The sequence below is a fragment of the Lytechinus pictus genome, chromosome 17, assembly GCF_037042905.1.
Source record: "Lytechinus pictus isolate F3 Inbred chromosome 17, Lp3.0, whole genome shotgun sequence".
Classification (NCBI taxonomy): Eukaryota; Metazoa; Echinodermata; class Echinoidea; order Temnopleuroida; family Toxopneustidae; genus Lytechinus; species Lytechinus pictus.
Window position 1 is genome coordinate 10,319,160 of NC_087261.1, and position 119,515 is coordinate 10,438,674.

The 119,515-nt window shown below is 37.3% G+C and overlaps 2 protein-coding genes, 1 long non-coding RNA gene and 21 other non-coding genes across 26 annotated transcripts; 2 read left to right on the forward strand and 22 right to left on the reverse strand.

Moving 5' to 3' along the window:
- The first annotated feature begins 1,037 nt into the window (after positions 1–1,037).
- On the forward strand, positions 1,038–17,712 carry LOC129280719 (uncharacterized). Of its 3 annotated transcripts, XM_064111972.1 has the most exons (4): positions 1,038–1,217; positions 9,204–10,448; positions 12,161–13,957; positions 15,584–17,712. In XM_064111972.1, the coding sequence occupies exon 3, from the start codon at positions 12,168–12,170 to the stop codon at positions 13,764–13,766; it is 1,599 nt and encodes a 532-aa protein (XP_063968042.1). In that variant the 5' UTR covers positions 1,038–1,217; positions 9,204–10,448; positions 12,161–12,167; the 3' UTR covers positions 13,767–13,957; positions 15,584–17,712. The 3 variants fall into 3 exon arrangements, with proteins under 3 accessions (XP_063968042.1, XP_063968043.1, XP_063968041.1); XM_064111973.1 differs by lacking the exon at positions 9,204–10,448 and having other exon boundaries at positions 1,081–1,217; XM_064111971.1 differs by lacking the exons at positions 1,038–1,217; positions 9,204–10,448 and having other exon boundaries at positions 13,347–13,957; positions 15,584–17,576.
- Positions 17,713–23,062: 5,350 nt separating this feature from the next.
- LOC129280835 (hephaestin-like protein) lies at positions 23,063–51,285 on the reverse strand. The gene is made up of 16 exons (XM_054916836.2): positions 51,045–51,285; positions 49,832–50,044; positions 44,316–44,453; positions 43,343–43,509; positions 42,644–42,767; positions 34,695–34,866; positions 33,345–33,631; positions 32,686–32,897; positions 32,157–32,298; positions 31,475–31,687; positions 28,986–29,202; positions 28,154–28,620; positions 27,480–27,647; positions 26,892–27,074; positions 25,047–25,166; positions 23,063–23,849 (listed from the first exon to the last, which is right to left on the reverse strand). The coding sequence occupies exons 1-16, from the start codon at positions 51,190–51,192 to the stop codon at positions 23,749–23,751; spliced, it is 3,072 nt and encodes a 1,023-aa protein (XP_054772811.2). The 5' UTR covers positions 51,193–51,285; the 3' UTR covers positions 23,063–23,748.
- A 5,317-nt stretch (positions 51,286–56,602) lies between these two features.
- On the forward strand, positions 56,603–60,845 carry LOC129262827 (uncharacterized). Its single transcript, XR_010296266.1, has 5 exons — positions 56,603–56,745; positions 57,314–57,496; positions 58,156–58,273; positions 58,691–58,805; positions 60,498–60,845. It is a non-coding gene; the product is annotated as an uncharacterized LOC129262827 (long non-coding RNA).
- An 18,864-nt stretch (positions 60,846–79,709) lies between these two features.
- Positions 79,710–79,798, reverse strand: TRNAY-GUA (transfer RNA tyrosine (anticodon GUA)). The gene is given in 2 exon segments: positions 79,710–79,745; positions 79,762–79,798. It is a non-coding gene; the product is annotated as a tRNA-Tyr (tRNA).
- Positions 79,799–83,138: 3,340 nt separating this feature from the next.
- TRNAY-GUA (transfer RNA tyrosine (anticodon GUA)) lies at positions 83,139–83,227 on the reverse strand. Its single transcript is given in 2 exon segments — positions 83,139–83,174; positions 83,191–83,227. It is a non-coding gene; the product is annotated as a tRNA-Tyr (tRNA).
- A 328-nt stretch (positions 83,228–83,555) lies between these two features.
- TRNAY-GUA (transfer RNA tyrosine (anticodon GUA)) lies at positions 83,556–83,644 on the reverse strand. The gene is given in 2 exon segments: positions 83,556–83,591; positions 83,608–83,644. It is a non-coding gene; the product is annotated as a tRNA-Tyr (tRNA).
- Positions 83,645–83,723: 79 nt separating this feature from the next.
- Positions 83,724–83,818, reverse strand: TRNAY-GUA (transfer RNA tyrosine (anticodon GUA)). The gene is made up of 2 exons: positions 83,782–83,818; positions 83,724–83,759 (listed from the first exon to the last, which is right to left on the reverse strand). It is a non-coding gene; the product is annotated as a tRNA-Tyr (tRNA).
- An 82-nt stretch (positions 83,819–83,900) lies between these two features.
- TRNAY-GUA (transfer RNA tyrosine (anticodon GUA)) lies at positions 83,901–83,989 on the reverse strand. The gene is given in 2 exon segments: positions 83,901–83,936; positions 83,953–83,989. It is a non-coding gene; the product is annotated as a tRNA-Tyr (tRNA).
- Positions 83,990–84,087: 98 nt separating this feature from the next.
- On the reverse strand, positions 84,088–84,176 carry TRNAY-GUA (transfer RNA tyrosine (anticodon GUA)). Its single transcript is given in 2 exon segments — positions 84,088–84,123; positions 84,140–84,176. It is a non-coding gene; the product is annotated as a tRNA-Tyr (tRNA).
- An 84-nt stretch (positions 84,177–84,260) lies between these two features.
- Positions 84,261–84,349, reverse strand: TRNAY-GUA (transfer RNA tyrosine (anticodon GUA)). Its single transcript is given in 2 exon segments — positions 84,261–84,296; positions 84,313–84,349. It is a non-coding gene; the product is annotated as a tRNA-Tyr (tRNA).
- An 86-nt stretch (positions 84,350–84,435) lies between these two features.
- Positions 84,436–84,524, reverse strand: TRNAY-GUA (transfer RNA tyrosine (anticodon GUA)). The gene is given in 2 exon segments: positions 84,436–84,471; positions 84,488–84,524. It is a non-coding gene; the product is annotated as a tRNA-Tyr (tRNA).
- Positions 84,525–98,553: 14,029 nt separating this feature from the next.
- Positions 98,554–98,642, reverse strand: TRNAY-GUA (transfer RNA tyrosine (anticodon GUA)). The gene is given in 2 exon segments: positions 98,554–98,589; positions 98,606–98,642. It is a non-coding gene; the product is annotated as a tRNA-Tyr (tRNA).
- An 87-nt stretch (positions 98,643–98,729) lies between these two features.
- TRNAY-GUA (transfer RNA tyrosine (anticodon GUA)) lies at positions 98,730–98,818 on the reverse strand. The gene is given in 2 exon segments: positions 98,730–98,765; positions 98,782–98,818. It is a non-coding gene; the product is annotated as a tRNA-Tyr (tRNA).
- Positions 98,819–98,889: 71 nt separating this feature from the next.
- On the reverse strand, positions 98,890–98,978 carry TRNAY-GUA (transfer RNA tyrosine (anticodon GUA)). Its single transcript is given in 2 exon segments — positions 98,890–98,925; positions 98,942–98,978. It is a non-coding gene; the product is annotated as a tRNA-Tyr (tRNA).
- An 83-nt stretch (positions 98,979–99,061) lies between these two features.
- On the reverse strand, positions 99,062–99,150 carry TRNAY-GUA (transfer RNA tyrosine (anticodon GUA)). The gene is given in 2 exon segments: positions 99,062–99,097; positions 99,114–99,150. It is a non-coding gene; the product is annotated as a tRNA-Tyr (tRNA).
- An 86-nt stretch (positions 99,151–99,236) lies between these two features.
- On the reverse strand, positions 99,237–99,325 carry TRNAY-GUA (transfer RNA tyrosine (anticodon GUA)). The gene is given in 2 exon segments: positions 99,237–99,272; positions 99,289–99,325. It is a non-coding gene; the product is annotated as a tRNA-Tyr (tRNA).
- An 89-nt stretch (positions 99,326–99,414) lies between these two features.
- On the reverse strand, positions 99,415–99,503 carry TRNAY-GUA (transfer RNA tyrosine (anticodon GUA)). The gene is given in 2 exon segments: positions 99,415–99,450; positions 99,467–99,503. It is a non-coding gene; the product is annotated as a tRNA-Tyr (tRNA).
- Positions 99,504–99,591: 88 nt separating this feature from the next.
- Positions 99,592–99,680, reverse strand: TRNAY-GUA (transfer RNA tyrosine (anticodon GUA)). Its single transcript is given in 2 exon segments — positions 99,592–99,627; positions 99,644–99,680. It is a non-coding gene; the product is annotated as a tRNA-Tyr (tRNA).
- An 89-nt stretch (positions 99,681–99,769) lies between these two features.
- On the reverse strand, positions 99,770–99,858 carry TRNAY-GUA (transfer RNA tyrosine (anticodon GUA)). Its single transcript is given in 2 exon segments — positions 99,770–99,805; positions 99,822–99,858. It is a non-coding gene; the product is annotated as a tRNA-Tyr (tRNA).
- A 71-nt stretch (positions 99,859–99,929) lies between these two features.
- TRNAY-GUA (transfer RNA tyrosine (anticodon GUA)) lies at positions 99,930–100,018 on the reverse strand. Its single transcript is given in 2 exon segments — positions 99,930–99,965; positions 99,982–100,018. It is a non-coding gene; the product is annotated as a tRNA-Tyr (tRNA).
- Positions 100,019–100,104: 86 nt separating this feature from the next.
- On the reverse strand, positions 100,105–100,193 carry TRNAY-GUA (transfer RNA tyrosine (anticodon GUA)). Its single transcript is given in 2 exon segments — positions 100,105–100,140; positions 100,157–100,193. It is a non-coding gene; the product is annotated as a tRNA-Tyr (tRNA).
- A 90-nt stretch (positions 100,194–100,283) lies between these two features.
- Positions 100,284–100,372, reverse strand: TRNAY-GUA (transfer RNA tyrosine (anticodon GUA)). The gene is given in 2 exon segments: positions 100,284–100,319; positions 100,336–100,372. It is a non-coding gene; the product is annotated as a tRNA-Tyr (tRNA).
- A 71-nt stretch (positions 100,373–100,443) lies between these two features.
- On the reverse strand, positions 100,444–100,532 carry TRNAY-GUA (transfer RNA tyrosine (anticodon GUA)). Its single transcript is given in 2 exon segments — positions 100,444–100,479; positions 100,496–100,532. It is a non-coding gene; the product is annotated as a tRNA-Tyr (tRNA).
- An 86-nt stretch (positions 100,533–100,618) lies between these two features.
- Positions 100,619–100,707, reverse strand: TRNAY-GUA (transfer RNA tyrosine (anticodon GUA)). Its single transcript is given in 2 exon segments — positions 100,619–100,654; positions 100,671–100,707. It is a non-coding gene; the product is annotated as a tRNA-Tyr (tRNA).
- Between the last annotated feature and the right edge of the window lie 18,808 nt (positions 100,708–119,515).

Genomic DNA, 119,515 nt, shown 5'->3' on the forward strand with positions numbered 1-119,515 from the left:
AAATAATCGACCGCCCCCCCCCCCCCCTTTGACGAGGCAGCTGTCGGTGGCCTGATGTCTTCATTGACTTCTTTTTGCTTGTAAAAATAATATTAAAGAAATAGGGGCTACTCTAAGTGTCCCCTATGAAAATTCATTTGGATCTGCAAGTGCATGAGGCTGTGCCCCCTCCAACGTCATAGCTACCCCATATCTTTAGGTTCTAGCTCTCATATTTTTCAGCTCCCTGATTTTTTGGAAGAAAAAAAAACGAGGCGAAAGAAAAGAGTGAAATAAATGAAATACGATTAATCAAAATTTGAGTTGTTTGAAAGAATTATAAAATTATCAGAGAAACTAAATTAAATTCTACAACCATGAAGAATAACAGTAATCTTGATAAATTCTGTTTTTTTTTTCAAAATCAGAACCAATCAACCTTTTTCTGATTATTCTGTCACTTTCCATATTTTGGAGAAAAAAATAAAAGTGTTTATCGACGCCCTGTACTGCATGATGAAACTGTATCCCCACTCGGCTCGGCCCTCGTAACCCCCCCCCCCCCTCTCTCTCTCTCCCTCCCCCCCCCCCCACCACAATGCCCCTTGCTCATTTCTCTTATCTCACCTTGACCTTAATTAATTAATCTTAACTATTTGGCGGTACAGTCAAACGTGACTGGTCGCCATCATAGTTTCATCCCCAACAAACAAGGAACAAACAATAACAATTCTGTTTTTTCGACCCAACATCATTCCTTTCAATACGCGTAAGGCTATACGTGGGCACGCACAAACAACGTGGGTTAACAAAAACTGACCCGCGTTTGGACTGAAATTGTGATTAAAATAAAAATGTTATAAATATGAAAAAAATATGTGTATAATGAAGGATATTTGATAAACGGAAAAACATCAATCGCTAATTCATAAAAATGCTGGAAAAGATTGGACAGAGGTTTTTAACAACGGTAATCAAGGGGAATTAGTGTATGGGTGAATGGCGTTCGAGCTTTAGCCGAGCGTTAGCCGGTGAGGGCGCGGGCCAAATCTGCCTGAATCTGGCAATATGGCGTCGTCCATTAAGCTGACGTTAGCCAGCGGCGACTGCACGTACGTGGGGCCGGGCTGGGGTCAATTTCAGTTACTTCGTCTTCGACTCGTTCGAGAGCGACCTGGACAGTCTGGACTGGCCTAATTTAGTTATTTACGGAGCTCGGTGGAAGTCCAGTATTTGAGGTGATTAGTAGTAATTTAGTATGTTTACAGCTCTGTATCATATTTATGTTTTACATTAAATATTGTATTGAATAAATCGCTTCCGCACGAACGCACTGCTTGGTGTGTGCGGCTGCTTTTCCTGTTCGGTCGGCTGTTGGTGTTGGTGTCGCGCACGAGCTAACCCAGGGAGCTCGCGGCCCGCGAATGGGCCCGGAGCCCAGGAGTAGCCAGGGACCAGGCGGCTTCTTGAGAGTAAAAATCATTGTAGTATAGTCACGTATTGTATTACCGGACACTATTGTGATTCCGGACGCGCGTATAAATGCGTTCGAAAACAATTTCGTACCGTAAGACTTCCGCAATTCATTTTCACAGATCAATACATAGAACAAGATTGCAAAAACAAGGCGAAAAAAATCAAATTTCTACCTTATTTATCTCTAAAATGACAGAAAATGCTTAAAATATCATATCACATAGTTTTGCATTAACAATTGAATGAATTGATATATTTTCTAACGGAAATATGGGCCTGATTTGCCGAATTTCAATCTCGTCGGCTCCTTCGATCGAATGATGAGGTGAGGTGTATTGTGGGTGATCGTCGACGGCTAGTTCTCAAGGTACCGTGCGCGAGGTTTACCGTGAGTAGAGCCGTCGACGATCGGCTGCGCATCGATAGAACTTGATGAGCGTCACGATACGAACGAGCACTGGAAAGTGCCACGAAACATGCAGCTAACCAAAAAATAAAAAATAAGTTAAGTTATCAAACACGAATTTATTACCAACATCTGCTCAGATTCGATATAAAAAAAGCAAACAAAAAGTTAGAATTTATTCATGATATGATATAAGAAGAAAGAAATCACAGAAATTTATTCTTACATCATTATAATCAAGGATATCTTTACCCGTCCGGCGCGCGTCCGGAATCATGATGTAATTTGTCGCGCACGAAAATAATTGTTTTTCGTGGGGGTATGCGGCAAGTGCGATGCAAAGAAAATGGTTGGTAAATATAAAATAATTTTATCATATTAATAATTTTCATAATATTTGGAATAGCAAGTGCGAATTTTTCTTGATTGTATTTCCTCTAGTTGTCATTTTTAAAGCACTGAAATAAAGGTGTCCGGCAATAGGATACACTACCATACGTTAGTAAATTATTTTTACTCTCAAGAAGCCGCCTGGCTACCCAGGGGCAGGGGTGGTATTCTGAGATCCATTTTATCTCTGTTAAAATCAGTCAGTAGAGGCGCACGGCCAATATTGGAGACTGTCTCCAATGTGGGAGATTATCTCCAATATCAGAGACTTTTGTAAAGAATTTAGGTATCCAATTTCAGAGACAGTCTCCAGACTCCAGTTTTGGGGTCCAATTTCCTTTGTTTACATTTGCTGCAAAAGGATTAACTTGGCGGCAAATAAAAATGTGATAAGCAGATTCCTCATGAAAAATTACCCCTTTTCACCGTCTACTTTAAAAATTCACCGTCTACTTTTGTTTTGATAAGGATTTTTGTTGTCAATCACACACAAAACAAATGGGCTTCTGACCTCAGTGAGACAAAATTTTGGGTGGAAAAAATCATGCTTTTGTTGGTGTTTCTTTTGTCCTTTTGCAAAGCAAGTCTCCAATGTGGGAGATTGTCTCCCCTATTGGAGAGAGTCTCCCATATTGGCCGTGCGCCTCTACTGTCAGTGAGAAACTGAGATAAAATACCCTTAGTTATGGCTTATCCTTAAAAATAAAATCTCTCCGAATTGGTATTCTGGGAACAATTACCTGGTAGTGGTATATCTTCATTTTATCTCTGACTCTGTAAGACACACCTATTTTTTTAATCAATATCCAATTACTTTTAGAACCGCGCTTTTAATATAATCTGATAATAGCGCTTTTAATTAAATAATAGCTCTCTCATATCACTCAACCAATGGAAATCCATTCCGCTAGGAGTAGGAGATGTGGCGAAGGAGTGAGATTGCGTCGATGTATAGACAGCTGGCAGCCGTCTGTTTCGAGGAGTTATTTAACATTTTTTTGTTTTTTAAATTTCTCCTCATACACAGACGGCTCGCTATCGTGCAGCCACCATTAGGGGACTTACAATGCAAAATCCCCCCGTCGGGGCTCTTCAATTTTTGTCTTTAATGAATCAAACTTTTGAAAATTAACCCAACCGAAATGCAAATTAATATTCCCTCTTGGCATTAATTGCCAAAAAACGGGGAAAATCAAGTTAAAAGGAACAAAAACAGTGACTTACCTCGGCTGTCGCGCAACTTCACTGCCCTGTTTTATCCAAACTTAATACGCATACACATATGGCCATTGAGTCCCCTGTACAGATCGCGCTAGAACTTCGGTCTCTGTATTTGGTGAGTGAAGCCAACGGAGTTCAGCTGAACAACCAACATAACAGAGACCGAAGCTTTTGGTCTAGTCGATGTATTGAATTCAAATACGCTTGCACTATAGCTTGCGCGTCTTTACAGAGATTTCTTTTTAACAAAAATGACAATACTCATCTTTTTTCGAAGTCTATATCGCATCTTTTCAAGCATCATTTCAAAGACAATATTATTACTATAGTATTAGTCAAAAAAAGTCTAATGAAATTCTTCCTGATTGTACAGGAATAACGTTGATCCCAATAAATATATAATTTTTCTTCATTTTCATGTCAACAGTTGGAGTTAATTCACCTACAAATATTGACGAAATCAACGTCGCGGAAATAAAATAGCCCCTACCCTCTTTTAAGTTATTTTATTTTGTCTTCAAAGTAACTTGGGCGCAAGCACGTCACCCGCGTTGCAATGCTGGCCAGATACGCGATGGGTATGTCTACGCAGCCACTGCTCTGTTGCGTGTCATCATAGATATACGCAAGATAAAATTTTGAATTTTATCTGAGAAATAAAATGTCATCTCAGAATACCAATTTCATTTTAAGAGATAAAATAAAATATTTTAAAGATAAAATGACCTCAGAATACCGCCCCAGGACTCGTCCGTGTTCTTAGGCAGAGGATACTCTACAAAATGGGGTAAAATGGGGTCGCAAAGCACCCAAAATAAAATGGAAAAAATGAATTATGCATTTACCGCGATTATATGGATGAATGTACGGTATATCCTGACATAGACAGCTGTCTGTTTCGAGGAGTTTAAAAAAAAATTTAATAATTTTTTTTTAAATTTCTCGTACACAGACGGCTCGCTATCGTGCAACTACCATTAGAGGGTTAACAATGCAAAATCCCCCCGATGGGGCTCGTCGATTTTTGTCTTTATTTCATAAAAATATACAAAAAGAACTGTATCAAAATAGAGATTATTATTTCGTTTTGGCCTGAAATGCACCAAAACAGGGAAAATAAACTAAAGCCAAGGGGAAAAAACAGTGATTTCGGCTTTTGCACAACTTCACTTCCGAACTTAATACATAAACATATGGCCATTGTGTCCCCTAAGATCGAGCTAGAACTTTGGTCTCTGTATTTGGTGAGTGGAGCCAACAGAGTTCAGCGGAACAATCAACATAACAGAGACCGAAGCTTTTGGTCTAATCGTGACACAGAAGCTTAACATCGAGGCACAAACTGGACCTCCAAGAAAAGGAAAAGTTCAACTTCTGTCTCGTTCGTTCACCTTCTTTCAAAATTGAAAACGAAATGGCCGATCAATACTGAGAACGAACGCGATATAGAGGCCTAGACAGGAGTAACCGTCGTTTCTAGAGATTTATTCTAACAATTTCTGACATTTTACTATTATCCCCAGATCTTAATATTTTTTTAGGGAAAGATCTAGGGGGGGATGTGGCCCAAAAATCGGAAACCAATTCTTGTATATTTCCTTCCTCCGTTCTTCAGAGATCGGCGGCAAGCCGCAGAGTTCAGGTCCTTTCTAGATGGTGTTGTTGACATGTGGATTTTTAAGATGTATGGTAGTGGATCTTATTACCGAACACTTTTCATGAATTCAATCATATCAAACATATTATTCTCATAAAATTCATCAAACTTTCACCATAAATACACAATTACCTACAAAATATAAATATATGTAAAAGTTTTGCCAAAATCGTTTATCTTTTTTACGATATTAATAATAATAATAATATTCCGCATTTATATAGCGCTTAATACATCGGAACGACGTCTCTAAGCGCTTTACAGACATATTATTACCCCGGTCATCGGATCCTTGCATGCCCGCATTAGCTTCTAATCGGACCCCTCTTCGCATGTGAAATATTTTGGTCACTTGAAAAAGGTATCGTATTACCGAAAGTGTGTTTTCTATGGGAAAAATTGAGAAAACAGCAAAATCACCGATGAGCTATTTTGACCATATTTTATTATTTTTAGAATATTAAGACTTTGGAAATGTGTTTTTGACCATTTTTCATCATCTTTTTATTAAAGTTCCCTTTGGAAGGATGTTGCAAAGTTTTGAGCGTATGAAATTATTTTCTGACGCGTACGATACGCGCGTTCGGTAATACAAGGCCGGTCGGTAATACAATCACTCACTATACCTTAAGCAGTGACATGTCAAAGAGGAAGCAGAGGAGGAGGGCAGGGAGTGTGAGGGGAAGAGGATGAGGGGGTCATTTCCAGTGAAATCATTTAGGATGAATGCAGGCAAATCAAGGTTCTTAACATGCTGTAGAAGGTCCAGACGCTGCATCAAGAAGACTGGACATGAGGCAAGAAAGTGGGTAGTGGTTTCTTCCTCTAGAGAGCAGAGCTTGCAGGTTGGGTCTGGGCTCTTCCCAATTGTAACTAGGCGTCATTGTGTGGACGTAAGCAGTTGAGCACGTAAAATCACAGCTGACCAAAGATGGGTCAATAGTGAAGGGTAGAGTAACAATATCTTGGGAAGCATTGAGAGGTTACTCCATAGGCTGAGGGATCAGAATTTCTCAATGTACACTCTGGCTTCTTCCATTTGGGCATCAGTTGTAACTTTGCCAGTATGGCAACTACCATGGTAACAGGGCTCAGCAGCCAATCAGAATCAAGGTTACCGTGGTAGTTGCCATAATGGCAAAGTTACAACAGTTGAAGATGCTATGAAATGAGAGGCTTGTACATGTATGTAAGACAGGGATGCCACTCGGAATATCCCTCCTTTCTATCCCCCACTCTCTCCCTCGATTGCTTTGTATGTCGATTGACCGAATGAGAGATGTATACATGCGCGCGCTGATCAACAGATGACCGCGTGAATACCATAAATTACCTCTCCAAACCATCACGCGTCAACCGGTCACCGTCTGCCATCCCCATCTGGGGCAGCGGTATAGACTGCTCAGCAACTCGCTAACTTGCTTCGCTGGCCATGTGACTTGCGACCGTATTAGGTATGTTGCAAGCGCAAGGTGTACGACGGGGCTCAGCTTAATTTTTCTAACTCGATATTGTGAGCTATCATCAAACTTTTCCATTGAATTTGACATATATTTGTGGGAAAATACTTTTGACCATCATAGGGAGTGGTCACTGTCCTTGGACACTGCCCTTGCCCGCAAAAAAAAATTTCAGGGTTTTTGGAGGACACCTAGTGGCATCCCTGGTATGAACTACCCAGTTTTGGGTCTCTGCAAATGGGGATGGTTGGGAACTGGAATTTAATATGAAATGGGGTTCTCTGAGAACCGATGCCTGATTGGAGGGGCTAAGGAATTCGGGATATCTGGTTGGTCAATGAAAAAAGGATAAAAATGAACTGCTGGCAAGGCTTTAAACGTGTACATGTATGAAAGGGGTCGACCGCAGATACCCATCCTGCGATTATGCATGTAGGTGAGTGCTGTTCATGCCTGGCATCAATTATAGTCAAACTTATATAGGCTTATGATGCCATCATGCCATTGAAAATTATAAAAAAGAGAGCTGCCAACCATTAGGAAAAAGGCACAATTTTATGCTTTTCACACCAAATTAAGTCACTACACTTTTGACCTTAATTACTACGCTTTTCAGCGCCAATAGCTATTTTAATACATAGACAATACATTGCGCAGCGACGAATTCATCCGAAGGCGACAAATACTGCCATTGCATGCATTATTGTGTCGCTTTGTTTACACTGCTGCGCACGTGATGATTGCCTCGGTGGTCAGGCAGCGTACCGTGCGTGCATATTGCATTGCCTATACATGTAGATGGAAGTTCTTGCATGAATCCATATCATGCAAGGGCGTCAAACGGGAAATGTTAGTTCCAACGAAGAAATCATCGTATTTGAGGAAATTCTTATTACGTATATCGTGGATTAGAATTTGTGTCACTTCTTTGAATTGTTTAAATGGATTAATGTGATATAACGGTACTGCAAAAGGATCAAATATTACGATTTAGCAGACCTCGTCTGCTTATCCAGTTCAGCGAAGACTCCAAACTTGCTTCACCGCTGAGACAGGTGGCATTTGAACATGGTCTCCGTTGGTTCACCGGTGGGAATGTTGTGTATTGCTACTTAAAAATCCTGCGTCAGATTTGATTTGATGGAACTGATTTTCCATATCGTATCGTGTTCAAAGATGAAACAGACTTTCAGGCATCCACATGATTAATGTCGGTGATGTTGAAGAATTAAATTAAAAATTTTTTGAGGTAAGATTAAAAATTAATAAGAATACCATTATTCTTTAAATATGTCGGAGCCCAAGGACTAGATTATGTACATGTAGATCTACACATTTAGTAAAAGTAGGCCTAAAACTTCTTTTAAAATTAAATATCTGTTCAATTACATACATTCTTTGTGCACCATTTATATTTACATGTATTTGCAAATATGCCCAATTGTGCATCTGTTCTATACCACTTCAAAGAAATTTACTGCACGGCGCGTGTGATATTACGCGTTTTTTCTCAAAGAAATTTATGCTACCGCACGGCGCATATGAAATTACTCTTTTTATCTCGAAATTATGACTTGAGAGCTTCTGGATTACTACTTTTCACTATATCGTATGAAAATTCTCTGTCAATATATCGCTAAAATTATCTTAACGATATCGACAAAAGAACAGACATTTCCGTTTATTACATAGAAAATCAATACGCATTGCATTGATTAGCAATGTCACAATACTAGCGCTGGTCATCTGTACTCAACAAAGCTTTGAAATCTGTGTTCATTGAATCTATAATATAAAACGAGTACATAACATATTGTAAAAAAACATAAAGCATGAATACTGTACATCCTCACCTTTCACATTATTAGCATTATTTCAGGGTTGGATGAAATTTTATTGATGATTTGGGGGCTTTTTGGACATCGTTCTGAGCAGTCAACGACTTTCACCTATCCACCATTTTTTATTTTGTGCTGTTACATCTTCGAACATAGAGGGCAGCAACACATGGCTGTGTTGTTTCTACGTACGTTATTTGGTACTTGTTCTGGTCACTAAATTGAGCCTGCACTGTATGATTGTTTTCGATACCATCGAGTGATGGAGTCGAGGGCAGTCACGATGTTTGGATTGTCATGATTGTAGCGAAGTGAGATCGTGTTTTGTGACCAGTTGGTATTCGTATTTTGTTGAGATTGTGGAGTGAATTTGGTTGCTGTTCTGTGCATTCTGAGGAAAAATATGTTTTCCATGATTTTTCGGTTGAAAAGCCACTTTCTATTTCAAAAGGCTGTTTCCGCGAATCCTGTCCATTTTCTGCGATCACTGTCGCTACATACATGTAATAGCGGGTATTATGGACAACGAGAGAAAGGTTATTGATATAATCGCTAAGTGGCAAAAACAAGCGATTATTGACAGGACTAGCGATAAAGAGGTTATGATAACAGCACTACTTTTCACTTTCAAAGGTTGGCAGCTTTGGAAGAATAGTCAGCATTTAAACTTTGAAGTGAAATGAGTGCATACATGAAGAATGACAAACGCGGCATTGACAAGGTCTCATACTTTGCTTCGTACTTGTATACATATTTTTATTTTCTTTCTCTATTAGGAAAATGAGTACTTCATTTGGAGACCCTCCATGTAGCCACTTGGAGCAGCTCAAACTTCTCTGTAGATTGTGTGGCGAAAGGATCAGAAAAAGAAAAAAGCGTGGGGAATTTTCAGTTGAGAAATATAAGGATACTTTAGCCAAGCTTGGAATCGATGTTGCTCATGATGACCCGAATGTACATCCACCGTCATTTTGCCATTTGTGCTGTAATGAAACAAATGCCACCAGAGTCGTTGGCGGGAAGGGTAAAGAAAGGAGGGCTAAGTGGAAAGTTGTTTGGAACAAGCACACCGATGACGGCACGTGTCTGTCGTGCATAAAGGCAGAAAACTCGAAGAAGCCAGGACGTCCCAAGCTGATCAAATATGGTGGGAGACCACGTTTGGGCCCAGCCGTTGCAGAAGAAAGGCAGAAGAACCAGACGAGAATGCCTCTGCCACCCCTAACGGCCATGACCCTTCGATCAAGACGGAAAACTCGGGCAACAGAAGAAATTCAGAATTGCCCTACATTGACTACAGCAACCCCAACTGCACCGATCTCGATTGCACCAGGCGTTGACCCTTCAAAAGCTGGGTATCCCAAATTTAGGAAATTGGCATCAAAGGGTGCACATGAAAGCAAAACTCCAATTACTGGGACCACGTCCGCAAACACAGAAGTTGGGCTGGAACCTCAAGAGCTACGTCGCTTTGTCCTACCCTCATCCTTAGAAAAAACCATACAAATCAATGCTTTCCACAATCATGATGCAGAGATCAAATGCAAGAAGTGCCAGAAAATGATCCCACTTGTTAACATTGATGAGCATGAATTTGAATGTGTCACACCATCACTCGCCCTACATGACCATAACTACATGTTTCATGGGGAGAAAGAAAGAAGAGGAAGGAGAAAAAGAAAAGGTAATTCTGGAGATCAGATGCCTGAAGCTCATGAAGAGGAACCTTTGACAGATATGGTCCTGATAGAGAGGTCTGTATTAGAGGAGTTGTGGAGACGAGCCAAAAGAAATATGCAAGATTGACAATGTATTCTGCTTGATGTACTTGGTTTGTCCAGTGGAAAAAGAATCATGATATTATGGAAAGGCAACTCTGTGCATTTACATACATAAAGTCCAGATCTCATCTTCTGGGTGATTGAATATTTGTGGATTCAGGAACGTTGATAAAAGACAGTGGAAACTGAAGTAGCCGTGTGCCTTTGAAGACAACCGGGAAATACCTCCCATTATGCTGGGTAATTACAATGTAGCTTTCAATTATTAAAAACTCTTATCTTAAATACCTTAATATTAAAAGGGATGTTTCAAGGATTTAAGTAGAAATACCTCCCCATTTTCATAGGCAATGCTCCTATTTGACATAAAACAATAGAGAATCAGAGCTGCTGTAAATGCTTGCATCCAGCAAGGTCGTGAACACATTTACCCCATGACCCACATTTTGTAATGTACAATTTACAGATATATATACAAATGTACATGTAGGTGTGATAATGCTTCAATCCATTTTCAGAGATTTCCAAAATCTTAAACCTCAGTATTCGTGAATGGTTTTTGTACAGGTTTTAGACTTCATTCACATTACATTCTGTAGCTATTCTTGTCTACATGTATGTGTACAGACTAAACCTTTATTTTTTTTCAGTATTGTCAATATTTTACTATAAAAGATGAGGCTACTTGTACATACTTTATTAAAATTTTTACGGCCATGCTAGTGCTGATCAAGACTGTGTTCATTGCATTCTTTGTTTTGTTTGAATCACATACATGTAGTTTTTGAATTATAATTCTCTGGAGAAATGGTTTTGGACAGGGAAGGGATGGAAAATAACCTCTCTTTTGGCATTGGTATGAAGCTTTTAAGAATAACATCAACATTCTCGGAAAAGTGTACTGGCTTTGGGATCTAGTTTTCACCCATTGACATTTTTGTGATTAAAAAAAATGATATCCAGTACCCCTTTTCAGTACCTTTTTTTTAAAGGGAAAGGCAGGATAGGATGAGCAATTTTTTGCTTTTTGCATGTTAGGACTGATATGACTAATAATCTTGTAGCAATAAGTACATGTACCTTGCCTTTACAGTTTGGGAAACATTTTTTACCTACATGTATATGAAACTTTCTACATGTACTCCCACACTGAAAGGCACTATCACCTTTAAAACAAATGATGTCAAATGGCTCATCTTGCCCCACATATGGGGTAAGTTGACCCACCTTCTGAGGTAAGTTGAGCCACAAAAACTATGTTTAAAACTATGGGGCAAGAACCAGCGTGACAATTATTCTTTTCACTTGCTAATTCTCTAGAAAACACTAAACATCCTCTAAAAAGTAAAACTACTGTCTTGTGAATTTGGTCCCATCTGCTTGCATATCAATGACCCTTTGCATTACCATATGAATTACCATGGCTCAACTTGTCCCATGTTTGCTGGCTCACCCTTCCCCAGTCCGAACTTCATCAGATATTTTCACATCCACACATTTATTATGCACCCATCATGTGAAAGAATATGACAAGAATGAGGATCCATACCTGGACTAACAATATTGTCACCTAACATGTCCTTGTTATATTTAAAGATGAATTAAAGATGCATGTGGGTTAAATACACTAGTTAGTCTATGTCACACTTTCTTACTTTATTTTGTCTGAAATTTGTATTTTTCCCTCTGAAAAACTACTTTCTGTTTCAATGTTGAAAACAATGTAGTAATGGTAGGTGTAATGCAATGGGTCATCAATATATGACGCCACCACGATGTCTGACTCGTTCATTATTGGCCTGGGGGTGGTGGCTCATCTTAACCTTTAATATGTTCAACGTACCCCGCCTTCCCCTACAGAAAAAAAAATCACGGCATGGACTTTTGATAAGGTCCCTTACTTTGCTTTGTACTCGTGTACATGTTTTTCTTTTTTCTTTTCTTTCTCTTAGATCTAAAATGAGTTCTTCAGTTGGAGACCCGAGCCACTTGGAGCTGCTCAAACTTCTCTGTAGATTATGTGGCGAAAGGATCAGAAAAAAGCATGGGGAATATTCAGTTGGGAAATACAAGGATACTTTAGCCAAGATTGGAATCGATGTTGCTCAGGATGACCCGAATGTACATCCACCATCATTTTGTGTTTTGTGCTGTATTGAAACAAATGCCGCTAGAGTCACTTGCGGCAAGGGGAAAGAAAGGAGGGATAAGTGGAAGGCTGTTTGGAACAAGCACACCGAAGATGGCACATGTCTGTCGTGTACAAAGGCAGAAAACTCTAAGAAGGGAGGACGTCCCAAGCTGATCAAAAGAAGTGGGAGACCACGTTTGGACCCAGCCATTGCAGAAGAAAGGCAGAAGAACCAGACGAGAATGCCTCCTCCACCCCCAACGGTCATGACCCTCCGATCAGGGCGGAAAACTCGGGCAACAGAAGAAATTCAAAATTGCCCTACATCGACTGCAGCAATCGCAACTGCACCAATCTCTGTTGCACCAGGTGTAAATCCTCCAAAAGCTGGATATCCCAAATTTCGGAAATTAGCACCAAAGGGTGCACATGAAGGCGAAACTCCAATTACTGGGACTCCGTCGGCACTGTTAAATACCACAGTGTCACAGAGGATTCAGGGCATGCAGGCCACACCTTTTCCACAATCTCAGAATTGCGTGTATGTTCAGTCATTAAGTGGAATGCAGACACCAGTGGCATTGAATATTAACCCACAGAATCAGGCAAATATACATTCACTTGCCCCTTCTTTGTATTTGATTCCTGGTACCAGTGGCATTCAGGGTCTTCCCTCTACTCCACTCCAGACACTAAATGGAATACCAATCATCCAGTCACTCCAGCAACCATTACTTAATCCTGTGGTGCAAACTGCAGGAGTCATTCCAAATTTACTTACCTTTGTTCAGCCTTCAGGGATTCTCTGCTCTTTGCCAGCTGCCCAGCCTATTCCTAATCAGCCACTGCAGAGCAACCCTTTAGCAGACAAACGAGAAGGATCCTCAGCAGTCCCTATAACATCTTCCAATGCTAAGCTTTCAGATACGTCGCGGAATATAACTGAGGAAAGTGACGAAAACTCTGATATCAGTCTGTCTTCTTTTCCTGAGGTTTTAGAGACATCTGCCAAAAATTTGGTTGAATCAGTTGAAGATGTTTTACCAAGCTCAAACACAGAGTTTGATCGGGAACCTCAAGAGCTACGTCGCTTTGTCCTACCCTCATCCTTAGAAAAAACCATACAAATCAATGCTTTCCACAATCATGATGCAGAGATCAAATGCAAGAAGTGCCAGAAAATGATCCCGCTTGTTAACATTGATGAGCATGAATTTGAATGTGTAACACCATCACTCGCCCTACATGACCATAACTACATGTTTCATGGGGAAAAAGAAAGAAGAGGAAGGAGAAAAAGAAAAGATGATTCTGGAGATCAGATGCCTGAAGCTCAAGAAGAGGAGCCTTTGACAGATATGGTCCTGATAGAGAGGTCTGTATTAGAGGAGTTGGAGAGACGAGCCAAAAGAAATATGCAAGATTGACAATGTATTCTGCTTGGTGTACTTGGTTTGTCCAGTGGAAAAAGAATCATGATATTATGGAAAGGCAACTCTGTGCGTTTAAGTCCAGACCTCATCTTCTGGGTGGTTTAGTGGATTCAGGAACATTGATAAAAGACAGAAGTAGCCATGTGCCTTTGAAGACAACCAGGAGATACCTTCCATTATGCTGGGTAATTACAATGTAGCTTTCAATTATTAAAAACTCTTACTTATCTTAAATACCTTAATATTAAAAGTGATGAGATCAGACAGCTGAGTGGCACTTAAATACTGATGCATGTATGATTAATGCAATGCGCATAAGCAGTAAGCTCAGTTGCTATTGCAAGTTAGCGTATGCACGAGTCGCTGACAGCATGGTAGTCGAATCACAAGGATGCAATGTCGAGGCTTACATGTATGACTACATTGCGATTCATCTCCCCTCACTCAGTCTCAGACCAGTCGTAGACCAATTGGGTCGTACATGTAAGGTGTACGGTGGCCTTTACAGAGATGGGTGTGATAACGCTCTGATCTAATTTCAGAGATTTCCAGACTCTTAACCTCAGCATTCATTATAAGCAGCTTGTAAACACATTATAGACTACATAGTATAGCTATTCATGTCTACATGTACATGTACATGTATGTTTACAGAGTAAGATTAATGTCACTTCTTTTTTGTACATGTACACAGACACACATATTGAATTTAAACTCAGCCTGTACCATATGTGGCAAATTTGCCATCAGTCGTTTCTTCCAAGGATAAACCTTTATTTTTTTAGGAGGATGGGAATCCCATAGAAAACCAGTTATTATTTTTCATTTCGAATATGTTGTCCATAGTTTATTATAAAATATGAGGCTACTTGTACATTATTTCTTTATTAAATTAATACAGTCGATGCTAGTCCCTAAAACGATCAAGACTTTGTGTTCATTGCGTCCTTTGTTTTGTTTGAATCTCGTAGTCCTTGAATTATAATTCTCTGGGAAGTGGTTTTGGACGGGGCAGGGTTAGAAAATTACCTCTTTTTTGGTATTGGTGTGAAAATTTATAACATCAACATTCTTGGAAAAGTGTACTGGCTTTGGAATGTATTTTTCATCCCTTGATTTTTTTTATAATTAAAAAATGATATCCAGTCCCCTTTCTCAGTACTTTTTTTTATTTTCTTTTAAAAATGGCCCCTTGAATATTTACAAATTTGTGATTGGGTACAGGAAAAATCACACAAATATATCCTTTAGTTTTCATTTCATTCAATACCTCAAAAGTGGTTTCATAGTAGAAAAATAAACATACATGTACACAGATTTTTTTTTTTGAAGGGGTACCTAATCAGAATAATCAGACAACTATAAATTCATGAATACACGTAGATCCACTAATTTATTAATATGTTTCTATTTCATGCCATCAACGCATTTATTGTTTGAGCATATACAATTTCTATAATTTCGTACTGAATAGATACAGTTACAGACACTTGAAGGATACTTTATTTTCAAAAACCTAAGAGTGGATTCTAGTTTCAGAGCTGCCATTTAGTATGATCTTATCCTATTTAGTAGGATTTATATTGGGAAAGTGACACTGAATAGGTTCTTCCCCTATAAATAAAAGTCTTAAAACTTGTAAGAATGAGGATTTTTGGTGTGTTTTAAAATAAAAATTATGAGTTTAGGCTTGAAAATAGGAAAAAGAAATGACTGTTTCTGAATCACTTGAGGTATTTCATAATAAGTTTCTTATATCTGTAGATGATGTAAAACTTATTGATAAGTGGTGTCTTTTCTTTTCTTCCTAGGTCCAAGATGAGCACTTCAGGTGGAGGCTCCTGCCATGCAGACTTTCTCAAAGTTCTTTGTAGGTTATGCGGTAAAAGGATCAGAAGTAACCGTGGATGGGCTTATATGAAATACAAGAAAATCCTTGCCAAACTGGGACTTGACCCTGCTTGTGAAGACCCTGATATACACCCAGAATTTGTTTGCCATGGATGTCATTTAAGACTTTTTTATAAGAAAGGGAAGGCAGCCAAAACTTATGGGGAAATAACATGGAAAAGGCACACCGATGATGGTGCATGCCAAACTTGCAAGAAGGGGGAAAATGCTCAGAGGTCTGGACGTCGGAAGAAAAAGATACGCACTGGAAGACCACGTTTGGACCCAAAAGTTGCAAAAGAAAGGAGAAAGAATCGGAAAAGAATGTCACTTCCATCTCCCAAAGTCATGAACACCCGATCTCGACGGAAAGCCCAGAAAATAGCCGGAAAGGCTGGGCGTCCCAAATTAAGGAAATTAGCCCCAAAGGGTGCACAAGAAGTTCCAATTGTTCTTGTCCCTGCTGCAGGTAGCCTTCCTGGCATCCAGGAAACACATTTCACATTAGCTCATAACACCACTCGGACAACAGGTGGAATAGAGACACCAATGGCTTTCCCCCTGCAGACTCTCCAGAACTCTTCTTTCTTAACCTTACAAGGAGCGCAGCCATTGAGTATCAATCCACTGATTCGGACAATTGGACCATCACTTGTCCCTGCTTCATATTTGATTCCTGATGCCAGTGGCCTTCAAGGTCTTTCCTGCACCGTCTTAACTCAAAACCCATTTCAGACAGGAAGTGGAGTCCAGCAGATGCAGAACCCCATGGGACTTCCTCTGCTCCAGACACCCAATGTAATACCAATTATCCAGTCAATCCAGCCATCTCTGTTTAACCCTTTGGTGCAGGCCACAGGATTTGTTCCCAACATGTTTCCTTTAGTTCAGCCTGCAGGGCCTCTTGGCACTGTACCAGCAGTTCAACCTTCTCTTAACCAGCCCGTGTTTCCAACCGCTGCAACAGAGACAAGTGAAGGAATTTTCTCAACCACAAGTACCACTGCTGTGCCTTGTTCCATTGCCCAGCCTTTAGATACATCTACAAATGATTCGGACAATGAATTAAGAGATGATATTGCTGCAAGCCCAAACCCAAGTCCCTCTACTCCCTGTTCCATTGTTGAGCCTTTAGAGACAACTGCAAATGTTTTGGATGATGAATTAACTAAAGATGTCTTGGCAATCCCAAGTCCCTCACCATCTTCCTTAGCTGGTCCCTCAGAAACTTTGCCAAACACAGAAGTTGATCAGGAATCTCAGGAATTACCTCGTTTTGTCCTACCCTCAACTTTAGACAAAGCTATATGTATTGATGCATTCCAGAAACACGATGCCGGGATCAAGTGCAAGGTTTGTCTTAAAATGATACCGCTTGTTCATGTTGATCAGCATAAGTTTAAGTGTGTCCCGCCCTTTCTCGCTCTTAACGATCATAACTATATGTTCAGTGAAGAGAAAGATGAAAAAAAGAGAAAAGCGAGAGAACTGAGAAAAGGACTTCTCTCTAAAGATAAGACGCCTGAGGTTGAAGAAGCGGAACCTGTCTATGATGTGGTCCTGATAGAGAGGTCTCTATTAGAGAATTTGGAGGGTGTTATCAATCGAAAATGACCATTGCAGCATGTACTTTATATGTTCAGTGGAACAACACTATGTGTAAAAGACAGGCATTCTGAGTCTAATTTAGACCTTCCGTAGAAAGGTGTGTGGATACTGTTTAAATAAACTGTCGCAGAAAATCGACTCAAGTAACTTTGAATAAGCAGGAAGATCAGAGGCATTATGGAATAGCAGCCCTACTCATCTTTATCATGATTGTATTGAAGGTCCCTTCCTCCAGTCTACTGGGTAATTATTGTTATCAGTGTACTTAGTATTTGTCTCCAAATAAAGAAAAAACAAAGGTTCTTAGCTTAATTGTTTCATCTTATGTATATATGCAAATGATTTACGATTATCTTATACATGATGAAGTAATCACCAAGCCTGGATAAGTTTGTCATGCCCTTAGACAAATTAGAGAAACATTTTTTTGTTCCTTCTTGAACATGTGGAATTACTAATTGCTTAAAAATTTTATGGTGCAGTCAGGTTTGTCCTTATTGTAAATTCATTGGAAAAAAAATGGAAATATATGATTCAAATACTAAAAAGACGACAAATATTGTGTGATTGACATCATTGACTCTCATTTGCATGACATTGTGTTGTGCATATGTTTTGTGAAAAATAAATGAAACTTTAACCCTAAACAGGCGGGGGGGGGGGTTTAATCAACCCCCCCTCAACATTTTCTGCGATCATTCCGCCGCGCGTAATTTTTTGACCGCGCCACTCGCAGAGTTTATACTTTTAAGTCTAGCGCATCTTTTGAGACCAAATTTACGACACCCGGGTACGCGGTTCCGAAATTACGCAACATTTTGTAAGTGCATGTCAGACCAAAAATTGTTCCAAAACGTGATTTTGTGTACATAGTAAATGCAAATTGAGTTTTCTCATCTTATTCATAAAGATATGATTATTTTTACTTTTAACAGCTGAAATCAATTGATTTTAGCATAAGTATGCTTCAAAAAGGTTGTGCAATAAATCTGGTGAAAAAAACTAAAGAAAACCAAAAGGTTGAAAAACAAAGAAATACATAAAACAATAAAATACATAAGAAATTGATTTCCAAACCGAAGTTTTTTTCAATTGCGATTGTTAAGAATGCTACAAAGAATATTTGTACAAAAAATTAGCATTCTAGGAGCTTTATTTAGTGAATTAGAGCAAAAAGTATGATTTATGCATAAATTAGCATAATTAATTCATATAAAATAAAATCTCATTATTTTGGAAAATTTTACCATACAGCATTGTAGATTACATCGCACACTACCAGCGTGCAAATTTTTGTGGCGATCGGCGGCTGAGATCTCAGGGGGGGGTTGAATCAACCCCCTCCCCGCCACAGAACAGCCAAAAAAGCCCGGCCTAGTTAGTGATATCTCCTTGGTTAGGGTTAAAAGATAATGTATTTCCTGGTTATGCTGTACATATGTGTAAACAGTGATGAAGTGACACTGCGGTAATAATGAGGATGTTAATGATTTTGATGATGGTGGTTGGTAATGGTAATGATGATGATGATAATGGTAATAACGATGATGATGATAATGGTAATAATGATGGTGATGATAATGGTAATAACGACGATGGTGATGATAATGGTAATAACGATGATGATAACAATGATGGTGGTGATAATGGTAATAACCATGATGGCGGTGATAATGGTAATAACCATGATGATAATGGTAATAACGACGATGGTGATGATAATGGTAATAACGATTATGATAATAACAATGATGGTGGTGATAATGGTAATAACGATGATGGTAATAATGATGATGGTGGTGATAATGGTAATAACGATGATGGCGGTGATAATGGTAATAACGATGGCGGTGATAATGGTAATAACGATGATGGCGGAGATAATGGTAGTAACCATGTCGGTGATAATGGTAATAACGATGATGGTGGTGATAATGGTAATAACAATGATGGTGGTGATAATGGTAATAACAATGATGGTGGTGATAATGGTAATAACGATGATGGTGGTGATAATGGTAATAACAATGATGGTGGTGATAATGGTAATAACGATGATGGTGGTGATAATGGTAATAACGATGATGGTGGTGATAATGGTAATAACGATGGCGGAGATAATGGTAGTAACCATGTCGGTGATAATGGTAATAACGATGATGGTGGTGATAATGGTAATAACAATGATGGTGGTGATAATGGTAATAACAATGATGGTGGTGATAATGGTAATAACAATGATGGTGGTGATAATGGTAATAACGATGATGGTGGTGATAATGGTAATAACAATGATGGTGGTGATAATGGTAATAACGATGATGGTGGTGATAATGGTAATTACGATGATGGTGGTGATAATGGTAATAACAATGATGGTGGTGATAATGGTAATAAGGATGATGCAGGGGTGTGAGTAGTCACAAATAAAAAGATCTGAAAAAAGCTGAAGAGTGCTGAATAAGTCTGAAATAGAAAGAGCTCCCATACATTATGTACAGAGGAAAGCCAAAATAAGTTGAAAATAAAAACAAAAAAATCTGAGTGAACTCTCACACCCCTGCGATGATGGCGGTGATAATGGTAATAACGATGAATGATGGTGGTGATAATGGTAATAACGATGATGGTGGTGATGATTGTAATGATGATGGTAATTACGATAATGATTGTAATAATGATAATGATGATGCACAGCATTTGTATAGCGCCATACATGTATATCTGTCAAAGGCGCCAAGAAGGGCGCGCACACAACTGACCCGCAGGTCTCTCCCGATAACTGGTTGGGGAATGCAGGTGGACCACTACACCGGGGTTTCCCCTTACTCTTATTCGAATAGTGCAGTGGGTTCTTAACGTGCAAAGGTGGTGATTCTCCTCTACACGGGGCCTCCATTTAACGTCCTACCTGAGGGACGGAGTGTTTTCCACTGTAACATAGCCTGCATCTATGAAACGGGGGAGAGATGTTTACACACAACGCACTGGCTTCAGTCATCTGCCCGGGGTGGACTCGAACCCACGATTTTTGGTGCGACGGGCAGACGCTTTACCGACTGAGCCAACTTCGCTCTGATTGCGATGACGATGGTTATGGCCATGATGATGAAGGTGATAGTTTCGATTAGGATGATGGTGTTAAGGATGATTGCAATTACATTTTTATCACAATTTATATCACTGAATCACTTAAATAATACATTTTATTTTTTGGTAAAAAGTTTATTTTCATCAAACTTTACATGCATTAAGTTACATTCATACACATAACACCAAATTTGAAATGGGTTGGAAGATCACCGTCTGCTGCGTATTACTGCCATTGTTGATCTTGCCCAGTAATACACAAATGGAAGGTAACGATTGAACAAGATGATGTACAACTCTGCCTACAATGTTGGTTCTTTTCTTGAGCTTTCAATTATTTAGCTCGATGCTTGAGCAATCTTTGCAGATGTGAATGGCCGTGATTATTCTCTTTATTTCAAATTTATGGTACATATGCAGCACACTAGACTACATTTTCAAGTACAATGCACAATGCAATGAAATAGTACATTGAAATTCATTTAACTGAATGCAAAAGAGCATTACAATTACAATATTAACAATAAAAAAGACTGGCTTAAAAAAATAAAATCACTCTTATTTCGAACAATATACAATTATTTTGTTACAATCAAGGATCAGTTGCATTTATATCAAAATGTCAGTTTACAGGCTAGCATAGAAACTGATATGGCACTGTTTTGGCAGAAACATTTCTCAAATTAGGCGTACATGTACAGCTCAGAAATACTTTGATATTCCAACGGTCATTTAAAAATTTGGCAGTTAGAAAATTGTTGCAATTAAAAAAAAAGACAGAAATACTCTTATGACGTCCCAATCATTTATTAATTTGGCTTGCAAGTTATATAAAGAATAAAGTTGAATAAATGACATTGAGAGGGGAAACCAGAATTGATTGGGAAGAGAATGTAAAGACCTGGAATGGAATGAGTACTGCAAGCGGGCATCAAAATGGTAAGAGTTAAGTTGAGAGATGCGGCAATCAAATTGAACTCCACACTGAAAGACAATTTAACAGACAATATCAAATTATTGCAGTTGTTTGGTTCACAGAGGGCAAAGGTTCTACTAATTAGTTACTGTTATATTCATGTGTATAGTATCTTTGCAAACCTGTATATATTCTTTAACATTACATGTCATTACATTTATTTATTTATTATATTACATCAGCATTACATTGCATGATTTCTTTATTCATAGATATCAGTCACAAAATATAAATTTTATCCAAAGATATTTAATCTTGAAATTATACTGGCACATTTCTCACGATTGCTCATAATTTCTAAAGCAGTAGGCAGTAGAGTTTTTCAAAATGAATTCTGGGCCCCGTCTTACAGAGAGTTATGATTGATCAGGGGCCTGTTTCATAAAAAATGGCAACTACCATGGCAACAGGGCTCAGCAGCCAATCAAAATCGAGGTTACCATGGTAGTTGCCATAATGGCAAAGTTACAACAGTTGCAAGTCTTTTATGAGACGGGGCCCCTGATCATCCTAAACTACATGGAAATCAAACAATGTAATTTTTTTCTCCAGGAAATTTCCATGATGTCCTTTGTAAACAAAGAAGCACACTGAATTTTCAAGGAAACAATGACTGTATGATTATACATCACATCTAGAGTATATTTTAAGCAGACATGCATTTTAGATGTTGGCGTTGCTGGCTTTCCATGGTTGAGGTTTATCGGATCAATTGTAACTCTTTGCAAGACGGGGGCCCTGATATTAGGTCATGATTTTTCAGATGGAACGGATTAGATAGCATGTTGCTAGCTCATGGTCAATTGCATGAAGGATTCAAACAATTACGGTCACAAAAAGAGGCCTGATTAATTGCACCCTGCTAGTAACATGCACGAACAAACTGACAAATATGGGCAAGTTTTGATACGATGTGACAGTTAAAAAGTGATGTCATACATTAAAACAGATTGTTTTCTAAAACAGTGAGAAAGGCAGCAATATAATGTCTGTCACCAAACCAGTAAGTTCCTCACCAATATATATATATATATATATATGTATAGCGAATTCATATAAAACTCGAGTAGATTTGCCATTATGAGTACAAAAATACAAAATTAGATATTTGATGAAAAAAAAACAATGTTCAACAATCAAAACATTTTGGTAACACATAAAGTAAAACAATACACTGTATAACAGAATGCCTAGTACACTTTACAACTTGGTCACCAAAGTGTATCTGTAAAATAAAAGCAAGCATAATAATAATAGGCATTTATATAGCGCCATCTATCTAGAAATATTCTATTCCGAGGCGCGACATTATCATTATTGCATTAAATGCAATTACAATTTTTATGTCATAAAAAATACAATCAAGCACCACGTATATTGGCAAAATATTAAATTTCATTTATAGATACATATATACATGTATTTCAAAATAAATTGTATAAAAGACAATCATATAAAAGATTTCGAATTAATGCAAAATCTAGCATGATATGTAAAAATATTTCAATTACCAGATCAGGATATACAGTATGATACACGAACTAGCTAGCATCTGAAAGGGGGGGTGTGGTAAAATACTTTTACACATATTACAAATCAAGTCTAAAACTTACATATCCTGCATGATTTCTAGATTGTCTTCTAGAAATATCCTATACTTGCCACAATCCCACCTTTAAGTAGTACACTAAAGCAACAAATGCTTTCATTCTATTTTTCTTTAATTGCATCTGTTCTGCTGTTTGGTTGAGAAGGGGCGGGGGCACATATAATTAACTTTATTGAGTTGTATAGTTACATAATCAAGTAATTAATTTCTGCATTGTCTAATTACAAGGAAATACACTATACTTGCCTCAATCACATCTTTATTTATTACACATTATTCAACTGAGCAGCAAATTAATGCTTCTACTTTTAAATGCAAGCTGTTCTTCTGGTTGTTGATGAAATACGAGCTAGCCTCTTCCATTAGCCCAATTCAGACATTCAATTGATTACCTCGGTATAGCAAAATTTAGTAATAATCACTTGAATTTTATCATAGGGAAGTATGAAAGTTATTTGCTAGTAAAAAACAATGATATTTTCAAATTCTTTTGCGTGAGCTCTGAGCACGAGAGGATGTCCCCCTTAAACAGTCAAGATGAGCGTATTGCATGGTCATATCATTGCTTTTTCTGGTAAATCAAAAAGTTACAATATTCTGATAATATATGTTCTAACAATAGTTATTGCTACAGTTCAACTGTTAGCAGTTTATTTACTTTCACAGGAAAAATAACTACATTATTCTCTTCCTACAAGATAAATTGTTTACAATTTTGAAAAAAAAATTATGAACCCTGACATTGTAGATATTTTCCCTTGTGAGAAGAATTTCAATATTGTAACAAATGTCTCATCAGATTTTTAGCATCGTTGAAAGTACAAGCTGATGATGAGAAGCATACCCATGATGGCCGAACTGGAGCTGATGATACGTGTAGAACCAGTTGCTTCAGTTGTCGGTACTAGTTTCCGTAAAAGACAAAAATAAAATACAAATGTAAGTGTCTATTCTTTAACCTCATATTCTTGTTTTATTCTATCGTGTTAATCATGAAGTACAGTCATGTAATCACATCTGTCTACATCAATCAGTTTTTATCTCAAACCAACTTTATCAAATGAAGATATACAAATATATTGAAATCAAGTATGAATGAAAATTAGTGCAACACCGTGGACACAACTAGATAAAATAGGTGTATTATTTTTTATTGTGATTGGTCAATGTGTGTCACATGACATTTAACTACTTCGGAGTGCAATAAAATGTGATATTGCACACTCCAGCACTATTGTGACAGAGTATATATATACAAGTATGTAGAGCAACAAAAAAATGTACTTTAAAACTAGCTCTTACAGACCCGTGCTTATACGTCACTATGTAATATAACAAATATTTAATTTGCTCCATCGTGTGTAAAAGTAAATGCAGTGAAAGCTTAGCTTCTTCAGACCACGTTCACAAGGCATTCATCTAAATGCTCGTGGACAGCAAGACGCTTAAAGAAATCTCGAGTGCACTGCATTTCCTCTCACAGACCCAGCTCCGTGTTAATTGTACAGAGCATCCAAGAAAAGGGGAATTCAAGATTTTCCTTGAAGAGTAAAATGACTTTATGATATCATGTTTAGAATTTTCCTCTTTATTTTGATGCCTAATAGAATATCAAAGTTTAATGTAGAGATGAGCAAGAATTGTTTAATATCTTGATGCCAAAATCAGGTTGAGCAGAAGAATTGGTCAAGATTTGTTTTCGGACATGGATTTCTTGCTTCGAAAACAGATGGCGGGTAGCACTTTTTTTGTGTTTGTCATGTTTCTTTCACTGAATCTATGAATTAGTGTGGATGCAGATTCAAACATGAATTTCTGCGCAAATCGTTTCTGCCATGTCTCAGATTTTATTAGTTTTAATCTACCATGCGTAACCAATCCAATAAAGTATTTTACCTCAATTCAAAGTGAAGATTTCATCTGTCAGTGAATTATAATTCAAAACCAAAATATATTTGATAATTTTGATAAATATCCCTGAAAGTTGGATTCCGTTTTTGTGGGATGCACTGTACCTTACTTCTCTTTTCAATCTACCAACCTCTACCCTATCCTTCATTCCTATCTTCCGCCCCCACCTAAAGCTATATATAAAGCTTACCTGGAGCTTCATTGACGTAATAGAAAGCTTCCATGCCAGCAGTCATGTGATCATTCACATGACAGTGAATAAGCCAGATGCCTGGGTCATCAAGGGTCATCACTAGATTGATGAAAATTCCTGTGACCAGTTCAAAAAATGAGAGTAAGAATCTGAGCTATGTGACTCAATACGACTGTCAGATTCATGAATAATAACAAAGCATGAGTATTCTTTCCATGGCATTTGCTCCTTCAAAATTGCCCCTATGGGAATTCCCACACATTATTCAAACAACAACCCTAATCCTTACATCATTCTGAACCATTCACAACCCAAACCCTAACCTTACATCAGAGCTGCCAACCTGTACCAACCGCACAGAAACGTTGTTAGCGCTAACAATGCACTAACAGAGGCCCTGTTACAACCGGTCATTGAAGCAGCGATGCTACTTAGACACTGAAATAAATGTTTTGATTCACAATCCGTAAGATGTGACTGGGCTTACTGTTAGCGCTCTGTTAAGCTAACAACGTTTCTGTGCGGCCGGCACTGAACAAGAGTATTTCAGTATTTTAACAGCTGAAAATCAGTACTAATTGGCTGCAGCTTTGTTACATCTTCAGAGAATTAGTGGAGTCATGAGCATTTGTTGCAGGAGCAAATGTCACATTACCCTTTGTGTCAGGCTAAACTATTTGTGAAACATCCCCATGTTTTAACTCAACAAGTGGAATGCCTCTGGCCGTCTCACCTGCATCACGCGATTCAATATAGCAGCAGTGCTGATTTTGAAAACTACTATAACTCGCACAAGATGTTCCGTGATACTTGGCTACTCTTATTTCCACGTTTTATGAACTAGACCAATACACTTATAGAGATATGATGGCAATTCAACAAATACCCCCAACGTGGCCAAAGTTCTTTGACCTTACATGACCTTTGACCTTGATCATTTGACCTGAAACTCGCACAGGATGTTCAGTGATACTTGATTACTATTATGTCCAAGTTTAATGAACTAGACCAACACACTTTCAAATTTATGGCTGTAATTCAACAAATACCTCAATTTGGCCAAAGTTCATTGACCCTAAATGACCTTTGACCTTGATCATGTGACCTGAAACTTGCACAGGATGTTCAGTAATACTTGATTACTATTATGTCCAAGTTTCATGAATCAGATCCATAAACTTTCAAAGTTATGATGGTAATTCAACAGATACCCCCAATTCGGCCAAAGTTCATTGACCCTAAATGACCTTTGACCTTGGTCATGTGACGTGAAACTCATGCAGGATGTTCAGTGATACTTGATTAACCTTATGTATAAGTTTCATGAACTAGGTCCATATATTTTCTAAGTTATGATGACATTTCAAAAACTTAACCTTAGGTTAAGATTTTGATGTTGATTCCCCCAACATGGTCTAAGTTCATTGACCCTAAATGACCTTTGACCTTGGTCATGTGACATGAAACTCAGGCAGGATGTTCAGTAATACTTGATTAACCTTATGGCCAAGTTTCATGAACTAGGTCCATATACTTTCTAAGTTATGCTGTCATTTCAAAAACTTAACCTCAGGTTAAGATTTGGTGTTGACGCCGCCGCCGCCGTCGGAAAAGCGGCGCCTATAGTCTCACTCTGCTATGCAGGTGAGACAAAAATGCAGTTAGATGCCACACAATAACAATAGCTTAGTATCTTCAAACAATAAAAATTCTCGATTGTGATATACCTGGTACGACTCTGCATTGTAAATAAACAATTTTAAATGAAAAGACACTAGCTATGAAATTCCTGCAGAAAAATAATGGCCCGATTTTGGAGACTCGAACCGACTTTCATCTCACCTGGAAATAGTTCAGAGACGTCCAATCTGTTGGTATGTTCAGTCTGGTAGGTGAAGGTATGACCATGGAAGTGAACAGAATGAAGATCAACCTCATCACCAAGACCAAGTAGATTCCACCCAACACGCTCTCCAACGCTCATCTCCAGGTAGTTCAGGTTGTTGTACAGGAAGCCATTCATTCCTGAGAGGCAATAGATCGAAAAACAGGACATTGGAATGGGGTTGTTTGCAAAGAGGAGGAAACTGATGATAATAATAACAACAACAATATGTTAAATACTTTCTTCTATAGTACCTGTCACTTTTCATTATCAGAAGTCTTCAAGACATGTCCAGCATAATTACCCTGGCTTTAGCAGAACAGCTGTACACACTGTTGAATTCAAGGAATAAATCCCAACCAGGTCTCCCATGTACAAGGACCTCACCTGGGTCGAGAGCAGCAAAGTGGATAAATTTCATGGTGATAAAAATAAATGCCTGGCTATAAGACTTGAACCCACGATCCTCTAAATGTCAGATTCTCTACACTAACACAAACACTGCACGTGATTAGATGGTACAAGATTACACCTATAATCCTTACCATGCATGAGGTTACTCTCTTGAAAGTCTGGATCATCGACATCCACAGCTGAAGGGGTCAAACAGTAATGATCAATGTTCTCTTGTAAATACCAACTCTTATTCTCATCCGTCACTGAGAAGAAGAGGTTGAACTCCTTGTCGACATCAGTCCGCTTTCCTTCAGAATCTTTGGTTTTGAGATACAAAATGAAATAAACTTTTAAGAACTTGAGATAATTGTAAAATTAAACTTGAGTAAGCAATGTTACGTTTAGTGTATATTTACATGATCTACAGTTGAGATATCAAGGAAATCAGGTAAAGCTTTAAGTTAATCAACAACACCTTTGACATCACCATCATCATCATCATTGCATAGCTGTTATAATCATCATTACCACCACAATCACATCAAAACAACTACTAACTACCATTCCAGCTCCAATTTCTATTACATTTGCTGTCAAGTTTGGGGTGTGACAAAAATCTATTGATTTCTTGATTTCAAATTTTACAATAAATTGACAAATTTACAATTAAAATAAATCGATCTATAAATATGTACCTCCAGTTCAAAGGGACAGACTAGCAGGACACAGCAAATTCATTCATTTTGGGACTGAAAAATAACTCATGTTTGATAGAAAATTGAAGAGTCTGAGGCAAAAGCAGATGAAAATATCCTTATCTTACCCAAACTTCCCGTCTTGCAAATGACAAGTGGACCAACTAGACCAGCATTGGTGTCCTTTCCTCTATGAATACTTGAATAATAGATGGATGCCGTACATGCTCCGTCGCTCTCCGTAGGTGCTCGCGACTCAGGGACGGTCCAAGTATACGTCTTTGTTTCTCCTGGCAGAACGGGTAGATCACTTGTGGACCTGTCTCCGTATGTAGCGCCCTCATTGTCTTTATCTGATAGTAGGTTCTGAGGGTGAATACTGTAAGGCCTGGTGGCGAGGTTCCTGAAAACGACTTGGAGGGTGTCCCCAACTTCAACCCGTAGCACCGGACCAAGAATACCAAGCGATTTGTCCTCATTGGAGGTGCGCTTCACTTGCTTGATAAATCGGTCGTCTTCGTACTCTCGGTAGATTGCTTTACGGTACTTACTGCCGATGCTTGTGTTTCCACGATTGACAAAGACATATCCAGGACTGAAATTAAAATTAGATCATATACATGTAAGACTAAAAATGTATCGCCTCAGATCATTGCTTGCATGAAATGGAAAGGAAGATTACAGCAACAACACTCATAAAATATCCTCAATCAAAGTAACTCATGCTATTCTAATCGCACTAAATTTCTTTACATCAATATTGTAGTATAGAAGTTATCCTGAACCTCAAATAGGGTCTACATGACTGTATATGGTTATATCATTAGAAAATATGTGAATTTTGATTTTTTTTTCCAAAGTCAGACCTTAATTAGACCAGTGCAGTAGCGTGTAGACAAATAGGAGGAGGGGTAGGGCAGAAACCCCCTACCCCCATTCATTATCACCAGTATACCCCACCTTTCCTCATCCGTCAAGGCCTGACTCCTCACAGGGTCGTACATGTCGGGTGTGTAGTCCCACTCCATTTCTATTGCTGCGATGAAGTACTCCCTGACCACGCCACTATCCGACACTGCACCATCTGACCTGGACCCACTCCCTTCGAGCACGGTGTAGAGTGCTGTCATCCCATGGGAAAAGTGGGTGTTGGTCTCACATTCAATCAACCATTTCCCTGAGTTATCAAGAGTATTAAATGGACATGGTGAGAAAACTGCCTTGTTTTTCGTTTTCCGAAAAATTCCATTTACTTCTTCACCTCAAGAAAATTATTAAAGAGGAAGTTCACCATGGTTGTATTCAATAAAAGCAGAAAAAAGAGAAAATATTGATGATTTGATGAAAATCCATCAAAGAATAAGAGAGTCGTGTATCAAACGAAAATCAATTTGTGATGTCATATGTGAGCAGCTCCCCCATATATGATGTACATGACTGTACTAGTAATTTAAATTTCGATAAAATCAAATTAAAAAAAAATGGAATATGATGAATAACTTTTCTTATAGAAGGGATTATGAAATGATGTGTCTGATGATATGTCCTCTGAAAAAATTAACTACTTTCAAATTTCTAAGGGAATATGACAGAAATAAAAGATATATTATACGCATTACACAAAAAGTAAATTCCTCTTCGAATCAAAACGGTACTTTTTAAGTAAATGTTTTGAGCAAATTTCTCAGTCATATAAACATGCACTTTTTATCATTGGAGTTTCAGGTAAAAATAACATTGATCCCTGGAGTCTTGTATGAGTGAATATAAATTGAAGGTTATTATTTTTGTTATTATATTTTAACTCACAACAGTATCTTTCAAAAATTTGTTGTGCTACATTAATTTTCTTTTGAATGTACAATGTTATATGTTTATCATTCATTGCCAGATCGACTCAGCTGCAATGAATGTACCTATCATGAATGTTTAATTTCAGAGGTAATATTTCATTTTCAATCCTAACTTTTTATAGCTGCAAGTATTCTTAATTCATTAGAAAAAATAATATTGTGATTAATAATGGTTGTAAATTGCTGAACCAACACAAAATTCAATTAAATTAAATACAATGATTGAGTGAGCACAAATAACCAATAATATATACTAAATCTCACTTTTCATATGATACAGAAAATGTCTTTTGTAAGCTTTGAAAAGTGATTATTAGGCTTTAGTTCGGTGCTCACTCATGGGTGGCTTAACACATCAATTATCTCTTACACATAAATCACTCAATTTTGCTCAAAAGCTTTTTCTTCGCACCATTGAATCTCCAAGAGAGTATTCACTTTTTGTGATAAACAGTGTACAGATTTTTAGAACCAGATTATGCTTATAATGTATATTCTAATTCCAATTTCTGTTAAAGGGGAATCCAACCCAAATAAAAACTTGTTTTTATAAGAAAAAGAAAAATCAGACAAATTGATGGGTGAAAGTTTGAACAATATTGGACAAACAACAAGAAAGTTATGAATTTTTAAAAGTTGTAAATATTGGTAATCACTATACTCATGGAGAATTCAAATTGGCAGCATATGGGATGTCATAGTGATGTAAGGCAAGGACTACTCTTCCATGTACTTCAATACATATTATGGCTAAAATGTCATTTTTCCCAAAAGTTTTATTTCAAATTATATTTTTCTTTCATGAGGACATACAAAAATATACTACCTGCATTATATTTAGATTACTGCCCCAGGGGGATGGGTACTTAGGAGAAAACCACAAATCCCTGATAATAAAGTACATGGCCTATGGGAAAGTTGTCCTTGCCCCTTGTCATAATTTACTTCCCCAGTTGCCAATTTGAAATCTACATAGTATTAGTGATCTCAATTTTAAAACAGCTATAACTTTCTTATTGCTTGTCCGATTTCTTTCAAACTTTCACCATTCTGTTTAATTTATTTTTCTCCTTCCCAACACAACATTTCATGGCCAAGGCTGGATTCCCCTTTAAAACTGAAAACATTTTTTGGTCCAGCATAGGCAGATTTACCCGTACTAAACAGTGTCATAAACAGCATTTTAGTGTAAGAAAATTCACTAGGTAATAGTATGGAAACTACTCCGTATCAGCTTTATCAGTGTCATGTAAGATGCCTTCTCATTGTCAATTTCAGTTTAATTACTTTCAATTTATTGATAGTATTTTGACTTTGTTACTTGATTGTCTTTAAATATACAACCTGTTTTCTTGTAAATACTCAGTTCCTGAAGATGAGCTAAATTAAAGATTGAAAAGTTGAACTCCAACAACATGGCTCTACTCAGAGTTTTATTTCTGTCAGGTTACCACAGTTGCAGGTCCTTTATGAAACAGACTCCAGGAAATTAGTTGACCCGACCTTCAAAAACTTTTGGGTCTATTCCAGCTGGATCCATGTGATTTGTTTCATAAAATTGTTGACCTCATTATTGTACTTTACCAAGACCCTCACCTGGGTTATCAGGAACAGTCATGATTGTCTGAGTCACGCCTGGGAAGAGGGGCACGGCATCAACCCTACGACCTTCTAGCACAAAGGTCAACTGGTGGAAGTAGGCAGTGTGTTGGTCAGTGTCCTTGCCAAGGTCCATCACGTGCCAGCTGACCGTCTCCCCTATGGTCATTTCCACTTCCGGAAGGTTGGCAAAGGAATAGCCATTGATGCCTGTATGGATATACATGTACAACAAATATGTCTGTGACAAATCTGTAGCTTATAGAATATAATTTGCCCATTGTTAAGTTTTCATTCTTATAACAATCAATTGTTTCAACTTAATGATACCTAGCAGGAATGAATTATTCGCTAGTGTGCTGTAAGTGATTGCCAAACTAAAACCAGGGCAATATGTCAGTGACCATTTATCATTCTTAGAACATACAATTATTTCAACTTAGGGTACCTGGTATGAATTAATTCATTAAATTACATTAATGATTGTGTGCTGTTAATGGCTGCCAAGCTAAATCCAACTAAGGAAGAATGTCAAAAAGCCCTTTGGAAGAACAGGAGTCCTGGAAATGTTACATGACTTGCTTACAAGAACATAATCAGCTTTTTTTTATTTTTCAGGGAGTATCCATGACAATTGGCAAGACTTACAATACAATCTCGATAGAAGACTATAACTCACTGGTCATGAGATTGGAGGCGACAAAGTCCTCATCTTCCCGATCTGCTCCTGGGGCGAAGGCAGCAATGTTCTCATCAAGATACCAGCTCTGATTCTCATCAAAGATGAGGAAGAGGAGGAATAATTCTCGGTCAACTCCAACCTATGCAAAAAGATCAACAAAATAAGACTAGGAAGTTAAGGTCTATTACGGGGTAAAGAGGTCTACCCTACTTTGTCCTTACAGAGGAAATGAAGTGAAACTTTGTTGCTTCTCATTCAATCGGGGGGGGGGGTGAGTTGTAAAGAGCATCACCATTCAGCTACCAAAATGTTAACTCTCTTCAAATATTGTAACATTTTTCAACAGGCACAACTTAATTTATTCCTTTAAGGATAGAGTATTTCCAACAAACTCCAAGATATGACGGTTAACTTTCATTCTTGACAATTTTAAGATCACAAATCTACAATACCTACGTCAAAGAGTCGGTTACTGAAACCTAGCTTGAACAGAGCTAAAAACAAAATGTAGTATAGGCCTACTAACCCTGCTGCCATCATCATTTAATGTTCCTTCCTTACAGATCAACATAGGCCCAACAAGACCAGAATACAGGTCCATGGTTTCATCTGTTCCTGAAGTATAGACCATCGTCAGACAGTCCTCGTCCAGTTCTGTAGGCCCGATCGACGGAGGAATGGTCCAGGTGTATGTGTAGGTGGCACTTGGGGCTACTGACCCGTCATTCTGTTCAGATGCTGGAAAATAAGAAGAGAAAGGAATCATATAAAAGCAGTGTTTATCCTGAAGATGAAAGCTAGATTCAATAGGCCTATACAGTTTTGGCTCACACATTTGGCATAATTGAGATAATTTTTGAAGGAGTAGGGTCTTACTGAGGGATTATGAGTGAAAGAAACAAGTGAGAAAAAAAAAATCAACACTTTTCAATAATATAGAGTACTTCAGTCATAGCTTTGGCATGTACAAAAGTCAAATAAGAAAATAAACAAGATATCTTAGAAAATTTGATTAAAATACAGAAAAGGATTTAACTGAAAAATCTGATTTTGTTTTTGGTGATACCTATTTTAATTTTTTTTTTGGGGGGGTATAAACCCCATTCACAAGGCTGTTGTTTTTGCCTTAAAATAGTACTACAGGGATCCTAGGGGCTTAAAAGGCCAATTAGGTTCTAGACCTACCATCTGTGTTATCATTGTAGATGGACCCTTCATTGGCTTTATCATACAGCACCCCCCTAGGGTGGATACTATAGGGTACACGCCCCGTATTCTTGAATGTCACCCTGATGGTATCTCCCACCTCGCCCCTGATGACCGGTCCTAGGACACCCATGTGACGATCCTCAGGGCTTCTATCAATCAGGGCATCGGGTGTGAAGGTATCGTCCGAGTACTGGACGTATCTGGCCTTGTGGTAGGTTCCAGGGATGCGGTTGTTTGTGTCGGTGAAAAAGGGGAACGACATGCTAGAATGGGGAGAAATAAGAAGGATAAAGATAAAATCTTGTAAGTTTGACGAGATACATGTGTTCATACCAGCTTCATGGAATTTGCACAAAGAAATGTAATGTCTGACTCGGTTTTCCTTATCATGGCTTGTACTAAGGTTGCGGCTAGGTCAGCAGAACCTTGTGCCATCATTCTAAACTCTGGTCTCAGTTAGGGCATGGTCTGTGCTATTATTATGGGAGCCAAACATTTTACCCTTCATTTTATACACAGGACGTTTATTATGTTACTAGGCCCCTCTTACCATACTTTCAGGTGCAGATATTTCCTGTAGTGGCCATCCCAAGATCGACAGTTTAAATATTTGCTTACAAGTGGCAACTAAGTGGCATTTGATAGCCAAATGTGGTAAAAATGGAACATTTACCATTTAAAGATCTGTGTCACATTTGGATAGCCAGTTATAAACCACATATTTTCATGTGGTTTATTTCATGTGACCAGTGTGATTATTAAACTGAAGTTCATTAAGGGTACTGCATCTGTTCAGGAGGATGAAACCAATAATTATCAGTACTACATTTACAACCTTCAAACTGCATCCAAAGAGAGCATTCAGGGTCTTTGTAATGATGGTTATTGGAGCTCTTCTTTGAATATAGAACTCAGATCTCTTCAGACATTGATTGCAGTCATCCATAATTCTCTTGAACTCCAATGAAACATTCCCACAATAACTTTCAAGAACACCTTTCAAGATTTTTTTTCTTTTGTAACTTGTCTTCCCATCTCGGGATCAGTCAGATCTCGTATATTAAGTCTGTTGATTGCACTTGGTCCACAATAGCAGGCACTCACCCTCTTGAACTTCTATAGAACATTCTCAAAATCTTTTTAATACCTTCAAATATTACTGAGTTTATAGTCTCGTCTTACCTCTAGGGATCAGTCAGATTTCCTCCAATTCTGTTGATTGCAGTTGGGCCATAATGCCACACACTTCCTCCAGATCACGTATGGAATGTTCTTTAAAATCTTTTTTGAATACCTTGAAACTCTCTGATCGAATGGTCGTCTTACCTTTCGGGATCAGTTAGGTCTCGTCCGTCAAGTCCGTTGATTGCAGTTGGTCCATAATGCCATTCATCCTCTAGAACTCCAATGAAGTATTCCCGTACAGATCCTGTCAAGGGTTCCTCTGTTACTCCTGGCCCGCATTCAGGGTCAACAGTGTAGAGCACTTGGGCACCAGCTGCATGAATTGACAGTATTCAGGGATCATTATTCAAAAGTTGCATGCATGAAGTTTCATTTTCAACTTGATATGACCAAATAAAGGGTTGTTGATTTACATCATAAGGTTCATCTAGGAGCAATATAGTCACCCCTGCGCTAGCAACCATCTTTATAGAAAGACCACACTGGTTTCAGACATGCCAAGTCTCACGCCTTAGGTGAGACTCCTGCATTAGGGACTCGTGCTAATCCTAGAGAAGCTTCTTTCCTCGCAAGAAATTACCACATTAACAATATAAGGAGCAGAATAGGTCAGTATGAAAAGATATCAGCACTGAAATTTCATAAAAATATGTCTATTAGCTCATGGGATACAACTTATTCATAGGAGCTATTGTTCTATTGACTAAAGTGGATGCAGTCAGTAGGCAGCTCCCCAAAAAAGTGGCTTCTTTCATCCAAAAGATATTCATGACTAGAGAGGTTTTGCATATTTAATGAGCTTGATGCATACTAAAACACCTCTTTTAATTCGGTCATTGCTGCTCTAAATATACATCAAATTTCATGATTTTGGTATCATTGTAAAGAAGAAGAATCATTCTTTCAGGTTATGTATTTAGATTTATTTAAAGATTTTGTATTGCAGGTGAAACTTTTGATATAAAATATGCAACAAAATGATAATTTTCACGGTTTTTCACCTGATAAAAGTTATTTTTACACATTTTTGTTTGAGCCCGAACGATTTTTAGATCATGATAAAGCTGAATATCTATGCTTTATCATGGTCTAGGTTTCAAAACAAGAATTGGTTTATTGGGTCAAGATCACACTTTTCATTGGCCAAGTACATTAAGCAGCTTGAAAACAAGAATACCGCACTCTGATTGGTCAAAGAGACCACACACTCTATGGTTCCAGTGCTGGGTTCACGGCAAGGTCACACTCCCCATGTGGTAATCTCATCAAATTACCCGCGGTTTTTGTTTTGAAGCCTTATCCAGTCAGAACACTAGATTTCATGCTATTCCAAAATTTCAGAAATCTCGTACCTTAAGGGAAAAGTGTGATCTTCACCCGATTAAAAGGTGCCGCATATTAAGAGTGACATTGTGAGAAAGTACAGAAATTCAGCTTTGTGGGGATATAGATATCTTTGTGGCTCAAAATAAATAAATTACACAATTTGCAAAAGAATCAGAGGAAGAAAATTCAGTTTTGATACTCATTATCAGGCCTGATATTCACTTATTTCTCAAAACATTTTATGCAAAATAAATGACCAATATGAAAGATTAACATTTACTCTATTTGATGGTGCACTGATATCTAATTTGACTTGAGGCGAAAGGGTAGGTAAATTCTCAGAGAAAGAAAATCTCATGAATCATGAGATTTTGCAAGGAGGAGGATTCAGTCACGAGATGATTTGGATGAATCTGGCCTATTTGCTCATTAGCATAGGGACCAGGGGCGGTATTCTGAAAACGTTCTTATCTTATTTTGTTCTTATCTACGTCACGATCTCAAAATGGTATTCTGAAAACGTTCTTATCTTTTGTTCTTATCTTTTTCTTATCTTGCTAAACATCCTATGCTGAGCGCATAAATGTATTACTCGCGCATGTAATACAAAAGCGCGCTAAAAAGATAAGAACAAAATGAAGATAAGTGGTATTCTGAAAACGTTCTTATCTTTTCTCTTTCTTATCTTTCACGATATTTTTGATAATATTTAAGATAGCTAGAGGGTTATCATATCTCACGATGTCCGCGTTCTTTCTTGCTTAAAATCGATGGCCACTATTAGTAACAAGTTCCCACAAGTCTTCCTCCCACCCTTTATTTTCCCGTCTCTTTTTCTATCCCTTTTTTCTTTCTTTCTTTATTTATTTATTTTCTCTTTTTCTTCCTTTCTATCTGTCTGTCTTTCTTCCTTTCTATGTGTTTGTCTTTCTTTCTTTCTTTAAGTTTATTCTTCATTTATATCTTTTGTTTTATTCTTTTGAATCTTTTAATTTCTTTACTTTTCTTTTGCTTTGTTTCATTTATTCTTCACCTTTCTTCCTTTTTTATTTTCCCTTTTCATTTTATCCCTTTCTTTCTTTTCTTGAATAAGTCTTTATTACTGCTTTTATTCTTTCTCCTTTCTCTCTTCCTTTCCTTTTCTTTTCTTTTCATTTTTCTTTCTTCCGTCACTCCCCCATTTTTGTAATCTTTTTATTTCTTCCTTTTTTTTCTTTCATTCTTTCGGTTTTATATGTGCTTTTCCTTTTTTCCCCTTTTTCTTTCTTTCTTCCTTCCCTTAATATTAATTTTTTCCCCTTATTTTTTTTCTTTTCTTTTTTTTTCTTTTTATTTTTGGGTTCTTTTTTTTTCTTTTTTCGTTCATTCGTTTGTTCTTTCTTTCATTTTTTTTTTTTTTCTGCTTCCTGACACTCTTGTGTCTTATTTACTTTCTTTTGTGTGTTTTATTCTTTATTTCGCTCATTCTTTTTTCGTTCATTCTTTATTTACTCTCTTTCTTTACTTTCCTCTCTGTGTCTTTCTTCTATCAATTTAAAAAAATCTTTTTCTTTATTCTTTCCATTAATGTTTTTCTGTTTTCTTTTTTTATTCATTCTTCACTTTTCCTGACTTTTTATTTTCCCTTTTCGTTCCTTTTCTTTCTTTGAATTTTCCTTTCTTTCTTTTTATCTTTCTCTAATCTTTATTTTTGCTTTAATTTTCTTTTCATTTTTTCTCTCGCATCTTTATTTCTTTGTTTCATTTTCCTTTTCCTCTCTTTTTATTCTTTTTTATTTTGTACTTTTACTTTTTTCCTTTAAGTTTCTTTCTTTTCTTTCTTCATTTTTTCTTCCTCACTGTATCATTGATAATCGTTCTATTTTTTTTCCTTATTTTATTATTTTTTTCTTTTTTTATTTTCAAGTTCTTTTTGCTTGCTTACTTTCGTTTACTCTTTATTTCTTTCATTATTTTTTGCTTTGTTCCTTTCATCTTTTTTTAATTCCTGCTTCATTCTGACACCTTTCTGTCTACTTACTTTATTTATTCATATTTTATTCTTTATTCGTACCTGCTTTATTCACTTTTTATCTTTACTTTCTTTCTTTCTTTATTTTGTGCACGCGTCTCGAAATAATAATCAGTCATTGCGTATATAAAATTCCTATTTCGCGCAATGCGCCAGAAACAGTGTACGCCAGCGCCCATGACATAAGGAACGCTTCTATTGGTTAAACTGCCAATATAAAGCGCATTTTGATTGGTAATATCCTAAAAATGGGCGTGTTGAAGATAAGAAGGAGGCAGTCCTTACAAAGATAAGAACGCGTTAAGAAGATTTTCAGAATACCGATTTGCAATGATTTTAGCGTCTTCTTATCTCAATGAGATAAGATAAAAGATAAGAACAAAGATAAGAACGTTTTCAGAATACCACCCCTGCTGTCTGACTGGATGTTCAAATCAATTTTGTGATTGATAAAATGTCTACATTGTGGAAACAAACTACAATGCATATTACAACATGGATTTGGCAAGTTTATAATATGAAAAAAAAGTTTTTCCAAGATTTGTAAGATTACGAAATTCCCTCCATCCCTTCTTCTCAGACTACCGTAATTAAAAGATGGTAGGCAAACAAAAAAATATTGTGCCACCGACATCCTTTTGGAAAGGAGTGTATAAATAGTATAGGAATGTAGCTGTGCTTCTAAGCTAAAAAATTACAATTTTTATGAATAAAGGATTATTTTTCCATTATTTGATAAAATTTGCAAGCAGCAGTTGAAAAAGAACTGAACTCTGTAAAAATCCAAAGTCCATAATTGACTCAGAACCAGTGTTATACAAAATTAAGAATTATTTGTTTATCATCTGTTGAAAAGGAATCAAATTTTGTAATGATCCAAAGTCCATCATCATTGAACGAGAACCAATGTCAGTCAAAAGTGCTTCCTTTATGGAGATAACTAATGAACTGTTTTGTGTATATTTGGCGAATTGTATAAAAACAAGAATCAAAGTTTGTAAAAGGTCAAAGTCAATTATTGTCCCCAAATCAGTGTCATCTGAAGATGCTGACATTTATGGGTATATCAACTATAAAGGAATTATTTTGTCTATTATCTGAAAAAAAAAATCAGTTGAAAAGAATTTTATAGAATATCAAAGTCCATATTTAACACTGACCTAGAACTAGTGACTTCTTTATGATGATATTTTTTAGGGGTAACAATACCTATCCAAAGTTGTCAATAGTACTCACTTGCACAGGGCAATTTTCACACTATTTCAACATATTTTCGGCCATAGAACCACATCTATATAAAATATATATACATGTACACCTGGTAATATATGTCTAACCCCCTATAATTATAATATGTGGAGCCTCCCTACAATGATCCGTCTCGGTTTTCTTATTCAAAAGTTGTAATCCTCTCAAATTATCATGGCTTGAGGAGTTGGGGATGATCAATGAATACGAGATTGCCAAATAGTTGATATCGGTATTAAATTACACAATGGACATATGCATCTAAAATGAAGTAAACTATTTGGCGTATGTCCACGGTTTACTGGTGTAATCTGTATAGTGATATTAATTACATGGCAAGATACAAATAGGTCTGATAAAACAATCAAAGCAAAATGATACTATGATGGTGTAGATAACATATTTATAAAATCTAAACTTTGCAATGTGTTATCAGGAAAAGGAGAGCATGGTTTTATAGTCTGATGGTCTCTGATGATGGACAGTCAAAATGCCTGGAAGCTCAGGATTCCTCATCTGTGACCTACCACCCCAAAACCACCAATAAGTCGCCAGGTAAGGTTCTTTTTAAATCGCCAAAATAGCAATTTAGTCTCCAAAACCGAAAATTAAACAAATAGCTTATCTGAAAGAGCAATTCTTCTTCTTCATACTGTAAAAATTTTAAGTTGTGAAGTTGAAAAAAATTAAAGATACAAGAGTTTCTTGGACACTACTTTTTCGGACTGCTTGGAAGTTTTACTGAGATTACACAGTATGCACATCTCATGCTCGAGTAGACCCCAAACTTCAAACCTTGTTTTCTCCTTATTTTTTCAAGCTCTTGCTGCATTTCCTCTGCATTCAATCAAGTACTTGTAATGGTGATTGTTGGTCAATTTTAACGTATTATCATTTTAAAGCTTAGGAAATGAATTTTCAATCTCAATATTGATTTTGGTCGACTTATTGTTGGTTTTGGGGTGGCAGGTTAATTTTCTCATCTACTCATCGCTGCCAAGACTGTCTTCTTAGATCTACTCCTCCATCCAAGAAATCACATCTTATCTAGTTTACAGTCCTTTTTCACTTTAATCTCACAAAAATACTTCCCTCTCTCATCTATTTTTCAGGAATCTCAATTTGAAATCAATTTCTTCCATTTTCATCTCTCAACAACTTCCCTTTCATTCCACCAGCCAAACAGCCCTCTTCAGGACTAATCATATGGTGAACAGGGACTCAGTTTTATCATTATGAGGGGAGCAATAAAAAGCTCTCCTAAAACTTTTAAAGGGAGCATTAGGGGAGCAATACAACGTTCTTCTTTGACATACAAGGGGAGCTCTCTTGTCCGACTTAAAAATAAAGTTACAACCCACAACCAAACGAGACAAACAATCAGATATACATGTAGATCTGATCTATGCGATATTTATCTTATTGAACTTGTCAATGTCATTCTTGCAAGTGTGTTTAATTGCTTACAATATAATTGTGCGTTATTTACGAAACCTTGACAGCGTATGAAGTTTTCAAAGACGACTGGAACAGTTTGATCATTGACTGACACTCTTGTTAAGCAATTGCTGAGGCGAGTGATAAATTGCTCTACCAAAAATGGATTAAGGAGAGCGGTAGCGAGTGATCACTCTCACTCCCCTTAAAACTGAGTCCCTGTGGTGAACATATAAGCCTCTACCACATAATAATTAATAGTCTGTTTTTTTTCCTCCTACAAATGACGATGAGATTACAAGCCTTCCTGCGCACTGGCACATGAGATTGCAATATTCAAGCATCAATATTAAAGCATCATACTAAAATCAATCAAACCTAGATTATCATAAAAGATGTCTTTTGTTTCTACTTAGATCAAAGGTTAATCACTATCTAACCTCCACTTCCTGTGAAGGAGATGAGCATGTCCTGGCTCACAACTTGACACGGTACAAGGATAATTGATTCCTATTCTTTACAAAACCACTGCTGCTGGCTCAGTATGGTTGAAATAAAGAATTTAAAGGTGACATGATTTTGGGGTTTATTCGCAAAATCATTTGCAAGGATCAACCGACTTATAGTGCCTATAAACTTGTAAAGATGGAAATTCCATCTGCAGCTGTTTTTGTCAAGTGCGTATAGTGTATGAAACATGTATCATCAATGCATTTTTCAATATAAAATTGCTATACAAGGGCTTGGGAAATACAATGGATTGTTGTCTGGCATCTTTTAATTAACATATAATAAAAAAAATAAACAAATGAAACAATAAATTGATCAATAATCAATGCATAAACATGAAGTGGACAAATAGAAGTATAATCAAGTGATTTGTTTGTATAAAAATCAATCTAAATTACATATGAATCACAACTTTTCAATAAGGGGAGTGCAATCGAATATCGTAATTCACTTTAAGATTGAATAACTCTTCAAGTCAGTTCAAATTTCTGGTGAGAGTTTTTCACTTGATTCCAGGAGAGCTGCATATAATGCCAATTACTTCTCTCTTTAAAGTAAAACAATATGTGTGTCATGTTTGAATGAACATTCACACGACCAAGCACACGTACCACACTAATAGTATTTTCTTAGCACAGGAAGTGAATACCATCTCCAGAAGCCATTATCAGATCATGAGACCGTGTGATCTTGCATGCACACACAAAATTATGAGTGCCATCATGCTACTTCTCTTCATTTCATATTGAGTTTTACTTAACTGATCTCTAAATAAAATTTCATGATTTTTGTTTGTTTAACTTATGAGGAATATTCTCACTAGTGAATCCAGGGAGTCCATCGTCACACCCCCCCCCCTCCCTTACCCCAGGAAAATGTGAACATTTTTATTGAAAGACAACAGAAAAGTGAGTACTTTTTATTTTAGGAGGGACCCCCCCCCCCCTGGTGCCAAGGGGAGGGGAAATTTTGAATGATGATCTTTTTTTTGCTTGTAAGAAAAAATGTTTGAAAAAAAAAAAAGAGTATTACCCCAGGGCCCAGTCTTACAAAGAGTTACAGGGGCCGCAGAAGGGGGAGGGCTTCAGCCCCCCCTTTTTTTTCAAAACCGTGTACAAAAACGTAAAAATGACCATATGATTGTGATTTTTTGCATGGTCAGCCCTCCCCCCACTTTGAAAACCGTTCCGCAGCCCCTGAGTTACAAGTGAATCAATCAACCACAACTATGGAAAGCCAGCAATGTCAACATCTAAAATACATGTTTGTTAGAAATATTTTCTAGATATGATAAATATCCATATATTCACTGTTTTTTTGAAAATTCAGTATGCTTCTCTTTTTGTTCAAAGGACATTGTGTATGTTTCCTTAAGAAGAAATTATGACATTGATGGATTTCCATATACTTGAGGTTAATTGGATCGATTGTAACTCTTTGAAAGGCGGGGCCCAGGTGTGCCCCCTAGTGGTCAATCTGGACCTGCTGACTAAGGGGGGGTGAGGGCAAATGACCTTAGCTCCCTTTTCCACTGAAATAAGAATGACATTATACATACCAGTCTGATGGTTGACAACGTGCGATTTAGCTAGCCATGTACCAGGGTTAATGGCCACCATGTCAGCAGATGACACAACAGCTGGTGTCAAGCTAAGTGTGTCCACACGGTGATTGCGCAGCTCCTAAGAAAAAATAATTTTTCAAAAGAAAAGCATTAGTAAGTGGGCGAACACCGCATGAATTAAATCAATTAAATCTAAGAAAAAAATGTTTGAAGGCAACATATGTAAGCTCTTTATTTTGATTCAGCCACATCTAACTGCTCAGGGTATGAACAAATGATTAAGGCCCTGTTGAATAAAAAGTTATTATTACAGTATCTTTTCCATTCTATGGTACTAACATGGTAACAATGCTCAATAGCCAATCAGAATCAAGAATTCCATAGAAGTTACCATAAATAATAACTATAATTTGACGACATTATCAAAGCAGGATGAGCAACATTGTTTGGCAAGTAAAATATGAACATATGTGTACAGGCAATCAATTCTAATCTCTTCTGCAGCCCCCCCCCCCCCCCTCTCTCTCTCTCTTTCTCTCTGTCCACCTGTCTGTCTCTCTCAATCAGACACAATTCCAGAAATCAAATGCACCTTCATTTTCAACCAATCGGAAGCAAGTATTAAGCTTTGTTTGATCTTTGAGCTGCATTAAAACTTAACGCTTTCTGCCATATGCCCAAGAACTCTCTTACCAGGACATTGCCATGAAAGTTGACTGTGTGGACGTCGATCTCTGTTCCGATACCCATGATGTGCCACGCCACCTTGTCTCCGTGGCAGATATTCAGGCCAGGCATAGCTCCATACAGATAGCCATTCACACTGTCCATCCTGTTACTTGCCAAGAAGTCTTCATCCTCTGTTTACGGATTGGGAACACAGAGGAGGGGTAATAGTTCAAAGAGAGTTGGGGGATTTTGATACCAGAGAAGGGGTAAGGGATTTTAATCACAGGAGGGGTAATAATACTCCAAATGGAGTCTAGGGAATTTGATCACACATGAAAGGTAATAGATCAATATAAGTTGGGGATTTTTATCACAGAGGAGGGGTAATAATACTCCAAATGGAGTCTTGGGAATTTGATCACACATGTATGAAAGATAATAAATCAATATAAGTAGGGGATTTTTATCACAAAGGAGGGGTAATATAATTATAGAGCAAAGGGGGGCTGGGGATTTTGATCTCAGAGGAGGGGCAATATTTCAAATAGAGTTTGGAGGTTTTGATTACAAGGGAGGGGTGATAGACCAGAGGGGGTGGTGGAGTTGAGGTACTGGTAGAAGTGTACAGGAGGGTACTTTCAAACATTTTCTCATTTAATAATATAAACCAGTTAGCAGAAACCCTTGCAACACTATCATTAAACAAGTATTGTAAAATAGTATAGTTCAGGGGGAAAATACACAAGGGCTTGAGCCATGGATAACTAAAACAGAATTTCGAAATTCCCATCAGGTTCAATGAAAACTGGAAAACAATGCAGCAAATTTGGCTAGTGAGTTCAAAATTTAGCCCCAGAAAGTCTTATTATTTTTCACCCTGGTTTAGTTATAAACAGATCACATAGGCTGAGAATGCTGCTGATTAAGAGTTTAACTAAACATTATTTTCTTTTGCTTGGATAAAGGTTTATATTTCATCCATAACAAATCTACAAACCTGGATCTAGTGATGGTGATGTTATAAACCTCTGAATGTTTTCATCAAAGTAATAGCTCATATTTTCATCGGTCACGGTAAACATGAGGATGAAGTCTTCTTCCACATCCGTTCTTCTATTATTTTCATCCAAAATTCCTGCAAAATAATAAAAAAGGAAATGGCGTCCATCATGGATGCCACTAAGAATATGTTCAAAAGTCTAAACATCCTCTACAATGACGCATTTCCTAGATAACAAATATGTTTCTATGGCCGAAAATATGTTAAATACATGAAACAGGCAGGTACATGTACATGAAATAGATAAAGTACCAGCTGGAACATGAAATAGTAAAAATTCATCATTAAACAATCCTTTCTTTTTCCTGAAAAGATGACTCGGTTGGCAGAACCTTTATCTACCTATCAGGTTAGAAGGTCAAGTTAATAGTAACAATAATAAATGCTATTAAACACATGTACATTTATATCAGGGGTTGTGGAACAGTTGTGAAAGTGGGAGAGGGGGGGGGGGGGGCTAATCATGCAAAAAATCACAATCAGATGATCATTTTTATGTTTTCGTAAAAACAGAGGGTGGGGGGCTCTGCCAACATTCAGCCCCCCCCCCCCCCCCTACGTTATGCAGCCCCTGTATATAGCACTTAAACACAATGCTTTAATTGCTATATAACCTCATGTAGCATGGCTTCCCTATCAGGTGCTCAAGCATTCAGGGAATTCCTTCCTAAACTATATTTCCTTTGCAGATGAGATACATCTGCTAAGCTAAAATTGGTTGAATAAAAAGTTTCTTTTCACTTGATTCTGTACATCACACATTATGAGCTTTAAGTACTACAAGGCCTCAAAAGTTTGAGAAATTCATGAAATATTGGGAAAAGTGAACAAACTCTCTAAACTACATTAAAATCAAATTGTTGACAATAATCAGCATTTATAAGCCAAACTTACGTAACACCACGACAGAAAATATATAAATACTATTTTGAAGTAAAATCAATTACTAGCCTATAGGAATAGAAAGTGCAGATCATTAAAGGGGTGGTCCAGCCTGGAGATATTTATATCTCAATACATAGAGTAAAATTTACAGAGCAAAATGCTGAAAATTTCATCAAAATCGGATCACAAATAACGAAGCTATTGAATTTTAAAAATTTGCATTATTCCAGTGAAACAGTTCTAGGCATGTCTTCATGAATATTCATTAGGTGGGTTGATGATATCACATCCCCTCTTGTTCTTTTGTACTTTATTATATGAATTAGGTTTATTCAAAAGTTTTCTACCAAAAACTAAAACAATTGGATTGACAGTTCTGATTAAGTGCATTAGTTATTTATTGCCCCAACTTATTTCATCATAATGGAGACACATCATTACACATGTATAAAAAATGAAACAATTATGATTTCATATTATAACATACGAAAAATGAAAGTGGGGATATGAACTCATCATCAGCCCCACCTAATGAATATTCATGACGATGTGCATATAACTGTTTTCACAAAATATTGATAAACTTTAGAATTAAATAACTTGGTTATTTATTTGTATTATTCAATACCAAATACAGTATAGATACTCATTTGGGATAAAATATTTTGTCAGAGACATGAGTGATTGCTTAGGTCCTAAACCCTTTTTTTTTTAATTGACAAAGGTCACAAAACTGAATGGAAACATGGGAATTTCAAGAAGTCTTTCTTTTTTTCCCCTGGACTGTTTCTCACTATTTTTATTGCCTGTGTTTAAAACAAAATCAAATAATACTTCCCCTATAAAAAAATTATATGCCAAACGGAAATCATTACGGTAATATAAAAAATGATGTTTGATCAAGTTGGTCATAAACTAAAGCAGGTGCATAAATTGAGATCAATTTACTCTAACAACAAATGGAGAATTGTTTTAAAAGTATGTACAGACAGTGAAAATACATTATCAGCCAGATCAACCAAAGGAAAGGGGGCAGGAGGCGATCCCCTTTTTCTCAAGTGGTAAAACAACTAGAAAGAGGGTAATTTAAAAAAATAAAAAGAAGGAAAGTATAAATAGGAGGGATCTATGCCATATAACTCTTTAATATCCTAATAATATGGTTGAGAAAAAATATATGTTTTCTTTTCTCTCCACCCCATCCCATCCATTGGTCAAACACCAATTACATATAGATGAACTGTTCTATTTTGAAGAAACGAGTGGAGCGCCTCTGGCAGTCTCACCTGCATCACGCAATTCAATATAGCAGCAGTGCTGACTTTGAAATCTACTATAAAATGATTGTTCACAAAAAACACCATTTATAATGATACAATGCTATGTTCATTGACAATAAACAACATTTGACCTTGATCATGTGACCTAAGATTTGTTAGTGATACTCCTATATCCACATTTTATAAACTTTATCTATAACTTTGATAGTTATGACAGCAATCTAATAATTACCTCCAAAATGGCCAAAGCTCATTGACCTTAAATGACCTTTGACTTTGGTCATGTGAGCTGAAACTCAGGCAGGATGTTCAGTAATACTTGATTAACCCGATGTCTAAGTTTCATGAACTAGGTCCATAAATTTTATGATGTTATGATGTCATTTCAAAAACTTAACCTTCGGTTAAACTTAAGATGTGGTGTTGACAACGCCGCCGTCGGAAAAGCGGCGCAGTCTCACTCAGCTATGCAGGTGAGACAAAAATTAATCACATTAAATTGATATTAGTCTAAGTGGGTTTAGCCTATTTCTGTAATTCTGTTTCTGTTTATAGTATCTCCTGTAGGAACTCGGCAGGACAGCTTTATGCTGGTAAACGCCAAGCTGGTATATAACCAATTTCCTAGGAAACATTTATGTCTAGTTTAATCAGTCATAGTGGCTGACGTTATACATGCAGACGACAGTTATTACTTTAAGGCCTATTTTTATCAAAGTGAAGACAATGGCAGAGTGGGGACTTGAACTCACAACCTTGCAGTTATAAGTCCAATGCTCTAACCACTAGACCACACGACCTGTGTGGTCTAGACTCTCTGAAAAGTAACCTTGCAGACAAATTGAATATTTAAAATTTGTGCACCAGTATCAACATTTCAAACAGAGTTTAGTATAGTATTAAGGCCCTAATTGCTTTATAATAAGTCAATCAACATGCCCTTTGAAATTATTTGCTAATGAATGTCTCTGCTAAAATACATGAGTAAATTATCTTAGGGTGTGTTCAATGCAAATTTTCAAGTTCAAACAGCAATATGAATCATGATTGAAAACGAAATGACAAAATGCGGATAAAGCGAGAAACAAACAGTGTGTATTCAATGTCCCCATCCCCGGTCCTAAAATTAAATGTCTTTCAGATCGCGATTCAGAGGAAACTTCAAACGCCAAAAAATGTGTGTTTGGAAACGCGATCAGCTCAGATTTTACAACCTTCAGCATTGCGAATGCAACAAAATGTGACACTGAACACGATTGACTTTTAAAATCCGTTAAGTTTGATCTACATGTAGCAGTGGAAGCCACAAGCATGTGCCAGAATTGACCTTTCTTGTGACGGGTAAAACTGTGCAGTAAGCTATGCTAGCAAGAACGGTATAATCAGCTTTATAATATCATTTTTTGACACTGAATGGTGCACCCCTGACCGTTTTTGTGCTGTCTTTTATAATTGCGTTTACAATCATGATTCATGTTGCTGTTTAAATTTGAAAATCAACATTTAGGTCTACATGAAAGACACCCTATTTACCATGGACCTAATCTTTTAGCATGAACAATGTTTCAATGGGACAATCTCAAAAACAACATCTCAAACACAACATTAAAAGCATAGCAGGATCTTATCTTTAAGAATAGATTTGTAAGATTACCACGTAATATGATGCATGGATGCAACAAATAGAACTGTGATATGAGTCATGGTCAGAAGTTCAATTTTAGTTTAATTTTTTTTTTCTCATCTTCCTTCATTTCTTTGTTTATTATTTTGAATAAATATAATCATTTTCTCCCCCTCCCCCAAAAAATAAAACAGTACAATGTATGTGTAAGAAACAAATTCAAGGTTTCAAATTCTAACTTGCAACCATACATGAAAATTTGTAAGTTAATACTAAGTTTTTTTTTTTAATTTGTGCAAAACTGAATAGCTGGGTAAAACCCTGCAATGATCAGAATTGACTAACATTGAATAAAGAAACGAGACAAACCAACAATCAGTAATTCAAAGAATGGAAGTAGGTCAATAATTACAACAAGTGGAGCGCCTCTGGCAGTCTCACCTGCATTACACGATTCGATATAACAGCAGTGCTGACTTTGAAAACAGCTATCAAATTATTATTCACAAAAGAAAACACTCAATATGATAACAAAATACTATGTCCATTGACCCAACATGATCTTTGACCATGATCATGTGACCTAAGACATGTGCAAAACAATCATTCATACTTGATTACCCATATGTCTATGTTTCATGAACTACATGTGTAGATCCAAAAACTTTTTAAGTTATGATGACAATTCCACAGATACCCCCAACATTATCACAGTTCGTTGACCCTAAATGACCTTTAACCTTGGTCATGTGACCTGAAACTCGCACAGGTTGTTCAGGGATACTTATTTGCGCTCATGTCCACATTTTATGAATCAGATCCATAAACTTTCAAAGTTATGATAGTAATTCAACAAATACTCCCAACTTGGCCAAAGTTCATTGACCTTAAATGACCTTTGACCTTGGTCATGTGACCTGAAATACGCACATGAACTAAATCCATAAAATGTCAAAGATATGATGACAATTACACAAATACCCCCAACATGGTCAAAGTTTGTTGACCCTAAATGACCTTTGACCTTGGTCATGTGACCTGAAACTCAGGCAGGATCTTCAGTGATACACTATCACTCTTTAATATGTCCAAGTTTTATGAACTAGGTCCATATACTTTAGAAGTTATGACAACATTTAAAAAATTTAACCTTGGTTAAGATTTCAATGTTGACGACGCCGCCGCCGTCGCCATCGGAAAAGCGGCGCCTATAGTCTCGCTCTGCTATGCAGGCGAGACAAAAATGGATAGTATATGCCATAATGTTGGTTTAACCTTGGTAAAATGATAGTAAATATTGACCAACAATTTTTTGAGTGCATACAGCTTAACTCAATATTACTTCTTGCGAATTAAGCATTTCCTATAACCCATTGGCTTCAGGAACCATGCAGGGCCTCAATGCATTAAATAGTTGTTCTGATAGCAACTCTTGACGGAATGTCAACAAACACGACAAAAGTGAAACTTCTACTTCCTGATTGGCTAATTCAATGAAAGTTCACATTCCAGCAAGAGTTCCTATCATAGCAACTTTTATGAAATGGGGCTGTCCAAAGCTTAGATGGGAATCACAGGATTCAGTAATCAGGTTAAGTTAGTATGTTTCCACGGTTGTTTCGAAATTTGTCATCAACCATAGCTAAAATACAACATTTGATTACCTTTCCGACAAATAAGCATGAAGCCTATAGCGCCAGAATTCGTCCCAAATGGGGTATCAATGTGTGAATGGTAGATCCATGGAACGCAGTTTGGGCCTCCTTCTGCCGGTCCTGCCCTCTCATTCGCCTCCCAAGTGTAAGTGTGGCTACCCCCCGGGGCAATACGTTCATCAGCCTTGTCCTTTCCCCTTGTGTTGTCTTCATAAACAGCTCCTGTGGTGGTAGAAAGACATCGATGGTTAATGACTGTTCTTGGTACTGAACAGGTTTAACTTTTTTCCAGGGTTTTGATTGGCTAGGAAGCACTGGTGATCTGTGACAGGCACCCTGGTTGGTAATACTATGGAAAACTTTCTGGGAACTTCAGTACTGTTATACATGTATGCAGGTGCAGCTTTGGGTGTTTTTCAAGGGGGTACATTTTGTCTCAACTAGAATTTTGACGTGTCCAAAGGACACAGATGCCCCGCTTAACGCGATCAGAAATTCATTCAATATGATTGAACTTAATATCGTATCGAAAAAGAAAAGACCCTGGCTGGATGGAGGACATGGACAGAAGCCAGAGCTGTGGCCTCTGATAGGCAAAGGTGGAGACGTTCGGTGGAGGCCCTATATGCCACTAGGCATCTGGCAGATAGGTAAGGTGAGGTAAGGTAATCGTGCAGAAACCAATATGCATATATATAATGAACGAAATTTAGACCCTTGACCTAAAGACTCACCCTTTTCGTAATAATCTCTGACAGAAGATAGGACAGTCAGGTCATTTGATGTGACCCGACTGTATTTTGGTGTCATTTACTCAGACACCAAACATTTTTAATATCTGGTGAATATTTTAAAAAGTTATCATGCGGAAACCAACTTGCATGTGACCTTTGACTTGCGGACTCCGAATTCGAACTTGGCCTGTATTTTGGTGTCATCTACCTACATACCCAATTTTTTTTTAAATATGAATATTTGAATAGTTCATAATTCATCATGCGGAAACCAACTGGCATATCTAATGAGCTGTGACCTCCCCCCCCAAAAAAAAAAAAGTTATCATTCTGAAATAAAGCATTTGGCGAAATGCATCTCTTCTTTAGGGCAAATTTTATGGGGGTGCACCCACATCTTCCATCTTCCCCCTCCTGGAACTGAGCCTGATATCTGCTATTAAATATTAAATATATCAACCAGCACTACTGCACCATAACATCCTCACCTTCCGAGTCTTTCAGATAGAAGACACCATGAGGATGAACACTGAACTCCCTGGTAGCCATGTTCTTGGCATGAATCTTGATGGTATCGCCGACCTCTCCGTAGATCAGTGGTCCAAGGAATCCAAGCCATTCCGGACGATCCGCCATCGTCGTGTACGTGTCGTCGGTGTATTCGCGGAACACGGCTTTCTTGTACACGCTTCCGATTCTTTCCGGGGTTTGTATGACGTACTCGGCCTCTGGGCTAGCAAACAAGGTAAAACCATTTAATAATTATGATTATTTGGTATTTCTCCTAATATATATGTACAGAAAAAGAGCTAGCTGGTCCAACTCCTCGCATTGCAGTCGGTTATCATTTTCATTGCTCTCCCTTTCTCCATTGATCTAGTAGCAAAGCTATAGGAAGCAGGATTGCATGCACCAATACAGAATTTACAGGACCGTGCAGAAAAAGACACGGTCCCCCCCCCCAAAAAAAAAAAAAAATATATATATATATATATACATACATGTTTATATAATAACAAAAAACTCAAAAGAGAAAGAGAGGGGGTGCTAAGCTCAGCATTTTAGAGTGTAATCTGATAAACAATCAACAATAGAAGTCAATGGCAGAGTTGGTGGGGGCTTGATAATATTTACTTTATTACATTGTACACAACATAAAGATGGGATGATTGCATGCAATCTCAAAATTAACTTTGTACATTAATCATTCCCTCGCCCCTGTCTCCCCTTCTCCTGTCTCATGGAGTTTTATTGTTTTTTTTTTGGGGGGGGGGGGCGGGGGAGGGACGTCAAAAGTAAAGCTTCATTAGTAATTTTTGTTTCTCTCATTTTTCCCACTTTTGTGAACCAACTAAATCAGTTGGTTCACAAAAGTGGGAAAAATGAGAGTAAATGTTTGAGTGAACATTTAAAACTCCCCTTAAAATACACATTGTCTCTCTGGCAACATTTGGGTTGTTGCACTTTGGAGTTAAGCTTTCATTTTGACTGAGAATGTTGGCAAAACTCCAGGAGGCTATCTGAATGAATGCTGTAAAATCGCTGCTTAAAAATTAATCAGGTTGTTATTAGCTTGTCACTCTAACAATTTTATAGACCCCGTTATCATTACCGCCCTAACACTAGTTTACTGGAAAAAACTAAGGTAACGTGGTATGAGAACGGTTGAAGCGGTCTTGGAAGCGATCTTCCAAACCACTTCAGAAAAGCTGTTTTTAAGATTGCTTTGCCTTGTTCAACTGGTTTTAGCGTACGTGAGGACACAACCGTTCTTCGGAAAGTGATCTTCGAACATTTTGAGTGTGCTCGTATAGAATGTCTATGCTGCAGTTTTGAATTTTGCGCAAAACATGTCACCCCCATTGAGAGCATTCCCATAGCAACAAGGCCACTTAATGTAAAGTGGTTTACAAAACCACTTTCGGCTGATCAATTGGGAACGCTAGTGTATGGGTTGAATTTTGCCATGTTTAATCTAATTGCTTATTTTACACTTTGCATTCCATACTTTTCTTAACTTCCCATTTTTATGCCATTGTCACACATCTGTTTCTCTCGATCATTCCTAAGTTTCTACATCAGACATTCCATTGCCATTCCAACTCCATGCAGCTCCACATGTTTCTATTGTCCTTTTCTCATTTATATTGAGAACAGTCTTCTTCATTCATATCATCCTATCTCATCCTCATTGGTTCACCTTTCACCCTTGGTTCTTCCACTTTTCTGGGTACTTCCAATCTCTCTTTCTCAATCGGTTGAATTGATCATGTGACACCATTTTTTAATATATTTGAAAATATTAATTGTAAAGGCAATGCCTAGTGAGTTCTGGATTTCAAGCCAATAAATCAGAGCATCACTGGACTTCATTTTGTCAACATCTGTATTTTGAGTTTAGTCCAGCTACATTATATTTTAGGTTCTTCTTATTTTGGTTCTTCTGGCTGTTTGATATGATTTGATTTTGCTTCTTTACATTGTTTTTGTGAGGTGTATCTTTGAACATTCAGCCACTCTACACTTGCAAAACGATCTTCCAAACTGGCTTCCTGAACCTATCTCAATTAAACTAGTTTTAGAAAGCACAATAAGAATGATGTCTATTATTTACAGTTTTAAACAAGTTGTTTAAAGTCTTTAACAATTATCAATCAATAGAGTGATGGGGCTTAAGTGTGTGTTTTTTTTACAAGTACAGAGAAGCGAAGGGAATGAAAGGGGAAAGTCCCTTTAGTATACCTGTCAGGAAATGACTTCACAACCTCAGCATGAAAAGATCAAGGTTACCAAGGTCGTCAAATAAGATACTATTTGAACAGGTTACACTTGCAAGGTCTTGATAATAAAATGTTTCCATGTTTTTGTAACTTTCAATAAAGGAGCACTTCTAACAAAATCTGTTTGGTGGTGATTTTTTTACCTGATTGGTATAAAGAAAGCATGAATGCTTTATATTAGCCGGGTAAAAATAATAGCAAGGCCCGCTGGGAGAACAGTTTTCGGAACTGAAGTGGCTACCCAGGGTATTAATACCATTATTATTTTTATTATCATGCTTGTAAGCAAGCAGCCAGAGGACCTAGGGCTTAAGGTCCTCTCCGAGGGACCTGGTAATGAGGATTAATGCCTTACCAAAGGGCACTAGCGCACCAAGTGGAAATTGATCCTGGGTCACCGGAATCTGAAACCCCCGCTCTACCGACTGAGCTATCGCGTCTCTTCTCAGATTCTAGCCTATTCTTTACTACCCCCCCCCCCCCATTAATATGTATGAGCACTGGAGATTAGAGCAACTGGAAACAATGGGAAAATGAGGGAAGAAACCCTTTCCTATCTATTAAAAGGTTGCTCATGAACCTCCCTAGAATATTTGATGAAATTACAAGAGAGTGATTATGAATTATAAAGATGCATATATAAATGAATGATTGGAATTTAAAGGTAACCCAGGTAAAAAAACCAGTTGAAACCAGTTGAAATTTTAACTGGTTTCAACTGGAGTCAACTGGTACCAGTTGAAACCAATTGGCACAACTGGTAAACTCCCACCATGCCAGTATATTCCAGTTGAAACCCATTGTCTCAACTGGACATGCTGAAAACATACAAGTTTATTCCAGTTGAAACCAATTAACTATACTGGTATAAATTAGTACACCAGTTAATACCAGTTAAAACCAATAGGCCTTTCTTGTTTATCTACCAATAGATTCCAGTTTAAAACCCATTAGCCAAACTGGACCATTTGATGCCAGTTGGAACCCATATAAACCCAATGGGTGTATATACCAGTTAATGCCACCTTAAACCCATAAACCATACTGGTATATCATTAAACCAATTGATACCAGTTAGAACCAACATGCATTACTGGTATACCTACCAGTTGATTCCAGTTAAAACCCATAAACCAAACTGGATCAGAGTGTTCCAGTTGGAACCCATAGACCTCCCATAACCCCACTTGAAACCCATTAACCATACTGGAATATCAAACCAATGGATACCAGTTAGAACCAATATAGGCATTACTGGCATATCTACCAGCTGATTCCAGTTAAAAGCCATAAACCATACTGGAGCAGATTATACCAGTTGGAACCCATAGACCTCCCATAACCCACTTGAAACCCATTAACCATACTGGAATTTCAAACCAATTGATACCAGTTAAACCAGCATACATTACTGGTATACTACCAGTTGATTCCAGGTAAAACCCATAAACCAAACTGGAACATATTTTACCAGTTGGAACCCATAGACCTCCCATAACCCACTTGAAACCCATTTACCATACTGGAATATCAAACCAATTGATACCAGTTAGAACCAATAGGCATTACCAGTATATATCTACCAGCTGATTTCAGTTAAAACCCATAAACCAAACTGGAACAGATTATACCAGTTGGAACCCATAGGCCACCCATAACCCACTTGAAACCCATTAACCATACTGGAATATCAAACCAAATGATACCAGTTAGAACCAATAGGACTTACCAGTTGATTCTAGTAAGAACCCGTATATACATATATAATATATACATATATATATATGTATATTAGAGGCATAGTGGTAATGCATTGTACTTATTTCCAACAGAGTTTATATATATATATATATATATATATTATATAAGAACTATGTTTTCATACCTTTGTTGTTTTATTTGTCGCTTCTCTTAAACTGACTTTTGAAATATTTTTGTAATTGTTGATATCTGCAGTAATCATTCAAATTTCTTATCCGACAAGTCACTGGCTCAATATAGCTGTAACCCACTTTACATTAATATTTATATTTTTTTGTACAGATCATATTACTTCAAAGTCCTCTTATCTTTGTTTTTAATTCCTTTTGAGATAATTCTTTATGATTATCATTCATGAATGTGTTTCCTATAACTATTATTATTGTTACCATCAACAAAGCGTTACTTTTCTTAAAAAAAAGCAAGTATTATTTCATACAATCCACTCTTTAATCTACATGTATTGTTATTCATTCAACATTGGTTAACTATATATTTATGTGAAAATGTTCATTATGTTAAAGGTATATACATTTAGCCTACTCCCAACCTTTGCCCGTTCCTGCTTTTGACATTACCCCCCCCCCTCCCTGTATACTTTTCTTTTTGTATCCCCTTTCCAATATTATACATTATAGTATACTTTGTTATTTTTTTGTTGCTTATTTGTTTACTGAAATTTTGCTCTGTACAAATTCATGTAATTCAGCCTTTTACCACAATAAATGCCATGCATTTATCCATCCTATACACAGCTCGATTGAGGATAAGAGGAAAAAAATATCTACATAATAACTAACTTAATTATTCTTTATGTTAATTTTAATATTTCCACCTTGAAAAGTTTCATTAAAGTATGTGGTTCGATATTACCATATAACTTAAATCGAAACATGTTATTCTCAGTGAAATTTTCTAGTTTACATAAAGAGGACTATTTTACACTATTTTTACAAATCACATAAAAATTAATGTATTTTTATTTTTTTTAACTCACTGATATTTTAAAAATATTTTTGAAGGTGAATAGAATAGCTATTTTTTTCTATTTATAACGCGCATATTTATTGCTAGTTTACAACCTTGCCATGTTAAGCAAGGCTATCTTTATCTTTCAAATAAAAAGAAAATAAATAAAATAGAAATAAAGAACAAATATTAAGCTAATTCATTCTTAAACTTTCAAAGAAAAAAAAAAGCTCCAAAAGCAGAGGCAAAAATCGTCATTTCTTGACTGGTTGCCAACCAAAACCAAAGAAGAAATTTGTATGTTAAGAAGTTCGTATTTCTATTTTAAAACTTCTTTCTTGCTTTAGACCCCCCCCCCCCCCCCCCCTTCGTTATTCCTGACTCAGCAGATCTTCCTTCAATCACCGGGCGCGGGCGGGCTTGCGCATGCGCACTGAGTGCCACTGATCGCTATCGTCCGTATAATTATGCAAATTAACCAGCGCCGCCAAACGCAAACCGCCAATCTAATTTGAATTTGAAAGAGCCATCTTCGCCGCGCCGTTAATTTGCACCGCACTTTTATCGAGTGCTAGTGCGATAAAGAAGGCCGTTTTAATAATAATTCAACCACTGAAATCACACGGACCAGATTTGGACAATGACTTGAAAGCTAAGACATTCGCAGTAGGCTCTACAGGTAAGTTAACAATTTTCTATGATTTTCTTTTCGTAGTTTGTTAAATGGCGCGGCTCGCAGCTAGCTGCGGGGCTAGCTGTAATGTAACGTTAGAGTTCGTCAGGACATCCTGTTACTGCCCCTCAGCGCTGCCTGCCGGCCGCGACTAGCCGGGCGTGGATGTGTGGCTGCCATGCCGGTGCAAGTCTGCGCACATACATTATATTGACCTTACGATTTGTGTTAAGATTTAACATGAATTTCTTTTTATTTCACAAAATCTTTCAGTTGATATTGTTCCATATATTGTTATAAGTAAATGAGAGAGATATGTGATCGAATGTGAAACTGATTTTCTTGGTCTTGGAAAAAATCTGAGACTCAGCCAGTTATGATTTTCAATTTCAGATTTAACATTATGATAGTGGCCAGCGCCTCGTGTCTGCGCACCAATCACTTTACACACGATTTGAGGATTTTGATGAGATTTTGAAATGCCGAAAATCGAAATTCATTATTTTTTCCACCATTTTAAGAGTCTGATTTTTTCATGAATAGCTGTTTATCACTTTTTGACTGTGTATTTCAGGAGAGAGGGAGACCCAAAACCACCTGGAGTCATACTGAGCCTCGAGGAGGAGATGAAGTCAGTGAACATGACCTGGGGTACCGGTAGTTTCCAGAAGAAGGCCCAGCTCAGAACCGCCAGGACTCAGGAGTGGAGATCCGAATACTTCGTTGCTGCCCTCCATATGAGGAGGCTGTAAGTTAGGTAATTCAGATGTCAAGTTTTCTTTTGGGGTCTTTGTGTATCTTCTATTATGAGAATTATGGAAAAGAGATGGTGATTTAATGGTTTTAAAGATGTAAAATATGAAATTCTAGCACTTTTTTTAGGCCTAATAATATGAGTTCGGACACCCTACTTATAATTTTTTTTTGAGGAGCGCGATATTTTTGTACATGACCCAAGCCTAGTTTCACCACAGATTAATTAATAGCTACACAGCTGTTGCATTTACAATTTTAATAACAATCTACAACAATTGAGCATTTTATAAAATTGAGTGTGTCTAGGAAAGCAAATTCGGAGGCATAAGGAGAGCCATTTATTGAGCTCCATGGAATTATAAACATGAAGGACTGATCTCTGCGACATCAATTTCAGAAGTATTCCCAAGACCAAGTGAACTTACACATTTTTAAAATAAATATGATGATGTGCTGTTTATCATTATAGTTGAATCATTGATTCACAATCCCATGTATTTTTCTTAATGTGCAAATGGAATTTTACAACACTCTGTAGTAACCCTTGCCCGCCTTAGGTGTAGACATGTATTGCTATTCACTGTAATATAGACGTATTTTTATTCACTGTTCACTGTACTGATTATTTTTCTCTCCATTGTTTTAAAAAAAATTATTCAGATACATCGCATCTACCAGCAAAGAACGTGTGCCAGTACAGGGAAGGAATGTACCTGTCGCACGTGAACTCTTCAGAGGCAGTGAGGACAACAAGATCTGCAAGCAAGTGATCCTTTTTGTAAGAAAATTTCCAATTTGTACATTTCACAATTCATTTTTTTTAAAGCCTTTGTACACATTTAGAGTATCAAGGCTTACAAAATGTAAAAATTAAATGTTTGCCCAAAAATCATTATGGGAAAGGTGGATTTCCGAGGAAAAATCAAATCTATCTTTGTTTACACAGTTGTACGAGCAACCTTATAGGAGGCTTGTCTAGGCTCCGTGATGAAAATACAATGTAAAAATTGATTCACAATCCCATGTATTTTTCTTAAAGTGCAAATGGAATTTTACAACACTCTGTAGTAACCCTTGCCCGCCTTAGGTGTAGACATGTATTGCTATTCACTGTAATATATACGTATTTGTTATTCGCTGTTGTTCACTGTACTGATTATTTTTCTCTCCATTGTTTTTGAAAAAAATTCTTCAGATACATCGCATCTACCAGCAAAGAATGTGTGCCAGTACAGGGAAGGAATGTACCTGTCGCACGTGAACTCTTCAGAGGCAGTGAGGACAAGATCTGCAAGCAAGTGATCCTTTTTGTAAGAAAATTTCCAATTTGTACATTTTACAATTAATTTTTTTTAAAGCCTTTGTACACATTTAGAGTATCAAGGCTTACAAAATGTAAAAATTTAATGTTTGCCCAAAAGTCATTATGGGAAAGGTGGATTTCCGAGGGAAATCTATCTTTGTTTACACAGTTGTACGAGCAACCTTATAGGAGGCTTGTCTAGGCTCCGTGATGAAAATACAATGTAAAAATGATAAAATTATCTTCATGGAGTCCTCTAGGCTAGCCAGTGACATGGGCCCATGCCCATCAATTTTAATTCATGCTTTTGCATAACCAAATGGCGTGAATTTGGAACTGGAAGTATAATTTCAGATTGACCTCCGAAATGAAACGTGCACAATTAGTCTGAACTAAAATAACATTTCCTGAATTTTTTCTTAAATCTGGAGGCTGAATTATTTTTTTATCTTTGAAATTAAATTGGTTCTCGTTGTTTTTTACCTCTGACTTACCAGTATGTGTGGGGGTACCGTAGAAGTAGAATTAAAGGGATGGTCCAGGCTGGAAACATATCTCAATAAATAGAGTAAAATTCACAGAGCAAAATGCTGAAAACTTGATCAAAATTTGATAACTAATTAAGGTTTTGAATTTTAAAGATTTGCATTATTCCGGTGAAATAGTTCTAGGCATGTCTTTATGAATATTCATTAGGTTTGCTGATGATGTCATATCCCAATTGCCCTTTTGTATTTTATTATATGAGATTAGGTTTATTAAGATATTTTTAACCAAGAACTATTGACAATTGGATTGACAACTGATTAGGTGCATTAGTTATTGACGCAACTTATTTCATTACAATGGAGACGCATCATTTACACATGTATGAAAAAATCAAACATTTATGATTTCATCTAGTAACATAAAAAAAAGGAAAGTGGAGATGTGACATCAGCCCACCTAATGAATATTCATGACGAAGTGCATACAACTGTTTTCACAAAATATTGATAAACTTTAAAATTCAATAACTTCTTGTTATCCTATTTTGATGAAATTTTCATCATTTTGCTCTGTGAATTTTACTCAAGTATTATTTAGATGTAAATATTTTCGGCCCAGACCATCCCTTTAATCCTCGGATAAAATTTTGTATTTCATTTTTTTTTTTTGCTTTGTCTTGCGTTTTTAAACATGTTCTGGGAACTGCTTTTTGAAAGTTGTCAGCATTAACAAGTTGTCTTTTTCCGACAGTTACCATAGTAACAGTCAGAGGCCAGTGCTTCTCAGCCAATCAAAAGCAATGATTTCACTGAAATAGTCTGCACTGACAATCATGAAATACCCATCAGATGTTAGCAGATAATGTGCAACATAGACTCCTAGATACATATATGCAAACATACATAGTCTAAGTCTTTATTATTAAAATAAATGTATAGGTATAAGGTCGAGGCAATTTCATCTCTGCGATGTCAATTTCAGAAGTATTCCCAAGACCATGTGAACTTACTATACATGTTGTAATAAAAATGATGATGTGCTGTCTATCATTTATAATTGAATCATTGAAATATGGAACTTAGAGAAGTTTCACTATCCCATGTATTTTCTTTATGTGCAGATATAATTTTACACCACTGAAATTCTGTATTACGGTATTCACTGTACTTATTATTTTTCATTCCATTGCTTTTTTTTTTCTAATCTTCAGATACATCGCATCTACCAGCAAAGATCAAGTGCCACTACAGGAAAGGAAGGTACCTGTTTCACGTTTCCTCTTCAGAGCCAGTGAGGGCCCCAAGATCTCAATAGATAATAATTAAAAAAAGACTCCTTTATCATTCCTTTAAAAATAGTACATATTATTTATTGAAGGTAAATGCTTAGATGCATTATATTCAAATTTTGTCTCCAAGCTAGCATGTAAAAATTGGATTGACTACATATTTACTGTGTAAGTTAATGATCTTTGTTGACACATAATACAAGAATTATACACAGCATGTTACAGTTTGTAACATAATTTTCTTTCATTAAATTCCTAGTTTAAATACCATATAGATGTTTTTTGTGACTTTTGTCATTCTCTGATGTTTTTTGGTACAGATTTCAAGAGACTGAGGGATTGATTTACCAGAGCAAGTTTACAGTCCAATCCTGTTATATTGTGCATGTGGAAATTAACAAGGTTTCAATACAATGCTACAAATTTACCTTGATTCATTTCATCAGTCCTATGTGCAAGGATAATTATTTCACTTGTCCATGCACATTGTTATAACAGGAGTGGACATTCAATGTAAAGATAATTGAAGATAATTTATAATTGAAATAACCGCCTGAGAGGGGGGGGGTGTTGGTACCAATATTCTAATGTGTGTGTGCGCAAGGAAAACGAAGGAGTGATTATATGAGAAGAGTAAAAGATCGGGAATGTACATATCCACATGATTCATTTTTGTTTATGCTATACATTGCAGGGTGTTTCTAACTGGTACCACTTGACAATTTATGTTTCCAACTGGTCCTAACTGGTGCTTCCAACTTGTTCTAACTGGCACCAGTTGACAACTGGTGTTTCCAACTGGTTTTAACTGGCACCAGTTGACAACTCATGTTTCCAACTGGTCCTAACTGGCACCAGTTGACAATTGGTGTTTCCAACTGGTTTTAACTGGCACCAGTTGACACCTCATGTTTCCAACTGGTCCTAACTGGCACCAGTTGACAATTTGTGTTTCCAACTGGTTTTAACTGGCACCAGTTGACAACTCATGTTTCCAACTGGTCCTAACTGGCACCAGTTTACAATTGGTGTTTCCAACTGGTTTTAACTGGCACCAGTTGACAACTCATGTTTCCAACTGGTCCTAACTGGTACCAGTTAGGACCAGTTGTCAACTGGTACCAGTTGCTAACTGGTACCAGTTAGGACCAGTTGCCAACTGGTATTTCCAACTGGTACCAGTTACAATTTGTCAACTGGATTCCAGTTGATTCCAGTATTGGAATCAACTGGAATCCAGTTGATTCCAGTATTCCAATTTCCATATTGAATCCAGTTCGCTAACTGGAATCAACTGGTACCAGTACCAGTTGGATGAACTGGTCCTTAACTGGTTTTTTGACCTGGGAAATTCCAGTTTTGGGAACGATCTCAAAATGACTTTTTACAGAATTTAATATACTGTAATGATCACCAAAGTGTCTGTTTGTATGAATAAAAAATATGTGCCAAAGGATTCTGGAAGAAATTGTGTAATTGCTGAGAAATAAGCAAAATAAGCGCGGATTCGGTCACTTCCGTCTGGTCTTTATTCCAGCAATAATAATACACTGTCCCACGTGTGCCTATCTGTGTAGGCGATCTTCAGTGTGATCGTTTTTTAGCTAGATATTATGATTTCACAAAGTTCAGTTTATGTAACTGTACCAGATCTAGATCCACGATGATATATCAATACTTTACCTTGGTTTTACCATGGACCTATTACGAATGGACATTCAACGAGAGCATGTTATGACCACCACCTGTTTCCAGCTGTCAAAATTGCTGTCTAACCCTTAACTTTCTCTTTACGCGGTTTTTACAACGACCGCCCGGGGTGATTGTTTACACAAGCTCCTTTCGCCCGATGATCGTCACCGATCGATCACTGGCCCTCTTTCGACCAAAGACGGTCATGTTGTAGCCCCGATTGCCAATAGGGAAAGTCCTTACATTACCTAGAATGCAATGCGCAATTCATATCCGGTTTTTCAGTACATTATTTTAGGCTCTCTATAATGTGCGATTGTCGTCTGTCCATCAAAAAAAATCCCGTTAAATTTCATCAATCCTGTGGAATTTTATGCCCAAATGAAAATCAACTTCTGACCGAAGGTAAGCGCTACTATCGACATCGATACTGTCCGAAAAAGCTGAGATTTTAACGTTTTTCCGCAGATTTTTTCGTCGAATTTCAACTGCTTTTTTGCCGTAGATATACGGATCTGCAAGGTGATGTCAATGCATTTCATTTCCGGTTGTTAGCGATGTACGTAAAAAATACGTTTATGCACGCCTGTTTTCTTGTTTCTGCTATCATTTTCATAGCGCTAACGTTCGCTGCTGTGCGTTGCTTTTGATAAAGTGAACGAACAACATCGCAATGGGTAGGAGCAGCGTACAATTGATTTCCGCTGTCAATCAGTGAGAGCATGTTTTACGACCGGCTTGATGGGTGTCAGCTGCCAGCGCTCTGTTTATAAAAGGATTAGCGGCGACGGTCTCTGTGTCAAAGGAGGGGATTCGTTGAATGTCCATTCGTAATAGGTCCATGGTTTTACTGACTCTCTCACGAAATCAGTGTTTTACTGCAACTACTGGCATTTAGCTTTAATTAGATTAAAGATTAAGTACATGTAGATCAGGGGATGATTTTGCTAACCAAATTTGATTAGCATTTTGGTATAAGAGAAAAGATCTCAACAAGTTCTGTAGTCTGTAAAAAAACAAACAAACAAAACAATTTAAAAAAACTGCCACACAAATGAATATTTTGTGTAGGACTAGCACTAAAAAAAATGTGGAGCAAATTGCAATCTTTAGATTCAGATTTACTTTATTGATCCATTAAAAATGGAAATTTTCCCTCTACTTGACCACTGGCAGTACACATAAGAATATATAGGCCATAAAGAATACAGCAAAAGGGTTGATTAACACAGCCCCCTCCCCCTTATTTAAGAGAGAAAAAAAATGTACCTCGGTCTAGTAGGAAGATAGGCCTATTATCTGTAATTACAAAACCTATTGCTTTTCTTTGTTCACCTGTTATTACATCATAGTTGCATCACAACATATCCACCTTTTGACTTTATAATCATTATGTCACTATACAGAGATGGGCAGCTGGCAGTCACACACAACAATGTAACCTTTAGCCTACACCTTTGCAAGAATTACTGATGATAAAACTCTTTGCCCGCCACGGACGACTCGCGGCACATACAGCGGACTGCCAACGACGACTCAAGTCACAGTTCGCACACAATGCATACGGAACGCATTTAATTGTAATTGTGTGCACACACATACAATAGCGACGCGTGTATTGCATTGTTTACGAATCTAGCTTTCGTGTTATAGCTTTCACCGACGTTGTTTACATAGAGATTTTTCACCTAAAATTGAGTTTTTTTAACTGTAATGAAAGCTAAAGAACACATCTTTTCAATGGACTAACTTAGAAATTTAACCTTCATTAGGCAGTATTGAATATTATAAGAGTTATAAAATACCCTCCTAAACGAAAAATTGGAAACAGAATGTAAAGTTAAAATTCTCAAAATCTATGATATTATACATAGCAATAATGATACCATTGGCAAGAGAATTCATTTCTCTAAAACTTTGCTACACAATTTTTTTCAATACGACAAACCAATAAAAAGTTATTGCTAGTTGAATAAGACAGTGCACGCAAACCCCCTCTGAATGTGGCACCCCAAAATTAATGTGGCGCAGGGGGGATAGTGTACGTGGCGGGCAAAGAGTTAATAATGATTGGCTAATGATTGAAAATAGCAATGGTAATAATTATTTTTTAAATAAATCCTGTTTGAGATCGGAGGCCCTGCAAAATGCTTGGTGTAGGCATCACACTCCATCACTATCTATGCTCTGACCATGATTCACAAAATTGTCATTTTGTTCTTCTCTGGACTTTGGTTTTACAAATAGAGCTATTGTATAGTGTGAACAGGTTTTTACATTGTTCATGTTGTATTTAGATTTGTACCATACCATTCTTGATCATCATCTCTCCCCTGTTATATATAGTCATCAAATTCCATCTTTTCTTCCATCGCCCTCTTTACATTCTTTCCAACAATCACTCTTCCATTCCTGTCTTTTTGGGGGGTTCATGTTCATACATACAGGGTGCTACATAAGCACTTGCCCAATTGCCCGGGGCAAGCAAAACTTAAAGTTGGGCAAGTGTTTTGAAATAAAGACCAAAACTACTTGCCCGAATTGGGCAAGCAAAAATTCTCTCAGTAGAATGACCAAAATTAGGGTCGATATGATATATCAATCCTAAATTTGGTCATGGCGGACAGGATAAAATCACTTTAATGGGAAAAAGAAATGCAAGAACGAGGTACATCAGTTCATGTCAAAAGAGAAAAAAGGGTAAATGGTTGATAAAACCGCAATATTTTCTTTTGAAGAGGTAAAAAAAATTTCAATGATTTTTTCGGGCAAGTGAAATAGATTTTCGGGCATGTACAGTGCGTCCCACAAAAAACGAAACCGAGATTTATCGATGATTTATCATAACTTAATCGCAAATACAATAGACAAATGACCTACCATTTTAAAGCTTAGAATCTCCTTTTTCATCTGAAATTAATTAGATTATTTCTCATTCACGCATGAGTGAGAAAAACAATTTGAAAAGGGGATACCAAAAAGTCACTTGGCGGACCGTATCTGGGTTTTAAAAAGTAAACCACATTTTTAAAAAGTTCAATATCTGCTCTTTAATTTGATACCTCAATTACAGAAAATGGTCAAGAAATAACAAAGTTCTGATTATTTGAAATAAGGCTTGAATTTCAATAATTTCATAAAATGAAGAGGTTTTACAAGCTAGCGTTCAAACTCACTCGACACTCCGTTTTGTTGACGATCAGCCATGCATTAAGTCTTTTGTTACCGTGCGATAGCTTCAGTGGGAAACCGGTGAAAACACGTTTATTTAATGAAATTATGGAAATACAAGCATTGTTTCGAGGGATCATAACTTTTTTACTACTTGACCATTTTCTGTGATTTAGGTATCAAAGAAAAGAGAAGATATTGAACTTTTTAGTCATGTGATTTTCTTTTTGAAATTCAGATACCCCCCGCCAAATGAGTTTTTGGCATCCTTTCTTCGAATTGTTTTTGCTCAATCATGCGTGAATGAGGAATAATCTAAGTAATACCAGATGAAAGAGGAGATTCTAAGCTTTACATTGGTAGGTCATTTGTCTATTTTATTTATGATTAAGTTATGATAAATCATCGCTAAATCTCGGTTACGTTTTTTCTGGGACGCACTGTATATTCCAACTATTTAAAAATTTACTTTCCCGACAGGGCAAGTGCTTCTAAAAAGTTATGTAGCACCCTGTACATACATGTACTTCACAGTAGTTAAGTTCTTATTCTCTGATTGGTTCTTTTCCAGAACTAGGTTCATTAAATCAGTAGGAGCTATTCATATTCATTTCTTTTATTCGCTATCTGTGCTACTTGAATATTCATGATTATTTCTCATTGTTATAAAAATCAATCATGTAAATATCTGTATGCAAAAAAAAAACTGTACTATAATAGGTCTAAACTATAATTTTAAACCACTTCTATGGAATGCTGGCTTCATAATATTTCTTCCATATTTGTGGCGATTGTAATGTACCAATTAATTGATTTATATTCCTTGTGTTTTTGTATTTCACCTTTCTTCCCATTTCATAACTCTAATCAATTTTTGACAACTTTTTGCAGCAGGATAAGGATAACTCTTAATTGATGAACAAGTTGACAACTGGCACTCCATAAAAGTGTGGTCTAAGTTAGCCCAGGTTTAACTAAACCACGGCTATCAGAATACCACCTCTGAGGTTCGATTTGATTCAATTATTGTTTTCTTCTCGTCATTCATATATTGATTTGATTTGATTCAATTTTTGTTTTCTTCTGCATTCATATATTGATTTGATTTAATTCAATTATTGTTTTCTTCTGGTCATTCATATATTGATTTGATTTGATTCAATTATAGTTTTCTTCTGGTAATTCATATACTGATTTGATTTAATTCAATTATCGTTTTCTTCTGCATTCATATATTGATTTGATTTAATTCAATTATTGTTTTCTTCTGGTCATTCATATATTGATTTGATTTGATTCAATTATAGTTTTCTTCTGGTAATTCATATACTGATTTGATTTAATTCAATTATCGTTTTCTTCTGCATTCATATATTGATTTGATTTGATTCAATTATTGTTTTCTTCTCGTCATTCATATATTGATTTGATTTGATTCAATTATTGTTTTCTTCTGCATTCATATATTGATTTGATTTGATTCAATTATTGTTTTCTTCTCGTCATTCATATTTATAAAGATTTGATTTGATTTAACTAAACCACGGCTATCAGAATACCACCTCTGAGGTTCGATTTGATTCAATTATTGTTTTCTTCTCGTCATTCATATTTATAATGATTTGATTTGATTCAATTTTTGTTTTCTTCTGCATTCATATATTGATTTGATTTAATTCAATTATTGTTTTCTTCTGCATTCATATATAGATTTGATTTAATTGTTTTCTTCTGCATTTGTATTTGATTCAAATATTTTCTTCTGCATTCATATATTGATTTGATTTGATTGAATTATTGTTTTCTTCTGCATTCATATATTGATTTGATTTGATTCAATTATATTTTTTTCTGTATTCATATATTGATTTGATTCAATTATTGTTTTCTTCTGCATTCATATATTGATTTGATTTGATTCAATTATAGTTTTCTTCTGCATTCATATATCGATTTGATTTGATTCAATTGTTTTCTTCTGCATTCATATATTGATTTGATTTGATTCAATTATAGTTTTCTTCTGCATTCATATATTGATTTGATTTGATTCAATTATTGTTTTCTTCTCGTCATTCATATTTATAAAGATTTGATTTGATTCAATTTTTGTTTTCTTCTGAAATATGAAAAAATATGAAAAAAATGAAAATCCATATTTTATTGTTCGAAATAGACATGATATGAAATACTCCGAAAATTTACTTTGCCCAATAGATCATGGGCCTGGCAGCCGCTGTGCAGCGCCAGATCGTCGAGGCTCTATTCCTTTAATCGTTGAACGCCAAACAGGGTAGCAGCAACTCCCATCTTTTAACGTCTTTTGGTCTGACGCGGCCGGGGTTTGAACCCCCGACCTCCCGGTTGTGAGACGGACGCTCTACCAACTGAGCCAACACACCGGTATTCTGCATTCATATATTGATTTGATTTGATTCAATTATTGTTTTCTTCTGCATTCATATATTGATTTGATTCAATTATTGTTTTCTTCAGCATTTTGATTTGATTAAATTATTGTGTTCTTCTGTATTCATTTATTGATTTGATTTGATTCAGTTACATGTATTGTTTTCTTCTGCATTCATTGAATTTGTATAATACATTCTTTCCATAACATAACAACATATTGATTACCGTTTTCAGCAGGAATCAAAGAGAACAAAAATGGATCAAAAATATATCATTCTAAACAAATATGATCTACAGTACTACCAAATTATAAAATCAATAATTTTACCAATAAAATCATATATTGAATTAAAGAAACAAGAACTATATGTTTTCTACAAAATAACTTCCAGAATTAAAGGTTGTATTAAACGAAAACACTTTTTACTTTCAAGAATCCCAAATGATTCTTTTGTAGAACTTGATACAGAACCCTTCACATTATTTTATGTAGACTCTTTTAATGTTAGGACTTAGGAAGAGCTTCACAATAGGTTCTCTTCAGCCCCATTTTTTTTTCTATTAAAGAGTGTAGCATACATCCACTCATATATTCTGCAATTTCATAATTGATTTTTCCCCATTATATCTACATGTAGGAAAGAAAGAGGGGGGGGGTACATAAACAAAGTATAGATGGATTTTCCACTGCTTGAGGTTGAAATGTAAGCCTCTGATATTGTCAGATCAAAATCATATTTACCCACTCTAAACTAAAAAAATTTCAAATAATTGCTTAAATTCGTGCTACATGTACATCTGACCTTTGACCTTGTGACCCCCAATTCTTAACACAGATCACTCCCACATGCATACATGTATGTACAATACTTGAATCAAGTTTGAAAGGATCTTTCAGATATTTTCATGTTCAAACAGCAGTGACCTTTAAACTTGTGACCCCAAAATACAGGTCATGACTCATCCTTACATTATGTTCCATCTTCAGTAATTCTTATTCTTTTTCAAGAGAGTGAGTTGATTCCTCCGGTTATTCATTTATCCCAATAAATATATTTTCAGGTATATGCCTACTTGATATTTGACCTTGTGACAGAAGGGTATCAATATGCATACATGGGCCAAGTTTGAAGTTGAGCCCTGTACCATAATAATCGCATCACCATCATTTTCATTACCATCTTCATCATCATCACCACCACCATCATCATCACCACCACCATCATCACCACCATCACCGTCACCACCATAATTATCAATCATCATCTCCATCTATCATCCATCATCATCCATCATCATCATCATCATCAATTCATCATCATCATCATCAATTCATCATCATCATCATCACAACCTCATCACCATCACCACCATCACCACCATCACCACCATAATTATCATCATCACCATCACCACCGTTATTATCACCACCACCATCGTCACCACCATAATTATCATTATCACCATCTATCATCCATCATCACCATCACCACCATCACCACCATAATTATCATCATCATCATCACCATCACCACCATTATTATCACCACCATCATCATCACCACCATAATTATCATCATCACCATCATCTATCATCTATCATCATCATCGTCATCATCAATCCATCATCATCAATCATCCTCATCACCACCATCACCACCATAATTATCATCTTCACCACCATCACCATCACCACCATGATTATCATCATCACCATCATCTATCATCATCATCATCATCAACATCATCATCTATCATCATCATATCATCATCACCAACACCACCACCATCACCATCATCACCATCATCACCATCATCATCACCACCATAATTATCATCATCACCATCATCTATCAATATCATTGTCATTATCATCTACATGTATCATCATCATCATCATCATTTATCATCATCATTATCACAGTCATCATTATGATTATCATCACCATCATCACACAATCTCCCACATCTCCCACATCACCAGTAAATCACCAGCAGGAACATCACTACTTTTAACCTTTTCTCCCTCTATTTCATCCTTCTGCTAGCTTCTACCATGAAGCTAGTAGCTCCATGCTTCTATGATTCCCCAAGTCTAAATTCTTTTAAATTTAAGTTCAAAAAGTTTCTCCAAGATACTCGTTAGTTTGTTTAACTCTTCATCACTCATACATTATATTTTTCATATATATACTTAGGACTACTGTGAAATATGATAATTTTCGTTTTCCTGTTGATCCGTAATATTCGCTGTGAGTGCCGGGGCAAGAATCTGGAGACCATTGATCTCGTTTTTTCTCTCATTTTCTATTTCTTTCTTCTTTTCTTTTTTTCTTTTAAACTATTCATTTAAATAGATTTAAGCTCAACTTCTACATGTTGTATTTGTGTTTTGTTTACATTGTTCATACAAATATATAATAGGAGGCTGCATTCTACAAGCTTCGCTTTTTTAGCAGCCTCCTCCGTTTCCGACCTGTTATCTTAATTATTACATATAATAAGTTTCTTTGTTTTATTGATTATATCAAGATGTAACAAAACTTAATGTAAATGATTGTAAATGATTGTTGGAAATGGAAAAATAAATGAAATGAAATGAAATGAAAATGATTGATACAGTGGCGATTAGTTGACCACCCCCCCCCCCCCCCCATCCACCTGCTCATTTGCATACATCATGTACATGTATGAATGCACATCCATGATGCTAATTGCTCTGTGTTCTGCAACTTCAAACAAACATCATTTTTCAGTTCACTACCACACCTCATTCGTCGCAAAATCATAATCACATCACTTGCAGACAGGCCTAAAAGTTAAAAAGAATGAAAAGGGGACATATCTGTCCAAGCTGCACGTACCTGACCGCGGTGATATTTTGCCCCGTGATTTCATTCCTCTTGTTCGGAGAATAGTCCCAGTCACGCTCTATGACACCCACATAATAGACCCTCTCCTTAGCCGAAACCACGGGGGTGAAGGAGAACAAGAGTGCGATGATGCTCATCAAAAACAACTGTGGATAGGGTCTATCCATTCTGTCTGAGCTCTCTCTCTCTGATCTTCCCGGCGCAATAAGATAATATGTATCTCGAATGAGAGTCGAGCCTGGTTCTAAACTTAATATCACTCCATATAGTCAACGGTGGAGAAGTTTAATTCTGACACTGATCATCAACCTTCACTCAAGCAGCGCAGACAACATAGGCGTGACTGCGTATGCGCAGGATGGGTCGGAACCTAATCAAGATCTTCCAGGCGTGAATAATTCGGCGCGGCGCGGCGCGGGCTTGGATAGGGGAGGGGGTTCCCCATGAACAAGCAGATGTACATGTTCATGTGCAATCACACAAACCACAATTAATTAATGCAAAACAAAATTACGTTTTATATGTATTTGATCGCATTTTTCATCCATGAATAAATGAGATTCATAATTGTTTCCCTCGTTTCAAGGTCAGCATTTTAGATCTACATGTATATCTTGCGATCTTTATTATGCTCACAGTACTAGGCCTATATATGTTCACATCGTGTTCGATTGTAAAACTGTGTTTCACACTGTTCAAATGCTCAAATCAAACACTGTGAACACCTCTACGGTGTGAATGTTCACAGTGTGTTCACATTGCTGTGTTCGAAATTAGCGTGTGATTCACTATTTAGCAATGTGAAGATAATTCCACACTGTAGACACCTCTATCGTGTGAATGTTCACAGTGCGTTCACATGGTGGGCTATAATTATGTGAATAAATTATGTGGTTCACACTTTTAAAATGCTCAAAATTATAATGTGACGATAATTCCACAGTGTGGATGGACACCTCTACAGTGTGAATGTTCACAGTGTGTTCACATTGTAGGCTATAATTATGTGAATAATGTTGTTCACACTGTCTTGTAAAAAGCTCAAAATTAGCAATGTGACGATAATTCCACAGTGTGGATGGACACCTCTACAGTGTGAATGTTCACAGTGTGTTCACATGGTGGACTATGTGAAGATGTGGTTCACATTTTATAATGCTCAAAATGAATAGTGTGAAGGTGATTTCACATGATGTTCCACACTGTCCGATACACTATATGAGACACTGTTCTTTCCAGCATGACTGCCATGGAGTTAAAAACTCACTTAAAGGACAAGTCCACCCAAACAAAAAGCTGATTTGAATAGAAAGAGAAAAATCTAACAAACATAACACTGAGAATTTCATCAAAATCGGATGTAAAATAAGAAAGTTATGACATTTTAAAGTTTTGCTTAATTTCACAAAATAGTTATATGTATATCCTGGGGCCCGTTGCAGAAAGAGTTGCAATCAATTGCAACTCGAAAAATCATGCGTAACTTGATTTTCAACCAATCAACAGCGCACATTTGGGACTTGCGTTTAAACGCAACTCTTTCTGCAACGGACCCCTGGTCGGTATGCAAATGAGGAGACTGATGACGTCATCCACTCACTATTTCTTTTGTATTTTATTATGTGAAATATGAAATATTCTAATTTTCTCCCCATTGTCAAGTGAAACAAAGACTAATTCCTCCCTGAATGTGTGGAATTAGCATTGTTTAATATTATATGGTTCAGTCAAGTTGGTCCTTATTGTCAAATCTGTAAAAAATAAAATATCGCATAATTCAAACAATAAAAAACAAAAGAAATAGTGAGTGAGGGACATTATCGACTGTCTCATTTGCATGTCACTGAGTTGTGCATATCACTGTGATGTGAAAAATAAACGAAACTTTAAAATGTCATAACTTTCTTATTTTACATCCGATTTTGATGAAATTTTGAGCGTTATGCTAGTTTTATTTTTCTCTATTTATCCAAATCTTCATTTTTCTGGGATGGACTTGACCTTTAAAACGCAATTGCAAAAATTATTCATTGTTCAGAAGAGAGCTATTAGAAGTATAATGTCAGTTATCGTGCCCATACAAATGTTTTATTTCATGACAATCACTTATTGAGAGTGGAAGATATTTACTTTATGCAGCTAGGATCTCTTATGTATGATTTTGATTCAGGAAGTCTAGACAATCTTCCACTCTCCATATCTCGTGCAAGAACAAAGTTCACTTTAGGTTCTCTAGTTTGCACTGGACCCAGGTTTTGGAATGCACTTGACTCTGACATTACACATGCTGTCAGTTCTACAGTGTTTAAACGAAAATTGAAATCTTATTTACTGAGTAACTATGGAAGTGATTCGTAAAGCCTATTTTTCGTGTGTTATTTATAAGTTAATGCTAAATTATTAATACGTTTCATCCCCCCTTTCCCGGGCCTGGCTGGTCTCTGTCCTCATGTCCCCTTGTTTGTCCCTTTTGTACATAAATGTGTCCCTCTTCTCTCCCCGCCTCTCTCTTTAGTTATCATATTATATTATATTGCCATTTCTGTGTTGTTTATCTAATGTTCTTTGAATTCGTAATGAAGAACCTTAATTTACAAGCATTGCTTAACTTAGGTTTCCTCGTCTTCCTTTAAAAAAAATTTTTTTTTTCTGTCTTAAGCTGTATAATGTATTTAAACAGGGGCGGAAATCTCTCCCAAAAGGTAGGGGGACAAGGGGCTGGAAAATTTGACAGGCAAAAAAAAGGTTATCACCCCTAATAATATTGTAGGTCATTTCGACGAAAATAAATTTGACAAGCAAAAAAAATAAAATAAAAAAATAAAAAAAAGGTTATCATCCCAAAAGTAAGGTCATCTCGTCCTAAAGTACATGTTTTATTTCGATTTTGAATGATGTATTTCTTACCATCATAATAGACCACAAATAGTAGGGAAGACATTTGATATTGTGTCCCCCCCCCCCTACTATTTTGAGTAGGGGGGACACGTCCCCCCTGGGATTTCCGCCCATGTATTTAAAAACAATGTTTTCTGCATACTCTGTTTTATGTATACCTGTATGTTTTATCATGTACTCTACTTATTGTTTCACTCGGCATACACACTTGTATGTTTGTAATGTATTCAAACTCAAAGTTGGAAGACGAATAAAATGAACCTAACTAACTTAACTTAAAAGCAGGAAGAACTCGACGATACTAAATTTCGATTGTTCAATTTAAGCAATGTCGCCCTCTTTTGGCTATATTATTTAAGACAGTCAATATTATCATTGCAACGCAATAAAATAAATTAAGTTATTTACCGATCACCATGAGGTAATAAATCCAGACTAGGAATTTATTATTCTTTTTTCCGAAAAGGGGAAAACTCGTTCTAATGACATGACCATCTCCCAGGGACAGCGGAACGTATTTTCGTTTGGGGGGGGGGGGGTGGCAAAGACCCCAAAAGGGCACTCACATGTCAAGATGGGCATTTTGGTGCAAACGAGTATTTTCACCATGAGATTATCATCTGCGTGAAGTATATATAGTTATGTGTTTTGTAATAATATAAGTTGAGCAAAGCCTTTTTGAAGTGATTTTTGATTGATAATTAAAATATATACTTAGGCTTTATTATTTCCCGGTTTTGAAAAAAAAATCAAATATGAAGTTGTAAAACTCGTTTTTGGTCAATAATTATGGCGCTAATTACTGCTTTAAAAAAGCATCCTTGTGACATATTGCGAGCGAGAAGGCTAGCTCAAACTTCTTGACACTTAATGTAATTAGACATACAAATTAACCATTCCGAGCAGTTTTTTTAATCATGAAAAAAATGCGTATCTACCTAAAGAATGATCGCGAAGGCGAAGCGCGAGCTGAAATTTTATACTGACCAGAAAAGGAACCTGTTACGGACTGCATTAGTGACAAATGAATGGAATACATATCTCGCCAATCATGCCAATCATAATGATGCGAGTGTGAGCTGGAAATTTGTGATATTCCAACTTGAAAACTGGACATTCTAAACAATTTTTGTAACCAGGAACAGAATGAGTACCTTGATAAACAATAATTGATGCAAGCGCGAAACGCAAGCCAGAAATGTGTGATATTCCAATCTGAAAACTGGACATTCTAAGCATTTTTGTGAACATTAACAGGATGAGTACCTTACTAAACAATAATTGATGCGAGCGCGAAGCGCGGGCCAAAAAAATATGATTTTTCTATCCTAAAATATATTGTGTTGTACTTCAAAAAGGGTATTTCATTTTGAAAAAATGGCACATTTCATTTAAAAAAAAAGGCATTCTCCATTTTGAAAAAAGGGATTCTGCCGCCACTGCCATCTCCTATTTTTTTAGTGATCTGAGGCATGGTATACTCTGAAAAACTCTTGTGATATTCGTTTAGAATTATTTTGTCCCTTATTTTAGTAAACATGGTAAAGCAAAACCTCCAAATTGGTGTTCAAAAACCTCTCTTTCTACAATGGACACGACATGAGAATTGCGCTTGTCTCCTGGGGGGGGGGGGCACTTACATTGACGAGTGGATACCATACGCGACCAAAAAACACGTAAAAATATGTCTTTTTCAAGATAGGGCACGTTACGTACGTAACGTAATAAGGGTGTCAAAAACACTAAAATAATGAAAAAAGGGTATATATTTTCGCTAGGAAAGCTACGTGTTTAGGGTCAAATTAGCGAGGGTTATAAAAAAATAAGACTAAAATGTTTTAGAAAGGATGTACTTTTTGCCCCAAGAGTCGTGTTTAGAGTACGATTTGCGCGAGGTGTGGGGAGGTGGGGCTGTACTAAACCCAATGGAAGTGCCCCCCCCCCCCTGGGGGCTTGTCTTTTTTAATGTGAAGAATCTCCCCTTTGCATTAGGGATTTTATCTCGTCCTTTGGGGGAGCGAGAACACTCCCACGTCCCCACCTCTTCCTTTTTAAAATAATCTGTATATATGAAATTCTGCATCCTCTTTTATGTTTATGGCTGGTTCAAGTTGGGTTTATTAACATGAATTATGAGAGAAGTTACTTTCCAGGAATATCTCATTTTAGTTGCATTTTTAGTTGATTATTATATTGCGATCATCAGTCTATACCAACTTTGTGAACACCGACTAGCGATTTACTTCATTCCATATAGTATACAGGATAAGTCAAGAATTAACTGGCTTCTGAGGGTGAACCGATATCAAAGAGATTGAAATATAGAACTATTTGTCTAAAGATTAACTTTAAATGATTCTTGGTATGCTAATACGTTTGCAGTTGGTAAACATCTCAAGTCTCCGGTGGCAAGAGAAGAAACACACTATTTACACAATTTCTCCGAAAGTAAGAGGATTTCGAACGTATCTTTAGACGCGCTCCAGAAATTCCCTAATTTTCACGTTTTTAAATAAAAAATAAGAGCTTTGTTGACATACCAACAATACCGTTAATAGTCAAGTTTTTTTCATTATTTACATGTTTTTACAGCTACTTGGAAAGTTAGAAGCGTTACTTTTAAGAAGAAAGATAATTATACATGTTTTACTCTTTTGTGGCTGAAATATTTTCCTTGAGGAACACAACAACGAGCCAATTCTTTGTCGTAGGAGGTTAATTCGGACTCTCCCTTAATAACTCGTGTGTGTATAACGTTTTCAAGAACCGTCAAACAAATACAATAATAGTTGTTTCTAGTCTATAAACACGAGGAGTTATTTTGTTGGAAACAATATTACACGAATCAAATGGCCGCCCCATTCATGCCACTGACCGATACTTAATGGAGACTTTTGCAGTAAGCCGCTCCATAATAATGCAGACAATCTCACACTTTCTAAATAGAAGTGATCAATAACTATCGATGTTGCAATTGCAGTTCTTCGAACGCAAAAAAAGAAGAGAGCAGATCGTTCGAGAATTCTGAGCATCTGCATCCAGTGGCTACCTCTTTCTTCCGTACGGATATATTGATGATACCACCACATGTTTGTGTATGCTGCTTTTTTTTTCAATATTATAATTGAAATCACCATTTTCCTTGCGTCTGTGTTCTAAACCAGTCTAATTTTATCTTTATGCATGTTTATGAAAACAAAGAATTCGCTACCCATCACCGACTTAAAAAAAGATAATTTGTTATAGGATCCTCTGGGAGATTTCGGGTAAGTTTATTTTATTCATTATTGTTATTACTATTTTTCTTACTGATGGTATGACTTTGGATTGTCTGTGTTCGATGTATCAAGGTGACAAAGGTTCTAAAGTGAATGAATTTTAAAAGATTATTTTGCAATCATTAAGCAATTTTCGACTCTATTCACCGTCCTCTTATACCTCATGTAGGTCATTAATGAAAGGTTGAAATTTTAATAATATCAGCTTTATAATATGTTATTAATTTTTTGGAAACTTGATTCGATTCGAATTTGATATGACTTGTCTCTCCGCATGTTTCAAGATCAAGTGATTTCTCGACCCAGTTTTCAAATCTTCAAAGAAAAGCGACCAAGGTGAAATTGAAGTTGAATAATATGGAAACAGTGTAATTTTAGATGCAGTCAAACTTCGAAACATTAACCACGATTTTTTTGTCTGTGTGTGTGTTTGTGCGTGTTTTAGGGGGAAGTGTCAATTGGTGATAAAACAATACACTGACGTTATTAATAGTGACAATTTTTTTATCGTAGGCTGCCCTTTCATAAATCATTTTATTTTCTGTATGAAGGAAACTTTTTTTTCTCATAAAACAAAATCTGAAGGTTCGCCTGTTTGTTGCTGTCATAATTGTCTTTCACCTAATGTTGACAAACTTATCCTCATTAGTAGTAATTGAGTAAACCTCTAATCAAATTTAATGACGAGTTATGAACCAGCTTGGTGAATTTGCGTGAGAATTCCACACGTACTGTCACCATGATCACATGATCATCGCCGACTATTCTGACTAGTTAGTCACACCAACGTAACCGACTCCAGAACGATCAAAATCATTACGTTATTTCGAATGGCGCAATCGGTAGGGTGGGAATCGATTTCGGTCGGTGAGCTTGAGTATATTGTGCGTGACATTTTGCAGAAGCGCACCTTCTCGTGAAAGCATTTTATTTTCGTGAACACAATCATGAATAATCTTGAAATAGAAATCATTTAATACGTCTAGTCATATAAGCCCAGCTGTCCAGAGCAAGCTCACCAGAGACCTATTACGAGGGGCGTGTTCCATGCGCCATTTCCTAACTCCCTTCGTGTCACGTTAGCTTTTCTGTTTTTGCTTTAAAAGAATGCTGATTAATTCCCTATTGTCATAATTATAGTCGACACAAAGGAAGAGACATTTCGAGGCCGAGAATAGACGCAAACAGATGTACGAGGGAATCATTCCCAATAGAAAACAATAAACCAGGACGGTACTTCGCACATTTTAGTGACGTAATGGACGTGGTTTCATGGCTCCAAATGGCGAGTGAGGAGGAGGGGGGGGGGGTAATCCCATAATGAATATGACAATCATGCAAGAAATTAAAAAGGGATTTTTTTCCCCTTGGCGTACAAATTAATTAATCCCTTGATAATGACGAATCAAACAGAAATGATAATATACCTTAAAGACTATATAGGTATATTTGGTAATGTGAGGTTTCCTTTCACTTCCGTTATAATCTTGAGTTATTTAGTGGGGTGCACATTCCAATTACCAGATTTCCTAGACTCTATACTTCCTATTTATTCTTCTTCTATGTAAAAGGAAAATTATGATTTGTAGCCACATTTTATTCATATCTAATCTGTAATTATTTGCGATGCCAATTTGTATTCGATTAATTAGAATTCGGCGAATCATTAACTCTTGGGTGTTAAAAATTCGCCCCAAATGACTATATAAAATAAAAACACCATTATTTTTGACAATGATTATTCTTGCAGTTGTAAAAAAATTATAAAATACTGATTTGGGATAAAGGAAAACCATCTGCCTGACAATATATTTTTTTTGTAACAAAAATGTCATTTTTTTTCCTTTCTTTTTAACCCTTCCACATGGTTCCTTTATCATGTTTATTGAAATCTGACAATATGGTATAGCTAAAAGGCATTTTAATCCTCTTTATGACAAATACATTGAATATATTATTTAGCATTCAAATGCAAGTGTTTCTTTGGAAAGTTGGGATTGGTACATTTTTAATCTTGCTTTAATTAGGCAAAACCACACCCCATAGGCTGACTAGATTACACTGTAAAAAATGAAGTGCTCATTTTTTACAGTGTATTCTTGCACCGAATGACATGCGTTTCATCAACACTCCTTTTTTTCAAAAACATATACTTTTATTATATTTTTCATCCTCCTCTCTTTGATTATACTTGTTTGGTTTTTGGTTTCTATGTACAGATATACATGTTTATATTTGCTCCACCATCTTTTTTTAAAGGTGTTGAATGTTGGAAAAGGAAGAGTTTTTATCATTGTCGACTCTTTCCTTATTATTTCATTTCGCTTTTATTTCGCAACGCCGTTTACTGTTAAGAAAATTACATTAGCAGTTTGAACAACCATGCTTAATCTATTAAGAAATAAGTATTAAAATATAAATATTGTTTAAGATTTATATTATGCACTAACTTGTTTTAACATGCAGATTCTGTGAGGTTAATAATAATATAAACAACGTTGTATAATAAAAATGTTTTAACTGTGTAAGGGCATTGACAAGGAATTGTTGGGAAATTTTTGAGTTTATTTCCCTAATACAATGTTTAACATTTAAGTTTTATAGTGAGGGGAAGAGAAAGAGGGATTGAAAGACAGAGAAAATGATAGAGAGGGGGAGAGAGGGGGATCAATGTGAATTTGTATCATGTAGACATAATGGAGTTATATTTTTTTATCACAATTATTAACCCCTAGTAGGGGTTCAGACCCCCTAAAATATTGTCAGAGACATCATAGCTGTACAAAAAAAGAAGAAAAAAAAAGGACCACTCCACCGAACCGGATTCGAACCAGTGACCTAAGGATGACAGTGTTTATACCTCTACAGTCCTCCGCTCTACCAACTGAGCTATCGGTGGCTGCTGGCGGAGAGGGCGCACATAATGGAATACAATCCAAAGAAAGAAAAAAAACCTCGGTACGCGTGCGTGAGACGGTTATGTCAATGAGTCATAAAGCTCGTCAATACAAAGGAGAAACAGTGTCTTATCGTTCTGTAAATATTTCGCAATGCACATGCAAGTTGCGTAGGTTTATGATTATTTACCATGGATAGCTTACTATGTTGCATGAAAATCGATATCAAATTACTAGGCCTTCCGTAAAATGAAACATATTTTGAAACAGGAATAAAAAGATAATAGTATATTTTTTCAAGGAAAGATTATCACATTTTTGTTTGTGTTTCCACCTTTTGCAAAGGGAGAGATGTGAAAAGGATAGGCCCCCAAAAGCTCACTAACGATATATTTTAATTAACATATAAACTTCAACAAAGTAGTGGTAACCGTGACATTTTCCTCCATTTGAAAGACAAAAATGAATAATTAAAATAAAAAATGACGCCCGGCCCGGCTCTTTGTCGGTTTTAAAGTCTATAGGCCGGTCGAGTAAATTTCAAAATTTGTCAAAAAATATAGTGGGGTACTCTGCCTGGCGGGGCCTACATTAATTTGATTTAAAATTGGTTCCGTCTTTCCTCTTCCTAAACTAAAGGCCCGTTATCAGTAGCGTACCTAGGATTTTCCACAGGGGGGGGGGGGGGCAAAACCGTCCGCCAAAAAATTTGACAAGCAAAAAAAAAAGGCCTTCAATCACAAATAAAGGATTTCGTACGAGAAAAAAAATTGACAAGCAAAAAAAAAAAAAATAAATAAAAGGTTTTCAAGCATGTCAGGGGGGGGGGGCAAAAAAGTTTTCAAGCTCGTCAGGGGGGGGGGGCAAAAAAGGTCTTCAAGCTCGTCAGGGGGGGGCAGGGATGCGTCCTTTGCATGGGTTGTGACTCGTCAGGGGGGGGGGTCAAACTGCCCCCCCCCCGTAGGTACGCTATAGTGCCCGTAATTCTTATATATGTTTTTAAAAATGTTTTTTTTTATCCACCATCAAATACGTTATTCTCCCTCCATAGTCAGTCGACTATAATAATTAAACATGGATGTACGCAGCTGTCTGACCAGGGAAGCCTGTCATTCAGGATTCAAATTGATTCGTATTTTTATAAAATGCCTTTGCACTTTAATAACATATTTATGACTAGTATGGGACCGAAGGAATTGCCCTTACATAAACAGCATTTACGCTGATAGGTTTATGTCAAGTTGGATCAGAGTTTGACGTCCCAAGAGTGACATAAAACTCTAGAATAGAAATATTTTGTTGTTTTTCAGTGAAAAAAGGCCTATATAATTTCATTTTTGTATAATAAATTTTCGTGATTTGAACAAAGTGTTTTCTCGAGTTTTGACTTGTGGTAGTACTTGTTTTTGCAGATTTTGTTGATAATTATAATCAATTCCTTCACTAATTAAGAGAAATAGAAAATAGTATTTAATGTTTAAAGCGATTAAAGGGCGCTTACAAGGAATTATACACGTACACAAGTGTGCATTATTGTCGGGAAGGTATGGGGCGGGGCACCTGATTTTTCAAGTAGTGAAAAAAAGAGATTAAAAAGGTAGAAAACAAAAAATGAACAAAGATATAAAAAAAAAAAAGAGAGTATGAAACATGTAAAAAGAGAAGTGTGTCATGTAATTAGTCATTGCCCCTATTGGTCAATGGAAGAAAAGGAATTAAGAATATATGTTACTTATAGGTCGTCTTGACCCCCCCCCCCTTCAAAATCGCTTATCTCCGAAGAACGTGGGATCAAAACAGACTGACATGACTGAGAAGAGAGAGAGAGGGGGTATCCCCTTTGTGTCTTCATAACTTTCTTTCCAAATTTGCATATATAGTTGGTCTTCTATATTTAAATAATAATTGGTCATGCATGGAGTGTTATTTGCTTTAAATCCAGAATCATAATTAACCCCCATGTTAATCATTCATGGATTGGCGACCGAGAAGGCGTATCATTTTCCAGTCATTATTCATTTCCCGGGCTCATTATTGACCAGCATGTCTCGCGGTTAATCATTATCTAAATACTGTTTCATTATAGTTATTTTCCCCACACTTTTGGTGGCGGTATTCGCGGTTACCGTTTCGAAAAACCATGGGCCTAATCTCATACATGAAATGGACACGAAATTACTATGTTCTAATCCATATGATCCAGGAGAAAGTTGACATTGACATGGCTGAGTAGGGAAATCCACCATCCCTCTCTCTCTCTCTCCCCCTATCTATCTATCTATCTATCTATCTATCTATCTATCTATCTATCTATCTATCTATCTATCTATCTATCTATCTATCTATCTATCTATCTATCTATCTATCTATCTATCTATCTATCTATTTATCTACATACATACCTATCTATATATCTATCTATCTACATACCTACCTACCTACCTATCTATCTATCTACCTATCTATTTATCTATCTACCTACCTACCTACATAATCTATCTATCTATCTATCTATCTATCTATCTATCTATCTATCTATCTATCTATCTATCTATCTATCTATCTATCTATCTATCTATCTATCTATCTATCTATCTATCTATTTATCTACCTACATACCTATCTATCTACCTATCTACCTACCTACCTACATATCTACCTATCTATCTGTCTATATATCCATCTATCTATCTATATATCTATCTACCTATCTACCTACCTACCTATATATCTATCTATCTACCTACCTACCTACCTACATACCTACATATCTATCTATCTATCTACCTACATATCTATCTATCTATCTACCTACCTACCTACCTACCTACCTACCTACCTACCTATCTATCTATCTATTTATATATCTATCTTCATGTATCTATCTATCTACATACTTACCTATCTATCTATCTATCTACCTACCTATCTATCTATATATCTATCTATCTATCTACATACCTACCTACCTATACTCTATCTATCTACCTACCTACCTATCTATCTATCTATCTATCTATCTACCTATCTACTATCTCTCTCTCTCTCTCTCCTCCCATCCACCCCTTCCCCGCCCTTCTATCTATTTCTTTCTCTCTCCACCAACCTCCCTAGATTACTAAAGATGATTTTATATAAAATTTAGAATCTACTATAATTAATTCTCTGCTACCCCCCTCCCCATTTCCTATCTTAAAAGCAGTGCAACTAAAATATATTATAAACATAGTGACAAATTATTAAGTAATTCCTCTTAAAAACAGAAGAGGAAAAAGAAGAATAGATACAACAGCAATGCAAAAAAAAAGGAAGGGAAAAAGAAGGGACGAAAAAAAGTACCCCTCCACCGAACCGGATTTGAACCAGTGACCTAAGGATGTCAGTGCTAATACCTCTACAGTCCTCCGCTCTACCAACTGAGCTATCGGTGGCTGTTGGCGGAGAGGGTTTATATGATAAAATAATTTTAAGAAAAGAGGGTGGAAGGAAAACAAAGTTACCACTCCACCGAACCGGATTCGAAACAGTGACCTAAAGATGGCAGTGCTAGTACCTTTAAAGTACAGCCCTCCGCTCTACCAATATCAACGGCTGTTGCTGGAGGGGGCGCACATAATTAACTAATTGAAAGAGAATTATAATAATAGTCATTTTCGTTAACATAGCGCATACATAAATAATACATAATAAATATGCCTCTATGCCCTTCACTCAGGAGGAAAAGGGCTGGGGAGAGAGAGAGAAAAAAAAAGTTACCACTCCACCGAACCGGATTTGAACCAGTGACCTAAGGATGTCAGTGCTAATACCTCTACAGTCCTCCGCTCTACCAACTGAGCTATCGGTGGTTGCAGGCGGAGAGGGAGCACATAATGAAATAATTTAAAGAAAAGTGTTGGTAGAAAAGAAGAGCGAAAAAAAAACCACTCCACCGAACCGGATTTGAACCAGTGACCTAAGGATGTCAGTGCTAATACATTTACCTCTACAGTCCTCCGCTCTACCAACTGAGCTATCGGTGGTTGCTGACGGAAAGGGTGCACATTATTAAATAATTTGAAGAAAAATGGTAGTATTGAAAAAGAAAAATGAATAAGTTGCCACTCCACCGAACCGGATTCGAACCAGTGACCTAAGGATGACAGTGTTTATACCTCTACAGTCCTCCGCTCTACCAACTGAGCTATCGGTGGTTGCTGGCGGAGAGGGTACACATAATAGAATGATTCAAAGAAAAGTGTTTACAGAAAAGCAGAGAGAGGGAGAGAGAAAGGGAGAAAAAAGATACCACTCCACCGAACCGGATTTGAACCAGTGACCTAAGGATGTCAGTTCTAATACATCTACAGTCCTCCGCTCTACCAACTGAGCTATCGGTGGCTGCTGGCGGAGAGAGTGCACATAATTGAAATAATTAAACGAAAAGTGTTGGTAGAAAAGAGAGAGAAAAAAAAGAGTTACCACTCCACCGAACCGGATTTGAACCAGTGACCTAAGGATGTCAGTGCTAATACCTCTACAGTCCTCCGCTCTACCAACTGAGCTATCGGTGGCTGCTGGCGGAGAGGGTGCACATAATGGAATAGTTTAAAGAAAAGGGTGGTAGGGGAAAAGGGAAGGGAAATTAAAAAAAACACACTCCACCGAACCGGATTCGAACCAGTGACCTAAGGATGTCAGTGCTAATTCCTCTACAGTCCTCCGCTCTACCAACTGAGCTATCGGTGGTTGGTGATTGGGTAGAGGCAAATAGCAATCCAGTTGAAACATGTCTACTTCAAACAATAACCCTTTGCTGAAATGACATCTGGTCTTGAAGACATGAAAACGGACTTTGAAATTGATTATTTACTCGGGTTGCGTTTAACAATAAATTTGACAAATATTAGAGTTTTGGTTGGAGGCGACAATACTTCTTCTAATCAGGTTAAAGGCTCTCAAAGGTGAGGGGGGCACGGGCCTGATGTGCCCCTATATACCTCACCTGGATACCCCATTGGGCTTGAAAGTAGCGTAATGAGAAAAAAGATTGAGGGGGTGGGACAAATTTTGACCTTTTTTTTGACCTTTTTGATTAAAAAATATAATTTTGTAATATAATATTGACATGATAATTCAAAAAATGATATCAGATTTCAACCTCCTTTATTTTCATTTTTGGTCATTTTCTCCCCTTTCTTTTCTTGTTCGTGTCCTGTTTTTTATGTTTGGGGTACATGGCCCCAAGCCCCCTGCTCTATGTACGCCAGTGAGCTTACTACTAAGAAAGAGGAGATGTTGCACACTAATGCAATGATGATCGAGGAGTGTGTTTGAAGATTCTACAATGAGTAAAACATAAATCAATAAAGAAAAAAAATGAAGAGAAAGGTAGTAAGCTTCAGAAAGAAATAGAAACGGAAATTCCATTCTTAAGTTGATTGAAATAAGATAAGATTTATCATGCTTTCGTGGTACATAAAATATTATATCAATCATCTTATCATGATCGACCCCTATTGTTTTTTTATCAATTCCGAATCATTGCTAATTGTCACAAGGGATGTTGTCCATTCATGACTCATTATCAGGTTATTATACCTGATACACCTGATTAACCCAATTTGGTAACGAGCAATGAAGGAAGAATGGTTTGAGGTTTTTAATTAATCATACATCCTTTTCCTTAAAATACTTCCCAGTCAAGTGCAGCAGTGTCCAGACAACCCTTCTTTTCCTGTTCCGATATATTAAATACCTGGTTTCTACCTGATATGACCGATATCCACCAGCTAACATTCGTCATATCCGGTCACTATCTCGAGTACAAACTACTTGGTAGTACCAAATTGGAAACAAATTATTTATTTATTTATTCACGTTTTCTTTAAAAAGACAGGGTTGTCCCGTTCAACATGTTCAAGCCAATAGGCCTGCATTTCATGGGAGCCCTGTCACACTGATGTTTTTATAACAGAAATAAGAACGCGGCAAGAGGATGGTCATTTTGACCAAAAAATTGTTTAGAGTGTTTGTAAAAGGAAATGCAACAAAAATACATAGAAAGTTCTGCTCTTGATATCTTTGTAATCATGTGACATCCCAGCCAAAAGAGAAACACACGATCAGTTTTTATTCGCATGAGTAAAACTGAAATGAAAGAAACTAAAACCTGTTTTCCATGTAATATTTTCGAAAGTTAGCGTTGTTATCACTTCCGATAACTTTTCAACTAGCAATTCAAAACTTTTATTTTCTAAGTCATTCCTCTGGGTCAGTCATTAGACCTCATGATTGAATAAAAATCATTCTAAGACAACAGATAGTGATAAACGGAGTAACTCAGTTGAAGACCTATCCTTTATTTTCCAAATTTAGTTGCTAAGAACCTAATTGATTTTGAAAAGTGGAAATTTCCATCATCATCTAAACACTATGGCCCATATTCTGAAGTCGGGTTTAACTTAAACTCAGGTTTAAAGTTGTGGTTTAAGTATGGACAGCCAATTGTTACATAAATCACTAACAGTAGAGACATCATACTTCAGCTCATTTGGCTCGTAATCATTCATAATTGTCTAGGGAGTACATATAGATTATTGTCTTCACCATCGATGAATCAGGAAAGAGCACAGTAAACATAAAGAACGTACAACTTAATAAAAAAAATTGATACTTTTGGCTTCCCATACTTAAACCACAACTTTAAACCTGAGTCTAAGTTAAACCTGACTTCAGAATACGGGCCTATATATTTTGCGAATAAAATGACTAAGCTTCTGAATATTTCTCAGCTAAATCGTTTTGTCAGCTGTAACTAAAAACCCAAACACAACATTAAAGGAGAATGAAACTCTTGGAGCAAGTTAGCTTTTGTGAAAGCAGAAAAATCAAAGAATAATATCAACAAAACTTTGAGTAAAATAGGACTAGCAATAAAAGAGTTATGAGCATTTGAATGTCGAGATCACTAATGCTATGGAGATCCTCCCATTGGCAATGCGACCAAGATCTGTGATGTCACACACGTACAACTCTCCCATTTGGACACTGAAAATATACCCCAAAACATCTCTTTTTGCTCATTCTAATCATATGACAAACGATTCATCAATGATATAATGTTGTGAAACCTCTGTACTTGTCATCTCATAAAGAGAACACCTCACCTTGTGATAGACTCTATAAAAGTGAGAATATAAGTGAAATGAGTACTAAAGTATTGAGGGAGTTGTACGTGTGTGATATCACAGATCTTGGTCGCATTGCCGATGGGAGGATCTACATGGCACTAGTGATCTCAATATTCAAATGCTCATAACTTTCTTATTATTCATTCAATCTTCCTCAAACTTTCAACAATATGTTTCTTTGATTTTTCTTTTTGATATGGATTCAGATGGTTTCAAGGGTTTCATTCTCCTTTAACTAATATTCTCAACACCAACTGAAATAATTTCCCTGTAGAGTACCACTAACATGTTTTTAAAGTCCTACTTTGAACGCTTCCGTGTTGGGACTTTTCTGTGACGCCATGATGACGCACTTATGAAATTGCCTCCTCGAAGAAAAATAAAAAAGAAGAAGAATATTTTCCCATGGACGGGGAAATACCATGTGATATGATTCATGCTGCTATATTCTGCGCGATCACGGATAGGTATGAATAGGCTATAATTGGTTTAAGTCCCATTTCTGTGTTTTCGTGTATGGTACCACTTGCTGTGAAGTCCTTTACTCGAAGGTTTTTTTTTTCAAATAAGAGAGTCCCCATCAGTTTCATTTGCCTGGAATAATACCAGTACGGTTCCATCATCTTTCGAGGTTCAACTATTTTTTTGTCATTGGTCACTGTGGGTTTGATATAATTTTGACATCATTTCTATTTTTGAATTGTTCTTTTCCATTACACATCATAACAAATTTAGTTTGGGTTAGGGAGCTGCCTTGGACCATTTTAGGGGGTCGATGAGGCGGGGAGGCAGGGGGGGGGGGCAAGTTCTGCCGTATTGAACACTATTTTGTACATTGTAACACAGACTATAGACCAACCCAATTCATTATCCCGAATCCATGTGGTTTAGATAATTACGAGCGAGTAAAGCGATCGAGGAATCGTTGTGGAAATGCACTTTAATAAAAAAAAAAACTTTGTGTTTATCCACTGAAAGGCGATTATTGGGATATCACATCAAAGTATTGAGCCCGACCTCAGATTTAAAAACAAAAGAAAATAAAAGAAATAAGGATAGAGATGGATATATACCACGATTTCATTCGGGGTGCTCTGGGAATGTCTCTTCTTAAAGAGTCATTCGTGCGACACGTGTGAACAACATGTTATATCGCTAAAACATTGGGAAAACTTCGACATGATAGGAGAAAGTGTACCTAAGGGGGTAGTTTAACACCCATTGTCTGACAAAATATTTAATATGGGTCTCTCGAAAAGATTAGCAGCAAGAAATTTAAAGATGCATGAAACGTCACATTGTTTGTTTTATATCTTCTTTATTTTGAAGGCAATTGGATTTCATTCGGCGTATTTCAAGGGGCAGATTTAGGTGCTTATAATGGGGAGGGGCAAAATGGTTATAAAAAAGACATCGTTCCAAATTGCAACATATATTTACTCTTTAAAAAAAGCTCACCCCCCCCGATCCGCATTTGTATATCCTCAAGTAAAATAGAAATGGCTTGAATCTGTTTGATTGTTATGTCATAGCAAAAAGAAAAGGCCCTAAAATAAAAATGATAATAAAAAAAAAAGAAAATATGAATTATAACTTTAGGCTGTCATTGCTTTCTTTAAAACTAAAGTTGTTATGGAGTATTTTTGTGCAGTGGAAAATTGGTAAAATCTTCTGAACGTATTTCATTTAAAAATAATTAACAGGAAAAGTCGAAACATGGAATTTCATGTTAACATCGGTGATGAAAAAAATGTCCATCCCATTTCGGACCCCAAATGCCCCTGCCGAGTCCAGGCCGTCACATCTTAACGCCAGCCCGGCGTGAGCCCGGTGCGAACATGACACTACATTGCCTCAAGCAAGCCGCATTCCATCGCTCAAGATCACTCAAAACAACAAAATATGAATAAGAATATTGGACTATATCTGCTCCTTTCTTTCATCCAAATTCTTGTTTTGATAGATTGGTTGAAGTGATTTGTTTTCGCAGCCATGTCTTTTTATATCTTGTAGTATTACATTTACCGCTCACACCCAACATGACACGAATAAAAGAAAATGACATTTGAAATGTCTGCTATTATAGCTGTAGGCTTTTGGTCCATATGCTATGAATTATATTTTGGTGTAATGTTACTGGCATAATGCCATTTCACATCGTAATTCATTCAAACAAAAAGAACAAAAAGACACTGAACTACCAAATATGATTTACTACTATTTTCTCCTAGTGTAGGGAGGTGCAGTCAATATATCCTTAAAATTAGGAGAGAAAAGGGAGCCCTGTCCTGTAGACATAGTGTCCCATATAATGACTGAGCATTTTGATCATTAAAAAATATTTATTTTAATCTTGTTAAACACTTCTTTTTTTTTTATTCCCAAAACACAAATTGTGTAATAATTGTCCTCATTCTCATTCACAACAAATCAAGTACAGTGAGTTGTGCGAGCTTACAATGAAACTAATTTGCATGCTGCTTGGATGATGTCCTTTTCTCTGTCTTGACTTGTGTGAAGATTTTTTTTATGGGGGAGTGGCGTTTTAGGAAGATTTTTTTTCTCCAGCAATAGATTGAGTAGGGAAGTACGAATATAACTGAACTTAGGCATATTACAAAAATAATTAGGCCCTATTCATATAAATACATCAATATTAAAAATTACCTAGGCACCTCCATCCCCCACTTAGCCTGCATTTTTTTATAAAGGTGTCAATATATATATATATATATATATATATATATATATGAAAAACCCACTCAAGTCTTGATAGTTCATTATTTCAAAACAAAAAAAATGAATAAAAATAAAAACATTGTAATAATGGCTACTTTAGTCTATTGGTCACTTTGCGAAGGTACTGTTTTGGCCGAGGAATGGAAGACTTAATTCATTCATTTGACCACAGAATTGCTGTACATCACTGATTTGACCATCAAACATCAATGTCCTATCGGATTGAGGACGGAATAAGTGACAGAAATATACCCGTCATTCATCGCGTTGATGGCCCATGACAAGATGTCAATATTTACTACGAGTGAAATACGATACAGGCTATTCATAGTCTTTAAACAAAACCACTATCAACAAAGCATCACACTTACTTCTTTTTAAGATTACGGAAATGCATTTGTAGCCATCATTTCGTCACTATTATCATGTCGACAAATATGCATCTTGTTATTTGTGAATGTCTTAATCACGATACTGATGAATTTGGATGAGATATTGAAATAGGGTTTGTAAAGTAAGACTAATAACAGCGGGCAGTCGGGTGGTGACCTCAGGTGACCTTCTGCTTTACCTCCCCTGAGGACATGTGACCTGACGTGCCCTGTATCATGTGGTCGGAGAGATGACCATGGTAACGGAACGCCACGATGCTTCAAAATGACAAGGAAAAAACTCTCTCGTGTCGATTCAAGGGGTTTGCACATGAACATGATGAGTGGATGTCAAGAGCATACGATCAGCCGAATACATTGTAAAGAACGGGTAGAAATATGACTTGGACAATCGGTTTGGAAGGGGAGGGGATGCTTTGGAAGGTGAACTGGAACTCTATAATATAGGCCCAAATACTGCAGCCATGACTGCAGCAGCTGTGAATCGTTGTAATTTACTTATAGGGAACTATAGCTCTTAAATTGATGCCTTCTCTTTCCTGTGGAGCGTTTCATGAAAGGACTCGTCAGACGTTTTATCCGACAAGTCCTGTCTTATCCGACAGTAACTATGGTAACAGCGACTTCCAGCCAATCGTTATCAAGGAAAGTTGTCACACCTGACAACTTGTCGTCGGACGAAAATGTTGATGAAACACTCCACAGAAGTCTCAAGCAGAATAGCTTGATATAGACTCCCTCGTTTTCGTTATATGAAATGGATATTTTGAAAATTGATTGTTTTGCAGTTTCTGAATTCATGATTTAAATTTCTTTCATATACCCTCTAAATTCCGTAGATTGAAAGTCAGTCTAATAGATTGCTGTCAGGGACCAATTCACAATTGGATCAAAAGTTTCAATGGAACAAGATTGAATTATATATCTATTAATTTGAACATTCAATCCAACTTTGGATTGGTCCCTAATGGCAATCTATTTCAATCTACGGAATTTAGAGAGTAAATCCGATGACATCATTTCATTGTATGTATTTCAGTGACATACATAATATAAAGAAAATATTGATGGTGCACAACATGGCATTTTGTTGGAAAATTTTCGCGAGCGAGCGAAAAAATTGGACTTTAAAATCAAAATTGATAATAATATCGAACATAATATATCATACATTTCACCCCCTTTCCTTAATTTTCTTTCCTTTTCTCCTTTTTACCATTTTATTTATGTTTTTTTTTTTTGGGGGGGTGGGCAGAGCCCCCAAGCCTCGCATCTGTGCGTCATTGGTTATTTCTTTATAGGTGGGCCTATGCCAACTATAATTATATTAATTGAAAAATAACAATCTAAGTTACCATAACTAATAAGAGATTTTGAGCAAGCCTATTATCGATTATTCGTAACAAAAAGCGTCATTTTTTATTCGCTCGATTTATTCTCTCACCGTAAATTTTGTTTTCTTATTTCCCTTATCATAAACGTCGGCACCCTCAGAATCTTGGCCCACTGTGCCACTGGTCAGTCAAGCATAATGCTACCTCCCAAGTTCAATCCCCACCCCCTCCTCTTTGCGCCACCCCCACCCCTCCCCTCCATTTTTCTCGGTGAATGCAAAACAACACGTGTTAAATCCTATTGATCATTCCCCAGAGATTTGAAATATTTTCCCAATATATCCAACTGAAGAACACATGTTGTTATGAGTATCCCATTCCTGCCATTCCACTGGTCGCATCTCCACCCAGAACTCAAGGGCTCCGAACCGCGGGGACAGGCCAAGAGGGTCACGTCTCTCTCACGGAAGACCGTAACCCAAGACGAAAAAAAAATGACAAGAAAGAAATTAACACAATATTTGATAGAAGTGAAATAGTGATCAAGTGTTCTCTGTTTAAAGATAATCAATCTGCATTTGAAATTAAGTGTATAATTGATAAATGTGGCATAAGAGAACTCCATGAAGTGCTAGAAAAATAGATTTGGTAAAAATTATATCGAGGTTTTTTTTTTTGGTAGTGGCGGGAGTATAGAAAAGTTTTTATTTTCCGCATTAAAAAAAATACAAAACGGATGGATAACCAATATTTAGTTTTGTCAACAAGACAATACTGTTCTTCCATGGGGTCCATATATGGAGATTGGGGGGGGGGGGGTAGGCGGTGAGGTAGTAAATTTGGGTAATCCGAGTTTCAGATACAGTTCACTCTGCTATTCCTGAAAAATAAGAGAAAGTGGAGTAGGTATTAAAACAGAAGATTTAATTCTGCATGAGATTTGGGATTTAAAAAGTTGAAATTAGGCAGATTTTGAAGGACTTTGATTGAAATATGCATGATAAACATTACTTTGCAATTTTATTGCAAATAGAGTTTTTTAATCAAATTTTCTTTGCCTGTGTCGTGGGTGGGTGGGTGGTTCAGTTCCCACCTTCCATTAGGCGATAAACTACATCAGTTATTAAAACAGACAGAAAAGGGGACTATTTCGCGATCTTACCCTATTTACATCTAGCATGGACCTACATGCATCCAGGTAGCAATTGAATACCCTTCTCGAATTATCCCCCCCCCCCCCCGTCCTCCCCTGTCACAAAGATGACTAACCTAAGAGATTGGATGTTGTCAGTCACCCGTATCATTGGCGTGGAAAGAGGCCTGGGGTCGTTTCATAAAGCTGTCCGAACGACAGGTGAACCTTTCTTACGCGCTTAACCATCGCCAATGAATATACCATTTACCACAAGAAAGGATCACCAGTCGTTCTTAAAGTCGCTCTTAACTTACGAACAGCTTTATGAAACACCCACCTGGGGGTCGTTTCATAAAGCTGTCCGTACGACAGGTGAACCTTTCTTACGCGCTAAACCATCGCCAATGAACATTTTGGTGTATACACTTTACTACAAGAGATGATCACCAGTCGTTCTTAAAGTCACTCTTAACTTAAGAACAGCTTTAGGAAACACCCATTGCATAAAATATGGCAACCTTGCCATCCAATATATGGTAACTTGCATAGAATCCTTGATTTTGATTGGCTGTGGATCAGCATTGGATGGCAAAGTCACCATAAAAGTAACTTTTATGCAACGGGGACAGCATGCTCTCTGAAGTCAATTACGATGATTTTGTCATAGACCCGTTTGATAGGATATTTTTTTTTAAATTGACAATGCATAGACAAAATGTGAACAAAATAACACGTTAAAATGACGGAAAACCATTGTTTTTAATCTCTTCCTCATCATAAAGAAACTTGATAAACATTTATATATATACGATTCAAGGATTCAAGATGAGAACATTTCTTACAATCAGTGGCTTGGAGGGGGGCTCTTGACCCCCCCCCCCCCCCACAAAAGAAAATCGCGACGAAGAAAAAAAAAGAGAAAAGGAAAGAGAAGGAAAGAGAAGGAAAGAGAGAAGGGTGAAATCTATCACAAAACTAAAAATGTCGACATTTTTGCTCGTTCGCTTCTCTCGCTCGCAACTTTTTATAAATTTTACACGATAGGCCATATCTAGCCCCCTCAAATTTGTTGGCTCATTAAGCCACTGCTAACAATGGTTACGAAATAAATGAACAAAACATAACAACTCGATCAAATCCTACAGGAGAGCTACCACACCCCTTGGTTTTCATGAATTCGGCAAAATAGCCATGTTTCTGTCAACAGAATGAGGCGATGCTACCCAAGTACCAAAAATATTTTAAACTTCGAATGATTTTTCATATGATCCGACAGATCCTTCGTCAACCCTTTGTCATCAATTATGTTCTCATATTATTTCAAATATTCTCGATTGCGTTTGAATTGTTTGTAATAAGACCACGCTTTATTATCGATGAATTATGTCAGGACATAGTGATTATGGTAGACCAAGTGTACATTTGATCTTGACATTGAACTCCTTTTATGCCAGGCCTTCGATGGGCATCCTCATTTAGCTTTCATGGCTACATCCCACAATGCATCACTGCTTCCAATCCTTAATGTCATTTTTTTGCCTTGTTAACAGTTTGTGTTTTTCTTGTAGGTAACAAGGTTAATCAATATTTTTTCTTTAAAAAAATGCCCTTCAAGGGTGTATGCATGAATGAAATGAATGACATCTTAATTCCTCTCATTGACTCGTTTTTTGAAAAAAATAATTTTCTTCTTCGTTATCTTTTTTTGTTTCTTAATAAAATTGCTAGAATTAATCGATAATCGTCCTTGCCTCTTAATTCTCAATTTTCCACGTGACTCCACATACTCATCCCACCAAAAGATAGCTTGATCACGTGACTTGGACGCCGATCAATGTGTAATAATGTACGTATCACAGTCATCGTGTATTATTTATCTTCCTAACGACTGATCTCATAAAATGTCACAATGTCAGAAGCATCGGACTCTTCCCCGAGGACATCAATAATTGATGGGTGGCGAAAGATTAGCACATGTCATTGGGAGGTGCGCAGGGGCGTAGTTCAGATGGGGGGGGGGGCGTTTTTATATAAAAATAATAAAGAGAAAATACAAGCAGGAGAGAGCTTCAGAAAGAGGGGGGGGGGGGAGAAGGGAGTCTAATTTAAAATGGAAGATCTCTTGGCTACCAATTCTTTTACTTAGGATGCTTCTAATAATGATTTGTGATAACTTGTAGTTGAAATCATTTTTTTTACAGTTTGCCCTATAATTCACATCAATCTCGCCCTGCATCAATATTGGCGGGGGCCGGGGGGGGGGGGGCAATTACCTCAGAGGTGCGCTATAATTTTCATAAACATCATAAAGTACCGAACAGTTGACATGGTGGAGGTATGATCGCACGATATATAGTTTGATCACATAATATCCTCTCTCACATGTCACGCAAGAGAAGAAGGGGGGGGGTGTTAAGGGCCCCCGCAACTATGAGCGACGAACCGGACCCCCTTTTTTCGCCATGTGACCGTCATTGGATTAAAAACCATTACAATTTGGAAGAGAAAGAGATAAAGATATGAAAGAGGGGAAATAGACAGAGAGAGAGCAAGAAAGAGAGAAAGAGAGAAGGAGAGGAGGGGGTGGGGTGGAGGAAGGAATGGAGGAGAGGGGGAGAAAAAAAAGACGTGCCCAAAGAAGCATTTATTTCACAATATCCTGATGAAGATGATGGCAATGCCCGAGTGAGTAAATAATTGAAGGGTGGATGAAACGACGACGGATCGTTAAACGCAAGAGAAGATTCGAATATATTCGAACTCTTGATGATAAGTCATCTAGAGTTCAGCCAAGTTACTTGTTCCAAATGTGGAAGTGACTGAATGATGTTTTTAAGAAGGATGATTACTTAAAGTGTCATGATATGGTCACATAATGTGATTTTACTCCTAATGACTTTGAACTTGTGTATTTTATATATGTATAAATTTGTTTTAGTTGATTTTATTCTGGTTTTGATCGATTTCACTTTATCAACACGCATACAGTAGTACAAACAAAACACTTTGGAGAGCATTTCTTATTATTGTGTTTCATGGGAAAGGTGACTTAAATAACGTGTTATATGTCGATTGCTACAAATTAATAAAATTATGGGAATATGAAATTGAACCAACTAAAACGTTTACGTCTTTTAGTTAATACTTATTTCAGAACAATAAAACAATATAGGTGTATAGGCCTATGACAAGGAATACGAGAAGGAAAGTACAAGACATACTTTAAGACCGTTTTAAAAGGTCACGTGGTTCCGAAGGTCATTCCGAGGCATTGGCTAAGATTGTCAACATCGGAAATGAATCAATTTAAACGAATGAAAATGACTTTCAAAGAATGGCGCCCCAAGCAAAAGCCATGGTGTTGTTATACTGTCTTGTTATACAAGACTCAACCCCGTCCTCTATTAACTCTACCAGCCTCGCGGCGGAGTGTCAACCGTGATAAGCCGGTCGATTGAGACAAGTTGGGATACATCTCAGCATCTATTTAGAGTTGGCACACTGTAAAAACTGCGGTGTTAGAACTGACACCAGTTGGTGTTAATAGAGGACCACACCGTGAGGTGTTAAAATTACACCCTAGAGATTAAAAATAACACCAAAGCGTGTAAATGTAACAATCAAAGGTGTTGTAATGACACCTATAGGTGTAAAACTAACACCACCAATTCAACACCGGTGTAAAATAACTGGTGTGGTCCTCTATGTACACCGGTTAACACCACAGTTTTTGCTGTGCAACCCCACAGTCTTTTTTTTTTTGGGGGGGTGGGTGTACCAGGGATCTTAGGACAAAACTATGAATTCATGAAGCAACTTTTTGGAATGCACAATGAAAATGAAGTGAAAGAGTTCACGTTTTGTTATCTATACATCCACTCTAAAATGAGTGATCCTATCACCATGATCACTCGTAACGGGTGACAATAACTCACATTTCTCGCATTTTTCCCCAAAAGTTATTTACAGGAAAGAGTTGTTGTGTTCATGCATGGATCTAAGATTATTGTGATTTTATTTTCGACATTCCCTATCCAAGTAATGACTATTGCATGTGATATATGGAATACATGTAAGCTGATATAGGGGGGGGGGGTACTTGGTAAATTGTGCAATAATTATTCGCCCCACCTCCGCTCCATCCATGCAGTACTGAATCACGCCTCTCAGTCTAAAAATCAGTTTAGAAGTCAAGTCCATTGAATTGTTGTATATAAATACCCACACTCTTGGGTGGATTTGGAAAGAATAATACACCTGACATGCCTTACTTTGGAAGGTCAAAAGTAGAAGGGCATTTTAATAACACTTCCCTGGTTCAATCATGTCAACTCTGCAAACAGATACCGTGTTTACACGCTGCACCGCGAGCCGGGGCAGCGTGTAAACCTGGTAAAATGTGCTGTTGGCGGCCAAACTGCGCGCATCTTACAAGAATTTCAAACTGTAATAAGTCGTGCGCTATCATTATTAAAAAGGAAAACAAGACGAAATAAAATAAAACAGACTATATGTATCACGTAATATCTGGAGAAAGTTTTGCCGATGTATCAGGGGAGCGTTTCATAAAAGGACTTGTCGGACGTTTTATCCGATCCGACAGTTACTATAGTAACAGTGCTTCTCAACCAATCAGAATCCAGGAAAGTTGTCAGATCTGACAACTTGTCGGACGAAAATATTGATGAAACGCCCCCCCCCCAGGTGTATGAAAATTTTATTTTAACTGAATCTTGTCTTTAGCATGTTTAGTTGTTGTTGTTGGTTGTTTTAAAAGACGGTAGGTTAGAATTATTTGTCGTTTTTTACAAATATAAGAATTATAGAAGTAGCTTTGATTTTTAAAGATGAGTAAGAATTTTTATACCAATCTTTAAGGTTTCATGTATAAAGCCCGTCCCTCCACCTTACTTCTCTCTTACGCTCTTATCCCTCATCAGGGGCGGCGACATTGTCTTTTGATGGGGGGGGGGGGGTTGGCAAAGCGACCTCGATATGACGTCATACTTTTTTCACAAGGGTCCAAGACTTCGATCTTTTATCATGTATATACTATTTTTCCTTCTCCCTCCTTTCCCTCCTTTTTCGTTTTTTTTCTTCACTTTTCCTTCTCCTTTCTTAAACTACACTCTTAATGTTAAAGAGCTAATCTGGTCTCTAGTCACACTCCTCTTATAGAGTGTGACAAGGAACCGGTCATTTTTGAGTGGGATTTGTATCTTTTGAGAGTGGATTATAGCTCCTTCTGGAGTAAAAATGTAAAAAAATACGCAAAATTCACTCCAATCATAGAGAGAGGGGACAGTCATCCCCTATGGGGCCGCCCATACCCCCTCATCTTACGTTGTTATAACCTCTACAATTTTTCAATCGACACACGACGGAGTTTAAGTGGTCCTGTACCATGCACCCTTCTATCCGTTGGTCTTCACTAGAATCGTACATAATCAACCAAAAGTTCTTTCATCTTTCACCCCTTCCATAAATCTGTCTTCTATTTCGGAAATCATTTACTGTCTTCCTCCTGAAAAGAAATTGCACTCTGAACTATTGTCTCGGAGAGAGTATAAAAAAAATCAATTCCGTGTCGATGTCCGATTTTTTTCTTTAAACACTGTTAAAAGAACAGTTTGTATTTCATTGTTTGTTTATTCCTTTTCCCCCCAAATGAATATCACTCACTGTTTCATATATTCAACTGAAAAGCAGAACGGATTTGACAATTGTATTGTTTCTTTTTACTTATGCTGAGTTTTTGTCATAAGGCTCAAAGTTAACATAAGTAGTTAAGATTTAAATCTGAATCCAACCGGATTTGAACCAGTGACCTAAGGATGTCAGTGCTAATACCTCTACAGTCCTCCGCTCTATACCAACCATGCCAACTGAGCTATCGGTGGTTGCCGGCGGAGAGGGTACACATAATGAAATAATTTAGCAAAAAGTTTTGGTAGAATAGAAGAGAGAGAAAAAAAAGGATACCCCTCCACCGAACCGGATTTGAACCAGTGACCTAAGGATGCCAGTGCTTATACCTCTACAGTCCTCCACTCTACCAACTGAGCTATCGGTGGTTGCTGGCGGAGAGGGTACACATAATGAAATAATTTAACGAAAAGTGTTGGTAGAAAAGGAGAGAGAAATATATAAAAAAATACCACTCCACCGAACCGGATTTGAACCAGTGACCTAAGAATGACAGTGCTTATACCTCTACAGTCCTCCGCTCTACCAACTGAGCTATCGGTGGCTGCTGGCGGAGAGGGTGCGCATTATTAAATAATTTAACGAAAAGTGTTGGTAGAAAAAATAACTTTCCACTCCACCGAACCGGATTTGAACCAGTGACCTAAGGATGACAGTGCTTATACCTCTACAGTCCTCCGCTCTAACAACTGAGCTATCGGTGGTTGCTGGCGGAGAGGGTACACATAATGAAATAATTTAACGAAAAGTGTTGGTAGAAAAGAAGAGAGAGAAAAAAGGATACCCCTCCACCGAACCGGATTTGAACCAGTGACCTAAGGATGCCAGTGCTAATACCTCTACAGTCCTCCGCTCTACCAACTGAGCTATCGGTGGTTGCTGGCGGAGAGGGTACACATAATGAAATAATTTAACGAAAAGTGTTGGTAGAAAAGGAGAGAGAAATAGAAAAAAAATACCACTCCACCGAACCGGATTTGAACCAGTGACCTAAGGATGACAGTGCTTATACCTCTACAGTCCTCCGCTCTACCAACTGAGCTATCGGTGGTTGCTGGCGGAGAGGGTGCACATAATGAAATAATTTAACGAAAAAAGTGTTGGTAGAAAAGGAGAGAGAAATAGAAAAAAAGATACCACTCCACCGAACCGGATTTGAACCAGTGACCTAAGGATGTCAGTGCTAATACCTCTACAGTCCTCCGCTCTACCAACTGAGCTATCGGTGGTTGCTGGCGGAGAGGGTACACATAATGAAATAATTTAACGAAAAGTGTTGGTAGAAAAGGAGAGAGAAATAGAAAAAAAAAATACCACTCCACCGAACCGGATTCGAACCAGTGACCTAAGGATGACAGTGCTTATACCTCTACAGTCCTCCGCTCTACCAACTGAGCTATCGGTGGTTGCTGGCGGAGAGGGTGCACATAATGAAATAATTTAACGAAAAAAGTGTTGGTAGAAAAGGAGAGAGAAATATAAAAAAAGATACCACTCCACCGAACCGGATTTGAACCAGTGACCTAAGGATGTCAGTGCTTATACCTCTACAGTCCTCCGCTCTACCAACTGAGCTATCGATGGCTGCTGGCGGAGAGGGTACACATAATAAAATAATTTAACGAAAAGTGTTGGTAGAAAAAATAACTTTCCACTCCAGCGAACCGGATTTGAACCAGTGACCTAAGGATGTCAGTGCTTATACCTCTACAGTCCTCCGCTCTACCAACTGAGCTATCGGTGGTTGCTGGCGGAGAGGGTACACATAATGAAATAATTTAACGATAAGTGTTGGTAGAAAAGGAGAGAGAAATAGAAAAAAAATACCACTCCACCGAACCGGATTTGAACCAGTGACCTAAGGATAACAGTGCTTATACCTCTACAGTCCTCCGCTCTACCAACTGAGCTATCGGTGGTTGCTGGCGGAGAGGGTGCACATAATGAAATAATTTAACGAAAAAAGTGTTGGTAGAAAAGGAGAGAGAAATAGAAAAAAAAAATACCACTCCACCGAACCGGATTTGAACCAGTGACCTAAGGATGTCAGTGCTAATACCTCTACAGTCCTCCGCTCTACCAACTGAGCTATCGGTGGCTGCTGGCGGAGAGGGTACACATAATAAAATAATTTAACGAAAAGTGTTGGTAGAAAAAATAACTTTCCACTCCACCGAACCGGATTTGAACCAGTGACCTAAGGATGTCAGTGCTTATACCTCTACAGTCCTCCGCTCTACCAACTGAGCTGTCGGTGGTTGCTGGCGGAGAGGGAGCACATAATGAAATAATTTAACGAAACTGCGAAAAGTGTTGGTATAAAAGAGAGAAAAAAAGTTACCACTCCACCGAACCGGATTCGAACCAGTGACCTAAGGATGTCAGTGTTAAGACCTCTACAGTCCTCCGCTCTACCAACTGAGCTATCGGTGGTTGGTGATTGATAGGACGGAGCAAGTGGATATTACCTCTAACTAGGTGATATCCCCTTGGACGGAGAAAGGAATACAATCGGAAACTGCTATGTTTCATGTCCACACAAATGTAACTGTAATTTTGTCATTAACATGATTAATACTTTTTTTTTATCTTACTTGGTATGAACAAATTCAATAATGCTGATTGAAGGTGGAGTTTCATCTGTTCTTATGACGGGGAACAAAGTACTTTCAAATCTATTTTTCAATGACGATGATGGGAAAGATCTTATTTCGTTCTTTTAAACTTAATCTTCTCATCGTCATCCTCCTGAAATATCAATCATAACTTTGTTTTTCTAAAATGGGGGATTATATTCAAGCAAATTTACATCAGGAATAAATACAAGATATATACAAGATATACAAGATATACAAGATATTTATTTTGTCTTCGCAAACATGATTACCAAGAAATTTGTTTTCCACTGGTGTAATATACATTAGACATGCATGAACAAAATCAAACAAAGAAACAAATAAGCTACACAGGTATGAAGCAAATACAACAAAACATTTGCAAAAGTTTGAGTCATCCAGAATACTTATCAAAATTATTAGCATTCAAATATTGTTATAATTATTATTGACATTATTATTATTATCATTATTATTGTTGCCATCATCATCACTACTATTGCTTTTATATGACTGCAAAAAATACTGCAAAATTGTGGCCTAACTCGGAACTACAATACAAGACAGCTATACTTGTACATTGATGTTTTTTCGCTCAAGAATAAGGTCTCCAACATTCTTGTTTTGGAGTTAGCAATCCAAATCCGGAAAAGAATCATTCAAACAACCCCATAAATTCGGATCATATATTACCCGGATATCCGGAATGTGTACCAACTTCCTTTGTTATGAACTACATATTCAAATAAACCATTTAAAACATATTTCAAACAATATCATTTTGAATTTGGGTTTCTACAGATTCTTATAAAGAGCTTTTCAATAGATTATCCGAAAGAATTGTACAGCAAAGTATGATTTTCATTTGTACATTTAATGGGAGAGGAAACTTATGTAACTTGCGGTCGTTGCTATGGAAATGCAAGATTCGACTCTTCTTTCAGTACAAGTAACTTGTGAAATTAAAGATGGGATTTTATAGAACTATTTGACATGACTTTGCTTCAATTATCGCAAGCCTGAATGTAGGCAGGCCGATGACAACCTCCCTTCCTTTCCCTCGCGACTTCCTAAGGTGCAATCAACTATTTCTAGATCTTGACTTTCCAAAAATACAACAACAAAAAAAAAGAGGAAAAAAAAAAGAACATCGGACAACGCTTCAAGACCAGGGATCTCAAATTAACCAACCGGTGTATTTTTCTGTCACGGACCTTCGTATGTTTGTGATTTAAGGGGTTGGTTGGAGGGTCTTGGCGATTCCGGTGGGAGTTTGGAAGCGTGCAAAAACATGAAGGAGTGAGGTATTATCAAGGGTTTCTGGATCGTAAAGGGAAAGTGAGGCTGTGGTCCAACATATTCATATCCTTGATGAAAAGATAAAAGATAATGTTTTAAGATGAACGGTGCGTTGCGTGACAAAATGTGGCGCAGGGAAGTTGTTTTATTGGAAACAAGAGAATGGCCGAAAGGGCCGAGTTTTTGAGAATTTAAGACGTTTTCCGACGAAACATACTTCTTAATTGATGGGTTTATACAGGGGCGGCGCCGGGGTATTTTTATTTGGAGCTTGGGGCGGGGCTACCTAAAGTTGACATAAGTTTTTTGTGTGTGTCTCTCCCTTTTCACTTCTTAAAGAACAATCGGGGGGGGGGGGGTCACACAATGGAAAATTTGAAGTTGTGATTCATACTGTTAAAATGCTCAAATGTAAAGATGTTTTCACATTGGGTTCCACACTGTAAACTGAACACACAGTAAATACACTGTGAAAACACTGTGGGACACTCTGGATACACTGTAAATAACTGTGAGACACTGTGAACACACGGAGAACACACTGTGGGACACCGTGAATACACTGTGAACACATTTTGGGACACTGTGAACACACCGTGAATACACTGTGAACACACAGTGAACACACTATGGGACACTGTGAACCCATTGTGGGACAATGTGAACACACCGTGGGACACAATGTGAACACACTGTGAACACACGGTGAACACACTGTGAACACATTTTGGGGCACTTTGAACACGCCTGAATAAACTGTGAACACACCATGAACACACTGTAGGACACTGTGTTCACATTGTGGGACTGTGTGAACACACTGTGAACACACGGTTAACACACTGTGAACACACTGTGAATACACTATGTGATGTGATCTACAGCGAATTCAAATCACAATCTTTCTTGACAATGCATCATGTCCTTACATTCAACTTCGTCATAATCACGTTCATGCATTTTGTTGGTGTCAATTGTCAATTTGATTGTATTATATAGAAATTGAAGAGGAAAAAAGAATAAAACATTTTCATCAGACGGTTTATGACACATCTCTGAACAGAATTGGACAAGGTGATCATTTTGTCGAGGTGCCCCTTACCTCGTCTGCTGTGCAAACCCTTCACTTGAGTTAAGGGTCTGAATGTGCAGCCTAATAATGTTTTGTGTACTGAAGGCCCTGTATGTGCTAGTCTTTGCGTGGAGATCCACTTGTTGATCAAAGTGTCAATCAGGGTCTGTGTCTGCAGGCTACCCCTTACCCGATACCACGGTCTGTGACTTGGATTGGGGAAAGGAAAATGATGCATGCTGGGATTGAAACTGATTCGACAGACATGAATCAAGGGCATAATAATAGACATAGGGTGATGATGAGTTCTTGAGAAAATTACGAGTAATATGTAATACCAGGGACATGTCCCTGGTAATACCTTTAAAGGGGAAGTTTACCCTGACGAAAAATTGATTGTAAAAATAGCAGAAAAAATAATAAAAAATATTGCCGAAGTTTTGAGAAAAATCCATCATGGAATAAAAAAGTTATTAGAAATTTGATTATTTGATTTGTGACGTCACATGCGAGCAGCTTTCCTAGATACCGTATGGTAAAAAAATCAATAAAAGAAAGTTGATAATGGTTATTACTGTACCTTCAGTATATCAATAAACAAATCAGTTTACAACCTTTCCTAAAAGGAAAACCAAAATAAAACTTCATGAACCATAAAAAAAAATGAAATTTATGCATTTTATATTGCATAATCAATGGGACAGCTGCTCTTTTATGATGTCACAAATCCAAAATTTAAAATTGTAATAACTCTCTTAATCTTGAATGGATTTTCCTCAAACCTTCACCAATATTTTACATTATTCTTTCTTCTATTTTTATGATATACTTTTCTTCAGGGTGAACATCCCCTTTAATCTTAATTTCTTTGAATAACCACCCTTTTCAAATGAAGTAGATTAGACGCTACCCGAAGAGCAAGTAAGATAAGTAGGCCTATATCAACAATGTCCCTTTTTTATTTCATGTGGTAAATCCTTCTTCTGATTTCTATTCATTTTCCTTTATTCATTTTACAGAATAAGTTGGGATTCTGAGAGAACAACAGCAAATTTCCGCCAAAGATCATTTGGCCTGATGAAGCGCCCTGGATAGGATGTGAAACGTCGCGATAAAAGTCAAGTAAGTCCAGTTGACAAGTTTCTTAGCTCATAATAGAATAATAAACGAAAACTTGAGAAAACCAAGAGAGAAAGGGGTGGAGGGCAGGTGTGTTCAGAAAATAGTTTTACAATACACGTACTTGCATGCTATGACGCGGAAGAATAGAAGGATTCGGGATTATAAGAGACTCAAAATAAAGCAAGATTTGCAAATAAGATCATGTGATAATTGAGAGCTATTGGATTGGGGGGGGGGGGGGAATTGTTGGTGTGGCAGGGAGTATTCATGATTTCGGATCGTCGTCTCGCTTTCCACACTACATCATCTATCACAATTTGTATTTTGTTGTCAATGTGTGGAGATAATTTATGTCCAAGGCGGGGGGGGGGGGGTATTTGTTCCCTGGTGCCCCTCATGGCTGGCTACGCCCCCAGATAAGCCCTTGGTTCGAGAATGGCTGCCATCGAGCGTTAAGCTCAGATAATGATCCCGTATCTACATGAGAGAAGGTTAATCCCTACATGACATACTACATCAATGTGAAGCTGACATTCCCTTAGAGTCATGTAACCATAGCAACCAACATCACCACCACCACCACTGATCGGTCTCGCACACGCAGATACAACATCCGCCATGTTGTCGCTCGCGTCCCACACATGTTCCAAACTTAACTGCTCGCTCGCGAATTTTCTCTGATGTTTGTGTTGGTATGGTGACGGGTGTGATATGTAATAAACACAGAATTAATCAAATGATAATAGATGAGAAAATGAAATACGAGATGGCGATTGATACCGTAACACGCCCTGTCATTGAGAAAGTAATAAAATACTGAAAACGACGATGACGACGATGATGATATTGTTGATATTGGGAATTTTTCATAACCTGTAACGACCCTGAATGATATAAGTCCTCCGTAGACAGATAAAGTACCACCACCCCATCTCCCTTTATCCATCACTTCCACCCTACCCCCATCTCATCTCACCCCCCTCTCTCTCTCCCTCTCTCTTTCGCTCTTTCTCACACACTCTCTCTATTGCTCAATTTATCTCTTTGTCTCTCTCTCAGCTTTCCAAACTTTACCTTTTGGGGGCAAACTACAACATCACTTCTCTCATAAATAGCTGACATGGCTGAGGGACGCACTACCCCCCCCCCACTTTCTCCCCACACCCGCGTGATAATGTTCCCCCGTCGTAATTAGAGACCCCCGTCTCTCTTCCTAATGTTTCATTTTTTTCCTCACTGTTTGTCCTTCCTGTCCATGTATTCTTGTCACACCACGTCATGTTTTTTGATCGGCAATGTGATCATGGTGATACTCGAACCCTACACACCGTGGAGAAACACCACATTCACGAGTGACATGAGCGACTGAGATGTTCTTATGTTACCACCGATACCCGCCATTTTACCAAGATTTCGAGGCGGGGGCCTCCACCAGTACTGTTAAGGCGACCGCACACCTTACGATTGGTCTGCGACCCGATTTCAGAATAAAATGTAGTAGAATTTGATGCTAAAATTGAGACTTGGAATATCTTAAGCCCCTTTCACAATTGACGTACGACCTGTTTACGACCACCTGCAACAGTTTTTTCTTGTTGTTGCACGATCGATCCCTTGGTGTCTTGCGAGCACTCGCAGTCGTTGTAGACGATCGCACAAACTCGAGGTGGTCGGAGGTGATCGTGACTGGTCGCATCTGAACTTTGAACATGTTCAAAATCCAAACGCGATCAAATACGATTGATTCACTCGCAACAGGTCGTACCATCGGTCGGGCGATTATCGTGTGAGTGTTGTTCAACGTTGTACGACTTGGTGCGAGAGGTGGCACAACTAAGTATAGTCGCATTTAGTCGCCTGGAGGTCGTACAACACTTGGACATGTGCTGGAGACATACAGAGACCAGTCTTGCGACTGGGTGCGATAATATGAGACTGTTGCCAGACCGATCGAAATTACGGCTTACTACATTCCACTACTGTTGCATTCGCATGTATGCGACCGTTCAGCCCCTTTCACAATATTATTGACGTCCGACCAGTTTACGACCGCCTGCAACAGTTTTTTCTTGTTGTTGCACGATCGATCTCTTGGTGTCTTGCGAGCACTCGCAGTCGTTGTAGACGGTCGCACGAACTCGAGGTGGTCGTGACTGGTCACATCTGAACTTTGAACATGTTCAAAATCCGAACGCGATCAAATACGATCGATTCACTCGCATCAGGCCGTACCCGGGGTCGTACCATCGGTCGGGCGATCATCGTGCGAGTGTTGTTCAACGTTGTACGACTTGGTGCGAGAGGTGGCACAACTAAGTAGTCGCATTTACTTGACTGGATGTCGTGCAACACTTGCACATGTGCAAGCGACCTACATGTACAGAGACCTGTCTTGCGACTGGTTGCGATAATAATATGGGCCATAAGACTGTTGCAAGACCGATCGCAACGGCTTACAACATTGCACTACCGTTTCATTCGCATGTATGCGACCGTTCCACTCGCAATCCCTCGTGCAACACTCGCATGTGATCGCACGAGCACAATAAGAGCATATGCGACTTTCTCGTGCAACGGGGTTCACTGGTTGTTTTTGTTGTACGACAGCTGTTGCAACTGTGAAAGCCTCTGTGCGATCTTATGAGATGACTAGCGATTGATGCCTGTTGCAGCCTGTCGCACGACCAAAAGGTCGCAAATGGTCGTACGTCAATTGTGAAAGGGGCTTTACTGTGTAATGTTCTAAATCATCGTACGAATACCTATGTTCAAATCTGTGACTATGCTATCATCCTTCTTAGAATAAAAGCGAATTGAATATCTAGTTGTAATGACGTCATAGCAGTCGCACGAATTGGCTACGATTTGAAACTAATTTGGCCTTTACTCCGAAATAAAGGATTGTAATCTTTCAAAATGGTTATACTAGTATTCTTTCAATTAATCTTAACATCAAATAAAATGATATGTTCCATTCACATTTTTAGAAAATGAGCAAAATGCGATTTGTTTCAAAATCGGATCGCGAACAGTCGTAAGGTGTGCGGTGACCTTAAAGCCCCTTTCACAATTGACGTACGACCATTTGCGACCTTTTGGTCGTGCGACAGGCTGCAACAGGCATCAATCGCTAGTCATCTCATAAGATCGCACAGAGGCTTTCACAGTTGCAACAGCTGTCGTACAACAAAAACAACCAGTAAACCCCGTTGCACGAGTAAGTCGCATATGCTCTTATTGTGCTCGTGCGATCACATGCGAGTGTTGCACGAGGGATTGCGAGTGGAACGGTCGCATACATGCGAATGAAACGGTAGTGCAATGTTGTAAGCCGTTGCGATCGGTCTTGCAACAGTCTTATGGCCCATATTATTATCGCAACCAGTCGCAAGACAGGTCTCTGTACATTTAGGTTGCTTGCACATGTGCAAGTGTTGTACGACCTCCAGTCAAGTAAATGCGACTACTTAGTTGTGCCACCTCTCGCACCAAGTCGTACAACGTTGAACAACACTCGCACGATGATCGCCCGACCGATGGTACGACCCCGGGTACGGCCTGATGCGAGTGAATCGATCGTATTTGATCGCGTTCGGATTTTGAACATGTTCAAAGTTCAGATGTGACCATTCACGACCACCTCGAGTTCGTGCGACCGTCTACAACGACTGCGAGTGCTCGCAAGACACCAAGAGATCGATCGTGCAACAACAAGAAAAAACTGTTGCAGGCGGTCGTAAACTGGTCGGACGTCAATTGTGAAAGGGGCTGAACGGTCGCATACATTCGAATGCAACGGTAGTGGAATGTTATAAGCTGTAATTTCGATCGGTCTTGTAACAGTCTTATATTATCGCACCCAGTCGCAAGACTGGTCTCTGTAGGTCTCCAGCACATGTGCAAGTGTTGTACGACCTCCAGTCGACTAAATGCGACTATACTTAGTTGTGCCACCTCTCGCACCAAGTCGTACAACGTTGAACAACACTCACACGATGATCGCCCGACTGATGGTACGACCTGTTGCGAGTGAATCAATCGTATTTGATCGCGTTTGGATTTTGAACATGTTCAAAGTTCAGATGCGACCAGTCACGATCACCTCCGACCACCTCGAGTTTGTGCGATTGTCTACAACGACTGCGAGTGCTCGTAAGACACCAAGGGATCGATCGTGCAACAACAAGAAAAAACTGTTGCAGGTGGTCGTAAACAGGTCGTACGTCAATTGTGAAAGGGGCTTTACGCACTCGCGTTCAGAAAAAGAGCGGAAAAGGGCCCCCTTTCATAAACCCTGGCATCGTCGACGTCTTTCACTCGCCTTAATGTAGCATTTTCTCACTCGCCACGCCATCTCGAGCTGGTCCATGCAGATTACGCCATTTATGGGGGGGGGGGGGGGTAGTGAGCAACTGAGCATGGTGACCCTCTTTGGGTTGTTTATTTTTCAGTTATTTATTTATTTACTTATTTATTTATTTACTTATTTATTTGTTTGTTTATTTATTTATCCATTTATTTATTCATTTATTGATATATTTATTATATTTTTTTAATTTATTTACTTATTTATTTATTTATTTATTCATCCATTTATTCATTCATTTATTTATATATCTATTTATTTATCATATTTAGTCATATTTATCAATTTATTCATATATATTTTTTTTATCCATTTAATTATCTTATTTCATTTATTTATTCATTTATTCATTTTTTATAATTTTATTGCAAATCTTTATCCTGAGTAGCCTGTTAAATTCACTACAAAATAATATTAAAATAGGTATCAAATTTCGTCATTTAAGGTACATTTCTGAGTTTGTTAAACACAGGTGAAGGTAAGTCATGTTGAGAACGGTCTTGAGCTAGCTATAATCAATTTAATTTCCCTCTCATTACTTTCGACACTATAGTCATGATAGTACTCGAAGATACGAAGATTTGACTTGAATCCATACATGGATCATCAGATGTTTTAGGAAAATCAAGAGAGGTGACCAACAGGCCCTAATAAATCTCTATAGTCTAGGTGTTAATGATTAAAGAAGATGGTTAAAACTTATTATTTAAAGTAATAAGAGAAAAAAGATTAACTTCATTGAATCAACAGTCCTACGCACAGGCCCACTTTATGATTTTCTTTATGGCGCAGTCACATTTTCCTACGGCGGTCGTATGGGGAGTCGAAAACAGCCGTTTTAACACTTTTGTACCAGTCACATGTAGGTGGTTTGAATAAAAATGTTCTCGACTCGCCGTATGGCCGCCGGAGTGGAAATGTGACTGCAGCATTACTCTGCAATCATGAAAAGCTTACAACATCATATATTTTGTTAAATCCTCTAATGGGACGTTGATTCCGCCAACCACCCACTTTGAGTATCCCTCATGCATTCCAACATAGTTATGAATGAAAATATTGAAATGGAGAAACTGCGTGGTAGAGGAAGATTTTGAAAGATAAGTTGTGATTTTAGAGAAATTTGAGAAACACGAAAGGCATTTGATATTTATTCGAAGGCGTATTTATGTAGTATAATACTTATCAAGATTGCCATTTAAATCGCTTTAAAGCAGATCAGTTGACATGGTTTGTACTTTTAGCATGTTTAGTGTACTCTTAATAGATCATGCTGACAATACAAGAGTTCTTTAAGAAACCGTTGGGCATGTTCGACAAGAAATTGTATCATTTTAAATCCGATTTATCGATATCAAGATATTAATCATTCTTCATATCAAGAATTCGATCTAAGATTAATTGACAAAATGGCGTGTCATACGACATCGTAACTAATTAAGTCGTCCAGATGCGACAGCCCGTGATGGAGTTTTAGATGTGTAAGATTGTGATGATAATGATGATGATGATGATAATGATGATGATGATGATGATGATGATGGTGGTGGTAATGATGATGATGATGGTAATGATGGTGGTGGTGTTGGTGATGATGGCAATGATGATGATGCTGGTGATGATAATGATGATGGTGATGATGATGATGATGATGATGATGGTGGAAGTAATGATGATGATGACGGTGATGATGATGACGGTGATGGTGATGATGGCGGTAGTGTTGGTGATGATGGCAATGATGATGATGCTGGTGATGATGATGATGATGATGATGATGATGGTGATGATGATGATGATGATGGTGGTGGTAGTAATGATGATGATGACGGTGATGGTGATGATGGTGGTAGTGTTGGTGATGATGGCAATGATGATGGTGATGATGATGATGATGATGATGGTGATGATAGTGATGGTGGTGGTGGTGGTGATTATTCAATTCACTTTCCCCATTACCTACGTCAACCAGCTAATTCTGTAATAAGATGAATTCAAATCATAAACTGCACCATGAAATAAAATGAAATATCTAACCAGCGAACTTGGCGAATAACAGAATTGTAAGTGAGTGTATGTCATGGCTTATACTTACAATATCCAAAATGTTTCACAGACGTCCCCCTTTTGTTATTGACATAATACCTTTACCCCACCTGTTCAAAGCCCGAAGGAGTGAACTTGCTAGGGATCTCATCGTTCTTATCGTGATCATTGTCGTCGCAGATGGGGGATTGGGGTTACAGGAGAACCTCCTTCAAATTTCGACCGGTAAGAATAGAAAAGTTCTTAAAAGGATAAAAGTAAATAAAATAGGAAGGGCGAACATGCCTCAGAACAAATATAATGAAAGAATGGATGACGAGGGAATAAAAAAGGGGCATTATAATTTGGAAAAGCAAATGTCATATAAGGGCAATGATACTGATATCTGCCTCCCCCTATATTCATATAGTAGGATCAACGCTATATATCTTACCCTCATACATTTAGCTGGACTTATCATGAGTATTTGCTACACAAAATATTCGGATGTCGCCCTTATAAGAAAATGCACCTTCATTAGCTAGAACCCTACTACGCCCCTGATATTTCAACGGACTGCATTTTCATTCTTTGAACGCTCTACCTGCGCGCAAAGGTAATCGAATTACAAGCAAAATGGAACGCTCGGTCTGGGATTTGACGGGGTGGGCGCCAGGGTAAGAACATGCGATGTACGAAATATAAAAGAAGTGTTTTGAGAAGGAAACATTTGTGGTTCGTCTCAGCTGAAATTGCATATGATCCGAAGACAGAGTGGACGCATGAATGCTCCACTTTGGGGAATTTCGAGAAAATAATGGGGAATGTATGAAATACGTTGCTGAAATTAAATTCATGTGGAATTGCTCAGTCCCACGCGATAATGCCGGGCGATGCTGTGAAGAATTGTGTTGTCTGAGGATTACGTCTCGAGAGAGATGCGACAAATATATCCCCCCCCCCATCTTTCTTTCTTTTCCTTTAATTTCCCTTTATAAGAACCAAATTGTATTGAGCGAAAAATCATGAATTAATGCAATACGCGATGGACTGTGTGTGCCAACTATGACTGAAAAAGGCTTTTTTGTTAGTTGGAAGTCGGATGAATAGAGACAGTTGTAAAATGAGAGAAAGGGAAAAGCACCTTATAATTTTTTTGTTCTGTTTCTTTCATTTTAATAAAGTCACATCAATCATGTCATAAATAATACTGATTGTAGAACATGTCGTTCCAGCCAGGGATTTTACTGCCTTTTTATTAGTTGATTCTGTAGTAGTACTGAATAATTTATTTATCTACTTATTTTAGATATTCACACAAAATTAGTGAGAATCCATGTTTATATCGTAAAATGATACATAAAATTATGTAAAGATCATGAATAAAAAAATATAACAATATAACTTGGGCTTCTTTTGAGTGATGGGAAAATAACCATCCAGATTATATGGGCCGAATCGTCTAGAAATATTTAATTGTCTTGTGCAGCTCTACCTGCAGGCAGTATATCTGTGTGTGGGTCACAGGCCTGGGGTGTGTTTGTGTGTGGGTGTGCGCGCGAGGGTGTGTGTGCTTGTGTGTGAGTTGAGTATGGAGTTCAAAGGGATTAGTTAAGTTCCATCATAATATTCATCATGTTTATTAATGAAATTTGTTGCAATAGACTATCGTGACAATGTCAAATGATATATATTTCTTTTTAAATCTTAATAATATAAAATTATGTGGCTTTTTTGGCGATGGAAGGGCCGGGGGCCCGATGCACGTCAAATCAATTTATTCACCACCCATTAGATGTTTCTGTCCTGACAATGATTTTTTTTTATCATCGATATCTTAGGTTGATCTTTGGAATGGTCCTGGTTCATCTTGTTCATGTTGTTAGGAAAGGAGGTGGTCAGGGTGTCGTGTACATGTAAAGGAGGCTAACCTAGGTCGCTATTTTATAAGCAAAATGACGTTACCTTTCCGTAAGGCAAGTCCCCTTGATACGACCAATATTATTCTACATGATGGTTATAGGTCTATATATGCTACGGAATTCAAAACCTTTCATTTTGACCTCAGCACAATGCAACCTCTTTCAGTCGCAATGGTCATGCGTTTCGTCATTTGCGACAGGGCTCATTAATACCGACGTGCAAATTAAAGAAGTGATAACAAGAGATGTGCGTGTGGGGCTTTTCAACACCAAGAATTGTGTCAACTGGTCCAGGGAAAAGTTAGTGAAATGATATAGGCCAAGTTCGCGAATTTGTGAGGGCGATAGTTAATTCTATTACACGTGTTCTTTCTAGATCCATTGCCCCTTGTGCTGGAAGGCGGAAATATATTTTGTTGTATTACACAAATAAGTTATTAAAGGCAAAGGACGGGAAGGGCAAAAAGGGTCTCTATGTGTATGGGGGGGGGGGGGACGACGAAAAATTTATATATTTTCAGAACGTAAGATTGTGGTAGTTTCTACACCTAATTCCTGTAAAATAATAAGAAAGATTCGGATACGAAACAAAATACAAAGAGTAATCCGGATGCATTATGATAGCGAAGGCTTTGTTTGGAGTAAACAAAATGAGAGGAATTTATTGAGTTAACCCGTTCCGCCACAGATCATTATGTAATGCGCAAATTGGCAACAATCTGCACATCATCACAGTAACAAATTGGCAATGCATCAACTGGTTACCGGGACACATTGCGTGACATACTCTATGGTGTTATGTGATGAACTTTTGAAAACAGACAACAGAAATTGATTTTCAAACTAGCAGAGTCACTGCACTAAAGGTCAATCGTTACTGATGGGGGCGTGCTCTGGAGTGAAAGTGCCCCCATTTCGATGTAATTTTCCCTACATGCTGGATACGACGATTTGTTAATGCTTAGGCCTATTTGTTATTTGTGAAAAGTTAATTGTCCAAACACTCGTGTACATCGTGCCGCCACCCCCCCCCCCCCCCCTCTCCGATGTTCATCGCAAATAGGTAAATGATGAATAAATGGGACGAAATAAAAAAAAGCAATAAAAATAAAAAGAAGAAGCATGAAAACACTGAAGTAAATAGCAATTCAACGCAAATTCTTACAAGATTGACTTAATCAATGGCATTGCCTTGAAAGGTATATGTGTCCTCTAACTCTTATGCATTTTTAACGAAATGCCGATTACGGAGGGGGGGGGGGGCACCTCTGACCTCCATACCTTACACCTACGCCAATATCCAAGACTTGATATTATTTTTTCCGAACCAGCCCTCGCAAGGATAGATTTACGCCAAGGTGTCCTTTTCCGTCAACCTTTTCCAATTTCTTTTTTTTTTCTTTTGAGGCGAAGTTATTCATGACTTGAGTTTGACCCTAAACGATCGCGCTGCATATTGCCTTCTGTCACTCAGCGAACCAGCTCTCATTTCAAATCGAACTACGAAAATGGAAAAAAAAATCAAATATAGGCCTGTTTTGATGAACTTTTCCTAGGTTTGTTTATGAACACATAAATGAATCAACGTATCTTCCACTTGCAAGGGCGTGGCGACGATATTGCTTTTTCATCGTAGGTAAATCCTCAGAAAATGCGACTAATTCAAGTAATGATGACGATTGAAAGTGTATAGTCCCTAATTATTATAAAGGAAATTGTGTGGAATTTGAATGGCTTCAAAAATTCAAATACCAATAGGGGGATTACAGCAGTGTGGCATTTGTATGTGTGTGTAGGAGGGAGCTTATGCGGATAGGGACGTTTACCCCCCCAACAAAAAATATAATAAAATGAATAAATGAATAAAGGAATAAATAAATGAATGAAAAATACATAGATACAATAAAATAAGAATAAATAAATGAATGAAAATAAAATAAAATAAAATAAAATGAAACGAGATAAATAAAATGAAGTGAATAAATAAATAAGTGAATAATAGATAAAGAAATAAATAAATGGATAAATGGAATATATAAATAAATAAATAAGTAAATAGATAGATAAATAAATAAATAAATAGCCAAATAGCCAAATAACGATTCCCTCAATTTTCTGTTCAGAACATTTTGAGCCCGGTGCGCAACCATAAAAGTCTACATCTGTAGTTGTACAACTTCAAAGGGAAATACAAAGGATATTTATGAAAATTTATAGGAATTCGGCGGTGGTTATACTCCTCGCGGGGTAATCGTCACCCTCTTATGTGACATAGAAGAATATAACAAATAAAACAATAAAACATGAAAAAAAGAGGATGCAGCATATTATTAGAAAAGAACGCAACGCCAGACGACCGTGACATTAGAAAATTGTGACGTCAGGGTCACGTGTCAATGACCCTTCTCAATCCTCACTTGCCAAACGATAAATCAACACCAAGAAGAACATGGCTAAAATGTGCGATTTAAGAATAAATATCGACATTTAGTATTCGAAGTGTCATTTTTAAAATGCCCTCCGTGACAATATGCCCAGGGAGGGTTTAAGTGTTTGCCCATCTAGCATTTCAGCTGTTTTGTTTTTTTATGATTTTTTTGGCAAGAACGTTCATAAACTATTTTTGCAACATGTTCTTTTACGCTTTCACTTATTTTGAAAAGAAACGTTTGATCCTGTCGTGTCTCAATGAATGAATTGATGAATAAATGAATGAGTAAATCAATTCAGCATAAACATAGGTTGATTTGTAAAAATCACAAAATAAATGTTGGTATTTTATACATATATTGTTAAAAACAATATCTGTACAAAACGTACGTTAATAAATCATTTCGAATTAAAATGGAACGTATTACTTAAGAATTCATGTTATGGTCATAACCCCAAATTACATGACAATGCACTTAAAAAAAATTGATTATATAAATCAGAAATGATTTTCAATATTGTGTGTAGTTGAAAACAGACATGGAATCACTCTATAAGCTAGTGACCAGCGATAAAGAAGATACAATTTTATTGTTTTCAGATTAAGGTACGATACAAGCGTCTAGAAAATAGTTTGAGTTGATCTATGACACTTTGAAATTGATACGCCAGGTAAAGAGTAAGTTATATCTCATCTTTTAACAGGCTGTTGTTAACCAGATTCTCAAAATTTGACTTTCGCGGTGATATATAATGAGAGCCTCTTGAAAAAGTCATACACACATTCGATTTACTGGCATTAATAATGGTGTAATATCAAGAATATAAAAAACCATTGCGGAGGCCAACAACAGATTTAAATCATGTAAATGGGCATTTTGAAGAGACTTGGATCAAAGTTTTGGATTGATGTTGACAAGAATATTCGCTAATGTACACTGTTTAGAAGATAAATTGAGCTAAGAACTTGACCGACTGTTCAATGGCACAGGGCGTTTCAGATGCATAGCATGCCCCACCTTTTACCTACGATGGACGATCTCCAAAAATAATAACAATCAAATAAAGGTTGCATTATGAGCAAATTATGAAATTCCATAAACCGAAATCTCAAATTTTGATGACCATAATTTTTAGAAGAGTGACAGATATTGACACGAAAAAATTCATAACAAAGTAATACAATTTCGACAGTGTATTAGCATTTTTTGTTTTAAATGACTATACTACAAGGCCGTACAGGCTTTTACTTTGTCATATATTGGGTTCTCGTCGACAAAACAGTCGACATAAATTTTGCCTCCTCGAGAACTTAAAAAGGTTTGCAACTACACTCTAAAATATATTGGGTAAAAGTGCTCCAAGATGGTAATTATGTGTCCAACTAACATTGGGAATTTCTTTTGGGCGTTTTTATTTATCCAGTGTGATAAAAATTTTGCCCATTCTATAGTAATCGTTGCTTATTTTGTAACCTTACTGGACAATATGCTTCCCGCCAGTGGCGTAACTACGGGGGGCATGGGGGGGGCACGTGCCCCCCCCCCCCTAATCGGCTGGCAAAAAAAACGGGGAAAAGGAGAAAAAAAGGGAAAAAGGAAGAGAAACGTAGTGGGGAAAGAATTATTGTTCATTATAATGTTATATTATATAGTGTTATATTACATATTAAGAAGCATTTTTTCATAACTTTATGAAACATTATTTGCTTCATTGTGTCTTCATTGTTCCTGGTGCTCGCATAGACTGTTTAACGAGATATATAATCCTGTTGTACTAAAACCTCCCGTTTTCAAATCAATATACAACAAATATATTTTTCCTCGCAATTCGAGTTATTATTGTTTTATGTAGTGACATATTCTTCTTTTTCATGACTACTTAAAGTGATTGCCCTATTGTAAGGTCTTAATATAAAACATTTCCTGTCCGTGCTAACGTTCGCATTAGTGGATTGGTGAGATTTCTGCTCTTCATGAACTCCTAAAATCAGTCCTTAAAATGACGATTTTTCTGATCTGAATATCAAAATTTTTCAGCTCGCGCTTCGCGCTCGCATCATTTGGTTAGTGAAATACGTAGGGTCTCCTACAAACAAACAAGCCTTAGAATGCCCCTCTTCAGGTCTGAATTTCCTAAATTTTCAGCTCGCGCTTCGCGCTCGCAGTATTTGATTAGTGAGATGCGTATGATAATCATGATTACAATGACTTCAAAAAGTGCGTCATGTGTTTAGATGTAATTCTAATTTCTAACAAAATCAGCAAGCGCTTGGCACTCGCATTAGATGACTATGGTGAGATATGTATACTCTTAATGGATTCCTAAAAAACATAGTCCTTAAAATATCCATGTTTGGGGTCAATATATACAAAATTTTCAGCTTGCGCTTCGCGCTCGCATTATTTGGTTAGTGAAATACGTACGGTCTTAGGGAATTCCTACAAACAAGCCTTAGAATGCATCTCTTCAGGTCTGAATTTCCTAAATTTTCAGCTAGCGCTTCGCACTTGCAGTATATGATTAGTAAGATGCGTATGATAATCATGATTACAATGACTTCAAAAGGTGCTTCATGATCTGTGTTTAGATGTAATTCTAACAAAATCAGCAAAGGATGGCACTAGCTGCATTAGATGAATATGGTGAGATATTTATACTATAATAATAATAATAATAATATAGGTATATTTACCCAGGGTAGCCACTTCAGTTTCGAAAACTGTTCTACCAGCGGGCCCTGCTATAATTATTACCCCGGCTTTAGCTGAGCTGCCTAGGCGCTCAAGCATTCAAGGAATTTCTTCCTACCGGGTACCCATTCACCTCACCTGGGTTGAGTGCAGCACAATGTGGATGAGTTTTATGCTGAAGGAAATTACGCCATGGCTGGGATTCGAACCCACGACCTTCTGTTTCAAAGTCAGAAGACTAATCCACTGGGCCACAACGCTCCACTCTTAATGGATTCTAAAATATAGTCCTTAAAATTTCCCTGTTTAGGGTCAATATATACAAAAATTTTAGCTCGCGCTTCGCGTTCGCATTGTTTGTTTAGCGAGACAGTTTTGTATCATGATTACAAAAAAATTGCTTATAATGTCCCTTTTCAGCTCTGAATATCAAAAATTTTCAGCTCGCGCTTCGCGCTCGCACTATTTAATCAGTGAGATACATATCCGTTTAATGGCACTGCATGTCCTTAAAATATTTCTATTAGGTCAGTATACCTGACAACTGAGCGGGCTTCGCGCGCTCCCTAAGTGACTCGAAATTTTTGCTGGTGCCCCCCCCCCCATGCCGTGACCCACGGTACGCCACTGCTTCCCGCATTGTGCAAAATACTGCATTAAATTGATTGGACACATAATTACCTTCGTGGTGGTAAATTTTTTACCCAATATATTTTTTACAGTGTAATATAGAGTGGTCGACATTTTTTAAAACCTTTTCCTTTCCAAGGGGGATTCCCGCGAGCCCCGCGCAAAAGCAGATACTGTGACGGGCGGGGCCGACTTAGGAAGGGAGGTAACTTTTCCCCTTTCCCGCCCCTTGAATGGCGCAATGCTTTGCTTAACAAATGTTTGCGAAAATGTCCTTTATCTTCATGAGAGAGGGGAGAAAAAACATTTCCACAAACAAACATGTTTTTGATATCCTTTGACACTTTGCATGACTTCGTCACAAAGCCCCCCAAATCCCGAATTATGTCGACTCTTTGAACCCTTCTACTGAAGGAGCATATTTCAATCATCACCTTTTTTATTATGTACTACGCGATCACCAGAGTGTAAACACGTCCAAGTTCTATTAGAAAAAAAATTGATAAACATATATTCGAATTTGGAGTCGGACACTCCCATCCCTCCCCAAGAAATCAATTAATGGATGGAAAAATATATATCCAGTAATATGGATGTTATTATTAGTTCTTGTTTGTGATATATATCTCTTTCACCATACTTATAATCGAATTGTTACATTTGAAATAATTATATAACAAATTTTGTGTATTCAAATTGACAATAAATACAGAAACTACTGCATTCCTTTTTTATATAGAAAACAGAAGCATCGTCGCTGCCTCTTTGAACAAAATGCTTAGCTATATTTGGCCATTTCAAAAGAAGAGAAGGATATTTAAAATGTACTTTCCTCAAAGTCATCCAGTCAACCACTCCGCTATCTGGCTATTGGAGTTGAAGAAAACGATCCGGACATATTTAATATGCAACCTGTGAAACATAACTCATATCATTTTATTTTCATGAGGGACATCAGGCGATAGCTATGGTCCCTCTACACAACTTTGTCCAGCCAAGCATACCACATGACGCAAATGTTTCATAAATTTTGGCGCCAAAACGGTTATGGACAGACACCATGGCAT

Bases quoted from the DNA above. Each gene is read 5' to 3' on its own strand.
- LOC129280835 (XM_054916836.2), bottom strand. From the start codon at position 51,192: ATGGCGGATCGTCCGGAATGGCTTGGATTCCTTGGACCACTGATCTAC. The intron at 44,454-49,831 runs GTAATCAAATGT...ATTATTTTGCAG, and splicing joins CATGCTTATTTGTCGGAAAG to GAATTTTGGATGAAAATAAT. The intron at 23,850-25,046 runs GTAAGCTTTATA...TACGGAAACTAG, and splicing joins TTACGTCAATGAAGCTCCAG to TACCGACAACTGAAGCAACT.
- LOC129280719 (XM_064111971.1), top strand. From the start codon at position 15,591: ATGAGCACTTCAGGTGGAGGCTCCTGCCATGCAGACTTTCTCAAAGTT.